We start from the raw sequence: 123,959 nt of genomic DNA, 5'->3' as shown, positions 1-123,959 counted from the left end.
AATATATTAAGGACTATATTGCTTTGCCAAAGAAGCGGCTAGCTTCATAATATTCAATAGTTGAATACCTGTACCTTTAACATTTCCTGGAAAAGGCAATTGACACGGTTCTATTCCGAAATAGTCCTAGCAAACCTAAAGATAAAGAAGTGTTATACGATCACAGATTGCCTACTTTTTTAAACTGGTTATTTTATTAATATTAATAACGCCTTGATGTCTGAGAAAAGTTATTGAATATTTTATTATATGCGGATAAATCTTTATAAATTTTAAGCTCTACACACGAATTTTAGAGTCAGAGTTTTGTTTTATTTATATGTTATTGTTGTATACTAAATTAAAGTTTTAAATAAAAGTGGGTATTTTAGATATCAGATATAATGAGTAGTTCCATTGCACCTTGAAAGAGAGAGAGAGATTTGTACCAAGGTCCATAGTTGGATAAACTTTCGAAAGAATATAAATTGGAGACGTGAGAAAACTTTAAAAAAAATGTAGAGTACAGTACATAGAGCAATTACCTAGAGTTTGATTTATTAAATATTTTTTAATTTTAATATAAATATTGTATAAAAATTTAATTAAAGTCCTCAAGTATGGGGTTGAATGAAATGTATCACAACAATGCCATTTAATAATAATAACAACATTAATACGTTTTTTACTTGAATTTCAAATTAGAGATTATTCAATAATTATCATGTGTTACAAGGCAATTAATTTCACATCCAGAGGGTGTCCAGACTAATACCTGTCCGATATTGGTTTGTGGGCATACGGGTACGCGACCCCGGATCCTCGAGCCGCCACTCTTATATCCTCATCCAGTCCGTAAGAATGGTGTCCTCCCTCCCCCCTCTCCTCGTCCTTTCTCCAGCTCCCTCCTTTACCTATCCTACCCCCCTCTATTTTCCTCTCACCTCGGTTTTTCCCCACAAAGGGGGTTTTGGAGGTCAGATGGCAGTCGCTCCAGGAAAACCACAAACAGCCACAATATGGAACGGACCAATAACAGACTGGGTACGGCTAGGGCGTCGCCGCATAACGACGCGCAGGCACATCGCCCTACACCTGCGACAAGTGGGCAAGGGCTACCGTGTCAAGTACGGGCACGGTTAAAGACGCAAGTACCCAGACGAAAACTCCGCTTTTCCTCGCAAAAGACCGTGCAAAGTGGAGTAGGTTGAGTAGGAGGGCAGACCCTGGCAATAGCCGGGATTAATGCCAGGAGGAGGACTAGGCAATTAATTTTAATTTATAAAACAGCTTCATTTTAATTTAACATAATAGCTTTTCATTTCTACAATTAAAAGGCTAATTCTAAAACACAATTAAATACAATAAATATACAAGTATACAACATCGTAATTAGACGTGAGTTTGCGGTACGACGTAAAATGTCGGTGGGAACATTTTTCACTATACGCGCATCACTTTCGGCCATAAACTTAAACTTGGTTTGTGGGAGAACCAAACAATGTAAATGTGGTTAAAAGTATTAGTAGTTACGATATCAAAATAAATAAGATTAATATGAAAATTTAGAAGTCTGTAAATTTTACTTGTCTTTAGCAAACTGTAGGAAAGTACTTATAAAAATGCTACAAGTGAGAAAAAAATATGAATGAATTGGCTGGTATACAATTCAATGGATGAATTATAATTCATATTACACTATTGACATACAAGTTTAAGTAAATTTAACAGAACATAGTTTTTTCTAGAAGTTTACCGACTAATTACCTATGCATGACATGTACCTACGCAGTACAAATAAATGAATAAATCATTAATTAACTAGTTTAAAGCATCTAACAGCATGTGTTGGGTATAAAAATGTCATTAATATGTAAAACAGTTCTCCAGCTGCATAGTCGTATTGGTTAGAAAAATACGTTTGATGGAAACTGACTTTTTTTCAGCTTCATGCTGTATTCCGGACGTAGTCAGGATAGGCAGCGAGAGCCTAGTGTTAAGAAACTCTACCCTCCAATCTCCACCGAATTCTGGAGGCATTGTGTATTGAGTGGCGGCACTCAACGCCGCGTTCTGCATCGACACTAGAGCAAAGAAATGAAAATATTATAATTAATTATATTAAAATGTTTCATTTTCTCGAGTTGGAATTGAAACCTATTGCGTTTACGAGTATAGTCACACGCGCGCCCCTACGCCACGACCGGCCTCTGACACTAATAAATAAATCCATAAAATAGAAGTTATAAATTACCAAATAGACATAGATAAAATATCCATGTATATTTATAAAGTTTTTGCATGCATATCAATTATTTGTTTTATTTTGTCAATGGACTTTACGATTATTGCTTTTGCATTTGGAGGTTTAAAAACTACATTAATGATTAACGCGAGAGATATTTCAGTGAATTATTATTAAATATATCATATTTAACCTGTATATTTTATTCACTTAAAAATGCCACCGTGGCGCAGCGGCGCGAGGGTGTGACTGTAACGCGACGGTTGTGGGTTCGATCCTCACTCGAGGAAGTGAAATATTTATTTACGTTTATATTTCCATTTCTTCGCTCTGGTACCGAGGCAAAGCAAGACGTAGAGTTCTGCTCCTCAACACGCAATGCCTCCAGAAAGTGTGGAACCGAGTGTCTTAACACTACGTTGCTTCTGCCTACCTGTGTGTGGGATACAGGGTGAAGCCTTTAAAAAAAATAAAAGGAAGATTTTGATTTTTTTAAGTAAATAACGCGACATTGCGTACCTACGTATAATCAAGATAGACATGAGACATAAATTTATATTGCTCTTTAAGGTGTGGCCACACGAAGTCGTTTCCGGGACCGCACTAACGATTTGCAAATTTAAATTTTAGCGATAAAAATGTAATTTTGATATGTGAACATTACGGCTTGTTAAATGTCAAAATCCTTATTTGATTTCCTGTCTATTTGAAGTATTTGTAGTTTTGCTATTATTCTTTGTGTGGTATGTTTAGTGGACTCAGTTTTTGTGCAACAGATAAAGTGTAGATATAGAAAAACAAGAGATTTTTAATATTTATAATAAATTATTAAACTGTTTTTATAATAACTTAGCAGTAACGCACATGTATGTACGTGATAAACTGTTTTTAGTAATTTTTAACGGTTAATTTAAGAGTTTGAAAGCTTATTTTGCTAATAGTACCTATTATTTTGTTTGACTTAACTTAAATACCTAAATAAAAACTAAAATTGAAGTGTGAACGTCTGTCTAGCAAGCGAACATAAAAGGATATACGACCAAAAAAAATAAAGAAATTCCCTTTCACTTATACCATATAAAAATTATTTTGTAAACTGACTAATAGTTTTGAAATGTTGTTTTCTTTACTGTTTTTGCCTCCTAATTTGCAAGTTAGACCCACACATTGTTAACTTGTTTATAAGTTTATAATGAGCGGTGCGTTGCCTACGCCAGAAGCCTTTTATGGCAATCAACACCTATAGCCTACTGCCACCAACGTCTTAACAGCTTAATAAACGTAATCAAATCACAGGGTCGTTGTTTTTACAGTCAGTTAATTGCTTGTTCTACGTTTGGACCTAATCAGTTTCTTTTAAAAATTTATTGTCAGGTTTTGAGATTGTGTTTATTGCAATAAAGATAAAAAATTAATTTAATTTTTTTGATTAGAGAATTGAAAATATTATACGAAATATTGAAAATATTTATATATCCTAATTACCAATTTATTGGTAGCAAAATTTCTGCGGAAGAGACCAGACTATTCTGGGGTGGTCATGGCCCGCCCGGAAAAGAGGGGCCTCTTCGTACGCCCGTGTATATTTATCAGAAAGAACTAAAACTATGAGATTCTAGCACACACCTAACGACAATTTTAATACCAATAAGTAGAAAAAGCAGTCAGAGCATACGTATATGTAGACCAATAAATTTGAACCATAAACGATGATGTAATTTTATGTAGATATATTTATGAATAAAATATCTATATTTTTTTGGTTTTACGACATTTATCTATTAACAAACTATTATTTATAGCCACTTAAACACTCCCAGTTTCTGCAAACTTCTGTTTGGGAGTAATTGAAGTGGATTATGAAACCTTCATTGATATCCGTGTGTAGCGGCGCCTACGTCTCATTGCCATGCATCTGGGCCCCCGAGCGCCTGAAAGCCGGTTCTCCCACCAGCAACTTACAAATCAAACAATTACTGTAATTTTAGTTTTGTTATATATTATCTTAGATTATAAAAGGTACTACAGTTACTACAGTTACTATATCATTTAATCAGAAAATTTACCTAACAGCTATCATGTTAAAACTTAACTATGTCGACGACATTAATATATAAAGATTACATTCACAAAGAAATATATTATTAAGCTTTATTATAATATTCCAAAATTTAACTACATAAGTGTTTTAAGAACGTTTATTTTTTTTTTATATAAAGTCAAAAAAAGACAAGAGAAATATAAGCAAGCTTTACTTGTTGAAAGATATATACTTGAATAAAAAAAAAAACACAAAACCAGAATTAGAAACCAGCAAAACGAGATTGGGAACTTAAAAAATATAAAAGATGATATCATAAAATTTCTGACACCAGCACTATATTTTCGTTAAACTTGATTACGCGTAAAATAAATACTTTAATATCGGTAAGGCTGCGCCCGCGCAGTTAACGCGTTGATCCTCGGAGCCCCCACTCTAGTTCGCGCAAGTTTCTGCGCCTGTCATGTCATGTTGTTCTGTCGATCGCGCGTCTTCGATAGATCACACACCATCGATTTCCAATACGATTTTTTAGCTTTTCTCAATTTAAAGCTTGTGTAAAGTGCAGTAATATATAAACCAGTGGTAAAGTGCAGTGCTCGTATGATACTAGAAATAAATATATCGGTATTGTATGAAAAAGTGTCACATTTCAGGAGCTGAATGTTTTGTAAACAAGCGTGAATCGTCGTAGTTAGCGTGAGGTGTCGTTTTACTTAATGAGGTAAATATATTATGTAAAATGTTAATATGTTTGCAATAAATTCATATTAATTCTGTATATTTTTGTATATTCAGTAGGTATCGTTATAAAAAACTATTAAAAGTCAACAATTCATAATATTTTATTATAGTAAAATAAAATATTATTAATTTTGATGAAATGATGGAAATTAATCTTAAAATCGATGTGTTTTCAACGTTGCTTATATATTGCTTACTAGAAGATTGAAAATATATATTATTATCAAATTATATAATTATTGAATATATTGTCGTACTAAAAAAAAATATAAAAAATATTATACATATCTTTTGTGATAACAATAAATGTTTCTCTAGAAAGAAATAATTTTATTGTAATAAAATTTGTTATCTATGCTGTTTTTTTAAATGTCATCATACATAATTATTAAAAATATTAATTAATTATAAATGACATCTTATAAGCATTTATCAACCTAGCAGAGTTTTATATGAGAACATTAAGTCACAGTAAATTTAGATGTTGTAAATGGATTAATTGCTAACTAACGATTTATTCTAAGCCTAGAGCTATATTAGTCACGACACAACTTAACCAATACCGTGTGCAAAGCCATCCATAAAAGGACTTAGAATAAGACATCATGTTTTTATATGTTCTTCGAATTTAACTAAAAAATCCTTATCTAAGGATAAACTTAGAATATTTAGTAAGTTTTTAAGTATTTTCCGGTTCAATAAGTTCGTTAAGATTAGAAGTGACATAACGCGATGCTTCGCGGTATGTAAATACGTTGGATATATTTATACTATGACGCATGACTGCTTGAATGAAATTTCACGGTACATTTAATTTATAATTTAATGTCACATAAAATGAAATAATATATACCTGTATATACAGGTACAGAAGATTTTAATCTCTATATATATAAGAAAATATTGCACATCCTTCTATCTAACCGCTAAGGTATGAAATTAAGCTTGGTGTAAGTACATTATGGAAATATTTCTATATTTTTCATGTATTCTTGGGTTTTGGGTAATAGGATGTTTTTATTTGAGTGTGATTTCACTGAAATCTTTTCGTACATATTATACACTTGTTCATACTATTTGGCAGAACATTTTTCTCCTCCAGGCCTGTAAACAACTGTTGCTCAATAATATAACGACGGATAAATTGAAATATTTTAGTCAGATCTATCAACAGAACTAGAAGGGCGTCTAGGATTAATGACAATAAAAAAATCTAATGTGTAAATTTTCTTTGAAGCAACTATATCGTATTAAAAAAATATAATCTGAAAAGGTCGCTATACATTTCATGCACAAGAATAGCAAAATGCTTGCACTGTTACTTAAATGTTTTTTAATCGACTTCTGTAAAAGGAGCATCAAAAGGGTTATCAATTCGATTGTAATTTTTTATGTTTGTTACTACAGAATTTTTGACGGGGTGAACCGCTTTTGATATTTTTTTTATTTGAAAGCCGGTGCTTGCCACGTTGTTTAAAGTAAATGCTTTTAAAAAATGTTAGAATAAACCTATAATGCTATCTGTAGAAACGTAAATTAGGCCTACTAAAGCGCACATAACAATGAAATTTAAGTATAAAAGTTCAACGAGACTGTAATAATAATATCATTACGAAATTACGAATAAAGTTTAAGGTTAATCACCATAAGAAATAATAATCTTTTTTGTCTCTACCTTACAAGTATCACCCATAATTTTTGGAGTAATTACTGTCGATTCTGCGGTTCTACGTAATCATAGTTCAAGCTATGAAATAATTTTATAGAACAATTGTTTTTGTCATGGAGTCATTATACTTTTAGGAGACGTGGGTCGCGGTGTCTATTAATGTTTAATGTTTGTGTTACCTCAATAGGTACTACCTACCTACCTACCTGCTAGAGGTATAACAAAAATATTTTTTATAAATGCTTACAAAATTTTGTAGTAGTACAGATTATTTTTTTTGGAAAATATGATAAAACGAAAAAAGACGGGAATTTGAAATAGGTTTTAAATAAACTTATTAAAATTTTACTCATCGATTGATTGAATTTAGTCATATTTATAATATAGTAAAGTTCTAATAAGAAATCTTAGCTTTACTGTATTTATATATATTAAAAAAAATCAAATCAACTAAATCGAAAATTCGCAATAATGAAGAACAGTAGATATGTTTTGACAATATTTCTGTTTGCGCGAAAGAACGATAAGTTTAAAGAATTTTATTTTCACTAACAAGATAACCATCTTTATAAATATTCAATCAATTAGCAGTTCGTGGCTATTTTTATAAAGAAGGCCTTTGAACATTTTATAAACCGTTTGTTAATGGCTCATAACAATCTGGTTGAGGTTATTCACCTAATAAGGACCCTAAGATATTTGCTCAGATTCCTAACGATATCTTTTTTCCCCGACTAATTACAACAAACCTTCAATAAACCCTCCTAAAATCTTCAATTTTAAAGGAGTTCTTTTTATTTTTATTACGTTAACGGCACGTCTTTAAAATTCAATTTTGTACTTGAAGTCAATATGCTTAAAAATATTCTTACAATATTTGAAACATACAAATAAAGTCAGCAAGATACAGCTGCAAGCAGCATGGTAGGCAGAGGGAACCTAGTGTTAAGACACTCCGTTCTCTATTTTCCGCCTAATTCTGGAGACATTGTGTGCTGATTTTCGGAATACAATACGTGGCGTATATGGAAGAAAATCGAATCCACAACCAGTCGTGTTAACAGCTGGTGCCCCTGCGCCACGAAGCGACTGGCCTCAAAATATATGTTTTCCAAATAAATCGGTTGCCAAGGTTCAATTTTACACGAGGTAAATCTAAGGAAGATTATGATTGTCACGTCATTGGTAATACATGTGTAATAGAATAAATTAATATTAATAAACGTTTGATACAGATTGGTAGATATGATTCTCTATGCATTTCCTATAACATAGTATCCTGGATATCATATACGTACTGGTCTGAAGATAAGATCTAAGTTCTATCATAGATAGCTAGCGGAAAGATTGGATGCATTTAATAACTATAGGGACCTTCTTGAGGTCATATAAGACCGCATGCCAACCTTGTATTGGTTTTTGTTATATCGCTACTCAAACGTGAGTAACTTTGAGGTCTTTATTTGGACGTAATACTAATAATAATTTGTAATTGGTCTAATTTTATCAAAATTAAATTTAGGATTCCTGTAAATATAATAAAAAAATTGGTATTCATTTTCTTTAGCGCTTTTTTATAGACACCATGACAGATTTTAAAGTCGTCTATAAGCATTCAAAGTCGTTAATGCCGATAACATTGTAGGAAGGATTGTTCTTGAAGGGATACTTGAATTGGGCTCTTACAATTTCATCTTAAAAAGTCATCAACTAAATTGTCTAAAGATGTAATTTGTTTACTTTGAAATTTAATTAAATAAACAATTGCTTAAAAATAATAATGTTCAGGTCTTAGTTAATTTCAAGTTTTACACTTACAATTAAAATTTTCTGCTAAATGAAAAGTATAAATAATTTTATGTTAATTTTGTATGCATCAATGACTCAGAAAAAGGTAGGAATGTTTGCAAGTTAACTTTGCAAACAGTACAGATGTACAATAAAAATACCTACTTGAGGACAGAAACCCCCACAAAATATGTTCTTTTATCATTTTATTTATGATTCGTGTGATGCGTGTTTGGCATGTATCCAGTGGCACGTACGTACATGCGCGAGGTCGCCGAGTGACCCTATGAATGGCAAATTTTGAAACCTCAAGAATTTTGACTCACACTAAGTAATACACAAATTTGGCTAATTTATTTATAAATTTATGAGAAATATATATTTTTTATAATATTTCTTATACCTAATTTGGTAAATAGAGGGAAAAGATGTAAAATATCTTTTTAATCATTAATTATTACTTTTTTCTTGGTAGTATATACAAATTATTAATGTTTTTAAAAATCATAAATTTTAATAGTATAGTCGCCACTTCTATACGACGAGGTTATCAAGTTGCCCTAAAGAGTTTTGCCAACTGGTATTTCGACCTCAACGCTATGAATTCGGAAGCATGTTCTGCCATTGAGCGACTACTTACATGGAAATGGATATTTATGGATTTAATCGACATTCTATTCAAATTTTACTATTCTCGTGTATGCTACTGATGGAGAAGTTTTTGGGATTCTGTATTTTAGTCGGTTTTTTAAACTATTATCATTTAGTAAAAATTAAATGGCCTAATGAATAGTTCAAGTTGTTATAATTTTACAAAAAAACATGTTAGTTAATATTCTTATTAATATTCTCATTTTTATCAGGAAAGCGTGAATCGCGATATCCAATATTTTGTGGGGAACGAGGAACGATAGAACAACATTTCTCTGTTATTGTCCATTTTTAGGAATTTCTTGTCGACTGGAGAAACTCACTTATCACTCCGTTTTGTCTCACCAGACGAAGGAAGCTACTCTATAAACAAATTTTAGTGTGAGATTGAATACACAACTTTGAATATCTTTTTCCAATTTGATTATATTATATTTTTATCGTGCACATTTTACAATATTGAAATATTAAGTTTGACGCGATGGTTACAGGTTTAGTCGCTCTCGGAATAATACTTATTTAAAGCATTTAAAATTCCACAATAATAGTCATATTGTCAAAGTGCTTCAAGACTAGTATATACTTATATAAAAGTGATTCCTATACAGAACAATATAAGGATATATATATATAACATATATATAACATAGTATATCAAATTTTGACAATATCACAGCCCACGCTTATCATGTCATAATGGGAGTCTATAAAAAAATAATATCTTGATATGTTTGTCCATTTTTTTTTCTTGTATGACAAATAATGTATTGTTGTGACAGCTGCTTCTCTTCCATATGTAATGAGAATCACTGATCTGCAGTAGGCGGATGCAAGGAATAATGACTCAGGTTGTTGGTATTGACTACTAAACTGTATATTTATAATATCTAATTTGAATCATTATGATTTTCCATTGTATTTTTAATAAAGCGATAACAAATTTTGACTGTAATTCCTATAATAACTTAGTTTTCAAAGGTTATTTATTATTTTCACATCATTTAGTATTTTAATTATCTATTAAAATAAGTAACTTTACACTAGATTTCCCTCTAATATTCGAATTAATAGATAAAAAAGTTAAGAAAACTTATTTTATGACAAGTGGATCTCAATATAATGTATTAGAGATAACCATCAGTTAAGAGAGATAAATTGGAAATTATTACAATGTCTTACTTAGAAGATAACTTATTAATTATTGCAAATATAATCAATCAATTATCAATCAATTTAAGCATTACAACCTTTACACAACTCAGATATTTTTTTTCCGCATATACCAGGATTGGCGTAGAGAACCTGAGCAACTAGTGTTAAGACATTTCTCATTCCTACTTACCGCTGAATTCTGGAGGAATTGCGTGTTGAGTTGCGAAACCCAACGCCATGCTTTGCCTCGACACTAGAGCGAAGAAATGAAAATCTTAAATATTTTATTTCCTCGAGTGGAAATCGAACCCATCGCTGGCCTCATACATGCATAAGTATTTCTTAGAGTTACAAATTGTTTATATTATATATTGATAGTTTCAAAGAATATTAATGTTACGATTGAGGAAAACCTTAAAGTGTGCGAATCTTGAATGAGGTAACTAGTAGGTTCCTAGCAAGGACATTAACTAGTGACATTGTACCGAGCTAGTGTCAGTGTCATACAAAGACATGTAAATTTATTAGGTAATGCATTATTCTTGTTGCAGTTATTTCCTTTATACGTAAAGCGGTTTGCGCTTACTACTATCTTAGTCATATTTTTTCTATGTATTTGTTACTTATATATTTTTAAACTATAAAAATAAATTGTTGACAATTTTCTCTTTTTTTCTCTAATTTTGTCTGTTTTACTGAAATGTTGTGTGAATGTATTTTGCTGTAATGTTGTGATGTAATTAGGAGGAAAAAGCCTAAAAATAGTGTACTAAATTCGTTGATAGGATAAGATTATTATTATTGTGATGGGGGTCTGGGGCTGAATCGCTGAATAAAGATGTAACTAAAATATACAGAAAGTGAAAGAGCAACGAAAGTTATTGTTTTTTATGTATACAGAATGGACTTGGTAACGTAGAATTCTTCGTTTCTGTAGAATTTTTGAGGAATTGCATGTAGATTCACTTAAAAAAGAAATTAAGATGAAAATATTATATACCTATTTCATTCCTCGAATGGAAATCAAACCTACAACCGTCGCGCTTGCAATCTGTGCCTCGCACGCACTGTCTCATTATTGAAAGTTATTGTTAGTATTCATTTAATAAATAAAAACTAAAATACATTTTAATAAAATAATTTTATTAATAATACTTCTGTTTTTAGTAGCATTGATCCCACTCAATTAATAATGTATTGTTTATACATACGTTGTTTACGTTTGAACTATAAAATTAAATGCAATCAGGTCACTGACTCAATAGGCATAACGATTATTATCTGTTAATATTCGAATAAATTTATTATAATGGATATCGATAATAATGAATGCTAATTTGTATATTTTAAAGGAATAGTCCATTGAATATTTATTAGTCAATAATTTTGTCATATTAACAAAATATTTGAAATACATGAAATATTAACTATTTTGATTTATGATGTGTTTACCAGATATATATATAACCTATATATATATATATATATATATATATATATATGTATAGGTTCATAAGTATATGTAAGAAACATCAGATTCAGGCTGCCTCTCACACGTAGCAGGTTTGACAGGAGAAAACTAGTGTAAAACACTGTTTTTTACTTTCTGGTTTTTAAAACAATGAAATAAACATCAATTATTTATTTTTACAAAGAATTGTTAACTCTATTGTTAACTCTATTATGTTTAATATCTAATAAATTATATAAGTAGGTAGCTTTGTTAAAAATATATTACTACTTTAGTTCCATATGGCCTGAGAGGCCGTCGTGGCACAGGGATAGAACCTGGCTGCTCTATCGCGGTGGTTGTGGCCTCGATCTCTACTAAGAGGAAATAATTTTTTCAACACAGTATTTTAAAGGAATATTGTTAGCATTTTAAGTGCTACTATATTGTTAATATGTATGGAAAGAAAGCTCAACTTGTACGAGTAGGTAAGTAATCTCGAACTAACGAAACCGAGAGTTACCTATATAATTCTTTTTTTTTAAGTTATCTCTTAAAATCTCACCTTGATCTCTGGCAATTTCAAGGTATTCCGTAATTTTTGATGTTTTTAGAAACATTAAAGATTATTATTAAAACTATGTACAAACATGTCAACATTCAACAATATAAGAAAATAACCTATACAATCGCAAATAGAATAACAATTTTGTGGAAATAGTAAAATAATAAGTAAGTTTAGTTTAATTTAATCCATGTAGTCCATAAATATTGATTCCACCGACCCCATTGTCTTAGAGAAGGTTTATGAATAATGTATGGAGCCAAAATCTGATATGAACACACGGCGAGATTTCGTAAACAGATGTTACTGGTCGGTCAGCATATATAATTGTTGGCTTGTAATACATGTTTTCTATTAAATTGAATAATATGCTATTTTTAGAAATACTTGTTTTGCTAAGAATTAAATACTAACATATTTATTGCTTCGTTAAACATGTATATTGTAAGTATCGAATATAAAGTAATATAAAAATTATACCTAGATATAAATAAAATGTGACATTTGACTTTATTGTACCATAGACAGTAAATACAATCATAACGTTAAAAAAAATCAATTTTGAGGGCCATTTCGTGCAGGAGTCTATAACAACCCAATCCAAACAACCCCCTTTGTATTAACAGACCGCGGAATTATTTATACATATCAATAATATTTCGAGTGGGATTACGACCCATGCTTATATTATTCAGTTAAATGCCTATTGATTGCTAATTAGTCAATATATAGTTAATTATAACATTATTAAAATTATCGAAATTTTACCATATAACTTGTACAAATTGGCATTTTATATTAATTGGAAATAATTAATTTCTATATATTTGTCCACTGGAATGTTTAAATAACCTATATGAATTCATGTATTGTAACATAACATCAACTTTATAGAAATTATTTATCGCGTTAAGCTTTTAAATATTGCATAAAAGCTGGTGGTGGTGGTAGAAAGTGGTATTTCATTTCCAAACCAAAGAAAAGACATTAGAAATGTATATAGATACATAGGAGAAACCACAGTTAGAGTTTAATACGAAATCGCTACTAAATGAACACATAGATAGCCTTCACTGTCAATTTGTTCGTTGAATCGTACAATTAGTGTTGCATACATCTCAAGAGGACAAAACGAGTGGCTCTGTACTGGTTATAGCCTCCGTATAGCGTGATAATTTATTTTAAATATTATATTAATATTTTAAATGATATTTGCTTGACGTAATACATTTTAATTTTAAATTGTATTTGTTTGTTCTATTATAACAGGGACACGAATTGGACCTCAAACCTTTGACTCGCTGCGCTCGCAAAATCTCGGTAGTGTTCACATGTTGAGCGAAGCGAGAAATGAAATTTTAGAATTTTTTTCGCCTAAATCCGTCTACGTGGTCATATCTATATGTTTGCATCTCAATCGGTCAAACCGTTTAGGAGCCTCTTGGTGACAAAGAGTGTAAAAAGTCTCCAGTAGAGCTCTCCACTCGTTTCGCTCAATAATTTATTATTTTAATGTTATTTAAAACTTGAATCAATTTGGATGAACCTTGGTACATATGTATGTATGTGCTGCAGGTATAGCTAGATAAACACGGAGACATTTACATTTTTTAAAATAAAATACCCAAATATAATAGAGAATAAAATTAAATAAAACAAAATTATAGCTACAAACGTTAACGTTACCGCTACGTTAATTCAAATAGTTAGAAGTAGAAATTGGAGCTGATTACCCTATAATTTACTTGATTGAATAAATTTATTTTTTGTTATAAAAAAAGTCAGAACATGAATAGCCAGCTTTACGCATCGCTATAGATATCGTATATGGTAGACAATCAGGCTTAATAGATTGTTTGGTGTTGCGTTAGGTGAGTTTGGTACTCCTACGCATGTTTCGATGAGAAACAGCCCGAGAGGGTATCGCACTTTACCAGAGCGAGGAAACGAAAATGTTAAATATTTCATTTCTCCGAGTTAGAATCGAACCCACAACCTATAGCACAAACACATATAGCACAAACACATATAGCACAAATAGCACGCTTATGCCCCTTTGCCCCGACTGCACTGGACTGTCTTTACTTAAAAATGGTAAATTTAAGTTATTGTCGTCGTCTAGTTAGGTAAGACGCAATATTGAGTTAACGCACACTATACGCAATCTCCTTAAAACGAAAGGTTACCATAAACGTTACCTAATACTTGTTGATTTTCATTTCTGCCTTCTTCACACAATTGGGAAAATACATTTTTTTATTTTTTTTTATTTTAAAAACTACATCCACGCATAGTTGCCCGTGCCTTTTTTTATTTTATGAAAGTTCTTTTAATGTGGCGTACTTAATTTTGGGACAATTTAAACTGTACTTATATCTAGAGCTTATACTAGAGGGGTTGGATGAGACCCCTACCGACAATTTTTTTTTTTTTTTTTACATATATTATTATAGTCTTTTCTATAATTATTATAGTCTTTTGTATAATTATTATGTATATAGGTGTGGAATTTTAGATTTGGTCTGGCTTATGCAGAACGCCTTCCTTAGGGAAATTACATTAACACGAAGGAAAAAAAAAATTTCTTTTTTTTTCTTTAAAAAGAAATATAAATAAATGTTTTTTTTTTTGGTAAAATTTCGATGCGAAATGATATGGTAATTTAGATTTGTAAGTACCCTGTGCTGTATTATCCTTAAGACACGTGACTAGGGGTGCAATAGAAAGATTTTTTTTTACTGATGCACCCCTACGTGCGTTCTGCTTTTAAAACAATACAACGTGATTCGTGAATAATTGTTTTTTTTTAATTTTTTTTCATACTAATAATTTCCGTACCGTTTATTTTGTAATACAACCGCGTCGCCGACTTGTGACCATATAGGCTAACGTAAAGCGACATATAATTTTCTTATATAGCTATAAAGTATATAAGAATACTTAATTTATTATGTACCTGTAAAGTAATTTTATAAACAAATTGCAATAAAGGAAAAGAGAAAAAAAGACTATTTAGTCATCACACGAACAATGGATCTATTAATATTCACGTTTCTTACCAGCCAAGTATATTATAAGGATAGTTTCGTGGACGAATGACTCTTACTTTGTAGTAGATGGTTTTTTAAATCTAAACTTTTTGAAATTGGTATACTGTTTATTAAATAAGGAAGAAATAAAAAACTAACAACTTTATATTTACTAGGGTTTATGGTAAAAGTCATTTTATAAGATGATTTTATAAATCTACTAGCAGCCTGCCCGCGGCTTCGCCTGCGTGAACTACGTTATAATAATAACTTAATTTCTGTCTCCATGAGTACCTACGTCCTATAAGTGACGTCCATGCAAAATTTGAGACTCCTAGCATTTGTAGTAACGAAGTTTCATACAAACTTTCAACCCCAAAAACAACCCCTTAGAAGTCGAATATTACAAATTCCCGTCTTAGCGAGCACCTACGTCCTATAAATAACTCCTATGCAAAATTTCAGATTCCTAGCACATGTAGTTTCTGAGATTTCGTGATGAGTGAGTGACCTTTCGATTTTATATATATAGATGTTGATACATAGACTTACTTCAAGAAAATAATTATAATTGTTACTATCAGTTTTTTACCATATTACTAGTTTATCCTAGTAATATGGTAAAAAACTAAATAATAATATAGTAAAATACGTATAAACGTATTGCATCTGTAGGTGTTACTGTAATGTTAGGTTAGAAAATTTAGATGTTGATGTCTAAGGCTAATAGGTGGTCTAAGGCAACAGCCTCATGTGCAAGAGTAATCAGGAAGCTCTATTATAAATCTAGTGATGTCAAAGGTGATCCATTGCTGAGTAGTTATTATGAAAACTCATTACATTTATGTTTATATTGTCTATTGCAAATATAATCATTATTTTATTATATATCTAAGTGTAATATTATTTATTTAATTCCATTTATAAGTTAACTGTTGTTAACTATTAACTGTTGTGTAATAAAAGAACTGTTTTTTATTTTTATATGAAAATGAATTTTGTAATTTTGTGCAATAAAGTATATATAAATACAAATAAATAAATAAATTTATTTTCTTCGATCTAATGTCGGGGCAAAGCGCAGCATTCTGTCACTCAACACTCAACATTCTGCCTCCAGAATTCCGTGGAGATTGTGGAACGGCGTGTAGCACTAGGTTCCCTCTGCCTACCCTGTTGTGTGCAGGATACAGCGTGAAGCTGTATATAAAAAAAATTACTGTATATTTTTAGTTAATTAAAACGTCTTATGGGCCTCATTACTATATATCTACTTTAAAAATATGAATAGCTTAATAAATAAAATATATTTCATATATTCAAAACAGTATTTAAGTGTATAATAAAATTGAAATATATTTTATTTATTAGCTGTCGACCGTCGTTTCAGTAGCGCCAGCAGGTAGTTTTGTTTACATAGCGACGCTACACGCGACGCTCACAAGGTCACTACCGCTTGTTATAGCGTAACACTGAAATGTGGACATTTTGTCACATTTTACGTATATAGTGTTTGATTTTGGTTTTGTAAATAGAAAGGAATTAGTATTATATTATTTATTATTAAACTGTTAGTAAAGATTTTTTTTTTCATTTTACTTAGAAAACGTATCAAAATTTTAACGTAGCGGGATTTGAACCCGCGCCTCTTAGAAAAGTCTAAGCGTCTGACCACTAAGCTATACGTTCTCATCAAGCTATATTATTAGGTACAATGTATTTATGTTGTTAGCATCTCTGTAGCAAATAAAAATCTAGTATAATTTAAAAAAATAATATTGTAAAACATTAAATAAATTATAAATATTTTTTAATTTCAGAGTTCCAGTAATGTGCTGACATGCCAAGTACAGCGATATACCAGGACACCAAGGCGGTGACGCCCGAAGCTCCCACTACATATGAAGAAGCTTTGGCTACTGTAAGTTTTATATTTAGTAAATTTGTGAACTATAATTGTAAGTATTTAGTTATATTACCTAAATACATTTTACAAGATTTTATTTTGAGAGAGCTGAATTTCTTTCTTTAGTTAGATTAATACTGCGTCTTTAAAATTTATATATGAACATACATTTTTTCATGTTCACGCTCTATCCCACCACGCATGTGGCAAGTTAGGCAGAGGGAAACTAATGTTAAAACACCCCGTTCCGCACTTTTTGCCGAATTTTAGAGCCATCGCGTGCTGAGTGGCGATATTCAACGCACTGCTTTTGCCTTAGTATCTACCAGAGTGAAAAAATGAAAATATAAAAAAAAAAATAATTTATTTCCTAGAGTGGGGATCGAACCTACAAACGTCGTGTTACAGTTACTCACTTGCCCGTGCGCCACGACGGTCTCAATTTAATTATATCCAATTTTACGAATTCATATAATTAATTTAATTGGTCCGTAAAATCGTACTACAGTTAACGTGCCCAGTGAAATAGAAAACTGTGTTACGATACTGTCATGCAAAGCATTTCAATAAAATATTTCCATTGTTTATATTATAGTATCTAATAGTAGTTATTACTTATATACTTTATATTGGTCTCGGTCCAGTTAATACCAAGCATAGAATTTAAAGAGACTTTCCAATACTTTTGTTTTTTTTCTCTTTGAAAAAAGTGAAGATGGACGGTGAAACTTATGTGCATGATTATAAAATTACTTTTTTTTAGATTAATATATTTACGAGTATGTCTATGTTAATCCACCGAGGTATTATTGATACATGTAAAGATTTTTTGTCTCCACATTAAAATTACACGCAAATGACTAAGATTACGAAGAAAATATTATCTTGTATTATTAGATACATTAATTCATAATTGTAGATATAAACTACTACCTACAAGAGGTCTGCCTAAACGAAGGTTGTCGGTTCGATTCTTACTTGGGAGAATAAAATATTATTTTTTCATTTCTTCGCTCTGGTTCTTAGCAAAGCGTGTTGAATCTGTCACAATACACGCAATGCACCTAGAATACGGCGGTATGTGGGGAACAGAAGCGTGAGAACAGAGTGTTTTAACACTAGGTTTTCTCTACCCTGGTATGTGCGGAATACAGCGTGAAGGAAAAACAAAAAAACTACTACTACTATGATTTATACCTATAAATATATTAAAAGTATAGGAATATAATAAATGTGACAAAGTAGTATACATTCTTGGTGGTCAAGTATAATATACACATGGTTTTATTATGTAACGACCTTAAGGTCACTTCACCAGCAAACGGCCTCCATGGTCAGTGTCGATTAAAAAAACAGGATGTGATGATGACATTCAATGAGCTATAAAATTGCTGATCACAAGATATTTTATTTGATTTTTAATATTTTATTTAATTACATTAAGTTGTTTTTTTGTAATTTCTAAATAAAATGCGTTTTAAGAGAAAATTTTAAATTTATTTTGATAGGATGCATGTAAATATTTTCGTTGTTTCCGCCGTAGTGTGCTGGAATCAAAAATTGTAATCTAATATGTAAATAATCTTAATAACTATAAATCACATTTAAATCCAAAACCCAAAATAGAATCCATAGTCCAAATATAAACATATGGTACGTAGCTACTTAAATCCAATTACTATTGAAATAAAAAAATCTGATATTTGCTTTTATTTGGACTTATATATGTAGAGTTTTAAAATATGTTTAATAAGATGTGATACCTATGATGGCGAACAGGCTCCCGTCGTACAAAAGACAAGATCATTTTTAAGTCATCAACCACATTTAGACATGTTGTAAAATATCGTATAGCTTCGCAAAAAATGCGGTACCTTTGTCGTCAACTTATGGTAAGAGCCATCAACACGGACTGATTGAGCATTTTAGACCCACCGCGGAGATGTTTTCTCAAAGAGAATTTGTTTCGGTTTTTTTTATTTTGTCGGTAAGCATATATTTTTTCTAGGATGTTATATTTATTAGTAATAACTTAAATAACCAAAAAAAATACGTAAATAACAGGAATGGTAAGCAATTATTTTTTATAAGAATAAATACATTTTTTCGAATATATGTTTACGAAATACATCCGTTCTTTGCAATACTGTGGGACTAAAAACTAACTTGTGCAATTAAACAAGTTCCTCGCGAGCAACTTTCCATTATAAATTGGTTAACTTAGCTAAAAAATAATTAAGTACAGGTATACAAACTAGACTGTGACTGTGGCTTATAATACATTAGCCAAACAAAGAGAAGCACCCGTATTAGGGTGGAGGGCCACAAAAACAGCCAGTACCGAAGTCAGCTGTATAGCTGTATGGTATAAGCTAACCATCACATAAGGTTTGCCAAATAAAAGGAAAACATATGAAATCCTAGAATGATCCGCGAGGCTATGGAAAATAAAAAATATGCTAATTTCAATAGAGAAGTCGAATTCAAACTTTCTACCACATGGAACCAACTCTTAGTTTCTTTAAAGTCTTCAAGAATCCAGGGCAGTACACGAGATAATTTAAAAATCATTGGCGGTAGTTTGATACAATAATTATGTCAACTGACAGACGAATGCCCTCAGTGTACCCGTGATCACGTACTTCTATAAAGTGTTCGAAAGATATATAAATAATACGGAATATACGCGATTAATCCGAATATATTTTTTTGGTTTTAAATAAAAAATAATAAAGTTCTAATAACTAGGTTTCCTTGCGTATCAAAGTAAGCGGATTGCCCCATTGTGTGAATGGAAAATGTCCATAACAAGGCGAACGGACGTGTACTCGTGTAGTACTATCCGACTGCATACAATAGTCGTTTAGTGCAGTTCTCAGCTTCTGACGCGCGGCCTCGCGTCTAATATATATATACAAATATATATATTTTTAAATCGAAAATTGTGTAAATAAAGTGACATATCTAAATGTGTATCTAGACAGTGCTAAATGTGTGTACTTACGTTTGTTCTAGAAGTGCGCCATTTATTTAGTTAGTTGTGGGGTTTGCGAAACGAATATTTTTTATTTTTATTATTATAGCGAGTGTTTGTTTTAGAATCTTGTATTGATAAATTGGTAATAAGTGCGCGTAATGAGCCTTGAATATTTTACTAAGGACGTTTTTGTTTAACTGCCAAGTTATCTATATTATTGCGTTATTCTCACGATAGTTTATAAATCGTTATCGGTCACGACTTGCCTAGCATAAATAATAATAAACATGTATTTCAAATAGGTGTGGTGATAAGTAAATGTATACTATTAATAATTTTATGAACGACTAGCAAGCAAAATGGGGCTTCGCCCGCTTAAATTTATTGTAATATCAGTTGACACAAATTGTAGCCTATGTGTTATTCTGATGTATAAACTATATTACTGTAAAGTTTTATCAAAATCCGTTCATTAGTTTTCACGTGCAAGTGGAACAAATATTCATCGTACTAAATTCTCACGTTTATTATAGATATTAGTAAGATAAGATTATTTATTACGTTTAGTTTATACTAGCTTTATGTTAAAACCTATAATTTTGATGCATGATTGCAACAAATATTCAAATGTTAGTTCATTTTCCTGCTTGTTAGGTTGATCTCCAATGCCCGTATTTAGCATAATTATTTAATGGTTATTATGTGTTTATAAAATTTTATTGGTTTCACAAACATTTCCTTAAATAGATTTTACGATAGAAGCATCCGTAAAATGAGCTAGAACATGTCTGACGTAGGGAGGTGTTTTTTAGTTAAAATATAGGTTCTAAGTCTCATATGCTAACGTCTGATAATAGATTCCATAGAGTGGAAAGTAGAGAACTGATTATCATCAGTGCTTAACTGGCACGTTTTGAATACCATAACGAAACCAAATGAAATCAATACATTAGTGAAGAAAGACATTTAGACATTTAACATCAAGCTCCCTCCAAAACATCTCAAAATAAATAGAAAAAGATAAAGATAGAAGATATCTATTATCACGACAAGAATCAACAACTTGAGTCATAGAACATATTTCATTATTAGAATTAATAAGTTTATTGTTTCTATTAAGAACCATTGTCGATATATTGCGCATTGATCTCACGTCAAGCCTAATCGATTACGCAACCCATTCAGACCATTGACAGTTTAAGAATAGCACCACAGCATGTTCACAGTCCATGGTGCATGTTTCCATTGTCGAGCCGTCGAAGGACGGATCGCGTGGCTGAACTAACGTCAAACACCTGTGTATATACTAGTAGTTTGTCATTGTAGTTTTACGTCACGGTATTATGTATGTGTAAATATTATCAGTTGTTTTAATTTTTATTTTTTGATATAATAATAATAAATTAGCTATAGGTAAAGGTCAAAATATCGTTGGGAAAATTATGTGATGTTTAATGACCCGTATGGAATATTTAGTAGTTTCTTCCCATTTCCCATTCTTATCTCCATGTTACATATAATATGTCAAATTAGTTAATCTTCTTTTATTTTAATTTTTTATATCAATCAAACAATCAAACAATCATCCTCCCATCCATCAGCCTTTTGAAGTCCTAATTTTCCCCAATCCAGCCTTTTGCCTTTTGAGCAGATTGTAAAGAATATCATGGGTAAATTAAAAAGATTAACTACAAAACGAAACTTTAATATACAATATTTGACTTGAGAAACCTTTCTCAGGCTATACCTATCTTTAAATAGAAATACATTCATTATAAGCAAAAACAACGTTACGAAATATAGAAACTAAATAAAATTATACATATAAATATGAATTAACGTAAAAACCAAACACTTAAAAGCTATCGAATATTTGCCAAAATTTACATTTTACGCAAACCTTAAAAAATCACAGCCTAACAGTGTAAACGAACTTTGTCAATTTAAGAATAGCCCGTTCACCTTGTTACTCCGTGGGAGCGCCACTTTATGTAAATTCCACATTAACTACCGCATTTCTAATTTGTTTCCATTAATTTGTATTTTTTTTTGTATATTTTTTACTGTTCTTTCCAGAACATTCTCTCAAGTATTAAAAAATAAATATGCCTATTATAAAATAATAATAATAATAAATTTGCCTATTTGGATTCATTTTTTGTGTCGTTATTAGTACCACAAAATTAAAAAAACGGAACCCATAAAATAATGTTTATTCATTTGTCGGTCCGTTTAGATTTTTTTACATATTTACATATTTTTACATACATAGTATGTTTTTGTCAAGTTAAAGAATTTATTTTAATTTTGTTATGAAATAATACCAAAAAAAAAAATAATCTGAAAAACTATTACAAATTGAATTTAAATATCAAATTAATATAACCCAAATATAAATAGCTAAATAAAAGCAAATAATTTCTCAAAAACAACAATAATTATGCAAGTTTTGATGACAAGCAGAACTTGACCCTTACATTTTAATTTATAAACAACGAACTTGAGCCGAACGAAGGCTCTGCTTTCAATTTTTTATTATGTTTGACAGTTTGTAATTTGATACAAGTGAAATCTATACGTTTTAATATTATTAAAATCGTTAGTCAATCAAATGTTACGTGATATAGATGATTAACAAGCATATTTAGTGTATTGTATTACACTTTAAAAGATTTTTGGTATGTTATTAATAATTATTATTATATGAATATTTTTATTTCTTCGCTCTGGAATTAAGGCAAATGCGTGGTTTAGAGCTCAACATTCAAAGATAATTCGGTAGAAGGTATCGTAACACTAGGTTCCCTCTGGCTACCTTGTTATATAGGGTAAATAACGTGAAACTGCAAAAAGAAGATAAATATATTACTATTATAACACTAAAAATATCTAGAAATATATACGTTTAAAGAAAATAACCTATAATATAAAATGCTGAAAATAAATAATATTTTAAGACAACATCCAGTTATCCATGTACTGTAAGTGCTAAAAGTATTATATAAAAAAAAAATGAATTTGCATAGTTAAAGAATGCGGTAAAACGTGTTGTGATTTACGAAATGGTAAAACCCGATTAAACAATATACATTAAAAGGGTTTACTTGGTTTAAAAACAAAAGAAAATTTAGCACTTTTAACGTTAAGTCATTTAGCACTTTGCGATAGAATTTTTTTGGGGTCTCAGAAATCATAGTCATTCAATTAATAAACGAAAGTTAAATATTTTCAGCTTCTCGATAAATCCCGCGCACAGCAGGGTAGGCATGGGGAACCTAGTTTTAAGACACTCCGTTCCCCGCTTTCCACCGAATTCTGGAGGCATTTCGTATTGATTGGCGGAACTAAACGCCGCGCTGTGCCTCGACACCAGAGCGAAGCGTTTCCCCGAGTGGGAACTTGCCACGAATTGAAATTTAAATAATGTTTTTGCCTATTATAATAAAATATGTTCTAATAATTCCTAGTCATTAAATTATTTTCATAATTGCTGCGCTTCAATGAGCACATCTCGCGTGTCAGTGAGTCAGCCGCAACGCGATCCCCACCTCCAAGGTGCTACCAAATAATACGCTTATATACGGTACTTATTTAAAAAATACTAATTAAGTATTTTGATTTTAATATTATATACATAGTTTACATAATTATGAAACAGGAAAATTGAAAATTTTCGCTTTTGTTATGTATTTATAATTGAGAGGTCTTATTTGTTTGGCCATCATCAATTATTGTTTCTTTCTATACTACCAACTACTAGATAAGAATGGAAAACATATTTTTACTTATTTATCTTAGGTTCGATGCATCAGCATTCTGTGATATGAAGCAAGATATTTATATAAATTACGGTATCATTAGAAAACGTTAGATTAGTTCTATGTATTTTTCTTGTTGCGTAATAATGTAAATCTTTACATACAAATAATGATTAAATAATAATTAATTCAAAAATAAGCAAAACAAGGTAAACAGGTCTTATGAGTTTACCGATGGCATAACGTTTTAGTACAAAATATACATACATTTACATCATAATGAAATTATTCAGTCAGTAAATTCAAGTCAGTTTAGTGTTGTTTATGAAGATTTTCCGAAACGTGTAACATCGATGTAAATATTTTCGAAATCACATCACTACGCCGTTATATCTTCAATCTTAGTTACTCTGTTTACGGTTGTTGTGGGTTCAATTTCCACTTACTGAATCAATATTTATATCACAAACTAAAATAGATAAATTAAATATTTTATTTTCATATCCCTCTCTGGCTAGACAAGGCGTGCCGTTGAGTCAATGTCTTGAATTAAAGCGGAAAATGGAGAACAGAGTGTCTTGACACGAGAAGAGAAAGATTCTCCATTATTATTATTGTTACTTAAGTTAACTATTTATTACATGTTTTTGTTTTACATTTTATATTTTTAATTGTAATTGCTTGCCAATAGATGACTAATAATCAATAAGTCATCTTTGGGGCTTAACATAAAGTATCTAATTATATGATTGTACTCAGAAAGGCAAACCTGTCATCTGAGTACACCAATATAGCCGTACTTCTGAGTCACTACGTGAATATACGTCAGCATAACATTAATTCAACCGATGGACAGTAACGTAGAACAAAGAAAATTCTAATATTGGTTGTGTAACAATTGTTTTTTTTTCGCTATATTCCGTTCATAGCATGATAAGCAGAGAGAACCCAACTATCCGCCGACTTCTTGAGGCATTACGTATTAAGTGACGGATCTCGAGGAAAATATTTAAGACATATAGGTATGGTATACGGAAAATGTAGAATTTAAACAAATAAAATATGATCTGTCGATAATTGTCTCTACATATTTTATTAGACTGTGAACAAATTGCATTATAATTGCGTTTATAATTTAAGGAAAATAGTTGAATTGCAATTTGTTATAATAAACGTAATGATTATTTTTCTTACAGTGTTAAGTTGTAGTTTACTTTTTTTTAATGGTATTACTTTAAAATTTAAACTAAAAATCATGCTCATATTGTAAGTATTGAACAAAAATCGTGACTCTCGTCGCTTATTTTGCAAGTTAGGCATAAAGGTTTTAATTTCTTTTTATTAGACGATAGTTTCTCTTTCTCTGATTCAAGATATTATTATTAACTCCGTATATATTATAAGTATTTACAATTAATTTTGTTTAAGTAATTTTTACTTTTGATATTAAATTTTATTTAATATATTTATTTAACTTAACTAAAAAGGAAAATTCGAACAATTCTCTATTTTATTGAATTCTTAAAGCACCCATATTTTTCTTGTGGCAGTATTTCTCATATTATTAAGTTTGAATATAGTTAATTCTTATATTGAAGTAAGTTATTTAAACAAAATTTGGAGTAAGCGGCTATTGTGCGAAATGTTTTAACTGCTTTATAAAAACATGAAAAAGTAATTGATCACGAAGCTAATATTGTCAAAAATAAAAAAAATCTATATAAAGCTTTAGTACCTATTGCAAAGTTATGATAGAATAATAATTTTTGTAATATTAATAATAATTTATCCATTTTAACGAAAGACGTTATTATGTAATGATTTTGTATTTGATAAGAAATAAAACAGATTTTTCCACTGAATTTAACAAAAATCTATATTTTTGAATTCTTTCTCGAAGAATGAAGTCTTGAATATTAAACACTGGTGAGGAGGCAAAGCGCGACGTTGAGTTCCGCTACTCAACACGCAATACCTACAGAATTCGGTAGGAAGCGGAAGCGGGAAACGTAAGTGTCTTAAGAGGAGCGGAGGTCTCAGGTTCCCTCAGCATAACCTGCTAAAAATATTAAATGAAACAGAAAATTATAAATATCATTAATATAATCATAAATATTTCGTTGGTCTTGCCACCGAGGACGCAAAAGACCGTGCAAAGTGGAGTAGGTTGAGTAGGAGGGCAGACCCTGGCAATAGCCGGGATTAATGCCAGGAGGAAGAAGAAGATAATCATAAATATTTCGTTATACCAAAAACATTGGTTACCCTACACATTGGTATTGAATCCCGCAGCCGCGGGCGGTCGACGGGGTTGAAGGTTGTTGCAACAATAAGCACAGGTTAATTAATGCACAATCGTTATACGTACATACATACATACATCGTTATTACTCTTAGTATCGAATGACCGGACGTAATCTGCAAATGCGGATAAAATTCTTTAAGTTTGGGTTAGGCTGTTATTATGTTAGTATATTATTCTTTTGTAGGACGAAGAGAATGTTGTCTCATTACTTAGGTTTTCTTATATTTATTGTTAGAAATTAATTAGAAATGTATTAGTTATTTTTTTGTAAGTAAAGTTAACTTCATGCTATTATTATACATGTGAATGTAAATTTGTTTGTTACGTTTTCACGCCAAAACTACTCAACCGATTATCATGAAACTTTGTACACATAATCTTGGAGGTATTAGAAAGGACATAGGACTATTTTTATAACAAAATATATTTATTTAAAAAATATACCCTTTGGTTATAATATAAAATAAGTTAAGCGACCAAAACCGCGTTAAAATTTCTAATATAGTTAATAATAATTATCATCAAATATTTCGCACCCAATTTCGCAAACCACAATGGCATCAACGCCCACAAGTCAAGGGCGTAGGCGTCTAGCACCAAGAAAATTAATAGTACCTATACTATTCATCTGCACTTCCTGCACCGTTGTTTACGTTAAATGATAACATTTAAGCCGTGACCCACTTCAATGAACAATAAGTTAACATGCATCACAATGCACCGGCCTCGATGCGATGCTGCGATGGCCGCTACAAGGGCGCGGCCAGTGACGAATATACAGATCCTAAAATATCTCAAATATTTAGATTATATACATATATAATTAATAAAAACAATGTATTAATCAGCTTCACGACAGCGTGATACAGATCCCGCACACAGCAGGATAGACAGAGGGACCTAGTGTAAAGACACTCCGTTATAATAGATCGTTAGTTAATATTAAAATAATTATTTAAACATGGGCGTGTCTAGAGATATTTTTCAGTGAGGACCTGGAATTTAGCATTGACCAGATTTATTTGAATATAGGATGAATTTTATGTTATAAAATTTATTTGCTTTAAATTTTGAATAGGCTTGTGTCCACAAGCTTATTCTGGGATGGGCACGGACCACCCGACCCCTTCTATCCCTACACTTATGCATTCAAATATTAACATTTTTGAATAAATATAATGAAAATATATATAATACTTTTTCAATTCGCCATAGAGAAAGGCCATATTTTGAGAAATTACTTTCTAGTTTTTGGCGTTTTTCAATTCACATAAATGTTAAACCGTTTCACTCAGCGGAAACTGCGTTACTAATTAATTATTGCTTTTATTTTTCTCGTTTTTAGCTATTTTTACATTTTAAGTTATAAAACTTAACCACTATGACCTATTTATGGGTAATTAAGTTCCTTTTGCCTCACACGTGCTAGTTTCTCGCCTATTTCTCGTCACGTGGTTCGTAAATGGAAAAACTTTCTGTATCGATTCGTTGGTGAAATTCCCTATTCCCTTATGGGTGAACGTGCTTTGCCTCAAGATTATTATAATTATCTATTTTTATATATCTTTTAAATTAGATTTTAACTGCAAAATTTTGTTGATATTTATTTTACTGTAGACGTAAAAACAGCTTTTCTTGTATAGAAATAAACAACTTCATGAAGTGACGCCTCCAGGTCGGTGTCGTGCGATCCTACCGGAAGCGCTTGTTGCTCGCGGAATACGTATTGCGGTATCGAAGCAGGGTTGCTTAAAACATATAAAATAACAGATGTAGGGACAACTGTTATTTTATATGTGTATTGTTATATTAGATGAATTATATACGATTTCATCTTCGCGTGAGAGTTTCTGCAAGATAGACGTTTGCTTTTTTTATTTACAATTTTTTTTATTAAAAATTCATTTAATTAATTATAATCAAATCGAATTCAAGCTGAGTTTTTCCAAAATTAAAGTATACGAATTCATCCACTGACGTTGAAATACTAGCATACGAATTTTTTGTAACTAGAGACAGGGTCAATACTCAATAGTTACATATCACGTCTCACTTCATTCTTTTTAATAATTTACTTGTTGCCTCGAATGATATTGGAACCAACAGTTACAACGTTAGAATCAAATTTTCTAAGTAATAAAATAAAACAAATAGCATTGAAGATCATTCAATTCAAGAGCTTAATGTTTTATTGCATTGCTGCTGTCTAAAATTTCTAAATATGAATCAATATGAGTTTTTTTTTTATTTATTATTTTTTGCAAATTGATGAAGAAAGTGACAACCCTATGTACAATAGACTGCCAAAAGAAAATGTTAATCCATTCGACTGGCTAATTATATTGCAGCTTACCTTTAGTTTGCCGTCAGTTCAATCAGTTAGGTGTTGAAACGTGTAAATAATAAATATTTGTGACAAAATTCGTTAAAAATAACTTTTCAAGTAATTTTATTATGTTAATAAATATAACATTTTATAGATATATTAATTCTACATTGACAAACCTGTCTCAAGAACGAGTGTTTACTATTAATCTTATGAATTTATATGTGATGTATAGAATTAATAAACATTATATAGTGAAACTTTGAAGAATTTTATAGTGAGTGAATAAAACGAATAAACTTGTTTCTCAATTTTATGTATTTTAATGGTGACAGTTTTTACGTTAAGTGAACATGGCGCCATCAAGCGGCGGCCGCGGGTACTTTTACAGTACAAATCTTATACACCGGAGCATGAGAACTTAGCTTTTGATACATATAGCTACTCGGTAAGAGATGGCGCTAGTTACTAATTTTAAACAAAAATATACGTTAAAAAAGTACATAATAAAATAACGATTATAAAATATTTAAATGTTTTATAAGTTTTTATATATAATGTATGTATTTTATTATTAATATGTTTTTTCTTGTTTCAAGGCTGAACCGGGGGAGACCATAGCCACAACCAAAGAAGGTGAGTTAGTGATGGAATTTTGAAATTGCTAATATACCTATATCATTGTTTTTAACGCCCTGTTGTATCCCGCAAACAGCAGGGTAGGCAAAAGGAACCGAGTAGAGGAACTCGACACCGCGCTTTAGCTAAAAAGAATGAAATGAAAATATTAAAACTTTAATTTCCTCGAGTGGGAATCAAACCCACAACCTGCGCGTTTACAGTAGCACGCTTGTGCCCCTGCGCTACGATTAACCTTATATATATATGTATATAGTAGAATATTTAATTAAATACGTATTTCATTTTACAGAGGAATGGGTAACTCGTAAAACGAGTGAAGTAACGACGACACGTCAGATAGCTACCCGCGTGAAACGCGAGCTGGTGCTGGAGGACGGGCGTATCCTCAGCGACTCCGGGCCAAAGATATCTACCTCAGTCAATGAAGACACGCACACAACTAATTTTCAACAAACTGAGGTTTCCTCTTTTTTAGTTTTCTCTTGTTTCTCTATACTACGTAAGATATATTAAGAAAAGTTAAATTTTGATACCTAATATTGCTATAAATGTTGTATTTTAAGTAAATAATAAATTTTGTTATGACTTATTACTTTTTTATTCTTATATAGCATAGAGTACCAGAAAGCCAAGATGGTGAAGAGAATGCTGAGCTGACAGGAGGAGATGGTGCTGGGACACCAGTTGAAGGTATTTCCTTTTAAGTTGTTAGATTAAATACTTCTCGATTAAAAGTAAGTGTATATCATATGAATTCTGAAACTTCCATGTAACGACTTATCTCGTATTCTAAATTTTTGACTCTCATTTACCGCATTTGTATCGCATCGCCACATTCTTCAGTATTAATTACATCTCGAAAACGTTTGAAATTTCATATTAACAATTGGGTGCATTATTAATTTTGTATTTGCATTTTTTAAATAGTTCATACTCACCTTTTTTGTATTAATTTTTTTATTCATTTCATAGTAACTAAAATACTTAGCTACTAAATGAGTAGGCAAAAATGTTAGGGAAAGTGCTGGTGCACGGACAAAGTGTTCTTAGATTTTGTCATTTCATTATTCAATGTTAAAGGTCAAACCGTATTGTATCATCATCACACATTTTTAAAAAATGTTTTTTTTTTGCTTTATGCTGTATTTATGAACACAGTAAGGGAGGCAGAGGGAACCTAGTGTTAAGGCACTATGTTAACCATTTTTAACCGAATTCTTGGAGCATTGCGTATTGAGTGAAAAAATGAAAAATGTTATATCCTCGACTGGAAATCGAAAATTGGGAACCTACAACCTGTCGCTTTCACAGTCACGCGCACTCACTGCACCACGACTGGTCTCAAACATTTTACTTATATGAATTTTTTAAAGCGTTATACAATTATTTTTATACAATTCATTATTAAATATAAATATTTTACAGCTATTTATAGCTTTACATAATTCTTATTCTTCTCTTGCAGCATTGGAAAACGCACCTGACGGTACTATAGCCCCAGCCGGTGCTAAAGTACTTGTCTCGTCGTGCGTGGTCGCGAACCCAGATGGCAAGGTGCGTGAAAGCCGCGACCGCCGCGTCCTCACCAGAAACATTACGGAACGCGTTCGTGAAACGGAAGAGAGAATACATCGCGGAGACACTACGCATGAGGTTAGTGCTTTATTAATTTTCTTCTAATGAAATTAGCAATGGAATGAAAAATCGTATTTTGTATTATGTTTATTCCGGAAGTACTATAGGATTATTATTGGAATTTCAATTTAGCCTGTTTATTTTTAGGTATTATCTTGTACTAAGTTTGGTACATTTGGTGGTTTGTTACTTTTTGAAAAATTTGATCGTAGCGGGATATGAACCCGCGTCTCTTTCAAACCGTCCAAGCCTTCTAACTACTAAGCCATACGTTCTCATCAACTTACGTCGAAATTTTTATACGCTTGTTACAACTTATTTATACTCTTAGCATCTCTGTACGAAGATTTTTACAAATTTCGCTACCAAAGATAATTACTTAGAATTATCATAGGGCAAGATAGTTTTTTTTATGTATTATTTTTTTAAAGTATTATTCCACACTTAAGAAAAAAATATACTTTTTTAGAAACGCATAAAAATTTCAACGTAGCAGGATCTTTTATACGATTCTAGAAAAGTATTTTCTTTCCTAAGTATAGAAAAACATTTTAAAAATGTATCTTAATTAAATCTTAATGGAAAAAATATTTACATAAACGATAAAATTCTATTAAATAATGTCTAATGTGCATATTCAGGTTTACTGAACGCTGTGTGCAAACAGTTTAACAAGTAATACGTCTTATCTCCTAAACGACATATTGATAGGCCGTCAAGAATCGATTCTATTCAGAGCACGCTATCTTGTAGCTGCTAATGGAGCCCTGGGAACACTCTGATGTAAACTATCCTGGATTCCTGTGCTATTTAAATTTATTGTATATAATTATATTAGTATGGTGTGAATAAAATAGGTAAAATTATAGTATGTTTCATGGAATGTTTATATTTGCAAAACACTATTTAAGGATTGATGTAAACAAGTATAATATTTAAAGCCCTTTAAGCCAGAATTATTATTATTTTATCGTAAAAGTTACAAAATATAATTATATTTTTTATTAATATAATCAACTTAGTGCTTAACAAAAACCGAATGCTTCCTCTCGATCTTAATCTTAATTGACATCTAATACTTCAGTTACTAATTATTCAGTGTACAAACCATTTCCTTTACATTTTATTAAGAAAATTGTGTTTATTAACCTTTAACTATGGACGTGAATTTTTTATAACATACATATGGACGTCGGGTCTGTCAGACCAGTGTATTTATTGGTCATATTCCGGCTGTTTTTTAAAGGAAGAAGACAATTTTATGTTTTAGTTTACATGAATAGCCTCAAATCAAACAAAATCAATATAAATAAAATCGCTTTTTATTAAAGTTTACGCATCACAACGATTTAAGTAACTTAAAGTCACAATTTCAGTCTTTGGCCACATGGAATGACTCTTAAGAAAATAATACTATAAAAAAAAGACAGATAATAAAATAAATATTTTTTTAACAAAATATAAAGTCTAAGAAATATAAAAAATAAAGAAATTACATCTTATGTTATAAAATAAAAATTTTGACAACACCTCAAGATAAGGTACAATTGAACATCGATACACAATGGCTTTCAACATTGTAGGCAAACAAGACGATTGCAGTCAACATAAGTATGTGTTGTGTTTCTAAATATCTTTTGGGGGCAAAGTATATATGTTTTTCAAGAACTCAAAACTATTTTTTTAGCTTCATGTGCAATAAATGATAGATCAGATCGCGAAACGCGAGTCAAAGTCATTCTCAATTCTTAGAGTAGTTTAGTATACGAAACGCGTCTTTTTATTTGATAAAGTGCTATTTTCTTTATAAAATGACGTCGTCCAATTCTTTTGTTTGATGTTGATTATAAAGTACCGATATTTTTATCCCTGACGTGCTAGGTCGATCATTTTTTTCCATTTTATCATAAACACTAAAAAAATTGAATCTTTTTTTAGGTAAATAATATTTATATTACTAAAATATATAACAAACAATGCAAAATAATATATGATATATAACAATAAAAACATTTGAATACAAATAATACACTTAAAATATTAAAGTATATTTTGTAATATTATTAAAATATATGGCGTTTTGAAATCATTCATGTATGGGAAACATGGACGTCGGGTCTGACAGACCCAGACCCCGTTTAGAAAGCTAAATACTCACGTGTTTTTAACCCAGAGACACAACCACTGCTATCTACATTCATTTTGTCATTAATACGAAAGGTACTGAGAGACTCAGTGGCGGAGGTCATCGAGAAGTGGCCGATTTGTAGAATTCGTAGAACTGTCTGGTCTGTCAGACCCGACGTCCATACTTAAAGGTTAATGAAAAGAATTTCGACGTTATATATGAAGCCAGTCATTTATGGGCGCACAAACTGTAAACACGACAGATTGTGGGTTCGATTCCCGCTCGAGGAAATGAAATATTTAATATTTTGACTCTGGTTTCGAGGCAGAGCGCTGCGCTGAGTACCGCCACTCAACACGCAATGCCTCTAGAATTCGACGGAAAATGGAGAACGGAGTGTGTTAGCACTAGGCTCCTACCCTGCTATGTGCGGGATACAGCGGGACGCTTAAAATATCTGTCCTGTCAAACGCAGGATATATATACCCATAGGTATAATATATTACAAAACGACACACGAACTTAAAAGCGCAAAATCTACTCAGTGCAAATCTCCCTCGAACGTACGACGAGCATATAAATAGTTCACGAGTTAACTCTCGTTCACAAGTGGTTTCGTGAGTTCCTTGCTCGTATCCGGAGGTCATCTGACGCTTTTTGAAGGCAAACATGTTGGTCTGATAAGGGCGGCCGCATACCAGACCAGGCCAGACCGGTACCTGCTATAACAATATTGATGTTATCTTATTTTACTATACTATAGTATACATATCTTGCGAATCCTAATCGAGATTTTAGGTTAATTTAGAGATTAAAGGTATGTTAGAAAGGGTTCAGGTTCAGCTTTATGCTGTACCCCGTGGACTAGTTAGAGGGAATCTGGTGTTAAAACGTTCCGTTCCCCATTCTTTGAACGTTTGGCTGGCGTTTTGCAGAATAATTTGAGCTTATATAGATTTATTCTTTATATTTTATTAGTTTTTATTATATTAAGTTAGTTAAAAGAAGTGTTAAGGTGTTAAATCTGATTAAGCATAAATGTAAATTATATTTTGAAATTATAGCAGCAGTAAATATTGTATCTGTAAGTCGAAATCTAAATGGTATTTTAAATTAAAGGCAAGGCGCCGCACAGTCCCATGTTTTTTGTAATAAAAATAATTCATTTTTTCTGTCAGTACCTACTAGTGTTTTTCATTGCAATTATTTTACATGGTTGGTAACGGTTTTTAAATATTTTATTCAATTAAATTCTTTATTCCGTTCTGTTTAAAAATAACTTTACTCTCTTATTTTTTTTAAATCACCCTAAGGCATTTCGTTTTTCCGTTTCTTTTTCACTTAAATAACCATGTTTGGTTTCGTATAATAGTAAATATGTTCTATATTAGTACAAAACTTCAATAAAATTGATGCTTGTAAAAAGTCTATATGCTTTTATTAAGCTTAACTTATTCAAGTCCAGTCTATCGATATGGAAAAGGTTAAACATTTTGCACCTCCTAATTTCTGGCACAAGTCCTCAAACTTTAAACCTTAATATCATTAGGGTTCTGTTTAAAAAAAATGTTTAAAAAATGACAGTCCATCGAGTTTCACAAGTAGAGCACAAAGTAAAATGGTCCAACGTTTATTCAGATGAGAGGCCGCATAAATCGATGGTATTTTGAAATTATAATTCGCATGGAGATGGTCGCCGCGGGCGCTGCGCCCACGTTGTAACTGTTACTGTTGAAGCCCTTGCCTTGCTAACATAAAAACATAAAAATGAATAGAAAATTATTATTAGGTATTTATTTTTGTAGTTTATAATATACTTTTGTAATTTTTAACCGACTTCTGTAAGAAAAAGAGGTTATCAATTCGACTGTATTTTTTTTTTGTTTGTTACCTCATAACTTTTGACTGGGTGAACCGATTTTGATATTTTTTCCCATTCCCCATTCCCATTCCCATTTTTTTTGCTCCATGTCTGACATGAGACTTCAAAATTATAAAATCTTTGTAAAATTATTTTTATTTCACCTTTTAGTTCGTTGTTAGAAGTCGGTTTTTCTTTTTGTTAAAAAATAATTTATTTAAAGTTATGTTTTCACTATGTTTATACTGGATACGCAGTGCAAGCACACACAGCAGAGTAGGCAGAGGGAATCTAGTGTTAAGACACTCCACTTTCCTTCGAATTCTGGAGCCATTGCGTGTTGAGTGGTGGAATTCCCCAGCCCTTAGCTTCGACACCAGAGCGAAGAAATGAAATTATAAATGTAAATAAATATTTCATTTCTTCGAGTACGGATCGAACCTACAACCGTCGCGTTACAGTCACACCTTTGTATCGCTGCGCTACGAGGGTCTCAATCATAATTTAACCACAATTAAACTTAAGGTCCATACAGTATTTGCGAGTAACCTCTGTATGCAATCATTTGCGCAACTTGCATTTGTGTAAACCGATATTATTGTTTACTGATCACGGCCTGCGGCTTCGCCCGAACTAAGCTTCCTTGCCCAAGACTGCGGTGATATTTGAAATGAAAATGCTTATAAAATAGTACGGAAAATAACAGAATATAAATTTTGACCAGTAATTTTCCAGCAATTTCAACGTAAAGGTGTTTCAGAGTGTAAACATGATTTAAGTAGATTTAGGCTAAAACGTTTAATTTCCATCGTATTGTATCTACCTATATATCGAAAAAAAAGGGAGTTTTTTGAAATGTATTTTAGATCTCACTAGGAAATATTTAAAATTTATTATTTAAGTGTATAAAATAAATATGGCCAAGGCTACAATATATAATATAATAGTTTAACATGTTAATGCTAATATTAGCCTTGACATGAGGTGAAGCAATAAGCTCTTTTCTAATGTCTAGATGTTGATGTGGTATACATATGTAGTAATTTTAGGCAAAAGTAGTAACAGCTGTTTGTAGAGCTCTCTATATTTAATTATTTTAAAACTTATTTCTACATATAATTTAATACATTAAAGTTATGAACTAAATTTACTTACCTGCCAGCAGTGATTATCCTATAAAAATATCCAGGAATTTATAAGAATAACATCAAAACTACTGACCTTGTGTGACCTTGGTGAAAATCACTTTTAATAAAACTTTAAGTGTTTATAATGGAATCTATCAAGCACTCCATAGAAGATTTGACACAACAATTCAATTCTCAAATGGCAGAGTTTCAAAAACAATTGAACTCAACACATAACACGGCAAGTCCAACAGCGAGCATAGCAGTACAATTCAATTTATTCAGATCTTTTGTGTTGAACGCTCTTGAGGGTCTCCAACATCAAGTTCTACTCCTTACTAAACAGTACGATAATTTTGAAATGCGTAGCAGAAGAAAAATCTTGTTAGTGCATGGCGTTGCTGAGGATAAACAAGAAGACACTGCCTCGCAGGTGATCCAAGTCCTAGCCAAACATCTGAAACTTCCAGATCTCTGTGTTGATGATGTAAGCAGATGCCAGCGCCTGGGGAAAATCTCATCAGGAAATCCTAGACCCATTTTGCTTAAGCTTAGAGACCAGTCTATGAGGAATCAAATTTGGTACTCAAAGGCCTCTCTTAAAAGCACTGGTATTACTATCTCCGAATTTTTAACCAAATCCAGGCACGAAGCATTCATGGCAGCGCGACAACGCTTCGGAATCTCTAAGTGTTGGACCAAGGATGGAATTATAATTGTCATTGGTCCAGAAGGCAAGCGACATAGCGTAGTCTCGTGCTCCGAGCTTGATAAGATCACTCCTAATCCTGATGCCCGAGGTCAAGTCAATCCTGCTTCTGCTACGGTCAAGAATCCAGCTATTGCCAAACAGGTCGCCCGCACAAAGAGAATCATGAAGAAGTAACTTCTCTGTTTATGTTTTTTTCTTATTTTTTATTATCACATATATCTTTAATACTCTCCTCTTTGCTTATATAACTATTAGCTTTTTTTTTTTATATACCTCTATATTTATATATAACTCTCTTCATATAAATTGTTATTGTACCCACATTGTTTTGATAATGCTTATTACTTTGTATTTTGTAAACAAATATCACAATGACAGCTGACACTTAGCAGCTGTATGACCATAGATGGCGTAACAAGGTTCTCACTAAAACCTATTTCGTTACACGTTAATCATTTATTTATTTATTTTGTTTTTTTTTTTTTCTTTCTTTTTTTTTCTCTTATTTATAATCAAAAACACATCACTGCCAGCAGGTGGATGAAGTCTAAAGTAACTTATTACAATTGTTATAATATCTCTTAATATATTACTGTGTATATATATTTTTAATTGTCTCTGGAAAGCTTATTTTGTTTATATATTATTTATTTATCTTATTCTACGAACATTATTATTTTTATTATTATTAGTATTCTTATTGATTGTATTATTAACTTAAAACTATATCTTATTTTGTACATACATATATTTATACATTTTTTTTTTATCTTTTTAAATTAAACTTGTCTTTTGTTTGGCGTAGTTATGCATACTAATGACAGTGTTAGTAGTGATAGTATAAATAGCGACATTTTTCACCAGTGCGATTCTACAGAATCTGATTGTAGTCTCCATAGCATTTCTGATCCTCTCAGTTCCCTCCTAGAAACCAAATTTGATAATTTCCCAAAAAATTTTAATGTTGTCCACATCAATGCACAAAGTATACCGGCTCATTACCCAGACATGCTCGACTCATTCAGCTTAAAAAATGTTCACGCTATACTTGTCTCAGAAACATTTCTTAAGCCGTGTTTGCCATCCACCGCATATGCTCTGCCTGGATTTCACCTCATACGTAATGACCGTACTGAAAAGGGCGGAGGCGGAGTAGCGATCTATCTGCGCAGTCACATTCCTTTCTCATTACTACATAAGTCACCGTCTGTCTACTCAAATTCTTCGGAGCATATCTTGATAGAAGTCCTCTTTGGCACTCTTAAAGTTCTGCTTGGTGTCTTTTACAGTCCCAGCTTACACATAAATTACTTTGACTCACTTGAGGATCTTTTAGAAAGATATGTTCCTGGAGCGGACCACTCTATCATTATGGGTGATTTTAACACTTGCTTAATCAAAAATGACTCACGTGCAGGTCGGTTAAAAAATATCATTAACAGTTCCAACTTAAACATTCTTCCTACGAACCCTACCCACTTGTTTCCTGGTTGTACTCCATCTCTGTTAGATCTTATGATCGTCTCATCAACTGAACGTCTCGCAACTTTTGGACAAATGTCAGCAGAAGCATTCTCTTATCACGATCTCGTTTATCTGTCATATAAAATACGTCCGCCTAAACTAAAGCCGACGGTGGTGATGCGCAGGTGTTTTAATAATATAGATAGTGAGAAGTTCATGAGCGATCTCGGTCGTATTAATTGGGATTGCATATTTAGTGCGGATAATGTTAATGACAAGGTAAATATTTTTAATTCTCTTTTGATTGAGCTTTTCGATACTCACGCACCGCTGAGGCCAGTAAAAATAAAACATCTCCCTGCCCCTTGGTTAACTCAGGATATCAAGGTGCTGATGGCCAAACGTAATTCTGCGAAGTCTAAATATAAGAAAGACCCTACTGACGCTAATCTGCAAAGGTACAAAACACTGCGGAACGGATGTAACAAGAGTTGCAGAGATGCCCGACGTAATTATATCCAGTCGTCAATTGACTACAGCAATCCTGCAAAAACTTGGAAATTTCTGAACGGGATGGGAATAGGTGGACGGCGTACTAATAATACAGCTACCTTAAATCACTGCACGGATTTGGACTCCCTGAACAGATTCTTTACCACCGTCAATTTGATAGATAACAAAACTAAAATGAAAACCCTTCACTCACTATCATTACGTTCTAGTTCTTCTACTAATTCCTTCCTCTTCTCTCCTATCTCTGCAGCTGAAGTACGTAAGAATGTGTTATCAATTAAATCTGATGCCACCGGATCTGATAACATAAGCCGACGTATGATCCTACTAACGCTCAACTCTATTCTTCCTACCTTATGTCATATCTTTAACTTCTCTCTTTCCTCTAGTGATTTTCCTGATGCTTGGCGACATGCACTTGTTATACCTTTTCCTAAAACATCCAATCCAACATCTTTCGCAAACTATCGTCCTATTTCTATACTCCCTTTCCTTTCGAAGGTTTTTGAGCGCATTGTACATAAACAAGTGTATCAATTCCTGCACAATAACAATACCCTAACTCCTTTCCAGTCTGGTTTCCGTCCTGGGCATAGCACAGTCACTGCACTTAATAAAGTCTGTGATGATATTAGATACGGTATTGACAACCAGCAAGTGACTCTACTCGTCTTGTTAGATTTTTCTAACGCCTTCAACACAGTTGACTACGATTTACTATTAGCATTATTAAAATCCATTAACGTCTCCTCCAAAGCTACTGAATGGTTTTCTTCTTACCTTCACAGCCGCAAACAGAGCATTAAACTTGAAGGAAAACTTTCATCAGTGTGCCATATCAGCGCTGGTGTACCGCAGGGTAGTGTACTGTCCCCCCTACTTTTTTCCATATTTATTAACACTCTCGCTCCACACATAACGTCATTTCACCACCTATATGCTGATGATCTACAAATTTACACGACCGCCGCCATAAATGATATCTCTAGCGCAGTAACCAAAATTAATTCTGATTTACAAATAATCAGCACCTGGTGTAAATCGTTTGGGCTTTCAATTAATCCAAGTAAGTCTCAGGTATGCGTGTTTGGTAACTCTAAGCAATTATCTAAAGTAATTTCTCCTCTCCCTCCAATTATGTTGGACAATGTTTGCTTAGAGGTTAGTGCGAGTGTTAAGAATTTGGGAATAAGGATGGACAGTACACTTACCTGGTCGCCTCATGTCTCCGAGCTTAGCCGCAAGATTTTTTGTGCCATAGGTAGATTGAGAAGATGGAAGAATCTGTTACCTTTAAAAACTAAAATATCTTTAGCCCATACTCTCCTTCTACCTATACTAGATTATGCCGATTCATGTTGTTTAGATATGTCTCAGCAACTGCTTGGTAAGCTTGAGCGCCTTCAAAATCTTATCATAAGATTTATTTTTGGATTAAGAAAACACGACCATGTGTCACAGTACCGTAGTCAACTTAAGTGGTTGTCAATAAAACATAGGCGCTATTTGCATTCCCTCACACTCCTTTATACCGTCCTTTACCATCCTATCACTCCACCGTACCTCAAGGAACGTTTTAAGTTTCTAGGGTCGGACACCGTACACTCCCAAACCCTCCGTTCCCGTAACAACAACCTCCTTGCAATACCTTTGTCCCTCACGAAATGCTATGGCGATTCCTTTACTGTGATGACAGTAAAACTTTGGAATGAGCTGCCAGTGGAAGTGAGACGGTCCCAATCGGTTGGGATATTTAAGCGGCGTCTTAAGCAGCACTATCTCAAGCTAAATACCTAAACTGACATTTTTGCTTAATCCCTTTATTTATTTGTATCTATTTACTCCCTTTATCTATTTCTATTTGTATCTATGTATATTGGGTGTATCTAAGTATGTATGTACGTATGTATGTATATATTTATGTATTTGTATGTAGGCATGTATGTATATATTTGTATGTATGTATGTATGTATGTATGTATGTATGTATGTTGTGTATTTATCCGTGTATGTATGTTTATATGATAAATAACGTATTTATATTTGATAGTATCATATTTATTATTACTTTTTGCACCTTTTCGCTATCTTTTATATAATAAGTCCTTTCAAATGGTTGCCTGTAAGAAATCGCTTTTAGTGATAAGGCCGCCATTGCACTATGTATTGTCTTTCTGTAATTACTGTTACTGTACTGATTCTTTGTTTATTTTAGTGCAATAAAGTATTATTATTATTATTATTATTAATTTTAAGAAAATGAATTTTACAATATAATTTAATATTAAAAATAATGTAAGCATTTTAAATATGTTTACTTTCAATAAGTATAATACCTTTTCTTATACTTAAATACAAGCCTGTTGTTAGGTGTTGATGCGGTGATGCACGTTTACTTAATAAGTGTCTATTCACTCTGTTTTGGAAGAACTCTATTGTGACATAGGAATAATAGCAGAATGTAGGTTCAAATTGTCCGTAAGTTAGCTATGCCACCATGAATTACACTGGAAGCACATTGCAAATTATTTATTACATAAAATTACCATTAAAAGTGTAAAATATTTACTATTAATTGAATAGGCCTTACTTGAAGCGTTTGTCATTCTAAAACTCGATTATAGCGCTAGATGAAAGGCGAGCTATTGGACGATAATTTAAGAACTGCAGATATCATCTACAAGGTACGGCCAGTCCAAGAATTCATGTGATCAGGCCAGTCTACTTGTATTGCTGGCTTAACATGTTGGGCCAAAGCGCTATTGACAAACTTTCAGGTAAACATTGACTTTGAAAGTTTCTACATTAATAGATGTTTATGAAATGATATAAAGATATGTTAAATTCTTCTAAAGAGTCTTACTATTAAAAATTATTAATTTTATAAAAATATACTTTTGCCATAATAAAATATTAATGAAAATTATATCTTTCCAATCTAATTATAATATAATTGAAAATGTCTCATAGTCACCCATAATCCTATAAATGACAAGACAATTCTACTAATTTCACGTTGCATTTCTACCACGTTGAAATATGTCCCAAAAGACCTCTATATGATAATAGGACATTCATTTTCTTGACTCCTAACCTTTTAGATGTCGATTGTATCATTCGTATAATGTACGACCGGTTATCGCTTAACACTAGATGAGTAAGCTGCAAGTCCAAAAACGGGTGCAGTAATGGCAACCCATTTTAGAATATACCATAGTTGATGGTCTTTTGCAATACAAAATTGTATTATTTGTCGGGATTCTATTACTGGACGAGATAAAATCGTGAATAAATGTGTTATGGTAAATAATCTTGTATGTGAGGTAGATATTCGTATTACGCTATCTTCTACTTAGTTCAAGATTCATATCTTGTTTAGGGGCACTATTTTTTTATAATGTTAAGATAGGCAGAAAGAAGCGTTTTTCGTCCGAATTCGAGATACTGGTTGTTGATTTCCTCAGTCTGGACAAGACATAAGAATCCTTAAATGAATGGAAAGTGGATATAGGGCGTATTTGGTTCTCCTCGCCAACTATGATAGAGAAGAATATATCTAATAAAATGTATAGGATTATTCTCATTACCAGCAGCTAACAGCCAAGTCCAGGTGCAAGATTAAAATCAAAGATCCGTCTAGTAAACTATTACGTGCGAAAACTTACCACAAATACCTTACAAAAAATAACTTAAACCTCGAGTTTTCGTTGCAAAATAACACAATTAAACACTGCTATACATTCATTACCAATTCCAGGAAATAATAGTTGATTTGAAAGTAAGACTTTAAAAGTACTGGTATAATTTTAAAGAGTTATCGACCTGCCCGTTTACAGCGTGTGTCGTCAGGTTTGTGAAATAACTGTAACCGGTTTACATTCGCGGTTCGCAAATTCACTCGGTGAAATCTTTCTTCTATCACAAATTTATTACTTGCGACGGTCGTTTCTACATGATTTATTGAAGGAATGGTACATTTGTTACTTATTAGACTGTTAAATTACTCGCATTTTTTTTAGTTATTGTTATCGTCACGTACTTGCTTAGTGTGTACATACATAAGCTTATATATGTTGTATGTGTTTTTTTAATATTTAAATGTAAATGTAAATTTTGTATATTATTTGACGCTTTTTCCTTTAATTGATAAAGTAGAGCCCTACTATTCAAAATTATTCAAGATACGAGGTGTCCGCTGTTTGTACAAAAAATGCTGGAAATATGTGAAGACATTAAAGTAGGCTGCTAATTAAAAAAATGCATATTTTTGAACCAATGAAGTGTTTTTAACCTACAGATTATATATACTAAAATAACACTAAAATAAACGGGAACGGAGTGTCTTAACACTAGATTCTCTCTGCCTATCCTGCTGTATGCAGGACACTGTGTGAAGCTGATTTAGATTATAAATAAATTGGATCTATTAATAGTGTGCCATTTGCTATATAATGAAGTAGATAGAATCCCAAACAGTATATAAATATTATATTTTAAATATTCCTAAAAAGTTACCTTTGTATAACTTATACTTAACTAATAATAGTTACGCAAAATAAATTTTTTACTCCAAATTTCTCCTTTCTCCGTTAACAATTAAATTTTCGTCTCCATCCATTGTGTTGATTTACTTAACAGAAATTTTGTAATATTACTTTTGAACTGATACAAAGAAAGTTCTTGCGTTCATCTGTTCTCATCGTCATTCAGTGGATTCAAAGTAAAAAGTATCGCGTGAGTGAAGCAATTTAGTTTGAATTTAAATAGTTGATGAATCTATCGGAGATGTTTATCTCAGAGTAGAAAATTATGGAAATGGTATTGTGAAAATTTAAATAGGTAGTTATATTAAAGTAGAATTGTTAAAATTTTAAGATTTTAAGTTGTGTCTGGTCTAGAGACTAAACGAAGCATGACAAATAACTCATTTAAGGCGCAGCGACACAATTGTGCAACTGTAAGCGTGATAGTTGTAGGTTCGATTCTAATGAAGTAATGAAATATTATTTTTTTGAATTTCTTCACTCTGGTATCAAAGCAAAGCGCGGCGTTGAGTTCTGCCATTCAATACCTCAAGACCGGGTGGGAAACAAATGGGGAACGGAATGTCTTACCACTAGGTTCCCTCTTTATACCCTGCTATGTGCCTGCTACAGCGTGAAATTTATAAGAAAAATTAAATTTGTATGTATATTTCTTCCAAAAAATAATAATTCTAAGTGTGAGATGAAGTTACCCAATAAAATAATTGTTAATAATTAAGCGGTACTGATTGTTTCTATGTTTAGATAACCACTTTGTATATGTATGTTAATTGGAAGAAGATTGTATGGAGACAGTTATTTTTGTTTACGTAATATTTGTACAGTTAGGCCAGAGGCCAGTCGTGGCAAAGGGGCACAAAATGTGACTGTAAAAACGACTGGTTGTGGATTCGAGCCCCGCTCAAATGAAAATGAAATATATATTTAAATTTATTTTTTCATTTCATCACTGATATCAAAAAAAGCGCCACGTTGAATCCCGATGCCTCCAGAATTCGACAGAAAGTGGGGAACGGAGTGTCTTAACACTAGGTTCCCTCTGCCTTCCCTGCTGTATGCGGGGTACAGCGTGAAGCTGATATAGATTAGATTTTTTAAAATTCAAATTATATATTGTGCTTTTATAATAAGAACATTTCGTGTATCATTAACAGAAAATGAAAATTAGTTACAAAAAACGTAATGGCCTCACACTATATTAGATTATATGAGCAACTGCAAAAACTCAATGGGATTCCATAAAAAGTTCTGATTGCTTTGCCCTGTAGCCTTAAGAGGTGGTTATTATATAACTATGCCGACTTACATCCGTTTTCTTTTTTTTTTCTTGTAGTCTAGCGTTCCCGCGGAATTGCCTTTGTGATTTTAACTATGTATAATATTTTTTCTTTTATAATAAATAAATAGTACTGCTTAGTCACAAATGGATAACATTGAGATATTTTATATAAATAAATGAGTAACTTGAGGCCATGCGACTGTAAGCGCGACAGATTGTGGGTTCGATTCCCGCTAGTGAAAATGAAAAATTTAATATTTTCATTGGAAAGTAGAGGGCGGAGTGTCTTAACGCTAGCCACTCTACAAGCAGGATACAGATAACAGAGACTTTTACCGAGATAAGAACTAAAACTGATTTAAATCAAAATCTATAAAATGATATTAAACCCGATATCAACAAGCACATATATATATTCCTAATATGAGTTAATGATGCACAGATTTTCGTTGTAAACAGGTTATTTATTTTAAGGCAATTTTTTAAAAACATTCCAATAAGATTACATATTTATCCATTAGCCTTTGGCAGTAGTTTTGCTTGCGCTAAATTTGAGTTTTGATAATATTTCAACAGATTTTGTCTGATAGAGATGTGGTGTTTTCTCAATTCTTCTTCTTTGTCTTCTTTTAGTGATATTTTTATCATTATTCATACAATATGAGGTCGTAGTTGCCGCACAGGCACAGCTTCTGCCTGTAAACGTTATAGCATTGAATCGGTTCCACTGGGGGGACTACCCTTCTGTATGCGGGATACAGCGTGAATTTAAGTGAAAAAAATTCACACTTTTACTAGGAAAAGTTTGTGAATTTTCTTACCTAAAACCTTCAAACGACATAAGAATTAATATAAAACCAGTATCATAAGTACACAATAGCCTTCCAAATTTATTTTTAAATTAAATAGCCATATTTAACTGAAATGTTTCCCCGGTCCGTGCTTACATGTAATTTAATAAACAAGTAGTTATGGGTAAGTAGACGATATGACAAAGGCGACCTCGATGCGTGGAAACTGTCACGGCGCTTTCCTCTGATCTGGAGTGCCTTTCTTATTATTTGAGTGCATCCGACACACTGACATGTGAATTAAAATTATTGAGAAACAAATACCTTTGAAAAAACGGTCTAATTTTCTGCTATTGGTTGAAAAACAAAAATTGAAATATTTTTAAATGTTTTTTAAATCAGTTCAGTCATGGCGTAGGGGCAAAAAGTGTCGGTGGAAAGTGGAGAACGGAGTGTTTTAACACTAGATTCCCTCTGCCTTACCTGCTGCGTGCGGGATGCAGCGATAAAGCTGATTTTTTTTAATTCTTTTTTGTTTCAATGATATATTTTTTTAATTAAATGTTTTAGACACATACTTTGAGAATGGCATATTACATTAAAACATATAACTATATTAAGCTTAAAAGTATGAGCTTTAATTAATAACTTACACAAATTTTAAACACTAATAAAAATTGCAATAGTATAACTAAAAAGAATATGCGAACCGCTAGCAGAACTCATTGTTAGTTAAACTTTGTAACTGTTAGGATACACGAAATAAAGGTATTTGACCTTCAGGTTCCCATTCCTCACTCTATTTATAAAATAATTACTAAGAAAATGTTCACCTATAATGACCTATCCCGTTACTCGTGCGTACCGCGATGACGTTTTACATCACTTCCCTAAAATTTCTCAAAGGTTGATGACATATGCGATTAGATAAAAACTTATTTATCTCGAGGCCGTCATGGCGCAGGGGAACAAGGGTGTGACCGTAACGTGGATGGTACTGGGTTCGTTCCCTACTGGAGGGAATTAATTATAATTTTTTAATAATTTCATTTCTTCGCTCTGGCACCAAGGCAAAAGTTGAGTTCCGCGACTCAACACGTGATACCTCAAAAGGTCGACGGAAAGTGGGGAACGAAGTGTTTTAACACTAAGTTCCCTCTGCCTACTACTTTTTTTTTATTTCGTGAATAAAATATTACTTGCATACATTATTATACCTACTAAACTTGTCTATTTTTAGAAGGTTGTCGTTTTTCCGTTATTTTGCATATAGTTATTAAACAATTGAAATTTAAATATTATATTATAATTGTCTTTGTTTATATAACATTATATAATCAAATTATATATAATAAGATCTTACTAAACACATAATATATGCAAATAGTGTTAGTAATACGGTTATGTGTCTTAGAGGCCATCATGGAGTGTTAGTTTGTTAAAAATTGTAATTGTAGGTTCTAATCTGTGGCAAAAAGGCAATTGTAGTGCAGTAGAACCTTGTCCGCTTGCGAACGTGATAGTTTTGGGTTCGATTCCCACTCGAATCACTTTCAAACTTAAATTAATGATGTTTCCACTAATCAGCGTATATATTGATTTTTAAGTTAAATTTTAAGAATAAAAGTAACATTCATATTTTATGTTTACTTTAATAAAAAAAATACAGTCGAATTCATAACCTCCTTTTCTTACAGAAGTCGGTTAAAAATAAATAAGGATATACTTTGGGGAAATTGGGAAGGTAGACAAAATTACATATTTAACTTTTTAATAAATCCGAGTTAAAGTAGATATGAATGCTATACATGAAAATAAGGGAACTAATTAAGTTAACCTTTTTTAAGTATAATTGTCGTTCTATGTAGATTATATTTCCTTATGAGATGTTAGTGAAAAATGTAACACCTCACGCATTTGCAATAGGCTTCCGCCTCTATTTTCTTCTAGAGCCGTGGGACCAAGGTTTACAATACGCAAGCTAAATACTTTTTGTTTCAATGTGGTAAAACTTACATGGATAATAAAAAATATAATAAAACAGAAATAGTTATAATTGACACCCTTGTAAACTCAGTTTTAATTGTTTCTTAGCGTCTATTTTCAGCTTCGTATTGTATCCAGAATATAGCACATAGCACTGCACTTCCCATTTTCATCCGAATTCTGGATATATTGTATTGAGTAGCGGAACTTAACGCCACGCTTTGTCTCAATATTAGAGCGAAGAAATTAAAATATTAATAAATAATAACTCATTCTTTCGAGTGGAGATTGAACCCACAACCATCGCGTTACAGTCACACGCTTATGGGAACTACGTTATGACGATGTCAATTTAAGAATCTTAAAAAAAGTATTATTGATAAGACTTCAGACAAATTAATTTTGACGTTTTGTAGGAAAAACATATTAAATTGTAGCTTCTTTCTAGTCAACTGGTAACAAGCCTAATCTAAGAAAATCTTGTAATCTACTCGTTTACAATATCAAGATAAAAGCACAATGCGTGCGTTTCTCAGTAAAACTCTTTATAAAAATAATCACCAGGCTTAATTATAAAACTGTTGTTGTTAAATAAAAGAAAAAAAGTTAAATACTGGAAAAAAGGCAGCGTAGAAACCTGCCAATGGTCTGTCGAGATAATGGTTATATTTAGAAAAGCACTTTATTTAATTCACCGCCGGGCTTGAGTTCCGATAAAATGTTCGAGTGCGCTTGCGCATCTTTTATTATGAGCCATTCACTTTCCTCTATGATTATATCAATCGTGCCTCGGCTCTATAGAGTGATCAATAAAAAGTAAATCATCTAAATATACGTTTTTCTTTCTTTCTTTTTATTTGACAGAGTTTTTTTTTAAATATGTCTTTCATGTTTTAATGTATTACATTTGTTTATTTATTATATCTTTGTATTTAATCATTCATTTGATATATGAAGTTATTGCTTCTCTCTTGAAGAGAGAAATGTTAAGATACTCCTCTTCCCACTTTCCGCCAAGTTCAGGAGACACTGCGTGTTGAGTGGGGAAACTCAATATATAATATATAAGAATATTTATTGACTTTCATTAGTCAATAAATATTTCATTTCCTCGAGAGGAAATTGAACTCAAGTTATTGCTGAGCACCAAATACATATTTACAAGAAGTTGCAAAAATTTGACATCATAATATTATTCATCTATCATCTGTTGTGTTTACATAAGAAAAATGTCGATTATATAGACATAGAGTACTACACAGAAGTTTTACAGGAGCTGAAATTTAAAAATGAAAGCTCATTTTAAAATTTATTTAAAATAAATTAATTATAGAAATAATTAATTTTATCATCTTATTTTACAAATCAAAATTCTTCTAAATTATATATTTTTTTATATAAATTTAATTCCGTTATCACTCTAGTTCACAGAAGATAGTACAGTCGCATTTCCAGTTATCGTCGAGACGCTACACTGAGCGCGCGTCTACCGTAGACTCGGCAGAGCTTACTTGAAAGTTAAAAGTTTTCTCAAGCTTATATTATGAATTCTGTGCTTATGTGATTTATTTGTGGATTTTTGTGTCACTTAAAATATATATTTTTGGTGCTAAGAAATTAGTTGGTGAGTATTCACTCTTTTTTTTCTCTCATTTTTATATTCAGAATGCATAAGTATTATATATGCGTAAAGAATGCTACGACAAGTTTATTATGCAGTAGCTATATAAGAATGAAATGTGTTAGTCATATTCAAATTTAACTTTGTGACAATTTACATTTATATTAATATGTTTTTATATAAATTATAATTAAATTTAATTCAAAATGTACTTTAAATTATAATTTTTTAACCGAAAAAGTTAATTAACACTAAAAATATATATAAATAATAATAAAATATTACGGATAATGTTATTAAGTTTGTAATGATAGTCGTTAATTAGCATCGATAAGTTCTTCAGTCTCGAGCGCCGCCGTACTCTGGAGTCCAAAAGCAGGTCTGACCGGCTGGAACAGGGAAGCCACCAGCTTAAAATGAACCTCCTAACCTGTTTATACCACAGTCTAGCCAAAAAGCGCGTGCTAAAAGTTTATGTTGCAAAATTTTTGAAGGAAATCTGTTAGCAGGATATACATGTAGGATTAAATTGTTAAAAATCAAGCTAGCTTAAAGAAAATAAAATACAGGAATTAATTATATATAATTATTTAAGAATCGATTTCGTCATATATTAATGATATTTAGGCAACAATTTCCAATATCAATGTATTTGTAAGCAAAACTGCAAGGATCTACAAATTCTGGTCACGAATTATTCAAATAAAACTGGCTCGGGTGTAGCATTCGCAAAAAATTACAAACGGTTGGACATTTCAATACTATTTTTGGATAAAATGTCACATGAGTCATTGTTGATGGTTGCTTGAGTATAATCAGTTAGCTATAAGTCAATTAAAGGTTATTTCAAAGCTTTTATTGTTATCTAAGGTAATAATTATGTATTCATTAAAATTTAAATTACTATTAGAATTCGGCGGAGAGTGGAAAAGGAGAGAGGAAAAAAAGGAGAAACCTTGTGTTAAATACTCTGTTCCCATTAAGATATTAATAAAAACGGAGGTTCTTAACACGAGGTTCCTAAGTTCCCTTTGCTTACTCTGCTATGTGCGAGATAGAGCGCACTAAACTTATTTATACTTATTACTTTTATAGCCAAATGTTATTATAAGATTAAATAATTATAATTGTTATAATAAATGTTATCGCTACACTTTAAACAATGATTTCTCAACATATATTTTTTGCGAGACAAACTTCCTTTCGTTAATAGTAAAAAATTGCGAAATCATATTATATTCTTTTATAAAGTGAAATCTGGTCGTGTTAGTTTTGTTATCGATATTTAACGTTTAATTAGCGTCTTACGTGAAATAAATTCTAACATTTGAAATTTGATTTGTGTTTCACAGAAACGTTGCTAAATAATTAATTATTCAATTTTGATCTGAAGCGTGTAATAAGTATTTAATTTATATATTTATATGTCGGTTTATATAAAAGTAAATATGTTTTATATTGGGTAATGTGTAACGAAGTTTAGAAATATAAGTATATTGATTTTTAATTGAAATTCTATAAACATAAAATTACATTTCATTTCAAACATATCAAATAAAATAAAAAATATATATAAAGTATAATTTTATGGATACTTATATTAAGTACAACACAAAAAAGAATTTAATTTGCAAGTGTATAGCACTTCCTTAAATACCATCGCCTTATTGGGAATAAGAAATGTTTATTTTTTAATAAATAAGCATGCCATACGTGTTATGTTGAAGTATTGTCCTTATTTGTATACTTGTTCATTTAAATATAGAATCATTTTTTTATAGTTATTATTTTTTTTAACTTTTCACTTTTTATTAATCGATACTTTTAACCCGCAACTTGTTTCTATATATTACAAAACGAAATATCTCAGTTTTTCCTGCAAGAATTTCAGGAAATCCTCTTTCAATGTTCCCTATACTCCCCAAGGAATCTAGTATGCCAATTTCCTGTAAACAGGAGAGTTTTATATATTCGTATATAGAAATACAGTATTTAAATTAAATTTAAATACCTTATTATTAATTGTATTCGCAATCAACACAAACACTTTTACTTATTATGCGTGAGGTCCACGTTCCAGTTCAGAGTATCTGTGACACGGGATTGCATAAAACAAGTAGTGCCTAACCGAGCACCCAACCGACACAAGCATTTATCAGTTGCGTGTCCGGACGACGACATGACAACTGTTGAAGCGAAACCTGACTTAGGATGTAGAATTTAGAATTATAATAGAATTGCCATATTAATTAATTAATTATTTTATTTATTTAATGCTTAATTATACTAAGAAAATTATATATTTTATAAAATTAATAATAAAAAATACGCATCTTTCATGCAACCCTTACCATCCTTACCACGTGACAGTTGTAGGTTCGATTCCCACTCGCAGGAATAAACTTAGTGTTTTAATTTTTATATAACTAAATAATTAAATATTATGAATTGTAGACATATAATCAAACTCACTATTCTATACTACATTCCCCATATACATACAAATTTTGCATCTAAAAATAGTGTTTAAAGTATAATAAGGATATAAGATCAACCATTAACTCTCCACGTCACTTCTATGATTCGTAACACGCAGTTAGCACGCAAGCTCACCTTTCACCCAGCCTTGTCTAAACTCTTGTCAAATAGAAAATACAACGTATTATTGACCGATGATGTAGCGTGACTATTACGTTACGCAAGAACAAAAATTCTCATTGTCACTTGTTAACACTTCACTTCACTTCATTTAAATTTAACTTTTTATGTAGCTTTATGAATGAAGCTTTCAAAGATTTATAAATTAATTGTTCAAATGTTAATTACAATAGTTTTTTCAAGTTTCAAGCTGTTCGCAGCAAGCTCGTATATAACCCGGGAACCTAGTGTTAAGACATTCCGTTCTCATTTAGACACTTCTATTTCTCATATTTCCCCGAATGATATCGTCAAATAAAAAAGTATAGACTACAGTAGTACTATTAGTTTAATACATCCATACCTATATTATAAATTCGAAAGTAACTCTGTCTGTCTGTCTGTCTGTCTGTCTGTCCTTTACGCAATCAGGGCCAAACCGCTAATTTAATTGTGATAAAATACTCATATAGACATACTCGAGGGTCTCGGGATGAACATAGGATACTTTTTTTTTCTCATATTTGTAATATTTTCGTTATATAACAATATATTAAAATAATTAATTTGACAAGGAATTTATTCCGCCATGTTAATAACAATCGTCGCTACGCGTTGCTAAGCAATGGCTTGCAAAGTTTGCTGTTTTAAGAAAACGTCACCCAAAGTGAGTTTGCTTAACGCGTACATGGCGCGCGCTGACATAGATTTGTATACATTAACAAAAATTAGATGATTTCTATAATTTGATATTCATCCTTATGAAAATAAATATAATAGTCACTTTTAGCATTTCATCTTGATGGAAATTATAGTGTAATGTGTAACATTCTAATAAATAATTAAGATGTCACTGATTCCAAATGACCTAGCCTACGAGTGGTATAGTATGATCTTGACTTTGATGATTTTGTAATTTTTTATATATTTTCGAATTACTATTATTTTTTATGTAATTATTTGCTGCATATAATTAATTTATCTCAGTTCGGTTGTCTATACCGATGTTATACACTTAAAATATCGTAATTTTAATCATTTGGGATTACGAAAATGATAAGTACGCGCGCACGGCAAACTTTAGGTACTTTTTCTAATATTAAGAATTTCCTTTAGTTACTTTTACTTCTTTTGTTTGTTCATTTTGGTTACTCAGATATTTTTTCTAATAATAAATCTCCACTTATTATAATTTTTTAACTTATTTTAATTATTTAGGCTTATAATTTCGCGGGCGTAGCCGCGTCCGGGCCCACTAGTATTATTATATGCATGTAAAATTGCATTTGCATGTCTAAATTTAAAATAATAATAAATATTATAATAACGAACATATCAGTTAAATATATAACTAAAGTAATTATTATAAATATATAGGTTTTATATAGACGTATATAGATAGAAGTAGTAAGAAGATATAATCACTGTGAAATGAACGTTGATGCATTAATTTGCTTGGCCTTGAATGACCGTGGTCAATGACCAGAGAAAGGCGGTCCGCCTAATCGCTGTTATGTAAAGCTTAAGATTACTTTATAATAAATTCCTTCATACTTTGTTATGGTAACATTTTATAGAAATTTTTAACACAACATATCTATATATTTATTAGAACTTTAAACTTCAAAAGAGAATTGCGTTTTAAAATTTAAAATGTATGCACCTTTATTCAACTCGTAATGCCTCCAGAATTTGGAGGAAAATGGAGAACAGAGTGTCTTGACCGGATACGGCATGACGCTTTAAAAAAATACAAGTTATTAAAAATAAACATTCACAATTATATGTTTATATTATGCTTATATTTCTAAAAAAAGTATTTATATAATTACTGTTCATGTAAATTTTTAAGTAAAACATTTACCAAATAAACATCTTCCCCCCATCTTTTCAAATTGCACTAGTGACGTGTGTTTTAACTCGATATGATAAATCAATATATCGATTTTCTAATCGAATATTACTTAATCTATATATATAAAAGGACTTGTCCTCACTGACTGAGGTAAGACGCACGCACAGCCGTAACCGCTGTGCGTAGAAATGTGAAATTTGGACAGATGTTTACTTTCGTAATCTGAACATCCACTAAGAAGGGATTTTGAAAATTTTTAACCCTAAAGGGGTGAAAGAGGGGTTGAAAATTTGTATGGAAAAAAAATTAAATCGGCACCGATTTTTACAAAATTTGAAATTTAGATTTTTAAAAGTATTTAATTGAACACGTATTTCATCGTTTTCTAGAATTCTCTCCCTAAGGGTGCAAATAAGGGGTTGGAAGTTTGTATGGAAAAATCTTTAAAACGCCACCGATTATTATAAAATTTTAAATTTAGACTCTTAAAAATATTTAATTGAACATGTGTTTCATGATTTTTTAGAGTTCACCCCCTAAGGGTGCAAATAAGGGGTTGAAAGTTTGTATGGAAAAATCTTTAAATCGCCACCTATTTTTATAAAATTTGAAATTTAGACTCTTAAAAATATTTCATTGAACACATGTTTCGTGGTTTATTAGAATTCACCTCTAAATACGCAAGCGAAGCTGCGCGCGTCCGCTAGTCTATATATATAAAAGGACTTGTCCTCACTGACTGAGGTAAGACGCACGCACAGCTGTAACCGCTGAAGGTAGAAACGTTAAATTTGAACAAAAGTTTACTTTCGTAATCTGGACATCCACTAAGAAGGGATTTTGAAAAATTTTAACCCTAAAGGGGTGAAATAGGGGTTCAAAGTTTGTATGGAAAAAAAATTAAATCGGCACCGATTTTTATAAAATTTCAAATATAGATTTTTAAAAGTATTTAATTGAACACGTGTTTCATCATTTTCTAGAATTCTCCCCTTAAGGGTGCAAATAAGGGGTTGAAAGTTTGTATAGGTTTTTTTTAAATCGTCACCAATTTTTATAAAATTTGAAATTCAGACTCTTAAACGTATATAATTAAACACATGTTTCATGGTTTTCTAGAATTCACCCCCTAATGGTGCAAATAAGGGGTTGAAAGTTTGTATGGGAAAATTCTTAAATCGCCACCGATTTTTATAAAATTTGATATTTAGACTCTTAAAAATATTTAATTGAACATATATTTCATGGTTTCTTAGAATTCACCCCCTAAGGGTGCAAATAAGGGGTTGAAAGTTTGTATGGAAAATTTTTAAAACGCCACCGATTTTTATAAAATTTGAAATTTAGACTCTTAAAAATATTTCATTGAACAAATGTTTCATGAGTTATTAGAATTCACCCTTGAATACGTAAGCGAAGCTGCGCGCGTCCGCTAGTATTACATAAAATATCGAATAACATTAAAAAGTATTCGTACATCATAGAAATATATGACACCATGCTTGCCATGCACAAGATCTGTATCAGCTAGGGCGGTGCTCTACAAGTATGTATAATTTATCGAGTAATTGCGCAGTTTAGTTACGAGTGACAGTGGACCAGATCGTATCAGTGGAGGTATCGTCCTCCACCTCCACCTCCACCTCCTATATTGATGACGATGCAACTAGGCTCGTGAGTGCGTCTCACGTATCGTGAATTAAAGATTGCAGATAGCAAAAACTATAAATAATGACTTCTTTATTGGAGAATAATATTGGCTTTGAATAATTTGTTGTTTATGTTTTATTTTTTTATGGGAGACTATTTTATTCTTTCACTCTTTAATGATTCAATGCGGATGATGTAAAAGTGTAATGTAACTCGCGGTTTCTACTAAACTATATAAGTTTACTGTATAAGTCTCTAAATACTTAGAGCCAAAACTTACCTTGTTTTCAAATACGGCTATATTAAATGAATTTTTAATTATAAACCAATTTCAATATTTGCTACTTTTATGTAATGGTGCAGTTCTACAAAAAAGTTATTATTTTATTTTCACGCTGTGCAGAGCAGGGTAACCTGGAACCTAGTGCTCCGTTTCGCCATATTCTCCAGGCATTGCGTGTTGAGTGCCAGGGCCCCAAGCCCCGAGCTTTGTCTGGTTACTAGAGCGATGTAAATATTAAATGTTTCATTGTCTCAGATTTGAACTCATTTGTTAAAAATGTTCATTATCCATTTTCATAAAATCTAGACTTTTATTTAAATATACGAGTATATTAAGGAGGCTTTAGTAATAGTTTTAAAGTGAGTAGTTTTCACCTGTCCCACACCTGTATAAGCTGTTATTTCTACGACATACGGCATATCTAGTATTGGGTGTGAAAGTATTCGTAGGCGTAGGTGTCGAGGGCGTGCTTGATGCTAAGTTTAGATTTGTTATCATATATCTTATTATGCAATCAATGCAACGAATAGTTTGACGTTACTCCTAATGTAATTCAATGTTGGCAACGGTTATACGTTATTCAAAACAGGTTCTAATATGAAATAATAGTTAAATTAATAAGCTTCAATGTTTTAGTAGAATGTGCGTAGGTTGGGCATAGAATCTTGTATTGCATGAATATTTTAATATCTAAGTCAGAATTTTTATCTATTCATTTCATATTATTACTGAATAATTTAATACGTTTAAGCTTTCTAAATGTGCCATTTTGTAATAACAAAAAGAAATAATTATATTGAAAAAAAATGATTATTCCCTGGCTTTGTTTAAGTTATACAAAGAAGTCCAATTATGTAACTGATTATGAGTTATAACCAAGATTCAAAAATTACAATAAAAAACTAAAATAAATTATTAAAAACTCATTGGCCTGTTCATATAAGTTCAATACAATAATAAATTAAAACATAAACGTTTAAACTGGGACATTCATTATATAACGGCCTAAATTTTCTAATAGAAAGACCCGTTGTTTCTTGTTTCTAATATTTCGATTTGTTAATTGAAATGTGAACAAACTGAAGATTGCTAGTGAAAGTGCATTGCGTAAGCGATTGTAACTTATTTATCATATGCATTGATCATTTAGATTATAGTAATTATTGGATTTTCGATCGATTTAATAAATATTTATGTATATTTGATGGTAAAATTAGTAACTTTCTATTAGAAAGACGTAATATTTCATAACTATACAGTTTTAGTTTGTCCGCTGTATCCTGCATATAGCAGGGTAGGCAGAGAAAACCTAGAGCTAAGACACTCCGTTTCCCACGAGGGGCTGATTTGTCGAGGCATTTCGAGGTTGGTTGGCGAAACTCAACGCCGAGCTTATGCCTTGGTGCCAAAACGAAGAAATTTAAATATTAATAAACAATAAATCATTCCCCCGAGTGGGGATTGTACCGCAACCGTCACGTTACAGTCACATCCTTGTACTCCTGTGCCAACAGTCATCCTATATCTTATAAAACAAAGTCGCTTTTCGTGTCTGTCTGTTGTTTCTAACTCTTCTTCTTCTAAACCACCCAACGGATTTTATTGCGGTTTTCACCATTAGGTCGAGTATTTTTCGTAGAAGGTTTATATATAGTTTATTATTTGTACATTCTTATGTAAATTAACATAAATACGAAAAATATGAATAAAGTCCTACCCGCTGAGACACTTTCGCGCATGCGCTGCTTTAATGGTAAGTACTACATGAAAAAAATGTACTGGAGTATTGTTCCTCTCAATGAGATCTACAAAAAAGTCCGCGAGAGCATATTTTTATCTTTTAAGGATAACGTGTAGTGATCATATTTCTGTCTAAAAATAATAATTTCAATATATTTTTTATTGTGAGGGATATTTTTCCATAATGGTATTAATCCTTATCCTTTAAAATACTTTATTAATTTTCTACGTTAAACGAAGATAAAATTTGCGTTTTACACAATTTCGAAATTGCGAATAGTTTAAGAGAAAAACGCATTTAATTGTTGACACATCACGTCGTTGACACTTCAGCAGTATCGACTCAAGTTTTACTTATCCCTTACTCTCAGCATATAAATAAGTATATTAGTTACGTTGGCCATTTAATGTAGATCAAAACTGTCTTTACTGTTTTTCATTTTAATAAGTACTTTAGAAGTTGTTACAATATCAAAAAATCCTTGCTGCGAAACGGCTCGCCACTCGCCATGCGTCCGCCGCGCCCGCCTGCCTTATACGCATCGGTGGTTCAGTGGTAGAATGCTCGCCTGCCACGCGGGCGGCCCGTGTTTGTTTCCCGGCCGATGCATTCTATTTAATTTTCCTCACAGGCAGCCACGTAGTGCTTGCTTTTCATCAGGGACAGAATACCCTCTTCAGCATTAACCACAAGCAAAAAAAAAACCCGCCTGCTTTTATAGCAACGAAGATTTAGATGCGTTTGCACGTATTGGATAATTAGAGTTGAATGTATTATTTCAGCGCGATATATTTTTTGTAGTAGTTATTAGTAGGTAGGCTTTTGTTTATAATTTCTTCCGTTTAAAAATAGTCATTTAACTATCTAAAAATAGTCATTTAAATATATTTTAATAAGTACTTGAAAAGATTAGTAGCACAGATTTAAAATTACGGTACCTACTAAAAAATCCTTGCTGTGTAAAACAATTGGAAAATCCTTATTGAAACTACGAAAATGCGGGTTGCATTAGGGTTTAATTAATTTTCACATTATATTAAGTGCTTTGCAAACATACATTATATGAATAATCCAGTAGTAAAAGCGGGCGAAGCCGCAAGGGGGTCGCTAGTAACTATACATAATACAATATTAATATTTGAAATAATACTTTATAAAATACTAAAAAAATATATTATAAATAAAAAAAAATATATTTTGAAAAATAAGTAAGTGAAAGTAATTACTGATTTTTTTAAATTGAAGATTCTGACCTTTCGTTTTTTTGCCTTTAATGCTTGTAGCATTCGTTTGATTGTAATTAATTTACAGCGTCGTGTAAATATCAGATCGGATCTCGATGATAAACGTTTAATTATCTTTTAAATTGCAAAAGGTAATGTTAAAATTATAGGAAGTAATTTTTATTTTCAAAAATGAATGAAAAATTAAGAATAATAAGATACTTTAACTTGTTATTACTAGAAACTTCATCTACTATGCAGTCTTTCCGGAACGCAGCAATGTTTACTATTTCAGCCATACTTTCCAACAAAAAGCTCTACAAGACTGACATACCTGACAATTAAATAATATAACGGTTGTCTCATTATTATGCTTTTACGTTCATTTTGAAATTATGTTCTTTTATGCACAGTGCCAAGAGAGTTCTATGAGTTTTGAAAAAATATTAACTAATAGCTATATAATTCGACACGTAAGTTAAAATTTAACTGACATTAAATCAGTAATAGACATATCTGAGTGCAGCCGTTAGTTTTATTGACCGTTAACCAACTGAAAAGTTATAGTCAACAAACGTATAATTTAAACATATGAAATTCGAAGTTTATTCATAGAAATGTTTAATATATTAATTATTATATAATTAAAATAGAAAATAAATGCCATATGGCTAGATTTGTCGCTTCCTACGTAACTAATAATATGTGATAGTAGTAGCTATAAAATGAAATGTCTTACAGTGACCGCTGGCTAAGCAATGAGGAAGCAAGGTCTTGTCGCGCCCGCCGGGATCTGGGTATCGCCACTTTATTTAGCATTTTTAGCGTATCTTCATGGATATATGTAATATTATAAAATATGATTATATAAATAAATATAGTATAAAATTACTAGAACTTGACTAAATGTTTTAGTTCAAAAGTTCAAATCAATATCTATATCTGTCTTCAATATCTTCACACTGTATTCTGCATCGGCAGAAGGAACTTGGGAACTTAGGGTTAACGCAACGCCGTCCATTAAGACACTTCGGTTCCCCACTATATATCTAATATATCTATCTACGGGTTCCTGCAAGTAGTAGGTACCATTGATAAATTATCCAGCATCCCCCCCCGTTTAACTCAATCACTGTTCCTAGTGGACTCGGGCTGTAAACGGCCTCTCGGAGCGGCCTTGTGATTATCCGCAATCTGTGCTATTTACACGTAAACGTTTTACCTTTATTGAGGCTTTGAAGTCATAATTTCAAGCTATTTTGATGAAAATGCAACAATATCTTGATAATAATAAGAAATGTTTTATTGCAACATGTTTCGAATAGGCTTTGCTCTTGATTTCTAATATGATTTTTTTATTCACGTGGTTAAATGAAAATGGAGCAAAAATGCTGTACTGTAAACGCAACACGTTGTGGGTTCGATTCTCACTCGAAGAAATGAAGTATTTAATATTTTCAATTGGTATCGAGCCAAAGCATGGCATTGAGTGCCTACAGAATTCGGCGCAGGTGTCTAAACAATAGGTTCCCAGGTTACCTCTGGGAACGCTGCTATGTGAGGGATATTTAGCATGGCCCTAAAAAAATAAAAAGAAGTAAGAATGTAAAAAAAATATTATTAAATTACCTCTTTACACAAAGACTAATAGATTTAAATTATTAATTAATATTGTAACAAGTTATGAAATTTAAAGTGAAAACCTAGGAAAGTTCCTTCTCCCAATACAACATGTTAAAGCATTTTTAAATTTTAAAGTAGATACCTGTAAAAGTAAGTTAATATACACTTGACAAATAAATAAATATCATTCATATAATTTTAAGCGCTGACCTTTTCAGAGTTTTGAGAACAAAATAACGTCAATTTAATACACGTACCATTTTATAAGGAAATGATACCAAAAAATATACAAAATAAATTTAATATTTTTTTGAAGCGGATATTGCTTCAACTCCATTTTTTAATTTCCACGAATACAGGAAATGCACTTATCATTTCTGTATAAATTGAGTGAAAGATTTACTTGTAGTCGGTTTACATAGTTTTCACTTCATATGTACTTCAGGTACCTACTAGGTAATGAAACGCGGTTGCTGAAGGGTTTGGGTTGAAAACCTTGATTTATAAGAAACGCCGTCGTAGTGTATTTATTTTTTGCCTGATTGTATGCATTGCTTATATGCTTAAAATTTAGTTTTTTATAAATAATAAATAAATATGGTGTATGGTATGATATGGGCAGAATTGGTAAAATAGACTCTCTCTTAGCATATCCCTCTGAAGTGAAAGTTGTAAGAGAACAGAGTAAAAATATATATAGAATTTAATCTCTGTAAAGGCTAGCTTCTTATTTAAACGGTGGCTATGGGTTTCTATCCACTATTGGGGCAATGTGTTATTTTCCTCCTTTGGTAAGTTTAATTTTATTTTGTGTTGTTGGACAACGTTGCATTTTTGGGGGTAACGTTGAAGACGGACGCCCGCTGTTCCACATATGATTTACCGTGAGGTTAAAAAAATGAAATCTTTAAAGTTAAACTGATATACTGACATTATTAATGGTAAATATATATTAATTCGTAATTTTTTATTTTTTGTTCGGACCCATGAGCAGCTGCATTGAAATTAAAGATATGAAAGTGTCGTAACAGCTTCGTGATTGAAAGTAATGTCGGTGCTTTTTATATAACTGCTAATCAACATGAATGTATTTATATTTATAATTTTTTTTATTAGAGTAAGCTTTATTTCAAAATTTTCATAATTATTATATACTAGCGGACGCGCGCAGCTTCGCTTGCGTATTTAGGGGTGAATTCTAATAAACCATGAAACATGTGTTCAATGAAATATTTTTAAGAGTCTAAATTTCAAATTTTATAAAAATCGATGGCGATTTATAAATTTTTCCATACAAACTTTCAACCCCTTATTTGCACCCTTAGGGGAAGAATTCTAGAAAACCATGAAACACGTGTTCAATTAAATACTTTTAAGAGTCTGAATTTCAAATTTTATAAGAATCGGTGCCGATTTAATTTTTTTTCCATACAAACTTTGAACCCCTATTTCACCCCTTTAGGGTTAAAATTTTTCAAAATCCCTTCTTAGTGGATGTCCAGATTACGAAAGTAAATATCTGTCCAAATTTCACGTTTCTACGCAAAGCGGTTACGGCTGTGCGCGCGTCTTACCTCAGTCAGTGAGGACAAGTCCTTTTATATATATAGATTTCATATTATATTTTTTTTCAGTTTATATAAGTATTACTGCTTAATTTTTGTTAAATTTTGTATTTTTGTGCCCTTCGCCCCGGAATCGAGGCAACGCGCGGCGTTGAGTTTCACTACTTTACACGCAATGCCACCAAAATTCAACGGAAAATGGGAAACGGATTGTTTTAACACTAGGCTCTCTACCAGTCTCCATCAGCCTACCCTACTACATGCGGGATACAGCGTGAAGCTGAAAACAAAACGTGTGAACGTCAACACATTTATCATACCCTAGTGGTCAGGAAGCGCGTGCGGGCATTCTTCAGAAAATTGCTCTTGATACGTTGCATCAATATCTCTCAGGTTGACGCGTTATTTACACGCCTCGGTTGCCATGTAATGCGATAGGCTGATATAGTACGTAATCTGTAAGCTTAATCTTATAATTTAAATTTAATTATCATAGTAATTTATTTTCATACTTTACTTTTTATATTTAAATGTAAAATATAAATATATGATACATATGTTAGCATTAGTGTTAAAAATAATCTAAAAAAATATATTGTTAGTAGATAGATGAATTTGCCCCAGTGGGTATGTATTTAAGTTATGTGACCAGTTGTACGCAGGAGTGTGGCGGGTCGTTGTAAACGTGACAGATTGTGGGTTTAATTCCCACTTTAGGATTTTTTTTTTCATATTTTCATTTTACTGGCTCTGATAGCGCAAAAGTGCAGCGTTGAGTTCCGCCATTCAACACTCAATGCCACCAGAATTAAATGGAAACCGGAAAACAGAAAGTGTCTTAATGGGAACGGAGTGTTTTAACACTAGAATTCCAGTGCTATTTACCCTGTTATGTGCAGTACACAGTCAAGCTAAAAATTAAAAAAAGAACTATTTAAGCTAAATATTCAAGATTATTCATCTTTAATAAACATTGCCTAGCTTTACACTAGTTATATGTGCTGATATATGACGTCACATGTATGATGGGTGCACAATAAAGGTGATCAACCTCGAGTGCACCGTCCACCATTGACATGTGGGAATGCTGTGCGTAGTACACGGGACGCATATTGATAGATCTCTTTTTAATATTATTCTGTTTTTAGTTCAGAAAATATATTATATTATAATAGTGAATAGAGATAATAATTAATAAGAGGCCCTCGTACGCAGGGTCAGTGGGTAGGGGGTCATGGAGTTGTGGGTTCAATCTCCATTCGAGGGAATTATTATTTATTAATATTTTCGTTTCTTCGCTCTGGTATCGAGGCAAAGAGCGGCGTTGACTTCCGTCACTCAATTCGCAATGCCTCCAGAAATCGACAGAAAGTGGGTAGCGGAGTGAAGTAACACTAGGTGCTCTCTGCCTAACCTGCCGTGTACAGGATGGGATGCAGCATGAAGATAATTATTATTTTTTTTATAATAGTAAAATAGTTTAACTATCAAGTTACCACAAATATTTTTTGTGATAACGTGACCTTCGCGACATATTTTAAATTCAACTTACACGAAGAAAATAAATATATAAGGTAATGACTTCTTTGATGTACAAAAATAGAATCTAAACCAATTATGGCCTTTTGAAATCTCTTTTTCTTATAAGCTGTTTTTGCGAAGTATTAAAAAACAAGTTTGCTACGTGAAATTGCGGCTGAGGCAGCATACGTCAAAGATATCGTCAGCTTGAGGCTAAATATAATCATTTGTATGATTACAAAAATTTTAAAAGTATTTATATTAAAGCTATTGGGAACCTATTTCTAAGAATTTTTTGCACAGCTGCCAGGTGAAAAATGAATATTTGATTGCAGTATATTTTCATAATATTTTATTAAAAAATTCATACATAAGGTTACGCATTCTACAGGTTATAAAATATATTACAACTTATTTTAAGTTTTTTTAAATTAATTAATAAAGAAATACAATTAACTTTTTTAATAAACATTTAAATTTCGATTGACGCCAGTCGTGTCGTAGAGGCAGAAGCGAGTAACTGTACACCCGACAGGTTGAGGGTTCGATTTCCACTCGAGGAAATGAAATATTTAATATGAGCTTCGCCAATCAACTCTCAATACCTCCAGAATTCGGCGGCAAGTGGGGGAAAGTGGCGGAAAATGGGGGTAGCACTAGCCTACCTTTGCCTACACTGAACCAAAAAATATTTCAATTATAGAAGCAAAACTATTAAGATGTAAGAAAATGAATATTTGCGTAATTCGCATCGGAAGGAAAGTTGAAAATTAAATGGGTTCAACAGTTTCCCTGTGAACCATTTGCTGATAATAATTGAAGCATGCGATTTGCATACTTTCCATGTCGGAACCAAACTCTTTAACTTGTCGGCGAACACTGAACAGTAATTGTGACAGACAGACAGTTGCACCTTCAGCTTTTTGCCTGTTCTGGTTTTCATTCTTATTAGCTTACTAGTTACTATTTAATATGTTTTTTTTTTTCTATATATGTCTGATACTTCAAATATCGATTGGAAAATTGTATAGATTTAATGTAATTCCTCTAAAAATATAATATTTCGTAAAATTAATTATAAATAACTAAAAAATAATAAATATAATATATTTTTTTGATTTTGTTCAATAAAATATCAACAATTTTTATTATTCAAACTATTTTATATTTTCATTATATTATTGTTATAGTTTTTATTAACTGTTTATGTTTTTATAGAATCTTAATATCCGGATCAGCAAATACTATAACCCGAAAGCTGAACCTATAAACCTTAAATAGTAAAACACTCTCGAACATAAAATAATATTTACACGTGAAAATTAATTAGACATGACTAAGTTGATTTTCTACAGACCGTAACTCTACACCATAATTACTTTTTGAGCATAACCATGTCAATATGAATATTGACTATGACAAATATGTAATTACATAATATTTGAGTTTCTTTATTTACAGGATATTACAAATATATTTGACAAAAATTTTGTAATATATATTTTTTTGTAATCTATTTCCTTTAATCTTTTTTTATTAATATAAACAATTTCAAACCGTGAATAAGTTCAAAGAACCAAGATTTTAAATCATTGATTTCAATCAACATTTCCAATTTCTATAGAAAAGCTATAATTGTACGTAAGTACAGCTGAAGTAGGTCACTTTTTACGCATGTCTATACTTATAATAAAATCGTAACAAATTGTTGTCTGTACATGGAAGATATATAAGACAATATTATTGTTAATATTTATTTACGCAGTAGAACCAAAATTTTTGATATTTTTTGTCTCATTGTCTGTTTCTTTGTGCGTTGATTTGCGTGTTCACGGTAATTTCAGAAACTTCTGAAACATCTTAACTTATGTTGTTAAACAAAATTCCCAAAAATAACTTATTTTTTGAATTAGCTGAAACTTTCGTTTTCAATATCGGTATAGACATTGTTTTTAAATTGATATTATTAATGACATATATTTCAAGCGGGCGAAGCCGCGAGCGGGTCGCTAGCAAAAAATAAATGCCTACATTCTAACTATTCGTATCTACAGCTATTGTAATTCAAAATTGTTAAACCTAATTCGGTACGATACGTGCACTCTATAAATTACAAGTAAGCGTTCAGAATATGAAATCGAGCCTACTTGTATATAAATTTTAATTATAAACGTTATAATGGGAAACCGCGCTTAATAACGGGTTTAGTATCGCACGATACATTTAACGGGACCCCCGCAACATTATTGTACTTCCTTCGGTACAGTTAACTGAATACGCAATATCTATTCAATTTCCAGTTGCCATTGTTCATTGGTTCAAATACTAACCTGCTTGAACTGTTTATTTCTAACTGAATTGTTGGGTGGATTGGTTACGTTTTATAATGAGTTTAACAATGTAATATCAGCTTTGCGGTATCCCGCGTGTAGCAGAGGGAACCTAGTGTTAAGACACTCCGCTCTCCATTTTACGACGAATTTTTCTAGGCACTGCGTATTGAGTGGCGGAACTCTCGCGGCGGAAGTGGCTTTTGCCTTGGTGCCAGAGCGTTTAAATTAAAATATTAAGAACATTCTCCCGAGTGGGGATCGAACCCACTACCGTTGCGGTACAGTCACACCCTTGCGACTACCCCTGTGCCACGACGGTCTCACTTTATAACACTTATTTATTTAATTTACTTATTTGTACTTAACTACATCATTGATTAAAAAAAATAAAAAATAAAAGAGAAGTTTGAATGATTTTCAGGCTATAATATTCAATATCTATACGTTTTCTTCAATATTTTTTTTACCCTTAGTGTAAAAACAACGATTTTTAAACGTCTGTACGTATATCTGTGACTCACCTATACTTTTTATATACTTAGATAGAAAGGAAATTAGAAAAAAGTATTAAAAGAACTGACCGAATAACTAATAAAGTTTCTTATCCACCTTAAAGCACTTAGTGGTCACAGCAGGATGTACATAGTCAGTGCTAAATTTAGAAGTTAATATAATATTTTCTTTATTTTTATTAAGAAATATTTATTTTTTGTAATAAAATTCTACACTAATGATATAAGGATGAAGAGCTTGTTTGGTAGAACACAGTTAACTCAGGAACTAATAATTTTAACTGACAAATTCTTTTTGTGTAGTTGTATAGTCCATTTATTAATGGCCTTTAGCCTGTATTATTTTATAGCCTATTATAGGCTTTAGTTATAACATTACTTGAATCGTTTCAATCTAACCCACCGTACCAGCATTAGAAATAATTTCGACCACCATACAGAACTTTGCATTTAATACTCGTATTTCCAATTGAGTACGCACGCGAAGCCACAAGTTAAAGCTAGTGTTATCTTTATATAAAACTAAAATAAGTACTGGCGTTTAGATGAAATTAAAATGAAATAAAAAGATTTCTTCATCGACAGTTTATAGTCAGTTATTTGACCAGACTTGGGTTTAATTACTTGTTCCTTGTGGTTCAACGTCATTGAACTTTGATTACTTTTTATTGCTATAACTGTCAATGCAGTTATTAAATCCCACAGACATCCAGACAAGGTGCCTCTTAGAATTACTAGATATGAAAGTTATATTTTACAACTTTACTGTAATTATAAATATCGTCGTAGCGCTTCGGGAAGATGTCTGGCTTGAATATGAGATTTTTTGGGTTCAAATCTTTTCCAAGGGAAACAATTATTTTAATCTCTTCTATTCTCAATGTCTCGAATTTGGGCGGAAATCAAAGAACGGATTAAGAGCAGCTAATTTAACACTAAGGTTTGTAGTCTGCTCTGCTATATACAGGAATTTATATCAGTAAATATATATAGATATTTCTTATAGATTAACTGGAGTAATTTTCTGAAGTGGATACTTAAATGTGATATATCATTTTTCACCTTTACGGCAGAAGGAACCTAGTTTTGACAGACTCTGTTCCCCATCTTCTGCCATATAATATAATATAATATATCTACAAGGCTGAATTGAATATTTTACAATTATTTCAAGCAATAATTTATTTTTCTCTAAGTAAAATAGTGCATAGAAAAATTTCAATATTCTGAAACTGGGTCGAGGTCTTTCGCATAGAGTAAACAAAAGTGTTTGTTATGCAAAGCTTTCTTTTATATTGTGCTTAGTCATGGCATTTCTTGTAAGCATTTTATGGTTTTCAAGTTAAATATTCGATTGTAAAATCATCTAGGCACACAAGCGTGTGACAGTAAACGCGATAGGTTGTGGGTTCGATTCCCATTTAAGAAAATTGAATATTTAATATTTTCATTTTCCTTGTTCTGGTACCGAGGCAAAGCGCGTAGTTGTCTTCTGTCATTAAACACGCTATGTCTCCAGAATTCGGTAAACAGGGAAGAGGAGCGGATTGAGTTAACATTAGGTTCCCAGGTTCCCTCTGCCTACTCTACTATGTGCAGCATTCAGCGTATAACTTTATTACGTTCATATGTATACAAAATACTTATTATGTCAAGTTTAGCCTACAAATAACATTAGTAGTCAACCAGCAAGTGTGAGACATCGCCTATCGCCCATTCACATCCTGTCAGACGCGACCCAACAAATTACATAGACGCGTAGGAATGTGTAGTGATTTATAAGAAATAAATATAAAAAATAGTGATTTATGATAAGTATGTACTTACCAACTTACACTCGATTTTTTTACACTTTAAAGTAAGTATGTTAATTAAAATTGAAATGTAAAGAAAGTTGTATCGAGAAATGAGATTAAACCTATAATTATTATGCCTATTTATTACATTTTATGTAAAAATTTGCATATACCATACCTACTTTTAATTTTGCTATGAATATCTGTAATATATTAATGTGTAATTTCAAATACTTAAAGTGTGTCTTCCATATATATCTTGCTAGTTATGGGTTCGATATGTGTCATAACAGTATTAGGCAGGAAATTAATTCAATATTTTTTGCATATAATCGTTAATGTTTAATTGTTTTTGTAATGTAATACAGAATTATATTTAGAGGTTTAAGACTTAAATGTATACCGACACCTTTAAAACTGGCAATTAAGAACACTTACTAAGAGTCTGTCTCGAAATTTACGTTCATATTTTATAAACTCTACTTTATTAAAATTCTAATTTATTATGGATAAAACCATTTTATTATTAAATTTCTACAGTTTTATTTAATTTTCGTTTTTTTAAAGACAGAAAACGACAAAAATCGATCGCTTATTAAGCTACTAATTAACTTACTTTCTGTATATATATAAATACATACAAAAAAATAATATGTATGTCGATACAATACTTTAAATGTATCATACATGGATTGCCAGTAAAACTGTGAGCAGGTTGCCTTCGCAGAATAGTTGGCGGTCCACCACCGACCGGGCTTACTTCGCGAGTTGAATACTAAATGCTTCACATTTTGCCAAAGCCGCTAAACGAGTTGACGGACGAAGTGTGGAATAATTTTGTTTTGTATTTAATTCTAAATATGTATGTATATAATGTTATTCCTAATATATTCTATATAGGGGATATGAAAATTATAAGCATTTAAATATCTAAAAATGTGGTTTGATTTTCTTTATTAGATCATTTTTTGTTTTGGTTTTAAAGATTCACGTATTTTGCACATAAGACGATATGGAGAATGCTAGTGTTAAGATACGCCGTTCATTGCCTTTCGCTCAATTTTAGAGCAATTACGTGTTGTATGGCGAAACTCAACGCCAAATTTTGTCTTATTAACAGAGCGCGAAGTAAAAATTATTCTTTCTCCCGAGTGGCAATCGGGCATACAGTTTATTAAAATAATCAGATAACGTTGTAAGCGTAAACGTAAACCTTACGTAGTATTCTATAATTATAATCGTTAAGTAAAAGTTAAGTTGTAGAATATAATCAATATATTTAGCGATCATTATAAAATAAATATAGTATAATTAAGTAATTGCAATTATCGAACAACCCCCATATTAAATCAGTGTCCAACGGTAAATGGCGTCGACACGAACTTACTACGTCGATTTTTTATTATTATTCAGGTTAATATTTTTTTATTGAAACCGACATTTTAGTGTGGTTTAAATTTCAATCAAGATTCGGTCAAACGGTCACGATTGTGGGTTTGGAAAGGTCAAATTGCAATTTGGCGAATAGGCATAGTTAATTGCCTAGATAATAGTTGAATGTAATATAATATTGTCATACTTATTTTGTAATAAGGTTTTTGAGTATTTTTTTATACATATATATAAATTACGTATATATTTTCGTAAATTTACTTATGTGTACTTACACGTGTGTTTGGTTGTGAGGTTGTGAGTTTGATTCTCACTTGAGAAAATGAAATATTTAATTTTTCTCTGGTGGAGTTCGGCCACTCACCACGTAATGCTTTTAGAATTTGGCGGAAATTAAGAAGCGGAGTGATTTTTACGTTTATATATATTTTTAAATAAGAAGCAAAAGGAATAAGCCAAACAATCCTGTCCCCATTTCTCTTCCACTTGTCAAGACAAGTGCTGAGGCGGAAAACAACGCCGTACTTTGCCTTACGGAGTGAAAAATAAAAAAAAATCAAATATAATCATTCCCCCGAGTAAGGATAAAACTCACAATCATGGTGTCAGTCATTCGCTTACCGCAACTGCCCCATATTATCATTAATTAAAATACAAATTCCACCTATTTCATAATATATTAGATATCACACTTACATCCAGTTAAGCGAAGATTTATAGTCAAATGCTATCAATCGACAAGGCAAGACAAGTGTTTAAGTTACCCATGTAACTCGATTAATACTTTCTCGGACATTACTGACAACTGGCTCACCTTGCTCGATCGAGTAATTTCTATTTGACTTATTGGTCTTGATCCCAGTGTTTTCTTTCCTGTGAAACTTAAGTGGGTTACCAAGTTTGATTTCTCTTCTATTTGTTAAGTGGCGGTGGTAGTGGTTTGGGAAAGCAGAGAGATTCTCTTGCTGGGTTGGTCCTAAACTTGTTATGTGAACATGTCTTGTATATTTATAATAAATAGTACAGTAACTTAACGTAAAAGTTAAACATACCTATAAATTTATATTAAAGCTGAACTTTTAATAGATAACAAAAACAACGAATAATATTTAATAATATAGAGAAAAATATTAAAATCTCCCATGAAAATTGAAACACAATTATGAAATTGAAGAAAAAATTAATTAAATAATAAACCATTGATGAATGAATCTGTATCCCACATAACTTACAAAATATATTAAATATTGAACCTGCGATGACATCTATAGCCAACAATTTGTTGCAATAGAGAAAATAATAATAAATAACGAAACATTCACGATAAAAGAGAGTTGTGACACAAGTACACAGTTCACTATTTGATAGGAAATCTTTAAACTAAGGAAGAACATGGAGCATTTCTAAACGTGGACGTTTCTAAAGCTATAATAAATAAGCTTATCTTGGACGATTCGTTTGTTAATTTGATATAGCGTCGCTTGACATTTAAATAAATACGAGTACGCTGAGTTCACTTCCTTCAAATACATAAATAGTGGACACGAGTTAAATGGTAATTATATTATTATTTCCTGTTGAAGATTTATTTCATACTTATTAATTACATTTATTTTATTATAATAGCTTCCGGGGGTTGGCTAATGTCCTTAAATGACTGTACGCCATCTTCTTTTCCTTATTTTTTTTTTGTTCAAAAATTCTCCTGCATTTTTTACTATAGATACCTATGTAAAAAATATCACGATAAATGCTTGAAGAGTTTATGCGTGATAGCGTAACACGCAGATAAACTCATTATCATATTAAAGACCTTCTCAAAAATATATATAAATTTAGACAGGAATTCCTCAAAACAAAATCAATATTTACTTTTGTTAAAGGAGCAATTCATATGTCAAGGTTGCAATATAAATTGCACAGAAACCTTTTCATTTTGACTATGAGAAACGAAGCTGTAGTTTGAAGTTAGACGCAAACATCTTAAAAACTCTATTAAGCGACCAAAATTATTTAATATTTGCTTAAAAATAATTATTTAACAAAATTTTAAAAAGTATTTTGAATCCTTTATGAAGTTAAGAGAAACCTGTTACATAGCAAGTGTACTTAAGTCCGAAGGCCGGCCGTTGCATGAGGGAGATTGTGCTGTTCTGTTCCAATAAGCAGCTTATTCAATAATAATGTATCAATAAATACCTTCACTATCAAATATCTTTGAGAAGTATTTGACTATTTGTCATTAAATATAAGTCTAGGACATTATTAAATAAATAATGTATGAAATATATCGATTAAAAAGAAAATGTTTCAGATAATCTAATTATTAAGAAAGATATATATAAGAAAGAAAGATATATAGAACAAATATGATATTTACGCCTCAAAATATAATATAATAATATAATAATTAGGCGGAAAGTGGACAACGGAGTGTCTAAATACTATGTTCTTATATTTAAAAACGTAAAATCTATTTCTCTTGGATATAATAATAAAAGTATATATATAATAGGATAATTTGTGCCATCGCCATATTAAAGTATATAGTAAACAAGATGCGTCAGTCTGTTTGTAAGTAAGCATTAAATTCCCAGGGAACTTATCGTGTGTTTCATCGTAAAGCAGATGTCGCTAGAAAGCCTGTGACAGTGTGATCCATTAGATAGTAAAGGAGAGTTTGTATTAATTGCAATTTGTCTTGAAACGTACCTGAACGTAGTTGTAAATGTAATGTGTAAGCTTGTACGAGGAAATCGAGGAAGCGCAAGTAGTTTCGAATGAAAAGTAAGTACATGCCAAGTATCTACAAGTAAGCAACAAGCGTGTGACTGTAAGCGCGATGGTTGTAGGTTCTATTCGCGGGAATATAGATGGTGGATAATATCAAGCGGGGCAATTAATTTAATAAATATTTTCATCTCTTCGCTCTGGTAAAAAGGCATACATTTTTTTTTCTTCGCCTGGTGTCGAGGCAAAACGCGGCATAGAGCGCGCCACTCAACACATAATGCGCCAAAATCCGGCGGAAAGTGGAGAGCGGAGAGTTTTAACACTAGGCTGACTCTGTCTACACTACAACGGGATTTAGCGTGAAGCTGAAAATTTATCATTTCGCAATACTTCGCAAACCCGCACCTATTAATTGTTTATAAAGTCACGTATAATTCTAATTATTTTAAAGGTTATACCCGTGACATATTTGCTAATACTTTCAAAAAACATTTCAATCTATTACATACAAAATATTATCTACTAATAATTTCCGTTCTCCACTTTCCGCCGAATTCGAAAAGCATTGTGTGTTAAGTGGCGGGACTCAACGCCACGAAATATTTCATTTCAGTAGGAGCAGATTGTCTTAATGCCATATTAGGCATACGGCCTGAAATTTAAAAAATACATTTTTCTGTCAATAGTTTTAATAAATTATAACAATAAAGGTCTTTATGGAGTGAAAAATAAATAAAGAAATTGTATTCAAAAAGCTATCGAGTTTCTGAATCCGAAGAAGCGTTTCGTAGCGAAGCAATTATAAAGAAATAATCTTTCATATAAATATTAAATACCAAATTCAATCATTCTCGACTTACTCACGTACGCGTGCTAATAAACCAACTAAATTATAGAGTCCAGGAATAAAGTTGACAGAAGTAATAGGAGCATATTTCGTACGAGTCTTACTCTGGTAGATTTGTCAAAGCAACTCTTAAGTGGGTTCTCGTGTTCTCTCCCACCGAGATCTTTATTGCCACAGCCGCTGTTTGATGCTGCTCCTATTTTGTAATGAGATGCTGTAAAGTATTTAATTAAATCACGTCAAGCTTTGGTTGCATATTCGATAATTATTGAATTGTGTATTTTATTAAGTTATTTAGGCGAGTGGCGTTAGGGCACTAAGTGTGACTGTAAGCGTGACAGGTTGGGGATTTGATTCCCATTTGAGGAATGAAAATGAAATATTTTATTATTTTCATATTAAATATTTTCATATTAAATATTTTTTTAATTTGATTGACATTTTTTTACTTCCAGTAATATATAGGTATAGCAAAAAATGAACGAGTGAAATTTTGAACTTGAATTTTATCCCGAGCGAACATATAAATCTATTATATTTCGGTAAAGTTGAGAACGACGATTAATTACCATTTAACCTTGCTGTCATTTAACATTATGTTTTTAACAGGATATAAATTTCATTTATAATTTTACTGCAAACTATATTAGGTTCATACTTGCCCCTTTCTCAGTAAAACAACCACACTGTAAGAGTAGAAATTGTAAGACGTAGATATACAATTGACTAAAATTACCATCTGAGGAATGAAATCTCCAAGATGTAAATTATTATTCATAATTTATATAAATGTTATAACCTAACAAGGTAAAATTATGACTAAATTAAATTCAATTGCATGGTATTTTCACGTTGGCCTATCTTAAGTACTATCGCATTCAAATCTTCGAGGCATTTGCCTATTATTCAAATAATAATGCGCACTATTTGACTTGAAAATAAATTATACAGATTATTAGACAGTAAATACTGGGAATATTACTCAATTTCAAAAGTTTATACAGACTTATTATATGTATAAGTTATATTTATAAGTTTACTAGCGGCCCGCCCGCGGCTTCGCCTGCGTGAACTACGTTATTATTAATTTCTGTCTCCATGAGTACCTACGTCCTATAAGTGACGTCCATGCAAAATTTGAGACTCCTAGCATTTGTAGTAACGAAGTTTCATACAAACTTTCAACCCCAAAAACAACCCCTTAGAAGTCGAATATTGCAAATTCCCGTCTTAGCGAGCACCTACGTCCTATAAATAACTCCTATGCAAAATATGAGATTCCTAGCACTTGTAGTATACAAGACTTGTATAAATAACTATTTTAGGGGATATAGAAACTATACACATACTAATTTAATACACTATATAGAACGTATACGAGTATACGTATATATTTGTGGAATGGCAGGTGGAAAGAATCAAAAAGTATGTGATATCAGTAAACCAATTTGTTTATTTATAGCAGGGTAGGCAGAGGGACTAGGGAAACCTAGTATTAGGATCCTCCGTTCCCATTAAGCACTTCGGTTTCCCACTTTCCACCGAATTCTTAAAGGTTTGCATGTTGAGTTGCATAACTTAACGCCACAATCATCACTTTTAATTAAAATTATTATAACACTACCTCCAGTATGTAATATTATAATTGATACGTAACCTAATTCTTTACTATAATTTATGGGCAACACGACGCGTGTACGCGTTTTAGGCATTGTTTTAAAACAATCTGTCATAAAATTTCACTTGACCTGCATGAGCTTTCTAAATCTCATAATAACAAGAGGTGCTAATTCTTTACTTATTTGGAAGAAGTATAGAATCTTATTTTGCTTAAGCTATAAGCTTATGATATTTATTATGGCTAAAGGTTGAAAAATAATTTAAACATTTCCATTGATTTGCATTTAATGCAATATTCAAATCTAGTATTTTTTTTAAATAAATGACGTTGATGCGTCATGCTGTTTCGCTCAAATGACAGGGTAGGCAGAGGGAACCTAGTGTTAAGACACTTCGTTCCTCACTTTCCGCCGTATTCAGGATTGCGTGTTGAGTGGCGAAACTCAACACCACGCTTTACCTCGACACCAGAGCGAATAAATGAAAATATATATTAAATATTTAACTTCCTCGAGTGGGAATCGAACCTACAACGTCGCGTAAAGTCCCACCCTCGTGCCCCTGCACCACGACTGGTCTCAACTTATTCGAGTGCTTACTTACTAGTAAGTATAAAAAAAAGACAGGGCGATCTGAAAATATTCTACGCGTACATTGATTTATTTACAAATCGGACATATCTCACAAGGAATTTAGCAATACGATTTAAGATAGATCACATCAATTACTTAAATAAACGATGACCCCCAGGTCCCTCCCCCCCACACACGACTCCAGTGTTACATGACCGCGCTCATTAAATGATGTAACTCTAAATGCCATTGTGTGCATTTCAGTCACGAGCCCGCTTTAGAATACTTTATATGTATGTGAACTTGTCTTGCGATTTTAGTTAAGACGATTGAATTGAATTAGAGGTACTAGCAGTTAGTTTCAATAGATGCCTTCAATGAGTGCTGGTATTTCAGTAACCCTGAAGCGAGTTTTCTAATGTAAACGCGATAATAATTATGGGTTCCGTTCCTTATTTGGGGGAATAAATAATTTCCATTACCTTGCTCTGTTTTGATAGCGGTGTTGAGTTCCGTTAGTCAACACATCAATGTTTTGTTAATGGATTTCATACACTAGGCTCTCCCTGCCTTCCCTCTTCCTTCCATCTTCTTCTCAGATTATCTTAAATTTTAAACGTTTAACTATAAAGAACCTTCCGCTTTATTAAATAGAGATGAATAAGAATATGCATATTAAATTTTCTTTAGAGAATTTGCTTGAGCAATTATTGAGACAATTTCGTTTGACCGCGAATAAGTCGTAATTGACTTCTCAGCCTTGATTACTTAACGCGCTATGTTAAATTATTATGCTATGTCTAATAGGTCAGTAGTTATTTTGTACAGTTTTAATGGTGGTATATTTTGTGGAAATATTGTAGAAAAAAAAGCATCTAATATAAAGGTTGTGCTAGTATAAATTCATTGAATGTCTTCATCTTCAATCAATTATATACGAGTACATGGATAATTGATCAAAGATCTTCATTTAAGTGTAGGTATTTTTGTGTATATTTATATCTAAATTTCATTATTAATTTTATTTTCTTTTATATAATGTTATATAAAGTAAATTATTTGCAAATTTTGTAGAATTATTATAAACTTTAAATAGTTTTCTTTACAATTATATAACTTGAAAGACAAGTTTTATTATGTAAAATTAAATTGCCAGACACCAAGCGTCATAGTAAAATCTGTCCAAATTATTAATATTTTTATCAACTCTACAATTCCGCAACTACTAAACTAAAAAAAGGAACTAAGCATTAATAAAATTTTATCATATATTTTTTCCTAAACGATTTCTTTTCATAAAAAAAAGATTTAAAAAAATTCAAACAATATATTTAAAAGTTTTCCCACAGCCATCCGCTAGGCACAAGAACAAACGACAAAAACGGGTAAATCGAATCCAAAAAAGCTCCAAGTAACCTGACGCAAGTATTTCGTAACTATCGAAGGCGGTGAATGCACTTGCGAATATTGTGGCACGTCCGAGTTCCGATGCTGATCACGAATACTACCCACGAACTATAGCTTAACTAAAAGTTTTAATGAAAATTTTAGAAACATTTATAAGGAAATAAATTCTTTATTTTTTTGTTGGCCGAAGTGCAAACATATGAACGGGATATAAATCGTCAGGGAGACCCACTTGAAAATCAGAATATATTACGTGAAGATTGGCTTCTTTAAAAATATCCTTCATTAATCTGGAAGGGCGGGTTACAGATGAGTCAACCTCGTCGTATTCCACCTCATCAGATGGAGCTATATTCTCTTTTATCACAATCACGCCTTTTTCGGTCAGGGCTTTACTGCATCTCTCCAAAAAGTTAATTAAATCATAGTCGTTTAGGTGGCCAAGTACCCACTGGCACCAGATCACATCGTATACCTTTTGTGGTTTGAAATCTTGGAGACCGATTTGGTATACAGTTCCTAATTTAGCATTGTCTTTGCCGATCAATTGTTTGGCAGTGTTAATGAACTTTTCGTCTTGTTCCACTAAATCAACTTTCAGGAAATAAAGCATTAAAAGGTTTTTGCTCACTCTTCCAATACCAGCGCCGCAATCCAAGGCCAATTTCGTATCCGGTGGATTATCGGTCAATAGTATGTGATTGAGGAAAAATTTGGAACACTCGATGTCGATGTCTGAAATATAACCGTATCCACCCAGCACGCCTTCTAAGGTTGCTGGTATTTTCGCCCAATAATTCGCAGCATTTTTGTAGAAATCATTCTCTGTCATTATGTCGTATTTTTATTTTTGATTGAAGCGTGACATTTTTGTTTTTTTTTTGTGCTAAATAAACATAATGCATAGAGGCTTTATCATATAAATGTTTATAGAAAAAAAAAAATAAGTTTATTATTTTGTCTAACCTACTCTTTTAATTACAGGCTCTTATAGCAGCAGTGAATGAGACGAGTGAGGATGACATTCGCGATGCTTTGAAAGTGCAGACGGAGCATCAGCTCGCTTTGGTACCTCGGGAGCCTACCCTCGTGAAGGATACCGTTGCCTACAACACTACTATTACCACTGATGACACGGTAAATTTATACTTTATCTTGGTTTAGATTTATCAACACATTTGTCTAAAATATTTTTTTAACTTATTGCAGTATCTCGCACATAGCAGAGTAGGCAGAGAAAACCTGGGAACTCAGCGTTAAGACACTCTGTTCCCATTAAAACACTTCCGTTCCCCACTTTCCACCGATGTTAGGATTTCCTTTTCCTTTTCCATTTCCATAAGTAACATAAATATATTTAAGTTAGATTTCCGGATAATATTTATAGATGAGCTTGATACATAATATGATAGAATAGAATAGAATAGAATATACTTTATTGCACACATAAAAGAAATATATACAAAGAACGACACAAATAAAATTTAAAGAAAAACACGTATGCAAAGGCGATCTTATTGCTTTAAGCAATCATAATATGATTAGAAATAATTACATTTTTGTTTTGCTTTTAAAAGGAGGAGCTGCGAGCACTGCGCCCGGATGGCACGATAGTGACAGAGACGCGTCATACGAAAGAACAAGAACGACTTTGTGACGAGGAACTGTCTAAGGAAGAGGTATGTTAATATTTAATGCCCAACAATATCAAAATGTTATTTTTTTAGCTTGATGCTGTATCCTGCACGCAGAGAGAGGCAGAGGGAACCTACTGTTCATAATGTGTCTCGTTCACAATTTGTAGCATCAGTTCACGCTCGTGCCTCTATGGCACAGAGTACATAATTTCCCAAGATATTTTATATATTAAAGTCCTTTTATATATATAGATTTTAAATAAGTGCTGTTAACTAAGAACACTTAAAAAGTTTTATAAATTGGTTAAACAGGCAAAATCTTTAGCAAGTAACGAGAGTTTGGTAGAAGAAACAGGAGGAACGGAGCGACGCAAGCGGGTGGACCTCGAACACTCAACGGACCATATGGCGGGTGGACTGCGGGTAGCCACACAAGTTCACTCACGGACACGGACAGAAGAAGGTAGTGATTAAAATTATTTTTAGCTTTATGCTGTATCCCAATGACTGTCAAGACACTTCCGTTTTCCTCTATCTTTCTTTTTTTTAGGTTCCTTCGTATATTGCAGTATACATACTTTTATAAAATATAGATACAATAATCATCAATAAGCAAATTATATGAATATAAGTATTTTTTTATCGTAGTCGAAAGAGAAGGCCAACCAAACATGGAAGACGATTGGGAGAGCTTGTCAGTGAGAATGCGACGCCAGCGCCGGCTACGACAAAGTGGTGAGTAGTGGAATTAATTGTAGGTTCTACTATTTAACGATAGATGGCGTAAGCAGTAGTGTAGTCGTTTTTGAAATAGTTCAAAAATACATCACTAGGTGGCTAGTGATATCATTGAATTATTCTTTATATATTTATACATTTTTTTACTTTATTTTTGTAATTATTTCATCGATAAATATTTTTTTATGAATTTCGAAATTTATTGTAATCAAAATTATTATCTTCATAATTGTGTGTTTATAAAAAATGACAATAAAATATTTATAACACTATTTGTGTGTCCTATAATAATTATAAAACATTTTTATATTAGTAATTTTTGTTATATACATAACTTCTTATAAAAATTTCACAATTTAATCAACAATTAAGATAACTGCTTCATGTGTATGACTCATCCACAACTGTAGCTTTTGTCATTGACACAAATAAATAAAGAGAATTATATAATTACGCGACATTTCTTACTTTATAGAGGCACTCGTTGTATGAACCGTATGTTAATACGTATTTAGCTGGCATTGTATCCTTTTTAGAATCTAGTCGACCTTACACCGTTCCGTTTGACATAAGATTTAATGAATCGCGAAAATGTATGGAATTTGTTTCCTTTTCAGGGTTTTTTTATATATTAGACTATTGTTAGAGATTATTATTAAGTGAAAAAAGTAAAATATTAAGTACCCTCTATTTAAAATTTTGTAAGAAACACAAAAAGCTTGGTTTGACATATTTATAACCGTATTTATTTGCGCACTTACGCACCATTGCAGGCAAAAGGAACCAGAAAATCCAGTCATAAGACACTCTGTTCCCATTAAGACATTTCCGTTCCCTACTTTCCAATTCTTAATTTTCACCGGTTTCGCATTTCCGCCTCTTTTTCTTGTAGGGTGGAGAAAACCATTGCACAGTAAAACATCTACGAGTATAAGTACCTACTTAGATTAAAAATAAAAATGATACAATAAAAAAACTTCATATAAAAAAAAATATATAGACCAAAATCAATTACATAATAAAAAAATCTATTAATAAATACGACGTATTTTATTGAATACATCAGGTATATTAAGATTAGACAGGTATTCGATAATAACGTTTCCTATACAGTGTTAGATATCGGCCCACTAAACTATACATCTCCTTATAAGGTAACTCGGCGTCGCAAATTGTTTCATGTATATAAATATTAATACCTACATAGGTTTGTCGTTGCAATATAAAATACAATATGAAATAGAATCGATACATCTTTTCCTATGATATCCATTTTTATACGCAATACTCTATTATGTAATTAATTTAAATAAATTATTTTTTATTAGAATTATGTTGAAATTTTCTTCTTACTTAAAAAAGCGTAAAGCGCGGCGTTGACTTCCACCACTCAGCACCCTACGCCTCGAGAATCCAGCGGGAAAAGGAGTGCCTTAACACGTGCGTAAAGTTAAAAAAAAATGGGAGAGCTGCTGGCAGACATTTCTACAATTCAATTTCCTCTGTTTTATGTAATATGTATTAATATTAGTCTCATTTAACTAATTGATATATTTAAATCGAGCCGATCATAAATGATCAATTCATTTTGTTTATTATTTAAAACTAATGAAAATACTAGGTTAATTGCTATGCCATTAGTCTTATTTAATAATATCAGTTCATAACTTTATGCAATTAAATAATAAATACAATAGTTAGATACTTTATTTTTTTGAATAAATAGAATAAATATATAGTTGAGGAACAATGGACCGTAACCATAAAACTCTTCCTAAACCTAGGGCTAAGATATTCTCGTTCTCCTTTTCCATTTTCCGCCGAATTCTGGAGGCATTGAGTGTTGAGTGGCGTAACTCAACTTGTTTTTTTTTATATATGTAAAATGTTGGGAATTATTATTTATTCTTAATTTTTGTTATGTTATAACTAAATTCTTTTAGGTTTTCTTTTAAAAAATTGTGTTGAATTGAATAACATCTGTTGTCTGAGAATTGATGTCAAATACAGTTTATTATTTTACAAACTTTTTTATAAAAAAAAAAATATTTTTTAACTAAAACGTCATCCTTCCAAGTGTTTTTCTTAAATTAACACAATCAATCATAAGCAAGGAATGAAGCAAGCAATTAATCATATTTACTCAGTAGGTACTCGTATAGAACAAATCTACATTGTGAGGCGAGGTCGGAATATGTAACGCCGTCTTACTGACCGACGGTCTTTGTGATTGAAATACATAGTTAGAAAATTACTGATAATACTAAACTGTCAACTGTGTATTTAAATATGCAAGGCTATTTGCTAAATCAGTTAATTGTTTGAATTTAAATAATACCTGTATATCAACAGGTTTTCTAATGATAGTTTTTTTGTTTTGTTCTGAAACGTATAATTGAATAATAATAATTTTTTGAATGCATATTTTTCATTATTATTATTAAAGCTTTATTACTTTTCGGCTTGACTTGATGATAAATTAAGTGATCTTTCCTTTTTTTATTGTCGACATTCCTTTGCGTACAGTTCAAGTTAAAACAAACGGAACGAGGAAAAACGGGATTTTCTATTCTACGTTTGAAAGTACACGCAAACAAAGTTGCTCTGACGACGACTAGTTGTCAATGAAATTGTCACCAAGTTTTCATCCAATTCAGGTTTTTTTTCAACTGCAGAAAATTAAAAATAATATAGAAAGTTTTTGTATTAGTTAGTTTTTAATACCGAAGTAGTACCGTAGTTTTAACAATAACTTTCACTAATTTAAAAAATCTTTTAAAAAAGTGAAATGACAAAAAAGCTTGCAGTAGTTTATTACGACCAAAGTATTCTTTACATTAATGGTTTAAGCAAAATGCTTACAATCCACCAAAAATTGTAGTATATTATGCGCTGTTAAAATTTTTAATTATTAGAATCTATATAATACGAATTTTATGTAAGTGCCTTAACTATGTTCTGTAGTAATAAATAGAGTAATTACTTTATTACCTTAAAATTCCTACATTTTTACAGAAAAAGCTTAATTCATCCAAATGTAACAGATCTTAACTTGAACAATGAAAATTGAAATAAGATGTATTTTCTAACTTCTTTTATATTATTTCGATGACTATAAAATGATTATTAGGCGGAGGCTAGTTTTAGTGGGGGTTTGATTCCCAATCGAGGAAATTAAATATTTAATATAGAAATTTTCTTCGCTTTAGTAAAAAGGCAAAGGGCGGCGTTAATCTTCCTCCAGAATTCGGCAGAAAGTGGGGAATGGTAGTGTCTCAATGAGAATGGAGTATCTTAACACTAGTTTCCCAGGTTCCCTCTGCCTAGCCTGCTACGTGCTGGACCCAATAATGAAATATATATGAATAGTTTATAAATATATATTATAAAGCATAAAATAGCGCTGTTTAATCATTCCAATGGGCCTTTGCCTTGAAAGTGGTCAAATTGGGCCGCGTCCATCAGACACCGTATACAGACAATCGTTGAGCCTACGCGGGTCGCGGGTGAGGTCGCTGAGACGCAATTAGAGAACAGCGGCAGTACGTACCTGTCTTTATTGTTTAGTGTACGCTAACGGAAAAGGTGAGCTTTAATAGAATATAACTACTCCATTTCTCATTTGGTAGAGAAAATTTTAAATTTACGTGTTTATATTTTAATATTTTGTTGTCAAATTTAGTGTATTTGTTTTGTTTTTTTGTCCTTTTTCTTTTAAGCTGTGTCCCGTGTATATAGTAACGGATAAAAAAAAATCCTGAGTGGGAATCGAATCTACTACTGTCACGTTAACAGGCACAGCTAGTGCCATTGCGCCAGTTGTTGAATAGTGAAGATTGTAGTCATTCGATATATCGCTATAGTGCATTTACAGTGATGATTCATCCCAGGAATATATTTTAAATACATGCAAACATTGGAGTGTAATATGAATCCACCAGAGACACGTGGAGCCAGCCACGTGCTAAGTGCGTCCAGACGGCGTAATTTTTTTACATAAAATAATTAAAAGCCAAGTTTTTCATGACCTTTTATAGTATCGAATATACGAAAATTGAAATACTCGTTTATATATTAAAACATATTAAAATATATATATGCTTCTATTAAAGCTGTACATCATTTAGTTAATACAAAGGTCTGTGACGAATTTAAATTAATTTTATATAATTTTTATGGAATTTAATTTGCCGCTTATTTCGTTAGTACCCGGACGTTGGTTTCTTTTCTAGTTCTACTACGACGATAATTAATAAATATGGTTGTCTATAATTTTTTTTAAGTGAAAAAATAAAAGAAAAAAAAACAGGCTTAGTATTTGTACATAAGCATCCTTGAGCCAGAACTTGCAAACTATCTTAAATCTACTAACGACGGAAATAAAAACGATTAAATAAATATACGCGACGTTTTAATATTTAAATGGGTTATAATCTTAAATAAAAAAAATCAAGTAAATGTGGAGGACAGAGAGTCTCAACACTAGGGTTCCTCTGCTTGATTTATATATTGAATGATTGATATTGTTATGGTGTAAGATGGTCGATTTTTATCTATAATTAAGTTTTGTAACTCTTAAAGTTGTTAACATTAATACAAACTATTGCAAAAGATGGTTGTGTGGGAAGTTTAATTTCTTAGTTTAAAATCAAAGATATGGCGTTAAAGCGCTTAATGAATTAAATATTATAAAAAAAATATAACTTTACTTAGGTTGTCTAAAAATTATTAGATTGGTACCTAATCTATATAAAAGGTGAAGTTCATTATTATCTACATTTACCAGTTACATTTTGCTGTTTTTTGCAATGTACCAATTTGTTTATCTCCTTTAGAAATAAATAATATTTATTTTTGCATAATATTTTCAAATAATGTTTAAATAGTTCATCAAATATTAACGCGGTATTATTTGGTTGCAAATATTATTATATATACATAGGTAGTTTTTAAAAAACAAATTCTATTGGTATACAAAAAAGAAAAAAAATGTTTTCATATAGTGTTAGTTAACTTTTTTGAAGAACGATGTGAAATTTTAATGATGCTTAAATACAAAATTTTACTAAGCATTTATATTTTTCTGTTTGTCATAATATAGTTTATTTTTTTTCTACCATCAATACATATTAATGAGAACTATCATTAATAACATTACATTTATCTTAACCAAGTGATCCACAAATAAATACAGCATAATTATGATTTACGGCACTACTGTCGTAGCAGTTAAGTAAAATGTCTCGTGTGTTTGCATCTCGCATTGACCTTCAGTAGTTTGGCAAACTTATTGACTTAATATTACGACAGCCCGTGTGAGGATGCGAGGCGCGGCCCAACCAGCAAGGCAGCAACCATCATTCCGCCGTAAAGCACGGCGCGCGCGCACGTTTATTTTGTATATTTACGTGTTATCTTTTTTTCAGATCACGAAAAAGATTACGCGAAACGACCCACCAACTTTGACATTGAAGAGGAAACACGTAAAAAAGAAACGTCTAAGTGGTTAGAAAGTCACTTCGGCAGCGACTCCCGTTCTTCCCACGACTCTATTGCTGAGGAAATCGAAAGGCCACCCGCTGGATATTATGTGAAAAATAAACCGGAAGACGAAGGCTACTACGGGAAAACAAATTCTTCTATACCGCCACCGGTGTACGGAGATCGAGTTCTACGGAAAACTAAATCGTCCACACCATCTGACGAACGTCCAGTAGTATCAGGAAACAGAACTGGTGGATATTTTAAGGGAGTGGCTGATTGGTCACAACGGCGTGCCAGTAAGCCGAGGATGCCAGAGCCACGGAGCTCCTCCCCGTCCCCACCGGCGGTGCGCTCACCATATGCTAGCAACGACCGCTTAAACGATTCCACTAGGCATGTTTATAATAAACGCGAATCACCTCAAGGAAGATCGTCACCGATCGGGCGTCGCCATCCGCCTTCACGCGATGACTCCGCCTACGTATCGTCATCGACCATGCACAGTCCGCCACGTGGGTCTCCGTTCCGGCCACTAGAAACAGACCGCTCATTCCGGGAACCATCAATTGAGGATGACTATCGCCCACCTGTAGCTCCAGAAAGAAAGCGTCATTCGAAACAAAGAATTTCTGAGGAACACCGTTACGACAGTGGTTATAGAAGTTCATCACGAAATGATAATTCAGGCCGTTCCAGGGATAGCCGCGAAGAGGGCGCAACGGAACCACCTCCTGACTACTCCCCGCCTAGAGACCGTCGAGGCAGCTCTGACAGAGACAGAACCCCACCTCGTCGACGCGATAGAGACGAACGAAAACAAAACCAAAAGACACGTTTTGCTGAGGGTCCACCGCGTAAATCTGTAGGTTCGACAATAGGGAACTCTATTAGGAAGTTGGTTGGGAAAATCCGTTCAGCATCAGCTGAGCGTCGAACTCGTTGGCGTAACTCCCGTACGCCGTCGCCGGAGCACACGCGTACGTACAAGCAGTACGGAGGGGATCTAGCGCCCCCCGTCGCGCCCCCGCACCGGTACTACCTCGGCGAGGACCCCTTCGCGCCCAGCATCTACGGCCGAGAGCACAAGTACGAGGGCAGTGCGAGACGAGCCGCGGCTACAGACAGCCGTGACCACCGAGATAGGTGAGATATGTACCTATTCGATAATAATAACACTTATATTACAGTAGTTTAATATATAAAACAAATTAACATTTTAAATTAAGATATACCTACTCTAAGAATAATTGAATTATCCACAAAAGTGGTTATTTCTTATAAATCTAATATATACATAACTTATTTACGTTATACAATAAAAATAAACGAAACAAATTAAACGCTACTATAAATTATAATTTTTGACTAAAAGCGTTAACAAGCATTAAAATTTTATTAACAATGCCCACCTGTTATTATGTGAACCTTAAATAGAATCTTGTCCTACGAGAGATCCATGCCACCACCTACACTCGAGATGCCATGCATAAAATTTAATTATTACTTCTTGTTTTGATGTTATCATATAATTATGGGGCAAAATATGTATGGTTTTTTAATAGTTTTTATATTTTTTTAAATCTTGAAGTCTATATAGATCTTTTTGTCTCATATAACAAGCATGTCTCGTACGCAATTACAGCTATTAGCTCTGACATCTAAACTAATAATAATTTGCTATTGCAAAATGTCGAGGCCAGTTGTGGCGTAGTGGCACGAGCGTGAGAATGTAAACGCTACAGGTTTTGGGTTCGATTCCCATTCGAGGAAATGAAATGTTTATTGTTTTCTTTTCTTCGCTCTGCTGTCAATGCAGAGCGAGGTGTTGAATTCCGCAACTCAACAGGCAATGCCTCAAGAATTCGGTGCAAAATAGGGGCGGCCTGTCTTAACCCTAGGCTATCTCGGCCTACCCTGCTAAAAAAAATATGTATATAAAATAAACATACCAGTAAAAATGAAGTTACTTCAAAGGCGGAAATAAAAAGGTACATAAATATAGTAGTTACAAGAATTTTTCCTTGCGGTCGCGCTGCTTTTGTCGTATCTATTACAATTTATAATTAACAGAGCGACGCAGTTGTTAAGAATTGTTAATACAAAGTAATTTATTAGAGACGAGAATATATAAGAAAAATGAATGAAAAAAATAAAATAGTACAATTTGAATCATAAATGAAACAATTAATTTCTAAAATTAATTAATTATTTAAAATATTAAATAACATAGCTTAAGTACAGATTATGAAGAACTACTCAGTTTCTATTTATTCTGAATAGAAATAGCGAAAAGCGATATCTTTTGTTATGGAGAATACTTTATGTAAATATAGAATAACTATGTATATTTTGTACACTCGTAATATGCTTATTTTGAAACTGGCGACCAAGTCGCATACTAATTTGTCTGTTTTTATCCGTGTTCTAAAATCGTTTAAGGAAATTGAAATTTAAACGCCATTCCTTCGGACCAAACTTATGGAGAGAAAGCTATAGTTTTTATTGAATAGTATTGGCTAATTTGTAATAGTTTTGTTTTTAAATAACATTTAGATACGATTGCATAATTCTACTTATTTATTTACTTTAGTTACGTTTAGTAAGGACAATATCAATTTATCGTCTACATAGAGATATTTTATATGTATGTTCAACAGATAGTTATTACTCAAAGCTGTATTTTATCTACACAAAGGAAGATGCACACGTTTTTAAAATAAAAAAAAATGTATGAACGGTTGTACTACGACAATCTCATTATGAAATAATACTTAAAATTTAAATCTTTCTAGTAAACCGATGATATATTGTAGTTTTAAATTTTATTGTACCTAACGCTTCATCCGCATAATAATGCGGATAAGAAATATCTTATAGACAGAGAGTAATAAGTTTTTACTTATATTATATTAGCGTTTAGTTTTCATTGTTTATTTTAGAAATGACTCTGATATTTATTGCAATATAAAATCAAAGTCAAAGTCAACTTTACTTTTAGTTTTATCTTTACTTTGACAGATCTGGAACTAAGTTTTTAGTATAAAGCTTTCAGGAGTGCCTTTTGAAATATTTATCACTATAAATATAAAATTAAATGTCCTTTATAATCCATCAATAGTGAATTGCAATCAATAAGGTGAAGCAGAGACGTTCCGGCATATTTTGCCATTCAATTACGCAGTCGTCCATGCCTTTACCTAAAATGGACAAAAGCGGTTCTTGACAAAACAGCCCTTATTTAGCCTAGAAACGTTGACTCAGTCGCGTTCGTTTCAAACAGTCATTTCACGTAAACTATTACTATTGGTTGGTAATAATAAAAATAATGACTCATTGCGAGAGAATTCTTCAAACAGGTGTAGTAGGTGTCATATGATGTAAATTAGTTCACTTGACGTCGCTCATTGTAATTATATTGTTTCCTGGTTTACATTTACAAGTAAAAAATGTCATTAGTTTTATTCTGGTATCTTTGTATGTATGAATTTAAAAATTACAGCAGAATATTCGAGTATAATGGCCGTCTTGACTGTAGTTTTTGCTATCGGTAATGTATGTACATGTCACGATAAGTATCATGTATGCATAGCTAGAGAGGCTAAATTGCCAGTGTTTTGATACGAGTAAACAAAGCGAGCTAACAGTGTGGGTAGAATCCCCATTGAGTCCAATTACGTTTTAAAATATAAGATTACATGTTTTTATGATACAACATAGACAATAAATTTACGTGGGCAGGCGTGTCGTTTGATCACGATGTTTAAAGAAATTTTAACAAATGATTTTTTGTCACATTCCAGGGGCCAGTACACCAGTACACTAGGCAGATACAGCCACTCGACGAGTCGGCTAAATCCGAACAGTGAAGCTGAAGAAGATTATACACGGAGTGCTCAAACACTACCGCGCAAGCTCCACGAGCGTAAAGAGAAAGCGGAGAAGCCTAGCTCAAATAAATACTGGCAAAGGCTCACTTCCAACAAACGTTCTACAAGTGCCATTAATATTCCTAACAACGTATCGTCAAACACAGAAGGAAAAGTAAACGGGCACCCGCCGGGCCCAGCGAAGCCGGCGCGGACCTACAAAGGTCTGAACAGAAGCAAAAGTTTTGCTATGGGCGCACCCGAACAAACTCACCCAAGGTACGTCTCAGGAATGAACAGAAACTACTCCACTATGTACAAATCAAATCCTCATTTGAGTCGGCTCGACGAGACGCCAGAACAACTGAAAAGCCCAGGCATTGTGTCGATAATAAATAGGAGCCAGCGCGATCTAGCCGATGCGGTTTCTCGGGAAACCGAACGCAGACGTGACGGATTATTCGGTGCTCGATACGGTAAGACGATAACTAATGGCCACACGAACGGTTACAATAAATCGTTCGATGAAACTGATAAAAAGAAAATATTCCTCAAGGGTCTCCGTGAGAGAGCTCCCGAACTGTATCAAACTTTGCACGACGATGAATCCGACGGCAGCAGATTATCTTCGCGATACGGCACCCCGTCGCCTCATTACAAGGAGCGGATATCGGAGGAGCGCAAAATACCATTGTACAAAACAGAATCACTGAACAGGGAAACGAGTCCTTTTGTGTCGCGTTTGGAAACTCGATTAAAATCGCCAGTCAACCGGCGGGAGAGTAATAGCAGCGATAATTACTCGGAAACTTATCGATACACGACGCGGTCAGGTGACCCGGGACGGCCCAGCGTGACTGACACCGTGGAGACCGTCAGTAAAAAGATAATACCGTCTAGAGACGGCCGATCGAAGGAAATAATAGAGTCGAGGGAAGTGAACTCAGTGACTAAGAGCCGAGGTTATAAGGAACCTGTCACTAGTGTTAAGTACTACGATAACGGCATTCGTAACGCCAACGGGTATGAGTCTAGGAATGGAAATGGAATTCCACTCTACACAGAACGGAGGAGGAGTAATTATAAGATTTCTGAGAAAGCTAGAGATTATTGAGTACCATGAAAGTTTTAGAAAGGTTTTTATAGGAAGAGGTGTATATGTGTAACGAAGATAACATAATAAAAAGTCAGTAACACACGGAAAAATAATAACTAATTTTAATTGTTAATTATGATATTATTGTCATCGGCTGTTATAATGATTTGAATAAGCAATTAAATCATCTAAATAACTCTTCCTATGGCCAGATCTGAAAGTAATATTGCCATATTTCACATTACACGCTAGAGTTTTCAGACTGAATTCTCATTATTTTATGGACTTTATTCACCATATATAATATGTTAGTACGAGAAGTCGTTATTCATTAACTGCATTCGTTAACGTTCCATTGTTAATTTAATGCTAGTTGCTTCATGGAGAAAGTCACAGAGCTTTACTAATTTTACTATAATATAAGTCATCTAATTCCGTCCAAGAAATAAAACGAATATATTATAATATTAGGATACAATAATGATTTGTGAATAAAATATTTTTGATAATCTGATTTTAAATCATTAGTTTTGTATAAGAATTTTAATAAATGTATTCATTGAATAAATATTGTGTTGTAGCACTATTTTCTTGTTTTATTTTAATACGGATTTAACACGATTTGGATGGGTAGCTTCACGCTTTTTTCCCGCTTAGCAGGATAGGGTTTCCCGATTTACCCACGTTTGCGTGTTCAGTAGCGGAACTCAACACCGCTTTGTCTATTGGAGCGGGTATATGAATTCTACTATAACTTCAAAGTTTTTTTCTCTTTCACGTAAAAGCTACAGAACGCATTTAGATTATTTAGAACGCACATTGCCTACAATTTATGTAAAGATTAAACAAAAAATATATCTAACAGGCTACTTCTCTAGTAATTCAAAAATATTAAATAATAGTTCCCCTGAGTGGAGATCGAACCTACAACCACCCCGCTTACACTATGACGCCGCCTCAATGTATCATGACGGCCTCGGACTTAACCTTGTGGAAAAATGGCATCCAAAAAGTAAACTCTAAAACTGTGTTAGTGAAGAAATCATGAGAAATAAAATGAAAGAAAAGAAATATAACATAAGAATTATATGTAATTTTATAATCGTTTCATTGTTTGAACTATGACTATATATAAGCAAATATAATTATTAATTGTTTACTTAGGTGTTTGGGTGAACATTTTTAAAGTATGTGTATTAAATGATGAAATGTGGATAACGAGAAAACTAAGAAAATTAAAGGATCAAAAATTTGTATGAAAACCATCCCTCTTATCCATAAAAAATTTTACAGAGAAACGGAGAGTATTTTTTAAAAAGAACTTTTAATAACAACTTCCTAAAATAGCTTTAGATTTTTTTATATTTTTTTAACCTTCACGTTGTATCACACATAGCAAGGTAGGTAGATTCAAGGTAGGTACACTTCATTGCCACGTTCTTTGAAGCATTGCGTGTTGAGTGGCAGATCTCAACGCCGTTTTTTCTCTCTTGCCTTAATTTTAATTTCATTCCCCCGGGCTGGAATCGAACTCACAACCAAGCGTTTAAAGTCAGTTATTATTAATTTGGTTTCGTAAATATTAGCTAAAGCAAAGACATTTCTTTAAATACCTTTTTTTAGACATCCCTCTAGTTTTGAGAAGTCAAACTAAAACCATACTAGAGCGATGGAGTATTTTCAATATTACCTATTAAGATGGCGTTGATGAATGTTTTAAGACTAAAATATATTTTTTAACAGGTCAGTGTATACTATATAGTCGATGGTCCCTAGCTAAAGTATCGAAAGCGAAAATTCTCAATATTTAATCGGTCTACTCCAACAAAGAAAAGTACAAAGTAATATTTTTTCAAAATTTCAAAAATAGTACAAGTTTTACATAACAATAAAACTTGTATTATTGTGGAGAGACGATGCACAGCATCTGTGAGAGAGGGCGCTGTATACTTCCCTTTGATTATCCAATGATTTTCACTTCCGGTTGCTGTCTTCGACCAATCAGCGATCGCCGGAAGTCACGTGGTCTCAGGTGGTAGGGCGCCGGAACGTATAATAGGCGACACTACGCTTCTTACCTCATAGCAGATTCTCACCAGGAGCCTTAAAATGATGCTGTGCATCGTCTCTCCACAATAATACAAGTTTTATTGTTATGTAAAACTTGTACTATTATTTGGGATGTGACGATGCACAGCATCTGTGAGAGACGTGTTTATAACTCCTGGTGACCACGCACGACGCTATGTGATCTAAATCAGAATGATTGTATAAACTGATTCTGATACATTCAGATAAATTGATCTGTAAAACCACAAAAAACATGAGTAACATTGTTTTATTTATAAGCAAATTGTTAATTGCTTAATTTTTTAATTCAATTAATAATCGCTCTGCCGGAAGCTGAGCCAAAATAATCTAACTTCAATTATTAGATTTACTTATAATTTGCATACAAACAAATTTTAAAAGATGATCCGCAACTCGCTGATAAGCATGAGTAGGAAAGGAAGCTCGCATAACCGTCTAAATAATAAAGCTAGACGTGCTCACTTCTTTTGATAATAATTTAATAACCTGTTTATATAAGTATTCATTATTATTCATGAAGCCCTTGCGTAGCCTCACCTCTAAGTTACACAACAAAATTGTTACCTTTTGTAGCCTGTTTCCGGTGGTCTAGCTAGTTTCTTAATGTAGAACTTAGAAAAACATTTTTCTTAGGATGACACCACCGTCTCTAGAGCGTAATTTTCGACAGGTCACCTGTTTCACCAAAATATTTCTAAACGAGATATGATGTTATAAGTACGAGCAGGATCGAAATGACAATGAAAATGTCGTCCGATCTATTGGAAACCATCTCCGGCTCAGACAGCGGGTCGTAGATAGAACCGGCAACCAACTCCATACTTCCTTTTTTAACAACTATAATAAATTTATAGTAAGTAGACGCGTTCTAGAGTGGACACCACGCCTTGGCAAGCGTAATTAAAGACCGTCTTCCCGCTAGATGGGGTGACGATGTCCGCAAGGTGGCGGCAACGGCCGGATGCAGAGAGCCGAAGATAGAGCCCAGCGGCGCGCCATTGGAGAGGCCCACGTCCAGCAGTGGACGAGGACAGGCTGATGATGATGATGATGAAGTAGTTAGTCAAGTTAATTTTTACCTTGTAATTGATGCCATTAGTACAACATATTTATAACACTAGAGTATTTAATAGAATGCTCTATAAAATATTATGTACTTAGCCCAATAATATATTCTTATACTGGTCAAACCTTTGAACGCATTTGTAAAATTTAAGACTTGATTTCATTATCACATACTTTGAGTATTACAACTTCACAACAGCATCAGTGAATGCTTACCCGATCCACAACCAGACCGACAATTCATGATATGAATGTCCTATCTGCTACTTAGGTACGGTTTTGAAGCAAACTGTACTTGATATACGATGCGTTAGAAAATGTGAGTTTATGAGCTCATTAGTTTTTCAACAAAATTCAGGCCGACTAATGATTATATCATTCTTCGAAGTGTAATAAAGTTATAAGTAATTGATACTACTATACATTCACATATAAAGGTATCAATTTTATAATATTTCAATTATCGCTTCTTAGCTGTATTTTAGAACTACAATAGTTCACTCTGAAATTCGCTTTTAGGAGCAACTTCACAGTGTCAAAATATACGATTTAAATACAGATGCACTCAATTTAAACGTCCGACTTCCCCGGACTTAATGATGTCGTAGACATCCAACATGCTCTCCGCCATATTGGAGTTGTGACTACGTGTATACCTCGCTAGCCAGGTTCAGTTTATGCAAAATTCATGGCAATATGCGGCGGAATATCTACGTTACGCACGTGGATATCGTCAAGGTATATATGTAACTACCTTTACACAGCCCTCATGTCCCATGAAGACGATTATTTTCATTAGCTTTCCTCAGCTTTGGAACCAAAGTTACAAAAAACGAATGCAACTTCTTGATAGTCTTTTTGCAATATTATTGTGTATCATACTTTGTCGTATCCAACAACTTAGTAATAAAAGGTTGTCGTCTGTAATTCTCGCATTTCATATTCTGTCATATCTAACAACTTCAGTAATAAGCCGCTCAACTGGCGGCTTTAATTTGGTCTTGATTTGCCTTCTGAATTATTTAGCTGCCTTCTTTTCCTCCTTCTCCTGCTTCTTACTCTTGCTAGATGCAAATTTTACTTCTTTTTCCAAATACTAACATCAGTAGCCGTCGCATTTTCTAGCTGGATTCTTTTCTTCTAGATGGATTATAGATTTCTCCCACTACATCAGCTTCAATTCTGATGGCTACTCGAATGCACCACAGGGATGTACGGTATCTATTATATAGTACGTCAGCTATAAAATACTTTTGCCGCGGCACTCGCGGGGATGTGCACTCACTTGCACGAGGGTAATGCCAAATTAGCCCAAAGAAACTTTTGGCGACTTTTTATAATACTTGAACCCGCTATTTTAGTTTTTTAATTTAGTTTTGACACATTGCTTCTTTTTATCCATTACTCAACCATCCATATCCTATTGGTTTGCTTTATCAGTTGTAGAACGTGAGTCGAACTATTTTCTATCCTTGCTTTCTCGAACCGCTTGAAAATTCTTATTGGATAAAGCCAGAGACGATATGGAGAATGCTCATTATTAAGTCGAAAAGAGTTTTCAGAGCCCCCAAACCATCTACACCCGTTTCCGATATACCCATAGGCAGCCTCCGTATTTCTTAACACCATGTATACAGGAAGATACGGTTACATTTAAATAAAATTATTAACAATCATGCAACACCTTGTACTAAGTTCTGGGCTTGTGTTACCCGTCGGCGGGTTCTCACTCCATACTTCCGATATCCGGTATGCACTGATACTTGACAATTGCTAATGTATAATTAAACGTGCTAGAGTTTCATACTCAACGCATGCTTCTCAATTTTTGATGCATGTACGGTTGACGAAGGTCTAACTGCTTCAAATAATCTTGGAAAAGGATTATTGGTGGCATGGAGGTAAATGGCTAGATGCATTCCCGCGATTAAACCGGGAAGGGCCTACGGAGCCCAAACCATCAGCCACTGCCTCCGATACGCTCAGAGGCAGCCTCCTTATAACTGCCCCCCTCCCGTACAATTGAGAGCATTAAAATAGTACCGAGCTTTTTTAAATTCTAATGTACGGATAAATGCACTTTAAATAGTTGGACATACCTTATGTCAAGTAATAGCCCGAGTCCCTCTTAAGGCAACTAAGATAAGGCGACTGGCTAGAACTTTTGCCGAAGAGGCCATACAGAAGATCCCGTGATTGCTAAATACTATGGAGCCCATTGCTAAATGTTATGACGTTCACAGCGATGGCAGTAACCATGAATAAGCAGCAAATCCACAATTCTTTTATCCTCACTCCTCCAGGATTGAGAAAATGAACCTCCGATATTCCGTGTTTGAAACACTTTTCCTGCCAGGAGGCTTTGAAATTGTCTTCGAATCCTTGTGTCTAATTCTTCCGAGTATTCGCCTGCAATTGTCAAAAGAAGCCAAAAGAAACTCCCACGCAGATTTATCCATTGTTATTCGTTAACTCGCTTAGGATACGCTCCCAGCGATAACATTTCAACAACGTTAGTAGTTATCCTATTACAAAATAATAAAAAAGATTTATCTAAAAATAGACAGACTTATATATGTCGCAGAATAAGGTGGTTGGGACCGGAGCTTGTTCCGATCCCATTTCTGATTGTCATCGATCGGTGTCACGTCAGAGTGACAGGCAACGCCATCTGGTTTTGACAACTGGCAACTATTAAATAATCCGCTTCCCTGATATATATTAGGAGAACAGAATTTTTTATATATTTGATAACTCGCTCAGGATACGCTCCTAACGAATTTATCGTATTTAAACGAAGGTAGTATATTAATGGATAATACAACTAAGTAAACTCGGTGAAAACCGATTTATTTAGTAAACTCCGTTTACATCGCATGACATTATGCCGAGAGCGTTAAACAAGCGATGAGTCCTCTTGCTTTTTGCAATGCCCGTTAGTTGAATAAAATTGGGCCATAACTGCTGAAAATCTGAGACATATACCTAAACTTATTGTAGGTTATAACACAGCCGTGTTCGGTAAGCTCAGAATCCACTACAGTATTGGTATATATAATACCAAGCAATAGAACAGTATTACATGCATGTAGATACTTGTTACACAAGAGATTCAAATGACTCACCCGTTGTCCAGTTTGTTACCTTTGAATTTCACAAAAGCAAATTCTCTTGATGAGGATGAACATCTTTGCTGGAGTCCTTTCCAGGAGTAGGCCCGATATAGAAATCCGGTTCACGATGTGAAGAAATTCCACCTCCAACACTACACTTACCACAGCACTTTCACTTTTAAACGATGTTACTCTGATGGGAAATAACGACGCTATGTGGTAAGAAGCGTAGTGTCGCCTATTATACGTTCCGGCGCCCTACCACCTGAGACCACGTGACTTCCGGCGATCGCTGATTGGTCGAAGACAGCAACCGGAAGTGAAAATCATTGGATAATCAAAGGGAAGTATACAGCGCCCTCTCTCACAGATGCTGTGCATCGTCACATCCCAAATAATATCATTACTTAAGCGTTTTTTAAGCGTGTATGTTATCGAAAACTATTCTTTTTAGTATTTCGAAACAGCAATAAATTAAATTTTTAATAATTTTTACTTAATACTTTAATTCTACATATTTCATTTAATTCAATATATTTCAATTTTTCAATAAATACTTTGCCTAGGGACCGTCGAAATGTTCTAATAAGAATAAATTAAAACTATTATTATTAATTAAGCTATAAATTAATAATATTCAATAACAATTTTCAAACATTTTAGAAGTGGCAAGTTTTATATGGATATTGATTAAATATTTTCAGAAATCATCATAAATTGACTTACATACAATCTAGTTAGAGTTCTAAACATAGAAACTCTTTTTTCTACCTGACTCCGAGACGCAAAGGAGGATAATATTGTTATCATCAAATTAATACTTATATTACATTTTATATTATACTTAATACTTCCTCACTTCTTTTTCCTTGAAAATTTTAAAAATAAAATATTAAGAAGTTTTTTGTTGTTCATTTAATTGTGGGTCCTTTTTAAGAAACTGTGTGAAAAAAAATTCAAAGACTTCCAACTCAACGTTATCAAAAGATACGAGCATTAATGCATAGTTTTTGCTGCATTTTGTATGCAAATTTGCCGTGTAATCTGTGTATAGAGTATCTGTCTGGTCTGTGGACCAACAATTATGAAATTTAGTACAAAGTTCAATTTTCACTTTAAGTTGTAAGTTTTCACTAACAATATACATAAAGGAGAAAATTCTACAAGAGCTTTAAGGTAGCTATAATAATATATATAATAATAGCTATAATTTTTTTTTATAAGCAACATTTATAAGTATGTCATAAAAAAAATTATATAAACTTATATATGTAGTTAAATTCATGCAAAATGTGAACACTTTTAAATTTGTTAATATATGTTATACGTCCCGTTGATCAAAAACCCTAAAATTGGTACGGAACCCTCATATGCGAGTCCGACTCGCATTTCTCCGGGTTTTCTTATTTAATATGAAAATAGGAAGTATTTAATTCTTAATAATAAATATATTTATAATAATTTTCTTTTTATAATTTTTTTTTTAAAAATGTAAAATTGATTCACTAATTTAATAAAAGTAAATTCTGTAATATATATTTTTTCAATTAGATAGTCCTTCAACAAATGTACCTACGATCGAACAATAAAAAAGTATGTAGCAGTGGCGTAGCTAGGGTATTTGCTGCCCGGTGCGGCTTAGGGGATTTGATGCCCTTTCAAATGGTCTAAGGTCTAAAAAAAAAAACAAAGTGACCGTCGACTTTGATGCCCGGTGCGGCTTAGGGGACTTGATGCCCTTTAAAATGGTCTAAGGTCTAAAAAAACAAAGTGATCGTCGACTTTGATGCCCCTTTCCTTTTGATGCCCGTTGCGACCGCACCGCTCGCACCCCCCTAGCTATGCCACTGGTATGTAGTTCCTGAGATAAGCGCGCTCAAGAAAACAAACTTTTTACCTTTATAATACTGTGGCACAGATTGTGTTAAATCTTGTTTAAGTAGAAACACTTAATATTTTATTTTTTATACGAATGTACTTTTTAATCGTGTTATTAGACTCTCATACTTGTTTAGCTGACATCAAAATAATGTAATAACATATAATTAGAGATGCTATTTTAGTTTTACGATGACTTGCAATCTGTGAAGTTACTAGTTATATACCTAACTATCAAAGATCTGCAAAAAATTAGTTCCGTCGATTTTATAAAAAAAAACATGTTTGTAATATTCTACGCATTACCCTTACACTATTTTTTTTATTGATAGCCTTTACTCATTGTCAATATATGAAATAAAGGTTAATTTATTTATTTTATTTTTAAGAGTTAGAGTTCCGCAATGAATGGATCAGAGGAGAATAGCAGTGTATGTACGTCGTACTTAAAAACGAGTGAAAGGCATAGGGTAGAGTGTGGCGAGCACATGAGCCAGTTTGGTGTGAAAAAAAATCCGTACAAGCGCAATTCGGGTTCACTCGCTGAGGGTTCCGTACAAATATTCCGTAGAATATGATTGATACCTTTCATATGATACTTCACTTGAATTCGCGGTTTTAATAACAAATTTTGCCTCTCTTTTAAAGATATTATTTTTTTGGATTTAATTACATATGTAAAGTTTTCAGATTTCTTCTTGATCTTACTACTGATTGATACTTACAACTTGTAGATGCTAGCTGTCAAATTTCAAAATTCTAAGTCAGCCGGAAGTACTCTATTAATTTTGATTTCGATTATAAAGGAACTATTATAGTACGGAAATATGCATTTTTGTGATATAAGTGTCCAAATATTTTTTTTAAGTAAATGTAGAAATACATTTTTTTCCGAAAAATCATGGGGCCATAGATTTGAGTATATGGTTTGAATTTATCTCCAAGCATTCCTTGAGATAAAGGCTCTTGATAGACAGACGGACAACAATGTGATCTTATATAGGTTCCTTTTTAAAAAGTACGGAACCTTAAAAATCTCGACAATGTAATAAAGTCACCAGGTAAGTTTGAGGCCGAATATTGATTTCGACGTTATTTTTATAATTTTAAAGGTGCGTTGCTTTTAAGCAACGTAAAACACTACTCTAAAGATTTTATATTTGTAGTTACCAAAATTATAGCTTTTAGATAAAGCGGCGGCTTGTAGAGCTTTTGTTTGAATATTGTCAAATGTTGGCAACAGAACGTCATATTAATTTGTAGATTTAAGCAGATATTGTAAAAGTAGTTGAAAACAAATATTTGTTTTTAACTTGTATTAAGTCAGATCAAATATCCTCGCACAAATCAAACTAGGCCGTTGTGCAAGATGTATGTGCACACAGTGTCCTAGTCTGTTATTAAGTTAATCATTATAATTATTACAAAAAAAAAACTTAAAATGAGTTAACATAGGTAATTTTTAAAGTAAATTTTTTTGTTAGCTTAGCATAAAATAAAATAATTTAGTACTAGAGAGCACAAAAAAGTTGTTAACTGCTAGAGCTATTATGTATCGTTGATTGAGAATAAACCTTATAATGATTGCATATTTGCAAAGAAGTGGTTGTGTTTTACATGTGAAAAAATTACATGAAAATTTTAAATAATTTATAATAAATACCATAAAAAAATAATTGTTGGGTAACTAAATGTCAGTGAAAATGGTAAGTTTTTTACGCATAATTTGTCAATAAAAAATAAATATTATAATAAAAAATTAAATATTAATTAATTAAAATTATATTAACTATGATATAGATATTTTAATTAATTATAGTTAAATATATAAATTTTGCTATAGTTAAAGTAGTTTGTTCTATAATTTTTATGTACAAATATACTTTATGATTAAAAGAAAAGAATATAAATGAGAAATAAATAATTCGAATAAACATAAATAATATAATTAGTTTATTTCTAATAAATAATTATAATTCATATTAATTTTATAGATGGATTATAAGTTGCTGTCTATGATACTAGTAATTATTAATTACGTCGGATGTGCTAATATTCTCTATGTCATACCATTTTCTTCTCCGTCTCACTACATATTTTTTCGACCTATCGGCCTAGAACTTGCCCGGAGGGGGCACAATGTTACCGTTATCACCTCACTGAAAGAAAAACACCCACCATCCAACTATCGTCAAATTATGGTTGATGATAAAAAGATTTGGGATATAATAGGTAGGTTAACAATTATATAAAAAATCTTTCTTTAAAAAACTTAAATATAAACTTACCTTGAAAGGAAATAACTGGAACTCTTCTGGGATCATTTTGTTGCCTCTCTGTCCTTCTGTTAAGACCTTATCTTGAGATCACGTGGAGGTATCATTCTGAAATTAATACCAAATATTCAGGTCAATGGCTCAAATGGAGCATAGTAAAAATCAAACTTCTAAGATAACGCAAGCAAAAGATACAAGCATTTATGCATCGTTTTTTATGAATTCACCGCGCAGTTATAAAATTTGGCACGAAGTGAAAAATTACAATATTTTTATTGAATTTTAAAATATATAGAATAAAATGTGAAAGCTGAATATTTATAGGTATTTCATAGAAAAAAATCATGACAAGCTCATAATATTATATTTTTCGTCATCCTACAATCTTGAAATTGGTACGGAACCCTCGGTGGTTGAGTCTGACTCGGACTTGAGTAATTTTTTTATAATATTAATTTTGCGTAATACTAACTATTACGTCCACTCATTATTTGTTTGTCATTAAATCTTGAATACAATAAGAAGTTGTTTCAAATTTCATCATCTTACTCTCATACTTGTAGTTATTCGGAAAATTAAAATTAAATTTAGTATTTAAGACATAAACAGTAAAAATAATAATAAGCTGGTTTAAGTTTGTTTTATTAATAATACAATATAATTACAGGTGGTAAAAGGCCGAAAGTGTTTAGTATGGTAGATATATCAGCAGAGGAATTCCACCATAAAATACTTTGGGCTGGAGGACTAGCTTTCACTGAGCACACTTTAAATTCTACAGAAGTCAAACATTTTTTAAAAGAAGACAATATGTTTGACTTGGTTATTGTAGAACAATTTTTCTTCGAAGCTTTATACACTCTAGCCCACAAGTACAAGGCACCGTTAGTGTTAATTACTTCATTTGGCACGTGTATGAGGCACAACTTCCTAAATGGTAATCCTCTTCAATTAGCGACAGTGCTCGCTGAATTTTTAGACGTAAAAGACATTCACAGTTTTTGGGGAAGACTAAGAAATCTAAATTTTATGGCATATGAATATTTATGGTGGAGATTTGTTTACTTGAAGCAACAAGAGCAGTTAGTAAAAGAGTACTTGCCGGATTTAGCAGATACAGCACCAACTTTGTACAGTATGCAAGGAAACGTTTCTTTGATGATGATCAATAGCCACTTTAGCTTTGACACTCCAGCTGCCTTGTTACCGAATATCGTTGAAATTGGAGGAGTTCACCTGTCGCGAAATAATACAAGTCTACCTAAGGTATTTTAATATAACTATTCATTTTATATATATATATATATATTATTATATGTAAGACAAATAACATTGCAGCCAGATTGCAAAGGAGATAGTCGAGGGTTCGATCTGTGCGGGATGCAGCGTGAAGCTTATTTGACTGTTTTTTGTTTATTAGTTTTAAAACAATCACCGATGTTTTTGCGTCTTGTAACTTGTTTCTTGAGCAATTTGGTTTTTTACATGGAAATATTTGTTGCTTCTATTTATATCTTAATATGTACATACATGCGCTGCATAAATTATAGATATACCGAATAGTAATGAATAATTAATATAAAAAATAGAAAAGACAGACAAGAAATTCTAAATTTGTTTCATTTATATTCTCAAATTCTCAGGACAGTCTCTTAAGATGGATGTATTTTGTGTTAATAAAATAAGGAAGTAATTGCAACGAATACACACTTTATTATAAAGAAACGTAAATACACACTTTATTATAAAGAAAAATACTAATAACTTAAATTATAAATTTTTAAGAAAAAAAATATTATAATATCTTCATCTTAGTTTCCTCTCGTTCCAGGATTTGCAAAATCTTTTGGACAAATCTGTCAATGGGGTAGTATATATGAGCTTTGGATCTAATGTTAGAAGTTCGGAAATGTCCGCGGAAATGAGGAATGCATTTATAAATGTTTTCAAGAAACTGAAACAGACTGTCCTTTGGAAGTGGGAAGACGACCAATTGGAAGGGAAACCAAGTAATTTAGAGATACGAAAATGGCTTCCTCAAAAAGATATACTTGGTAAGTTTGATATAAACCTACGTACATATATATTTATAGCAGTTGAAATAATTGGAAGGATTGCAAAAAATATTAGAGTTTTGAAGATAGACTGTTTAAGACGTCGGTAGATTTCGAATTACGAATTAGAATTCGTAATTAGTTAGTCTATATTTAGAATTAAAAATATACTTTACGCTACTCTTGACCTTAAGTTTTTATTATTAACGTCTGACTCTAATCATGTGTGTATCTATTTTAATCATAGTACAATTGTAAAAAATGTAACACGTTTATAATTTATTTTAAAGTTTTTAAGTGTTCATATTTTTTGTCTTTACAATTTATTTTAACGATTACAAAAACTTTTAAAATAAGAAAACTAATAATAAAAATTGAAATTTCTGACTCTATGCGTGATGGTTGTGGGTTCAATTTCCACTTGGGGTGATGCATATATTTGAAAAATTCAAAATGACCATATTGCAGCGATAAACTTTTTCATGCCACGCTATACAGTTAAGCAATAAGAAGAGAACGGAATACTGCATCACTCATTTCTCCTTGCCTATCCTACATACTAAAAAAAATATCTTGTTATTATTTTTAGCTCACCCCAACGTCAAAGTATTTATATCTCACGGTGGCTTAATTGGAATGCAAGAAGCTATATTTAATGGAGTACCCCTCATCGGCGTTCCAATATACGCCGATCAATATAACAACCTGTTACTCGCACAAGAAGCTGGTTTTGGTAAAATTCTTCAATATCATGAAATTAATGAAGCTACTCTAGAGAAAACACTTCTGGAAGTTCTCTATAATGAGAGTTATATATTAAAAGCGAGAGAAAGGTCACAATTATTTAAGGATAGACCCATGAGCGCTTTGGACACTGCGATGTTTTGGATAGAATACGTAATTAGAAACAAAGGAGCGGACTATATGAAGAATCCCGCCAGAAACTTGAGTTGGATTTCTTATAACATGCTTGATGTATATATTTTCATTATTTCAATAATTATAAGTATAAGTTTAGTTGTTATAAATATTCTTAAAATTAGTTTAAGGCTTGTTACTGATAGAGTTTATGTAACGTTAGATAAAAAGTGCCTGTAAGACGACACTTAAGCTTATTGCTACCAGCAATTAGGTATTACCGGTCAATTTCCTTCGTGTGTTTTCCATACATCGTGACATTGGCGAAATGAATTGTGCTCAACTGGCACGCTCGAAACGCCATATATCAAGAATTCAATTCAAGTAGGTAAGTACTTCAAGGATAATTGTATTAGAAACTAAAATAGTAATGTTTATGTTAAACATAATAAAATAAAAAAATTAGATAAAAGTTTTCATAAAAGGTCTTTAGTAATACTTAAATAATATTGGATCTACGAGTATTTAATATAAAGGACTATTTACTAAATTGCTTGTTTTATTATTACATAATCATTAATCATTGTTTGTATATTACTTTAAATGATATATCTAAAATTAATGATAGAAAAGGATTTTTTCTTATTGTGATAAGATTATTTAATTATAGAAATACCAATAATAATTATTATATAAGAATTCCAAAGAAATGGGTTTGAATTCTAGCACACCTGCACAACACAACACATGTATAGCGTATGACTGTAAACGTGATGGCTGTGAGTGGGACTTCTCACTTCTTGACTATAAGTTATTCCAGTACTCTACACTGGTAAGATTAAGCGTGGTGTTGAGTTTCACTCTCTTGCGAATTCTAGGTTTTAGGCGGAAAGAGAGAATGGAGAGGAAGTTCCCTCTGCTTTCCCTGCTATATGTGGTAAATAAATGTAGGCTATACTTTTCCTAACAAAGATTATTGCCACTAGCATAATGTATTTAAAATTCCTCAAGTATGGTAAAACAAAAACGTGGATTTGTTTGCGCTACTATAAATTGCAAAATATACAAATAGGAATATCTTAATACTGGGTTTGCTCTAAACTGTTATATATATATTCGGAAAATAATTCCTTTCGTCCGTCCAGATTAAGCAAGTAACGTATATTGATTTTAGCTTTACGCTGTATCCTGCATAGCAGGCTTACCAGAGAGCACCTTGGAACCTAGTGTTAAAACTCTCCGTTCCCATTAATTAAATAATATAATAGTATAGGTATAAATAAAAAAAAATAGTTTTATTACTACACAAGCAATGAGATAGTTTGCGACGTCTCTTAAAACAGTCCACGTATAATTAGACAAACATTTGCTTAGAGCATTGCTGTTTGAACTGACAGAGTTGCATTGTTCCTTAGAGGCACACCTCAGAGGCAGCCTGCCTGCAACTTAACAAAGGAGACTTTAGTTAACGCCTTCAAATAGTATATTTGTGTTATTTTTTATCTAAATTTCGTCTGTATTTCAAATAAAGAGAATAATTGCAAATGATTTTGATATAATTGATCACCCATTGAATGTTGTGTATTTTTAACCGACTTCTGTAAGAAAAGGAGGTTATCAATTCGACTGTATTTTTTTTTTTTAATTTTTTTTTATGTTTGTTACCTCATAACCTTTGACTGGGTGAACCGATTTTGATAATTTTTTTTTTATTTGAAAGGTGAAGCTTCCCGAATGATCCCGTTTTTTTTTGGTCCATGTCTAACAATGGTATCCATGAGAAAATCACATAAGTCTTAAATTTGCATTAGGCATGTGCGCGACTAATAGCCGAATAACTCAATGTTGCGCCAACCGATTTTGATGATTCTTTTTTTATTTGAAAGGATACACTTCAAGGATAATTTAGTGAAAGTTTGGTTAGGTTTCGATTATGGAATCCGGAGCAAATTGAGAAAGTTTGTTTTTTTTTGGTAAAAAATTGATTCTACTGTAATAGTTACAAGCAAAAACTTTTTAAATTGATATCAGAAGTGAAATCCCGGATGGTTGCATTTCTTTTCAACCAACCTCAAAAAAGAGGATATTCTCATTTTCAACCAACTTCAAAGAAGGGAGATTCCCAATTCGCCCGAATACTTTTTATGTATGTTCTTGTTAATATACCAAAATGTAACTTTGCACAAAAATAATACCTAATTAAATGAAGTTTTACATAGGATAATCACAACCACTCGTTGAGAACCACTACCACCACCATCACCACTCGTTTAAGAAGCATCATTTTAAGATCTACCCATCACTTAAAATCATAAAATAAATTAATTTTTAACAAAAAGAAAAACCGACTTCTAACAACGAACTAAAAAGTGAAAAATAATTATATAAAGATTTTATAATTTTGAAGTCGGTGCCAAGTAAAATAAACAGGCTTAGTAATTAGATATTGTAGTAAGGGTGTTGTAGTATTAGTTTGACACCGACTTCAAAATTATAAAATCTTTATATAATTATTTTTCACTTTTCAGTTCGTTGTTAGAAGTCGGTATTTCTTTTTGTTAAAAATTAATTTATTTCATTTTTAAAATCATTGTATTCTATAAGAAATAGAGTAATATGGGTTTTAATGATTGAAAATAACATACAAATATAATATTTTATTTTTATTGAATAGATAATTGTGAAGCGCTAGCAACGAAGGCAAGTAATTATTTCCGGCAGAAAATCCGCTATCTGAGGATGACATAGAATTTCTTGGCTGTAAGTATGTAGGTACGTACGTACGTACATTAGTAGATTCATTTTATTTTTATATATATTGTTTTTATGTATGTTAAATATATTGTATTCTGTAGGATAAATTAGGTAATATTTTATATTTACAATATTTTTAATATATTTTGAAATAATAGGAAAAACTGTTAGAATTTGTCTAGCAACAGTTTATTTGGGAATTTTACGACGACTGCCGTATAATAGGTATATAGACGATTTAATATCCAAGGTAAACTATAATAACTTTTTATGAAAATGTATAAAAAAATTAAACGTAGCGGGATTTGAACCCGTTCCATTTTCTGAAAAAGTATTTTTCTACAAAGGTGGGGAATAAAACATAAAAGATGCTAAAAAATCATAGTTAGCTATATGTTTTCAGTGCGAAAAAGAAAACAACAAACTGTACCTACTATTGAACTTAAATCTTTCAGAAACAACAAAAAAAGTCTATATCAACAGGAATAGCAGCGTAAATAACAAAAAGAAAAATAAAATAAAAAACTGAAAAAGTGTTTCATTTAAATAACAAAATTTTATTGAAAGAATCTTTAATAAAAATTAAAAGGTGTTTAATTGCGTGACGGAAATTAATTTTTATGATTCAACCAGGGGGAAATTAAAAAAAAACCCCTGATTTGAAAATACTCGTTATGCTAGGACTACGCCGGGAGCTTTATAATTTACTTTATTGTTATACAAATCGATGCGATTGTTTTAGAAATTTCCATGTAACGCTTCATTGTTCGAACTTCGGTTCAAAATTTGACATTAAATTATAAAGTTGGAGGTAATGGGTTCAATTGAAATTTTGTTTTAACATTAATTTTGTTAGGACCAAGAAGTTCTTTGAAACTGAAAATTAGTGTTGAGACGTGTAATGAAGAAAACCCATTTGAAGAACTTAAAATAACTTCAATTAATAACATTGTAGCGACAGTTTGGGGATACGTTATTACGGGTACTGAAGAGATTTAAGCCACTGTTTTATTTTAATTTGTTTTCTATATATGTAAAAGATAAATTTCAGGCCAGTCGCGGTACAGGGGCACAAGCGCGTGACTGTAAACTTAAATATTAAATATTTTATATTTTCATTTCCTCGGTCTGGTGTCGAGACAAAGCGGGGCGTTTAGTTCTGTCAATCCAGAAATTAGCGTAAAGTGGGCAGCGGAGTGCTTAAACACTTGGCTCCCTCTGCCTAATGCCTGCCTGCTATGTGCGGGATACAGCAAAAGAAGAAAGAGAAATTGTGTCTATTCTGTATAAGATATACTAGCTATTGTCGGAATTGTCTTAACGGGAACGGAGTGTCTAAACGTCTTGATGTACGAAAAAAAATGCTAGAAAACTAATATGGTATACACAAATATATATATCACAGATCGTAAACATATAGACAGTAAATAATTATTAATATAATAAACAGACATTCGGCAGCCAAACTCATTATTATCTGAGCCTCGGTTGATTACAAAGTGATTGATTGGAGGCGGCAACCAGCTGCTGCAGTACAGACGCTATGTAAATATAATGACGATATCATCATACTGGCCAAACCACCTACTTACGGGGGATGAATTAATTATAATTATATTTTGTGCGTGATTACTTCGTAATTTGATTGTTTTCAGTATAATATATTTAGTTGTATAGATTATATATTAGAATGTTTCTTAAAATTCGAAAATAACTAAAGACGGTAAAAGTGTTTTAATATTAAAATTTTTACTTTTAACTTTAGAGACAATTTTAAATCTCTTCGTACGAACATTCTTTTAATTAATGGTATATGCTCTATAAGCATAAAATATTTAAGACATGATTATGTCATACGTATTACGCACTCACAAATATAACTATATCATTTTATATTAGTTAATTAAAACATACAATCGCGTATAAACAACGTTTCCGTGTGAATATTTATTAAGAAAGCGTGGTAAGAATTTTCATGTTGCTACCGACACTTTTTTCTCACCAAAAATCACATATACACATAAGCCCTAATATTAGAAAATATAAATATCTTTTTATGTATTTAAAATTGATTTTTATAGGCATACAGCAAAAGCATACATAATAAGTTATTAAAAAATAGTGCAATTCTAAAACCACATTTTTTTTCATTGTCTCGCTGTATTCCGCACAGAGCAGGATAAGCAGAAGGAACGTCTTAAGTCTTCCGTTGCCCACTTTCCGCCAAATTCTCAAAGCATTACGTGTTGAATAACGGAAGTCAACGCCACTTTCCCCCGGCATCAGAGCGAATAAAGGAAAACACTAAATATTTTATTTACTCAACTGGGAATCGAACCCACTAGCTATCGCCTTTAACCACCCGCTTGTACCCCTGCGCCACTACTGGCCTCAATATATTATACAAAATATATATTTTTATTTTTATATGGGTAATATTTTATGTCACCTAACTCATTTTAAGCGCAAGTAGCGTTATGAAAATGATGACGCTTTCAGCCGTTATGAAAAATGTGCCACGGGTTCCGTTTTAATATCCCTACGAGGTTTTGTTTAAATAGAGATTTTTCATTATCTTAGCTGGTGTAAAATTGTGAGATTCCGTAGCTATTAGCCCTAAATATTATATTTTTATTTATTTTTTTCCATCAAGCTGTATTTCGCAAATATATGACTGCGGTAGGCAGAGCCACAGAACACATTTACTCAGATCATCAATGGGCAGAGCTAACTAGATTTGTATTATGTTAAGACACTCCGCTCTCCATTTTCCGCTGAATTCTGAAGGCATTGCTTATTTTATTTCCTCACCGATCTTCTAATAATGAACAGCTGCAAATAAAACATGTTTATGTCAAAAATATGTAAAGGAAAATCATAATTAAAATCTCTGGAGGGCAAACCAACAGATGTTAAGTAAAAAAATATGGTAATAGTTAAAATTAAGCAGCCCTATTGTGTGCTGAGCGAGCCCGGGAAGGAGGCCCGTGGAAATGGGCCGTCGTCTAAGTGTACTGAACTCGAACAATAATTACTATCGCGATTTATAATGATTTACATTTATAATATACTAGCGACCCCCTTGCGGCTTCGCCCGCTTTTACTACTGGATTATTCATATAATGTATGTTTGCAAAGCACTTAAAATAATGTAAAAATTAATTAAACCCTAATGCAACCCGCATTTTCGTAGTTTCAATAAGGATTTCCAATTGTTTTACACATCAAGGATTTTTAGTAGGTACCGTTATTTTAAATCTGTGCTACTAATCTTTCCAACTATTATTAAAATATATTTAAATGACTATTTTTAGATAGTTAAATTACTATTTTTAAACGGAAGAAATTATAAACAAAAACCTACCTACTAATAACTACTACAAAAAATATGAAACCAAATATATCGCGATGAAATAATACATTCAACTCCAATTATCCAATACCTACGTGCAAACGCATCTAAATCTTCGTTGCTATGCCTTTATAGCAGGCGGGTTTTTTTTCGAGCTTGTGGTTAATGTTGAAGAGGGTATTCTGTCCCTGATGAAAAGCAAGCACTATGTGGCTGCCTGTGAGGAAAATTAAATAGAATGCATTGGCCGGGAATCGAACCCGGGCTGCCCGCGTGGCAGGCGAGCATTCTACCACTGAACCACCGATGACTGCTCATGACGCGCTTGTATAAGCAAAACGTCGCGGGGCGGCAAGGATGTTTTAATATTATAACAACTTCTAAAGTACTTATTAAAATGAAAAAACAGTAAAAGACAGTTTTGATCTACATTAAATGGCCAACGTAACTAATATACTTATTTATATGCTGAGAGTAAAGGATAAGTAAAACTTGAGTCGGCACAGCTGATGTGTCAACGGCGGGCTGTGTCAACAATTAAATGCGTTTTTCTCTAATACTATTCGCAATTTCGAAATAGTGTAAAAAGCAAATTTTATCTTCGTTTAACGTAGAAAATTAATAAAGTATTTTAAAGGATAAGGACTAATACCATTATGGAAAAATATCCCTCACAATAAAAAATATATTGAAATTACTATTTTTAGACAGAAATATGATCACTACACGTTATTCTTAAAAGATAAAAATATGCTCTCGCGGACTTTTTTGTAGATCTTATTAAGAGGAACAATACTCCAGTACATTATTTTCATGTAGTACTTACCATTAAAGCAGCGCATGCGCGAAAGTGTCTCAACGGGTAGGACTTTAGACACATTTATCGTATTTATGTTAATTTACATAAGAATGTACAAATAATAAACTATATATAAACCTTCCCTGAGAAATACTCGACCTAATGGTGAAAACTGCATAAAAATCCGTTGGGTGGTTTAGAAGAAGAAGAGTTAGAAAGTTCAGACAGACACGAAAAGCGACTTTGTTTTATAAGATATAGGACTAGTAGACCCGGACGCGGCTACGCCTGCTTGAACTATAAGAATATTTTCGCGTCGGTCATACTATGCCGCCCGTAGGCTCATTTCATATCAGTGACATCTCCTTAATTATTTATTAGAATGTTATACAGTAAACTATAATTTCAATCTAGGTAAAATGCTAAAAGTGACTATTATATTTATTTTCATAAGGATGAATATCAAAATGTCGCGGTAACGGTTGCGTAGCGACGCGACGGTTGTTATTAACATGGCAGAATAAATTGCATGTCAAATTAGAAAGTATTTAAATTTATTAGTATGTATGTGTAATGTAATGTTATTACTATACTTTTAATTAGCACTTTGAAGAATGCAGCTTTCATACAAAACAAAAACAAAGTAAATCGGACCAGTAGATCCAGAGATCTTAGCGTTCAAACAAACAAACAAACAAACAAACTCTTCCGCTTTATTATATTAAGTATAGATAAGAGGAAGTAAAATCGATTTATTACTTTAAGGAAAGTTGATTGAAAATATTCACATTGCCAAACTTTAAATTCAATAATTAATATAGTTACGTAAGTAGGTCCACGGGAAATACTCTCTAGGTTTTGATTAGGCGGTAAATTTCATACAAAATAAAAATCGATACATAAATGCTCGTATATAATAACTATATAACAACATAAATAACTAATACATAATAAATACTTCCAACACTTTTAACGATATTGCGCAAAGCTTCTCCAAGTAAGTGGGAGGACGTCTCTACAAACTACATGCACATTCCATTTGTATTTTGCTAACGTCCCGTGAAGTACAATTCAATTAAGAGGTAACTGTTATGGCTGATTTCAGTTTTCAATTTCTGATCCCATTTGAAATTCCCTTGTGTGATCAACAGATCAATGCTGTTTTGCTTTGGATTGTTTGTTAAAATGTTAAAAAAAGAAATAAATTAGCTTTACGCTGTACCCCTTACACAGTAGGGATCCTAGTGCAGAGGGAACCTAGTGTTAATACACTCCATTCCCCGAATATAACTCCGATAAAATGTTGTAATAGTTTATATACCGTTAATATTTTCGATTGTAGGTTTAAAGTAATAATAGTAATAGTAATAAGTTGACTAGATGTAATTATTAAAAAAAATAATCAAATAAGATTGAGATAATTGTGACAGAATATTAATAATAGCAAGATTTTAGTATTCAGAAACATCACAAGAATAAAAAACAATTTCTCTCTTCTTCTTTTTAATCATAAAATAACATTATTATAATTAATTTTTAGTCACAATAACATTATTATATTTAATTAAAGCTGCAATATTCGATATTTCAATATGAATGCTCTAGTTCATTGTGCTCGATTCAAATAAGGCACAAAGAAAACACAAATCGATTTCGATCCAAAGGCTTTAATATTCAAGAACGTAATAAAGGTGGCAACAGCAAAACAAAGGCACCACAATGATTGGACTCATAGAGGGATACTTGCCAAGAGCAGACTTTGTAGAGTAATGTAATGATGACATTTTCTTACCAGACGTGCTTTGTTTACATATAATTGAATTGAACGTAAACCATTTTTTTTTTGTATCTTTCCTGTGTATATGAAGAAATTTATAATTTAATATATTAGGTAAGTTTAGAAGTTACTACTCGAGAAATATATATCGTTTTTTTTTTTATTTTGCGAATAATATAGAAAACTTTTTAAAAATCAATTAGTACTCATCAATATCTATAGTATAAACGTAATTAGTACATTTAACATTAAAATACGAATCTTTTGTTCAAGTCATATCAAAACAGCTCAAATTTAACTCCATTTTGCTTTACCTCTATAAAATAACGATCCGTTTTATAAAAAATAAATGTCAAAAGCCCAATCAAAACTATCAAAAGCCATCAAACGAACGAGAATCGCTTCTGTTAACGAAAATAATTAATTTCTCAGCTTTACGCTGTATCCTGCATATAGCAGGGTAGGTAGAAGGAACCTTGTGTTAAGACAGTACGTTTCGCGCTTTGCCTTGGTTCCAGAGAAGAAATGAAAAGATTAATAAGTAATAATTATTTCTCCTGATTGGGAATCGAACCTGCAACGTTTACGGTTTCAAAATAATGATTTAATAATAATATATTCGAATCGACTAGGCGCAATAATTACCGGTGCTAAGCGAGCAATTATCCAGTACCTTTTTGTGCGACCACTCCGCTCTTATATGCTCCAACGACGAAGACATAGTTTTAATTGGAGTCGTTCTGAAGGACGCAAAGAGTCTTTTAATTAAAAATTTCAACTTTTGATATTTTAAAAAGAGTATCGTGTGATATCAACGTTTTATGAAGCTCTAAGGTTCTATTTTATGGTCTGGATGAGATTTTCATTTTAAAGTTTTTTATGAATTAAATTTAATTAGGATTCTAGACAAGTTTTATGGTTATTTAATAATGTGAAAAGTTGGCTGCAGGTGATATGAAAGTGCTGAGAATACCTACATATTTTTATAGATTGGTGTGATATAACTTTTTGGAAAATTGCTTTTTTAAGTATTTTATTTTAAAAAATGTTATTAACTATATACTATTTAATATTATAAAATGTCTTTTTAAACGTTATATTTATATATGTTAATATTTTTATTATTTATCGTATCGTATCAGTATATCAAGGCGAATTGCAAATTCATTAATTTTGAGTCACTGCTTCTTTTTAAATAAAAGCGACCACACTACTGGCACTAAAACTCACAACTATTACGTCTTAGAAAGAGTGACAACCACATAAATGTCCTTAAAATATACAATAACTTAAGTGCCCATAATATATATCCTAAGTAATGTATAAAGAAAATCTTCCCGCTTTGGAAACAAAACGATGAAATACGGCGTTTTTCAAGGAATGAAATGTAAATATTTCGCCAAAGTTACCAATGGCAGGTATAATTTAATTTCATTTGAGGGAGGCAGGTTGATTATAAATTTAATTTATGTAAGGGCTGACGTCAGGACAGGACCCTGCTTGTTATTCGTGGAGCGTGCAATTTATCGACTGTACTCTGACGAGCGGTGACATGTTTGTCCTGTACGCTTTCGGGAGTACGCTTGAGCTCACAACATTGAGAGTATACCCACATATAACCGTATTACGTAACGTATCTCTGGGCTGGGCTCGTTTCACGGTATATATTTTGGGTGCTGTCATATTTAATTTAATATTTATTTTGTTTTATTTTTACGTTTCTGAGACATTTTGTGGAGAAGATAAAGGGATTTCAGTAATAAATTATAAAATTAATATTTTTTTTATAGAAAAATGCTACTGTCATGAAATTTCTCCCTATGGGTTATATAACTACAATATTTTAAATTATTTATTTAAGTAAGTAATCGAACTAAGGGTACTCAAATGTATACGGCAAGTATATTAATCAACCCAATGTTAACAAGATATCAAGGAAAACACAAAAATAGAGACTTAGGTGCGCTCCGCTAAGCCCCGTCCGATAATAAACGGCTTTATTGAAGACGCATTCATTTGAAACGTCCGCCTGTACAAACATTTGTGTCTTAGAAGAGCCTTTATGTGATGAGATGATTTTTTTATTAGTATTATGGTATTTTTTTTAAATCCTTATATATATAGCCCGTTATTCTAAGGTTCATTCCAACAAAAACATTTTTCACTAAGCACTTAATGAGTTGATTTTTTTTTTACGTCACTAAGAACTCTTGGGCTGCCTTCCTTTGCAGTCAGGTAAAAGATGATATTTAATATATGTAAAAGTAAAATTAAAATCATTAGTTGGAGATAATAAATATCAATATTTACAGTATTAGTACATAATAACAACATCGATAATGCAAATGCTATGTATGAATAGTAAATACTGTATTATTTCATTACAATGGCACCGTTAAATCATTATTTCATTAGAGAACCACTCGTAATTCTTGTTATCCAAATGATAATATATGGACGTTATATGGGAGTTTGCGGCTTATATATGCTGTTTGGGAAGCAGAATTGTTATATTTGAATATGGAACGTCATTAAAACTGTCTGTCCTAGAACGATGGGTCCCAAAATCCCCCTGTAACTCAACGAGGACAATCTACTGAGTGCAGGGCTTACCATAAATAACTTTTACTGTTCAGAAGAGAGGTGTTCAAATTGCTTCCACGTGATATATCCCGCAATGCAAGTACATTTAGCCATATTGAATTTTTAAAAGAAAATGCCCCGGTCACACCCGGTACGTACGTACGGTTCTCGAAGGGTCGTAAAACGCGGTTTGGATTGGTGTAGGTCGGGTGCAAGTGAAATTTTATGAAAATTTTATGTGTGCGACTTATAAATTTTTCTTGTTTTTGATTTTGTTGATAATAAAATAAATATATAGATATATGTATGTACAGACGTTGATATACTAAAGTTAAAATATTATTGAATATCTGTGTAAGAAGAAAAAGTTTATTTACAAAGATGTTACTAAATAAGTGACTAGCTTCTATGTGGCTCACATGTGTGTGTATTTCTTGTTGCTGGCGATTGTTCTTTTTCCTTTCCTGTTTTATGTGGGATAAAGCGTGAAAATTAAAAAAATATATATGCCCAATAATATTGAGAGGCCCAATAGTATGGGTTCGATTTCCACCCGGAAATTAAATATTTAAGGAAAAATGTGGCATTGAAGTGTGCATTGTGTTGAATTCTGCCATTCAACACAATTCTTCAGAATTACGTGGAAAGTGAGGAACTAAAATGCTATAATGAGAACGAATTACCTTAACACTACGTTCTCTCTGTTGCCCTGCTACTTGCGTAATACAGTGTTACGCTAAAAAATAATAATAAAAAATATATTTAAAAAAACACGTGAAAAAGACTATCAAAACCTCAAAAATACAACATAAATTTTACTTTAAACGAATTTACGCATCAAGTAAACGCATTTCTATTGGTGCTATATTTCGAGGGGGAAAAAAGGATATAATTTATAAAAGAAACACGTCATTCCGCAGCATATGTTACAAGCACATATCACTTCAGTGCATATCAAAGCTCATCCACACGAACGCTTCCATAATCGCGAATAACAATACACGCTAGACCCATTTCCAAGATTGGGATAAACAGATTTGTTTAGAACGCGTAAAAGAGCACCGCGTTCCAAGTTGGGGAACGTATAGGCTGGAATCATGTAACATTTATGTCTGGTGTTTTACATTAATGCTGTAATAGGTATTGGGAAGGAGGAAAGAGGGAAGGAAGTGTTTTGATAATTTAAGTATTAGTAGGTTCTTTTTAAATTCTTGGGTCGGATTTGTATTTGATTCGTTTTAAATTATTGAATATTCAATTAAAATGAAAAATTAAATAATAATTATTGATAGGTATATTTTTTATTTTTCACGCTGTATCACGCACATAGCATTGTAAGCAGAGGGATTCTTAATTCTTAAACAATAAATCCTCGAGTGGGAATTGAACCCGCAACCTGTCTCATTTACAGTCGCACACTTGAGCCCCTGCGCTACGACAGGCATCTACTGATATTTTTTATATTCAAATCAAATAAATATTTATTAGGAGATCTTCAAATAAAAGGGACTTCGTAGGCAGGGATCAGTTCAGAATAAATTAACCGTCGTTTGAATAGCGACTATCATTTCTCCCTGATTAGTTGGACTCAATCACCTAAAAGCGTTTAAACTTCTATTCACGTGGATCGGCAGAATTCAAAAGAGCACGAGCTTGAAGCTGAAATGGGCCACTTGAAGTATTAATTGCTTTTCGTAGTCCATTGTAATTCAGATTTGGCGAGATGCAAATTACTCTTAACTATCCTACTGCTCCACTTTTCTAACTGGAATGTGAAAAGTTTGAAAAACAACGGGTGTAGGGAAGTATCCATGTTTTACGAGTATATACGAGTAAGCGTACGCGCTTTGTGCTTCATAAGCTTCGTTCACTAGACTAATGTTTGAAATAAATAAGTTTCATCACAATGCATGTATGTCATGGAAATTGTCTATTATGTCATAGTTTTCATTCGAAAAACTAATAATTTTTAGAAGGTATATGTTATTAAAAAATGTATGTTTCAATTATAATTTTAGGTATCTTAACTCTGAGCTTTCTCTAAGCTTGTACTTTAGGGAGATGCGTAAAAATGTATAATCAATCAATGATATCAATGCAGGAGAGAGCGAGGAGATAAAAATAATTTGGTAAAAGCATGCCGCGACTATGGAATCGCTTATTTAGGCAGTGTTTCCAGGTCCATACGACAAAAAATGCTTCTATCTCCACTTCAAAGGCCGGAAACTCACCTGTAACTTCTCTGGTGTTTTCTCACTTACCATCAAATGACCTGTATGCTCGTTTGTAACTCCTGTATCTCCTGTAACCTGTAACTCCCCCGATTTATCGATCGAACCAACAATCACCACTACGGCCTCAAATACATTTCTTCTTATTACAATATTAAATTAAATCATTCAATCATCAAACATCATGAAATAGCAAGTTAGACCACAATCTATTCCAACCAAACTTGAAATGAAATAGCGATGGAACTCTAATAGCTACGACGAGGTGATTATATGTTGTCATTTACTATACAAGCATAGCTGAATTGTGGTCGTTATGTACATATATATAAGTAACTGGCATTATAGGGTAAAACTAAACGTCTATTTGAACTATTCAGAATTTGAGTATGTCAGCAATTTGTGTGGTGTTCCTTTATTTCAGCTTCAGCACAAGGTGTGAACGTAAAATCAACTGATTTTCTTCCGACTGGGTTCTATCCTTACTCGAGGAGATGAAATATTTATTTAAATTTATATTCGAGGTAAAAGCGCGGCGTTAAGTTCCACCACTCAACACGCGATGTCTCTAGAATTGGGTGGAAAGTGGGGTACGGAGTATCTTAACACTAAGTTTCCTCTGCCTACCCTGCTGTGTGTGGGATACAGTGTGAAGTTAATTTAATTTGATTTGATAATTAAATAAAACTATTTCCACAGTGAAACATTCATGCAGTAAAGGGTTAACACTAGGTTCCCAGGGTCCTTATACACGCCCTGCTATGTACGAGAAACATCGTGAAGCTGAAAATGTAAGCATGCATAGTTTCCAAGATCAATAATAATGGGAAGACGAAATCTTTGATTTTTACATTCAGTATACGACAAAGTGAGGACGGAATTACGCTTTTAATTTCGCATTTCTAAAGGAAAGCATGACAAAGTTGTTGTGTTATTCTAATTTTCTTCCTCACTTCTAGTTTGTATGTATTAGAACATAGAACCATGTTGAAGCTACTTTCATATATATTCGATGGAGTTCGTAAGCTTCATATATAATGAATTCCATACATCGCAGTGGGAACCTAGTGTGAAGACAATTTCTTTTATGTTCCGTCTGAATTTTTGAGGGATCGCGTGGCGGAATTCAACGCCGCGTTTTGCCTTGGCAGAGTGAAGAAATAAAGATATAAATTTCTATAAATATTTAAATTCTTCGAGTGGGGATCGAACCCACAACCAGTTGCGATTACAGTCACTTACTTGTGCCCCTACGCCACGACTGGCCTTACATTTGTACGAGAATAGTGGGAACTAAATTAACCTAGTATTCTATTAGGGGATTAAAGTTACATATATATCTATTTAAGACCTTGTAAATTAAACTAAAGGGTTCGCGTCGTTTTAATCGGGCGGAGCATGTCGAGCACTATCACGAAAACAGTATTAAATGAACTATTCTCTATTAAAGCACCAGGCCTTTGTGTAAGGAGCTGAATTAGAGACGTTAAGGTAAGGGTATGTTATAATAGTTAAGATATATTCTAAGTTTTTTTTATGTTAGAAAGGTTTTTGTTGTTTTCTTATCTCCTTTTTTTTTGTATCCTGAATATAGAGCATAGTGTTAAAACACTCCGTTCTTCTACAACTTGCCTTGTTGCAGCACTTTGTCTGCTTACAAGAGCAAGGTAGTGAAAATAAATCGCTACTCCGGTTTTAAATCTAATGCTAGAAATTACTTTGTTTTTCAGCTTCACGATCTGCAGCAAGTACTACGAATCTAATTTGTGCTATGTACTATGTACTTACAAGTACATAGTACACATTAGATTCTGTTTGTTGGGTGCTGAAATTAAAAGCAGCATTTCGTCTTTCTGAGTGAAAAAATAGAAATAATTCCTCCGAGTGGGAATCGAACCCACATCCATCCTGTTTGACGTCCAACCCTTTCACTCTGTCAATATTTCCTACGATACATATGCTATTTATTAAAAGACCAAAATCACAGTCTATATATTTAAATGATCTTATTAACTAGATTAATACGATACGAAAGGAATGTTTAACCTCTAGGGAGAGAGTTCGTTTGCCTCAGCTAATCAATTTCAGCTCAGGTGGGCGCTCGGTTTTAGTTCGTAACTTAGTATTAATTAATGTTTTGTACTGGAATATTAATATCTCCGTCTAGTTACGGAAATGTACGTGAGTTTGTTAACATTTGTACCGCGTTGGAGATACTGTTGTACAAATGGAATAATTAAAATTTATTTAAAACCACAACAATTCTTATTAAGGAAGACGGGTTTTATTAAATTTTTATTATTTTTATATTAAACATGATATTAGATTAAAATTATATGTTTTTACGTAAAAATTATAATATGAATGCAACTATAACTGACGAGATAAAATAACATCGTAATTGATATTAAGTTTACAACATTAAGTTTACTGTTCAAAAATAAATAAAATATACACTAATAAATAACAACTTCTATTTTATAATTTTAATAGGATACTATATTTATATTTTTTATATATTTTTATCAACTAAATATATTAAACTAAATTTTATTATCAAACGAGAAAAGTCTTTAAATAAAAAAAACGAGATGGTATCGTGAGTTTAAATTTCCCTAAACCGCATAATAATAAATGAACATAAAATGATATAAATAAATAATTACGTCAAAAATTGTAATATAAAATTCTGTTATGCAAAACCCGTTGTAGTCTAGTTCTTATCAATTCTTGCTGGTAGATGGCTATTGTAGGCTATCGTTAATGAATCTCTTTGATAATAAATTATTATGATAGCAACGAGCTCATATACGATTCCATGAAGTATAAATAAATAATATTTATTTTACAATTTATATCAATGGTAAAATGTAAAATGATTTTAAAAATTATCTTTGCCTCTTATAGAACTAAAACTTTTTGAGTAAATCTATTACTAAAAATTTAAATAATATGTTGACTCCAGGTAACTAATTAATTGGATGAGGGATTTAATCTTTTTTTATATCAAATCGTATTCAAGAGGCAATTAATTATTCCGTCTCTCTCGTTCCTTTTGCTTTTAATTTTTTTTAAGTTATATACTGACTATATACTACTAATAATAATACTACTACTGCTTATATTTGCTTATAAAATTGTTTTTTTTAATTCAAGCTCCTTGCTGCGTTTTCAGTTATTAATACGCCTCATAAAAAACAAGAGCAAAGATTCATATTAGAGTAAACAGATGTTATTCAAATCACTTAAAATATTGGAATAACAACTTATAATATATATCATTATAATTAATATGAAATGTTTTTTAAATGTAGATTAGATGGTGATAAGAGTACTTATTAAATATCACATTTTTGTTAACTATTTGTAAAAGAATATGATAACATTTCTTTTATAGCTTTAGTAGAATGCCATTTAAGCTATCATTTTTAAACTTAAAAGTAATGTTTTTAATTAAAAATTTGCAACAAGTAGATAATTACGATAATTTTGGGTACTACTTTTTTATTTGTTATGTAAACGAGTGTAACCTTGGCAGCTGCTACAAAAATAGATCACGAGTAAAGAAATATTACTGCTATACGTAAATACTCACGAGTTTTTATTTTATTTGTAGAATCGTATGTATCATAACATTTTTCTTTTTGTATTTAGAAAAATCCCCTGCATAATACAACACCCTTTCCCCATTTCTTGCAATATTATGTTAGATAATTCCCATGCAAAACCCCATAAGCTTGTCACATACCGTAAAACGTAATATAAGATATAGTCGAGTATGTAAAATGTGATTTAATGTTTCATATAGACAACATTCCTGCATTTTCACCAATAGTAGGCTAATCTGAACAAAGTTATAGAATAATTAGAGTAGACGTTTCTTTTGTAGTTTATATAGAAAATGGCTTCCAGCATTATATTAAAATACATTTTTTATGAATGACAAAATGGTTTTTTTCCTTTCCTGCTTTTTCAAAGCAAACAGTATTCTTTTAGTAAACATAAAAGATAAATAAAAATGAATACTGCAACGTGTCATTATATATTCTATGTGTATTTTTGTTTATACAAGGAAAATATATTCCGTATTCATACAATTTCTTTAAAATAAACATTGCGAGTCCTGATATTGTGGTTCACGGCTCAGATCTTGGAAAAATTCAGCTATCATCCAAAATGTTTCTGGAGAAAAAGCGATTTCACCTTATTATCTTCAAAATAGTCATTCCTGTCCCCCAAGAGTGATGCCCCAAGAAAATGTTATTACATAAGTATTTTATGATAGCGTTTAAAGGGAACACGTTTTGTATTAAGGGAATATTTTGCTTGTTTAAGACCCTCGTGAGTAATAGACGGTCGTATTACAAATACAATTACCTTCGAATACGAGTTAGGAAAATGTTGAGATCACGAATCGCATAGTAATCTCTGTAAAATGTTTTTGATGACATAAAAAAATTTGATTCATAATTTTCTTAAAATATAACGTGTCATTTGTACGTCATTTAAAGTGAATGTAGTGTTTTTGTTTTAATTTTCTTGTGGATTTTAATAATAAACTACACCGTTGTAATAACAATTTATTTATACAAATAAATGCTTATTGTTATAACTATTAATTGAAATAAAAACATACTTATAAAATAAATGCTATTAAAAAGTAATTAAGAGTATTAAAACAATTTTTTTTTAGTAAAATGCTTGTATTCCTGTTATGCCTCTACCCAAAATTAAAGCATGTATATCATGTGTGCCTTCATACGTATTGACCGCTTCTAAATTCATTACATGTCTAATAATATGATATTCATCAGACACGCCATTCCCTCCGAGCATATCTCTCGCAACTCTCGCAATTTCCAAGGCTTTCCCGCAGTTATTTCTTTTAAGAAGCGATATCATTTCGGGAACGGCTAAACCCTCGTCCTTCAGACGTCCTACGTGAAGACAAGCTTGGAAACCGATACTTATTTCGGTAATCATGTCAGCCAATTTTTTTTGTATCAGCTGGTTCGAAGCGAGCGGCCTTCCGAATTGTTTCCGATCTAATGTGTACTCTCGAGCGATCCGCAAACATGTTTCGGCTGCGCCGAGAGCGCCCCAAGCGATCCCGTAGCGAGCGTTATTGAGACATCCGAAAGGCCCCTTCATACCTACTACGTTGGGCAATAAATTCTCCTCCGGTATAGATACGTCGTCTAGCAATATCATGCCAGTCGTGGAAGCTCTCAAGGAAAATTTACCATTGATTTTGGGCGTGTCCAGCCCCTTTTTAACTTGGGACCGTTCGACTAGGAAGCCTCTTACTTTATTATTTTCTTCTTCGTTTTTAGCCCATACTACGAGTATATCTGCAATGGGGGAGTTTGTTATCCACGTTTTGGAGCCGTTGAGAATATAGGATTTTGACTTGGCATCGTATTTAGCTTTCGTAACTAAGGCACCGGCGTCGCTACCGTGGTTAGGTTCTGTTAAGCCAAAACAGCCGACTAATTCACCTTTAGCCATACGCGGTAAATATTTTTGCTTCTGCTCTTCCGATCCATACATGTAAATAGCACCCATAGCCAAGCTGCTCTGTACACTCATAGCTGATCTGTATGAAGAATCTACGCCGTCCAACTCTCTAGTAATAAGTCCATAAGTAATAGACGACACTCCAGCACAATCATAGCCTTTAATGGTACACCCAAGGATCCCCAATTCACCCATTTCTTTGTAAATCGCACGATCGAACACTTCGTTTCTATTTGCCTCGACCACTCTAGGCATTAGTTTCTCTCGACAATAAGCTTTCAACGAGTCCCGAACAGCCTTTTCATCGTCACGTAATTGTCGATCTAAATTCAAAGGGTCCTCCCAGTTAAAACTCACTTTCGCGTTGTTCAAGCCCGATGTAGATAACGTTCTAATATTGTTACAATTATTATTAAGTCCACTCCACAATTTAGTGAATTTCGTCAAATTTACAGCCATTTTTATTTATTATCTTATTAGCTCTATTCTCTACATAAATTCTTATAAATTCAATTACGTCAAGCACTTTCTTCAATAACAAACAGAACAATAACCGGTCACATTCATTATCGTTTTGACAAAAATGTATGATAAGGCAAAGTAACCTCACATATGACCTAGTGACAACACACTGTTTTTAATAATACACCACCCGGAGCCCACTTCAGACTTATCGCTTGTTGCTAACGTCAGATCTTGTTCGTATGTTTATCTTCGAGATTACGTATTTGCCTTCTCAAAAACTATAGGCGTAGAGTACGTTATCTCAGCAGTTCTTATCACTCTAGCAGTTCTTATCACTCTAGCAGTTGTTATCAGTGGAATATTTGTAATCTTTTAATAATGTTATATAAGATATCAAAATAATTACAAGTAAATAAAGAATGTTAATGATATAATGAATTTTGTTATCAAAAATTTACTCTCTTTGCTTTTAAGTGATAGGCGTGAAAAATAATACTCTTGTCAACATTTTAATCGTTGTTTGGTATATATAATTTATGAAAAAAGATAATTAATTACTATTTAAAAAAATAAATCAGCTTCACGGTGTATCCCGCACCCATCAGGGCAGAGGGAACGTAGTGCTATGACACTGCTTAATACTTTCCGCCGAAGTAATTGCGCGTTGAGTGGCTGAACTCAACGCCGTACTTTGCATCGAAAAAAGAAATGTAAATATTAAATATTTAATTTCCTCGAGTGGTAATCGAACCCACAACCTGTCGTGTTTACAGTCATACGCTTACGCGCCTGCGCCACGACATGCCCCTTTTCTCACTCTCTTTCTCCCATTTAATATTTAATAAAAAATAAGATAGCTACTATTTTGTAAAATATTACATATTTTTTTATGTAAATTTGATTTACATACATACATCAACATCAACGCATACAAAAATATCGTGAAACTGATAAATAAAGTTATCGTATTTTTCCTTTATAAGAAATTTTGTCTCGCAGAATATGTAATTAAAATGCATAATTTTTTCACATGTTTTCCACATTATTTTTTTTACTATTATTACTACTATAGTGATATATTCTGGAGTCTATATTGTTAACTCTTTTTTCTCAGCTTCACACTTTCTAATGTTGACACGACTTAAAACACAATTACTAGAGCGGAGAAATTAAAAGAATTCGTTCAAACCTGTTATAGGCTTTATTCCCACTCGAGGGAACGAATTCTTACGAACGGGAAGAAACGGGAATGGGAAGGAACGGGAACGGGAAGGAACGGGAACGGGAAGGGAACTCCCATCGTGCATCGATTTGTTTAGGAGCTAAATATAAGTCTGTATTTTAAATTAAACACGAAAAAATATGCTTTTTCTCATGGTTAACATGGAAATACAATATGTCCACCACCCTTGGTGTGAATAACATTTTTAAATATAAAATAGTTTGGATATATCATATTAAAACTCGGAAGAAGTAACGGTCGGTCGGGTCGGTTTTTTAATATTTATACCTATACAAAAAGTAAAGTACAAAAATATTACCCATACATTTTTAAAACAGAAAGCTGTGAGTTAAAAACTTTTCCTATGTCGTGAGTGGTTTTAAATCACGGTGTCATTTGGACGATATTTTGAATTAAAAAGTAAAAAAATGTTCGTAAAAAGTGTTCGACGTGGAAATTTTACCGACGTTGTTTATTTACACCTATTAAAAGTTAAAAATATATCGTTGTCATTAAACAAGTACTAGGTTTTTGTTTTGCTGCCTGTAACTTGAAGGACTTTTTCTCAAATGTTTATAGTTCTTTTGCTATCTGATTTTTGTATATTTCGTTAAGAGTTTAGAGGGTTTAGCAATAAGTCGCTGTCAATTTCTGATTTCAATTTCTCTCCTATTTAGGTATAGTGTTTGACGAAGTCTGACGTTAGTTTCCACCACCCAACACGCAATGTGTCGACAATTGGGCGGAGAGTGTCCTCACTTTCCTTGAAAGAGTGTCCTAGTACTAGGTTTCCTTAATCAACCCTGTTTTACACAAAAAACAAAATACCACTGCCGTTGAATTTTCTTAAACATTAGAAAAACTTTATAATAAAATATTGACTATTTAAGCGAATATATTTAGTA

The 123,959-nt window shown here is 32.2% G+C and overlaps 4 protein-coding genes across 6 annotated transcripts; 2 read left to right on the top strand and 2 right to left on the bottom strand.

Moving 5' to 3' along the window:
• The first annotated feature begins 4,703 nt into the window (after window positions 1-4,703).
• chas (chascon) lies at window positions 4,704-89,605 on the top strand. Of its 3 annotated transcripts, none has more exons than XM_085193807.1 (12): window positions 4,704-4,989; window positions 17,134-17,234; window positions 29,185-29,221; window positions 29,517-29,686; window positions 29,839-29,917; window positions 30,693-30,880; window positions 77,183-77,335; window positions 77,776-77,877; window positions 78,148-78,298; window positions 78,484-78,570; window positions 84,000-85,200; window positions 87,858-89,605. In XM_085193807.1, exons 2-12 carry the CDS (start codon window positions 17,154-17,156, stop codon window positions 89,035-89,037), a joined length of 3,429 nt encoding a protein of 1,142 aa, XP_085049933.1. In that variant the 5' UTR covers window positions 4,704-4,989; window positions 17,134-17,153; the 3' UTR covers window positions 89,038-89,605. The 3 variants fall into 3 exon arrangements, with proteins under 3 accessions (XP_085049933.1, XP_085049932.1, XP_085049931.1); XM_085193806.1 differs by lacking the exons at window positions 4,704-4,989; window positions 17,134-17,234 and adding exons at window positions 20,071-20,252; window positions 28,740-29,033; XM_085193805.1 differs by lacking the exons at window positions 4,704-4,989; window positions 17,134-17,234 and adding exons at window positions 20,071-20,264; window positions 28,740-29,033.
• On the bottom strand, window positions 76,368-77,040 carry LOC146533886 (N-terminal Xaa-Pro-Lys N-methyltransferase 1-A-like). The gene has a single exon (XM_085195194.1). It carries the CDS (start codon window positions 77,028-77,030, stop codon window positions 76,368-76,370), a length of 663 nt encoding a protein of 220 aa, XP_085051320.1. The 5' UTR covers window positions 77,031-77,040.
• A 9,068-nt stretch (window positions 89,606-98,673) lies between the features above and the next one.
• On the top strand, window positions 98,674-102,887 carry LOC146533884 (UDP-glycosyltransferase UGT5-like). The gene is made up of 5 exons (XM_085194890.1): window positions 98,674-98,872; window positions 99,161-99,398; window positions 100,110-100,708; window positions 101,274-101,496; window positions 102,086-102,887. The coding sequence occupies exons 1-5, from the start codon at window positions 98,858-98,860 to the stop codon at window positions 102,592-102,594; spliced, it is 1,584 nt and encodes a 527-aa protein (XP_085051016.1). The 5' UTR covers window positions 98,674-98,857; the 3' UTR covers window positions 102,595-102,887.
• A 17,530-nt stretch (window positions 102,888-120,417) lies between these two features.
• On the bottom strand, window positions 120,418-122,053 carry LOC146533883 (glutaryl-CoA dehydrogenase, mitochondrial). The gene has a single exon (XM_085194886.1). It carries the CDS (start codon window positions 121,824-121,826, stop codon window positions 120,540-120,542), a length of 1,287 nt encoding a protein of 428 aa, XP_085051012.1. The 5' UTR covers window positions 121,827-122,053; the 3' UTR covers window positions 120,418-120,539.
• Window positions 122,054-123,959: the final 1,906 nt, after the last annotated feature.

This window comes from Heliconius melpomene, chromosome 12, assembly GCF_056956725.1.
Source record: "Heliconius melpomene rosina isolate 202511_hmr_F chromosome 12, ASM5695672v1, whole genome shotgun sequence".
Lineage (NCBI taxonomy): Eukaryota > Metazoa > Arthropoda > Insecta > Lepidoptera > Nymphalidae > Heliconius > Heliconius melpomene.
The sequence above is the reverse complement of the archived record's forward strand: the minus strand, read 5'-3'. Positions and strand labels throughout refer to the sequence as shown.

What these genes read in the sequence shown, in the direction of transcription:
- chas (XM_085193806.1), top strand. Translation starts at nt 28,911, where the DNA reads ATGGTGACAGTTTTTACGTTAAGTGAACATGGCGCCATCAAGCGGCGG. An exon ending in CTAATTTTCAACAAACTGAG is followed by an intron (nt 29,687 to 29,838) that starts GTTTCCTCTTTT and finishes ATTCTTATATAG; the next exon opens with CATAGAGTACCAGAAAGCCA. An exon ending in TGCTGGGACACCAGTTGAAG is followed by an intron (nt 29,918 to 30,692) that starts GTATTTCCTTTT and finishes CTTCTCTTGCAG; the next exon opens with CATTGGAAAACGCACCTGAC.
- LOC146533886 (XM_085195194.1), bottom strand. Translation starts at nt 77,030, where the DNA reads ATGACAGAGAATGATTTCTACAAAAATGCTGCGAATTATTGGGCGAAA.
- LOC146533884 (XM_085194890.1), top strand. An exon ending in AAAGATTTGGGATATAATAG is followed by an intron (nt 99,399 to 100,109) that starts GTAGGTTAACAA and finishes ATATAATTACAG; the next exon opens with GTGGTAAAAGGCCGAAAGTG. An exon ending in TCCTCAAAAAGATATACTTG is followed by an intron (nt 101,497 to 102,085) that starts GTAAGTTTGATA and finishes TATTATTTTTAG; the next exon opens with CTCACCCCAACGTCAAAGTA.
- LOC146533883 (XM_085194886.1), bottom strand. Translation starts at nt 121,826, where the DNA reads ATGGCTGTAAATTTGACGAAATTCACTAAATTGTGGAGTGGACTTAAT.